Below are 144,179 nucleotides of genomic sequence, written 5' to 3' on the forward strand. Positions count from 1 at the left end.
AAGTAATGAGTATTTCTGAAAAGAGATTGCATCTCTGCGGCTATTTGGGGGCAATAACTAGAACACCCCAGTTGCATAGCAACAGTTTCTTCAACACTTGTTTCATGATGTTAGGCTTTTGCATTGTCATGGTGGAGCCAAATTCAGCCTTCAGTTTATTCAGGTAGCAACTCAATAAAGTCAGTTCTTTTTTCTTCTTCTTTTTCTAAATGTTCACAACCTAATTTCAATTTCAGAACATTTATTTCTGATTCAAAATATTGACTGAACAGTTTCTATACAAACAAATTTTAGCCTATGAGCTCTTCGCATGCTGTTCACTTCAGCTATATGCTATTTATTATTTGTGGTATGTGATGGTTTTCTGTGGCCAGTGTTTCTGCTCCCTGATTGGATGATTGATGGCTTGTATTGAGCAAGCCAACTCCCACTTAAGTAATGGGGAGCAGCAGATGTTCACAGTCTTGAAAAGCAGGCCATGAATCTTTTTTCAATAAGAGTTTAACAAAGGGCATATACCAGACAATTAATAGCAAATAATAGATAACAAATCCTTTTGGTTTTGTACGTACACCACTGTTCACAAGAGAACATTCCATTCTCCAAGAATTCATGTGAATGAAAACCCATTCACACAAATGGTTGCAAATAACAAATAAAAGGGATACAGACATAGCGGAACTGATCAGCTGTTCAAAACTGGAACAAACGTTCACAGACACGGCATTTGCAGTATTTGACCAGCTCTGCCTGAGAGCAGACTTTGACCCTTTATTAGCAATTTGTCAGTAGAAGTCTTTGATTTTGTCATATCTATTGTTTCATTATGGTAGCATTTGACTGGTCTAAGATGTTGCCTATCTTTGTGACTACATTTCAGTTAACTAGCACTTACATGCTGTAATTAATATAAATATGCCATATTGTTTGAGTACAATCTCTGGCTATTTTCTATCTGTGTTCTCTTACCACGGTGAACATTGGGTATCTGAACAGCTGTTCTATTTGATTTCCTAGACTCTGAATATTATATGCATGCAGATGGGGGTATTTTTATTTTAAAAGTAGTTATTCTTGAAAACCTAGGGGAAAATTCTCCTCTCAGTTGCATATACACAGTTCCCATTTAAGTCAGTGTTGCATAAATGACACTACAGATATCTGAGAGGAAATCTACTACAGGTTCCACCATATCATAGTGAACAGATACCATTAACTGAAAAGTAGAAATCTGCTTCCTGAATGAGCAGCTAAAATAAATGTTTTTTTTGTTCTTTAGGCACATGTATTAAAGTAAATGGCAAAACTCCTATTGACTTCAACATCCAGCCTGTACAGTATACAGTGTTGCCAACTCTTGTGATTTTTATGGAAAGTTTCATAATATTTGGTAGGCTTTTTTTCTTGTGTTATTTTAAAAACCCCTACAGTCAAGAGACTGCCTGAAAACCTCAGCTTTTAAAAAAAGTTTCTAGCCCTCTCAGTGCTGTAAAAAATATGAAAATATGAAACAAAAGCACCCTAAAAATCCAGAAACCAGATGGCAACTCAAAAGAATCCCAATTTTTAAAAAATATCTAATGATTTTTAAGCCAATCTACTTATTTTGGGGCCTGACTCATGATGTCTTCGCAATACTGAGTATATCTTTCAATCCACCCCATTCAATAAAGACCTACACTTAAACAGCAGGCAAGGAATGTGGGTAAATATTTTTGGGAAAAAGGACATTTAATATATTTCATCTTATTATACATTATTTTTCTAAATTACAAAGTCATCAGGCAGCACATATATTCTGCTACAAAGCTTTTTGTAAGAAATATCTCTATAAGAAAATACATCTCATTAAACATTTCCTGTAAATAAATTACTCCAAATACTAAGTTTTGTGGCGAGAAGGGGAGGTTATGCAGAAGTCAGGACATAAGATGCAAATCACTGGGGAGACCAATTCCGCAGCCTCCTACTCAGATTGAGTAGACACACTGAAGTGAGTGAGACTGCTCTTATATGTATGTGCTGTTATGGTGTAAGGGTTTCAGAATTGACCTCTATATTTCAGTTGTTCTGCTGAAATGATTCACTTTACAGACCTTATTTCTGTTCTCAGTTGCACTGAAGTAACTCCATGGAAGTCACTGGAGTTGCAGTAATATAGCACTTGTGACAGTGAGATTGGAATCAGATCATCACTTTTTAAGGAATATGAGAGCCTATTTCTACAGACCATTCCCTTTATAACAATAAAAACTGGCTTGCATATGAAAAATATTATCCTATAAATCATTCTCTTTAATCCGGTATATACGTTGGAATTTAGATTCTTATCAGAGATACAGGAAGTGTAGTTCAGATCTGATTTCCAGTAAGAAAGTTTGAGTCAGAAGATGTATCTGAACCATTATTTGTACAAAAGGCACAGGTGCAGAAATGCAAGGGTGGGGAAAGGTGCCATAAAGGGCGGGGGGGAGGGGTCAAAAGTTGGTCTTCACAATTAAAGTCAACTACTCTGCTGTGCCCAAGCTGTTTGGAACTGATTAACCAAAGGGGAGAGCCATTGTCTTATAAAATGTGGAAACAGATATTTCAGTAAGTTAATTATATAATCAGATGTTTTTTAAAGAAATTCCAGTCTCTTTACTTACATTTACACAGATAACATTCTTTAAAATAAGTGAGCAAAGTAAGAGGAGGTGCAAAGGCATTAAGAGAGAAGTCAGATGGTGGACATCCTTCGTTTTAGCCAGTTCACGAACAGGGTAGTTATGTTAACAGATTTCTTTAGCCATTGTAGTCAGTGTGAATCCACTGTTCACAACAATATCCAAACTGTTAGCATGCATTCAACCAGAACCTGTTCTCTTTTCAGTCTAAGCTGTTGTGTCACATCTCATGATGATTCGCAGCATGTCATAGATGATAGCATCACATGTCACTGTCTGTTCTTTAGGAGAGGCGATGAGATGCTTGCAAAAGTCAACTTTTTAATTTTTAATTGCTGATTGTGTAAGGTGAATCCAATCCATTTTAGCCTCTCCAAACCATAGAAGAACCAGATTTACACTAACAGCCTATTGTTACGGTTATAATATAAAACTTTTAATTTATTAGCATGCAATCTAATTGTAGCAGATGCATGCAGCATCTCTTATAGTTAAGGTTGCAAAACAATTTCTGTTATCACCTTCCATAGTCAGATGTTCATAACTTTTCCAAATATCATCTTTATGGAACTATCTATAATGCAGGCATGTTCTGAGAAGAAAACTATATTTAGTAGCTCAATGAGCAACTGAATGGGTATCATTCTGGATGCATCATGCACATATTTTGCTTTTTCTGCTCAGCCTATGTATGCTAGCAGTATACTGAGACAAATACAAGCTATTAATTATAGTAACTGAAGATGAACCGATTAAGGCATTTCAGTTTAAATATTTATAGAATTATATATATATTTTAAACAAAAAAAACCCTGTTTAAATGCCTCTGATCAGAAGAACTGCCACTGGTGTTTTGAAATCACTGTGTGGTGAGATTTTGCCAATCCCACTGGGGCCTGCAAAATCCAGCGCTCTTGCCCTGCAGGAGTGCTTTCCTTTTTCAAGTGACAGCCCTGATTAACAAGGTGTGTGGACATTCACAGTAACTTTTATTCCCATCTCTAACAGCTGCGATTTATCACTAATATTTTAGTAGCCAATAATGTGTTGACAGAAAAAGTCTTCCTGTAAAGCACTGCTTTGTGTTGGAATATGCTGTATACAATTTATTTAACAGTCTATTACCATGGTGGAAACCTATCCCACCCCTAACACTGAACTCTTGAAAAGTCATGGGACCATGCAGCTTGATAAATGTCAATAATTTCCATTGTGCTTTTTTATAATAGCATTTCCCACAAACTGTCAAAATTATTTACACAAAGAAGTTGCATAATGGAAAAACTACCGCCGCCATCGCATTCACCTCCCGTTCAAAACAAATGCAGTTTGGGGTGATTTCTATTCCTACCACAGTCATTACTTTAACCATTCTTTGTTTATTTACAGTCCTCATTTCCGACCATGCTGCAATGCAAATACACAAATTCACAGTCTGTTCGTAACATTTTTCCAATCCTCATTCAGATTTTCTGACATACATGAAGTCTTGATTTAGAAGAATAAGTGGCATCTTTCCATACTTTGCAAGACAGCCCTTTAGCACAGTCACATCGCTGGAAAATCTCCAAGCCGTGAGAGCCTTTCTTGCGCTGTTTTGTACACACCTCCCCCTGATGCAACACAGGTTTGCAAATTTTGGTCCAGAAATGGCGAGCACAGCAGTACCCCTCAATGCAGTCTGATGATCGTAAGCAGGGGTCTCCTTCATGCCCTAAGAAAAGCAACCAAAATATTTCAGTGCCTGAGACAGAGTGAAAGTATAGATTCAGAATGGTCTGGCTCGACGCTGACTAAGAAACAGAGGATATGATACTCATCGGCTGGTATTTGAAGTGCATAAACACCAATGCGTGGCGGGAGTTAGGTGCAAGGAGGATATCAATACAATCTACTGTAAGGCCTGATAAGGAGAAATTCAACTAATGAAGCCTCATGGTCACAAAGGCATGTGTTACATATTGCATGATCATTGCAAGATAAGTAAGGTGTGGCCTGCACAGATTGCACAACTGGAAAATACACTTTCACACCACATCTGACACATGGCTTACAGTAAAGGAACAAATGCTATTCCAAGCACAGAGGCTATGAGTGACATATACAAGCAAATTAGTATAACTGATTTGTGGTCTGTGAATTCCTGCGATATACAGATGATGACAATTCCAGACCTCCCAACATTTCATAGCAGATTACTGTAAGTCAGCCTGGTCTGCATTGCTGTATCTTGTCTTTCTACAGCGAGGTGAACGAACTGGACTATATTGCAAAAGCAATCCTACCTTTTATGTGTGACAGCTTGGACTGTGGTCTCCCTAGATTCTGCCATCCCAAGTCCTTGTTAGAATAAAGACTGTTTTTTTTGTTGCGTGGTCCTTCCAGCGCAGGGATGTGTGGAGTAAGGATGCTTTCCATTACTGGTATGCAAATACCTATGGGAATGAGATGTTAGAAATGGGAAGGCCTATTTGAAGGTTGTGGTAGAGGCTGAGAGGCAGTGCTGTCCAGTCAATAGGGCAATGAACTGAAATTCAGGAGGCCTGGGTTCTATTCACAGCTCTGCTAGTGACCTTGAGCAAATCACTGCATCTCTCTGTGCCTGTGTATTTCCCCTCCCACCATATGTCTGTCTTGTTTATTTGGATTCAAGGCACTTTGGAGCAGGGACTCCAAATCCTCTTATAACAGGAGCTTCAATCTCAGGTGGGGCATCAGCAATATAAACAATAACAAGAATAAGTTATAACTTCCAAGGCGTCATTTTAGTGGAGTAAGACCAGGATGAATTTGGTTCTTTACATTTATTGAAAAAGAATGGTTGTCCAATTTGCTATTGAATCAGTGAATTAATCCATATTTTAAGTAATCTGTCAGCCACCCATAGTTTAATAATGAAATATAGGTTTTGTTAAAAAAAACCTAAACACCTAAAAGAATGGGGGGGTCAGAGAGGTGGTTCACAGTACCTTAAATGAACAGAAATGTACTATGATGTTACAGAAAATTCAATGAAAAGGGGGATTTAAAAAAATAGTAAACATTCCCCTGGTGTGTTTGACATTGTATTAGTGTGATACACAACTGCACTGCATTAATACAAGAGTCATGAATCTGACCAGTCACTGCATGACTACACTCTAAATGGTTAGTTATGCATCGAACTTCCTATTGCCACATGCAAATACAGTTTGAGCATGCAATCAAAATAATTGCACCCACAAATAAGGCATACAGTTGCCTACACAGTTTTGAAAATCGTGTTTCTTTCTAGCAGAGCAAAATCACAGAATCTCTTCTAATCATAAGGAAGAAAGAATATGACATACTTATACAATCCCTGTGTTATAAGTTTTTTGAGATGTTTCCTCCGAAGAAGGAATTGTGGTAACCCAAACAGAAATACTACTACACATGTCCTCTGCTTACATATATTCTCAATATATGCCATTAAACCAGTCATTGTCATATATAAAAGGAAAACAAGAAGAGTTGCTTAAGTACCATTGTTACAGCGGTTCCCAGGGCAGCACATGCCGTCTCTGTGGCAACGCTTCTTTTTCCTTCTGCAGATCATGCAGGCAGAAGTAGCTTGATGAGGACTATGGCAGTATCTCCCAACTTCACATTCTTTATCATTAGTGCAAGGGTATGCCTGGTCAAGAAAAAAGAAGGATTTAAAATAAAGTAGTAATGCACAATAATTCTTAATTCATATAGTTCACATCATATTAGCAAAACCAAAACAAGAAAAACGAAATGTGAGTGGTATGTTCAGAGGGAGGGGGGGAAAGGGTGAAGAATTTATCAGATCCAAGAAGGGGCCACAAGGGGGTGAAATTAAGGTGTGCTTCTCTATGGCAATTTACAGTTGCCAGAGAGGTCATTCAGGGACTATGGCCAGCTTTCATAAGTTCGAGCAGCCCATAGGCTGCTCTAGCTGATGTTGGACCTGTGGCAACTTAAGAATAAGGAAGCCATAACCAGATCCTTAATAGCCTTATTCCTTCTTATATCAAGCATATCTTGGTGCAAGAGAGAATCTGGCCTGTGTTTTTTAACGCATTCCAAGTTATTGAGGCCAGTAATTAATACATAAAACCTCAGTAATCCAAAGTAAGGAATGAGCAGTTTTATCTTTGGTGGAGATCTACCTGGAAGTGAGTAAAACTCCCAAAGTGTCCTCTGCACTGGATCTTGTCTAAAATATGGGCTAAATACTTAGGTGGCATCTTTACTTTGAAAGGTTCCAAATTCATGTCAAGAACATGGATTAAGAGACCTTTCCCATTAGCCCATGATATTTACACTGAATACTCCCACATTGGTACAAATTCTTCTTTTGCATGCACACTGTTCCCACTGACACCTATCAGTGGGATCCTTTGAAAGCAAACAGTATCAACATCCTCCTAGCCTGACTGCCACTAAGGAAAGAACACATGGAACACTCCTGTATTCATCAAAACCACAATTCTCTTCCACTAAGACCTCCCTTTGTCACTTTTTCATGTGCGAATAGCAGAATATGGCCCTAAGGAGAGAGAAAAAGAGGCTTTGTCCTTCCAGATCAGACATAATGCTTCCATGAGATCCACATAAGGACCCCAGATCATTCCCGAAATCCTACCACTGGCTCCCAAGCAGCTGTAATTGTGCATCACTGCTGTATCTGACTAGTGCATATTAAATTATCCTTTCACTTACACAAGCAAATATATATTGTTATGTTATCTCACATTAATTAATTCAAGACTTTCCACACACGTGCTTTAAAATTATATTCAGTGTTTTATTTAGTTTTCTATTTAACTTTTTGGATTTGGGATGCTAACGTGTCTCTCAGAAGTAGTGCTGAGAGAAAAATTAGTTTCCCAACAACTGTCAAAAAATGTTGAGGAATTTTTTACATAATTTCCCCCCGAAAATTGTTACTGAAAACAGTCAAAATGATTAATGGAATTATTTGTTTACCACAGAGGGCCTTGTTGGGCTTGTGTAGTTGTTTTCATTGCTATTTTTAGCCATACTAGCTAGATTACGGCTAGCTCAGTTATGCCTACCTGAGCTGCAAATCACACCTTTGATTTCAGTGTAGACATTCCCAAAGCCTGTTTCCCAACCAAAGAATTTGCTCCCTGCACAATATGCAGTATTTAAAAAGCCATTTTCTCACATATGAAGATGCAGTAATACAAATAAACACTTGGTTATTTTTGAACATTTAAATTTACCAGTCTTCACTCAGTGGCATTTACTCCTTCTCCTTTGTAGTTGCCTCAGAAGCTGACACTGCTGCCTCATGGATAGTGGAGGGAGAGAAGGTGGTTTGGCTGACTGGAATTTGGTAATTTAAATGAGGAGGATGAATTTAACCAGGAGCGTCCTCATCCTACACCTTACCGTATGGGGTATCTACATCTGATTTACCTAAACCAACCTGCCTTGGCTTTCAAGTGCATAGGAATCTCAGGGAGCACAATCCCTCTCGGAGCTCCCAGCATGCAGGAGAAGTATGCAGCTTATGCTGCAATAAGCATATCTAGCTCTACAAGCTGGTGCAATGAGGGGGATGGAGCCATGGCCCCCTTCTTATCTCCACACACTTGTTTTTAAGGATATATGAGGAGAGCAATCTCTGGGCTTACTGGATATAATCCAATGCCTATTAAGTCATGGAAAACTCCAACTTGACCTCAGTGGACTCTGGATCATGCTTATTGAGCACTGGAACTGCAACTGTCCATTGCCTTTCCATGGGAATTGCAGAGGAAAGTAGAGGATTCCTTTGTGTCCACTTTCCTACTCAAGGACTAGGGAAAATCTCTCCTTTGGTGTTTACCCTCTTCAGTATTTGTAAACAGTTATGCTCCCTTTAGTCATTGCTTAATCATGCTATAATTCCCCCATAAATCAGTCCCTCCACCAGGCAATGTCATGATTTGGTTTGGCAAAACTTAATGAAGTCTAAGTACTTATCTGAAGTTATCCCAGCCCCTTTGATCTAGGAATTTGGCTAGAAAGCCCTTGTTACAAATATAAAGGGAAGGGTAAACACCTTTAAATCCCTCCTGGCCACAGGAAAAACCCTTTCACCTGTAAAGTGTTAAGAAGCCAGGATAACCTCGCTGGCACCTGACCAAAATGACCAATGAGGAGACAAGATACTTTCAAAGCTGGAGGGGGAGAGAAACAAAGGCTCTCTCTGTCTGTGTGATGCTTTTGCCGGGAACAGAAAAGGAATGGAGTCTTAGAACTTAGAAAGTAATCTAGCTAGATATGCATTAGATTCTGTTTTGTTTAAATGGCTGATAAAATAAGCTGTGCTGAATGCAATGTATATTCCTGTTTTTGTGTCTTTTTGTAACTTAAGGTTTTGCCTAGAGGGATGCTCTATGTTTTGAATCTGATTACCCTGTAAGGTATTTACCATCCTGATTTTACAGAGGTGATTCTTTTACTTTTCTTCAATTAAAATTCTTCTTTTAAGAACCTGATTGCTTCTTCATTGTTCTTAAGATCCAAGGGTTTGGGTCTTTGTTCGCCTATGCAAATTGGTGAGGATTTTTATCAAGCCTTCCCCAGGAAAGGAGGTGTAGGGTTTGGGAGGATTTTGGGGGGAAAGACGTTTCCAACGGGCTTTTTCTCTGTTCTATATTTGTTAGACGCTTGATGGTGGCAGCAATAAAGTCCAAGGGCAAAAGGTAAAATAGTTTGTACCTCGGGGAAGTTTTAACCTAAGCTGGTAAAAATAAGCTTAGGGGGTTTTTCATGCAGGTCCCTGTACCCTAGAGTTCAGAGTGGGGAAGGAATCTTGACAGCCCTAAAGAACTAACTGGTTTTCTTGTGAGATTTCCAATAGGGTACTTCCTGATTTCAGTTAAGCAGGAAATGCCACTATGGAGTGCAAAGGTAATCCAAAGAGTATCTTTTTAATTAAAAAGTTAACCAAAACTTTTTGCATCTAATTTTTTTTTTAAATATAACAGTGAGGGAAATGAACAGAGCATCAGCCTCAGCTTTCAGTTTCCTGGGTTCATAGAATCATAGAATATTAGGGTTGGAAGGGACCTCAGGAGGTCATCTAGTCCAACCCCCTGCTCAAAGCAGGACCAATCCCCAACTAAATCATCCCAGCCAGGGCTTTATCAAGCCTGACCTTAAAAACCTCAAAAGAAGGAGATTCCACCACCTCCCTAGGTAACACATTCCAGCACTTCACCACCCTGGTAGTGAAAAAGTTTTTCCTAATATCCAACGTAAAACTCCCCTACTGCAACTTGAGACCATTACTCCTTGTTCTGTCCTCTGCTACAACTGAGAACAGTCTAGAGCCATCCTCTTTGGAACCCCCTTTCAGGTAGTTGAAAGCAGCTATCAAATCCCCCCTCATTCTTCTCTTCTGCAGACTAAACAATCCCAGTTCCCTCAGCCTCTCCTCATAAGTCATGTGTTCCAGTCCCCTAATCATTTCTGTTGCCCTCCGCTGGACGCTTTCCAATTTTTCCACATCCAGGTTCTGTTGGTTTGCTTTACTTCACAGCCTTATCCTTTTTTATGGGTAGAGTTTTGTCTTCATGGTAACAATCTGCCTGCAGATACTGGTTTTGAGAGAGCCAGCTGTTCACCAGTGATGTGTCAAACGAGTGGGAATAATTTAAAGCCTGAGATGGAATTTTTCACTGTGTTACGAAATGTACCATTATCAACAGTGGCTGAGCCAGTTTATAAATAAAGCTTTAAACCATCAAATTGTACAAATCATGGCAAATGTATTTTTTCACACAGTAAAAATTAGCACAGCTGCTCTACTATCCCGTGCTGAGTTCATTTGTTGTGGAAAATGTAAAGGCTGAAACTTATTCAAGTTGTGATCTTGACGGAGCTTGCGTATGGTTCACTACACTGACTGCTGGGATTAGGTAACCAAGTAACAGTTCAGGGGTAGATTGCCTGTACCTGTCCTTGTGTGGGCATGCAGGGGGCAGACAGCCGGGATCCTTCCACCCCACACAAGGACATGGGACGAGCACAGCTCTTGCATTTGGGGAACTGGAAAGACTGCTTCCTCCACGCATCCTTGGGGGTATAAATTAACCCAAAAGGGTCAGGGAAGAGGCAGGGCCATAATTCACCCTTCAAGTCTTCCTTCTCCAATGAGGTCAGCAGAGAGAGGCCCGCTGCACAAAGAGCTCTTGAGACTCCTCAGCCATGGGGCAACATGTCGCTCTCAATGGCTCTAACTGTTCATCCACTAAGCACAGCTCTGATTATAAAGGAACCTCAATGAAACTGAAAGATAATATTTAGCACTCACTGCAGCTTTATTTAGATACTCATTTCATGTCTTCAGCCCAAAATTAGACTTGGTCATTTCAATAAAACTATAGAATAATGCAGATCGGATCTATGACACGGAGTTGGAAGCTCAAATTGCATTATTAAATCTAATAAGAGATCCTTTGTTTTTACATGGTTTGCTGCTCCACCCCTGCCCATAGTTTCAGTCTGCTGTGAGCCAATTCATAATAGATATTGCTGATTTTGGTGGCAAGAAAACACATTTCAAAGACTTGTTAAATTACTGCTGGGGTAGAGGACTCTGCAACAAGATAGTTTGAATTTTGCTTTCCAAGGGGTGTCTCTGGAAAGTACATCTCTCAGTTTGTGTCATGGCATTCAGGTGGATCAGTCCTCAAAGACTATCCTGTTTCAGCCAAGTCATGGAGAGGTATGGATGTAAACTCTAAAAAGAGACGCCCCTGTCTCTTTGTGCACTCATAATGCCAAGGGCTGTGAATGAGTCATGGGAATATTCAGGGGAAATCACAAAGCGACCATGGAAAAAACCTCAAAAGTGGATTATTTTTAGTTTTGAAAACATCAGCAGTATTGGCTGAAAGCATCAGGACATAGTTTGCGGCAAAACTAATCCTTATTTTTCCACTTTTTGTACAAGCTGTGATAGGGCAATGTCCGTCTTCTATCTTCCGCTCTGTGTACACAGACTCAGAGACTTTAAATTGTTAAACATGCCACCACCTTACTGATTCATACACCATAGGCATTTACAGTTTCAATTTTTCCTCAGTTCTCTGCCAAGGGAGAGGGAAAAGATCTCTCTCTACCCAGAGCTCTCTCTTCCTAGCTCTGGTTCTACTAGCTTGCCTCTCTTCTTTGTGCTTCCTTACTGAGCCTTCTTATACCTCCTTCGTTAATGGGGCAGTTTGCTCACTAGTGCTCTCCCAGTCCATTCTAATCCACTAATTAGGCCTGGCCAGGTCCAGCCTGAGGGGAATTAATTGGTGTTCAAGTGACAAGAATGCTGACTTAGTTGTTAGTTCTCAACTCTCTGTCACCACTCTTCCCTTCTTGCCTGCTGGCCCTGTCTTTTTCTTTCCTCAGGTCTTCCTCCCTTGCCTGAGGTGTTACTCTGCCGGAGTCTCTACTCACTCCCAAGATGGTCATCTGGGGTACCTTTGTGGAGTCCACCCATTCTTCACGAACAGAAATTTCATTTGATGGGCAGAGATCACCCCCACAATTCTGCTTCTGCCCATAGGTCCTCGGATCATTGGGCAAACTGTGAGATCAGCCTCTCTATTCTCAACCTCTTTACTTTGTGGTGGGGCATAGAGCCTACCTTCCTCCACCTGGTTGCTCAGGATCCCTGTTTCTCCCAACCCTCGAATTTATGTCTGGGCTCTTTCCTTCTGGTGTGTGTGTGGCGGGGGAGGACCTGATGACCTCTCGACCCTGGCTACCAGGCTTGAGGTATTTGTTTCTTCTGCCTCTGTTTTCACATTTTTCTTATCCTTCCCCCGTTTCTCAGGAGACTCCACTTCCTTTCCTTTCCTGATGGCTTCTTATCCTAGGTCCAGTGTTTACCAATCCATATCCTTCCAGTTTCAGTATTCCCCCCCTCAGCTTTTATTTCCTCCAGCTTGGGTTACATTTTCCAGTGCTTGGGCCCCCTGGCACCAGACCGCATCTCAAATTGCAACAGGCTCCAATCTGTGCCCAATGTCACAAGTTGGAGCAATCTCTCTACTATCCTGGTTTGACCCCCTACAGAGGGTGAGCCATCTTTCCTGGGGAGGTCCACCTCTATGCATTCTTCTGTCAGTTTAACAGCCATGTCCAGTGTGGCAGGCTGATGTCATCTGACCCATACTCGCGTGTTCTTGGGGAGGCTCTGTAGAAACTGTTCAAGGATCAGAGTGTCCATAATCTCCCTCAGCCAATGGATGGTCCAGTCCCGCAGTCTCTGGGCAAAAGCCCAGGGTTGGACTCCCACATCCATCTATTCTTCAGTGGGTTGGCCCACCCTATCCAGGATGGCCACCTTTACCAACTCAGTCTCTCACCTGCACATTTGTTAAAGCCACATAGGCCACCGGTGCCTTCCCAGTCAAATAGGGGACTAGACATTGGGCCCAGGTCTCCCTGTCCCAGCCTGCACCCACAGCTACCCTCTCAAAAGCTGCCTATGAATGCATGTGGATCATCCACAGGGCCTGTCTTATGTGTTCCTGTGGCTGGTGACTGGTTCCCTGTCACAGGACTCACCATACTTAGGAGCAGCTGCTCCTTCGTGTGCAATCGCTCCTTTATAAAGCCTTGCAGGCTCTTACATTGCTCTGCCAGTTGGGTGAGCAAAGACTGTCTTTCCAGATGGTGCGCCTATATGGTTAATTTGCCTACCCTGCGACCTGAACCTCTTCAGGACTGGTATGGGGTGAACACCCCATCACACAAGCAATGAGAAATACCTTTAGAGGACATATATTTTTCTGAACAGTTTTGCCCTGAACTGCCCCCTCTCTGCCCAACTCCTTCCTTACCGCTAAATGAATTTGAGTTCCTGTGTGTGAAGGAAGCTCAAACAAGAGGCAAATAAGCAGCCACTCTGCCCCTGTCAAGTTCAAGCTGCTGTCTTTCTAGGAATGAATGGAGCATTGCAGGTAGGACTACTGTGTGGCTACATGCTGCTCATAGAGTTAGTCCAGCATATCATATGTGGAATTCCATTATGTCACTATTTGCTGCTTCCTCTGAGGGCAGTAAGCAGATCCTCCACTTGAAGTTCCTTAAGAAAACTGTATGAAGCTAGCCGAAGTGGCCAGAGTGGGTTGAGAGTATTCTCATTGCTGTGGAATAACTATTGCTAACAGCAGTGCTTAATTTGTACCAGGGCTGAGCCTTGGCACCGCTAGGCTTGGTAGTTCATTGCCCTGGCACCTCTAGGCTTGCATCAGTTATGAAAGTAAAAAAATTGCTTGAGCCACAGCACTTCTTTCATTTCAAATTAGGCACTGGCTAACAGGCTGGGGCCACATGAGAAACGGGATACAGGTGGGAAATGGCCATTATGTACCGCTTTCCTTAGTGTTGCCTATTGTCTGAGGCCACAAAATCTGTGGATGAGAGAGGAGCTTGTCACAACTCTTCATTGACAATGCAGCTTCTTCAGTGTACTACCAGTTCTCAACTTCACATAAGCACAGTTGCTGGTGAACAATGCTAGAGTTGACGCTTCTGCTAAAGCTGAGCGGTGTGTGCAAGCAGACAAGGAATCAGCTCCTCCACTGTGGAAATCATGATTTGCTCTCAGATGTTTGCAAGAAGAAAATGAGGCTTATTCCTCTGAGAAAATTATTGGCTGCGAATCATTTGTTCAGCTCTCATTTTCTTCCTTAATTTGAAAGTGAGAGAAAGAGAGAAGCCATGGGTTCAGTGAGAGGCTGGGTGTAGCCAGGAATTTCTTGAGTGCTAATCTTGGCTGCGGAATTGACCATTCCTGCTCTCACTGAAGCAGAACACCCACTGACTTCAGTGGAAGCCAGATTGGGCCTTTGGTGAGTAGTCACAAGCTCAGCCACGTAGCCTCTCTTCCCCAGTTTGTAAAATGGTGTAATAACACTTACCCACCTCTGCAGTGTTGTCAGGATTAAGAGATGGGCCAGCAGAAGCAAGCCCCCTTCAGCCAAGGGGGCTCAGTGTGCTACGCCACGAAGTGGGGCACTTGCTCTCATTCTTTTCCTGCACCAATAACCCCCTTAACTTTTCAGCTTGCCCTCTCTGCAGCTGTTTATAATGCTGTGAAAATGGCAGTACAGCCAACACATACAGGGCCAGGTTGTGTGTGTTGATGTGTCCCTGAGTGAGGGCAGATGCTGCCTCCAACCCATAACCCCACAAGCCTTGTGCCTCACAGACACCCATCTAAGTCACAGTTCCTCCCTGTTCCCCGACCCCATTGCTGGGCCAGAATATTGCAACCTCCCCTCCCCCAGCCCTCCACGCTAGCTCAGCTGTGTTGGACAGTGTGCTGAGGGGTGGAGCCAAAACTCTCCTTATTTCTCATCCTTCCCCACCTACTCTCTGCCCATCCATTCTGGGTGAAGGGACTGTAAGCGAGGCCGCAACTCCATGTAGCCCATGTGGGAGAATAAGTGGGTTCTTATCCCCTCCCCATACCCTTACTCTCCTTCATGGGCACGTAGTAACTAGTTGCCAACTTGATCTGCTATCTAGGATTTCTTTTAAGATAACAAGAATAAAAAATAAAAAAACCCAACAACTGTGCACAAGTTGTTGGCAGCTGTGAACATGATGCTCCTGTCTGCACTGTCTGATTCCATTCACAGCATTTTCTCACTCAGTTCTGGAGAAAGGTACCATATCAGCAAGCAAGCCAGTTTTGGGGGAAGTGAGCTAGCAGGATATAATTCGTCCCCATCTGCCTATGTTTTCGGGGAGACGCTCTTCCTGTCAGACAATACGGTCATCAAACAATGCAGCATCTGTTTCCACCACACTAGTCCACTTGTATCTCCTTTTCCCTTCAGTTTTCTGCTTTCCCGGCTCCTTGCTACGGCATTAGTGTAGAAGGTAAGCCCCAAAAGTCATTCAAGCAAACTGCCTGTGTAACCAAGCTTTTTTGATACCAAGCAAGTTGGATTGCCCCTATATATTCTCAAATCTTCCTCATGGACTGGTGCAAATTTTGACTCTGTTCCATCTCTAATATTGCAGGAAAGAATCCTAAAAGTCTAACCATCCCTGGTGTTTTTTTCCCCCTCTCCAACTACTGTTCTGTCATACTGATTTCAAGTGACACACCACAGCAACTCCATACCAGAGTATTCAGTAGTAGTAGAAGCAGCAACAGGCTCTTTCCTGGATTCAATACTAATAAGAAATAAATAGCGAGTTACAAGGTAGGAGGGGCGAGTTGACAGTAAGTGAATCCAAAACTGGCACATACCAATAACTCACTGATTACGTGGACTGCAGGTTACCTCTCTCTCTCTCTCTGTTATCTGTGTGAATGTTTCTGTTAAAGTACAGCAATACTGCACTGTAAAATTAGCAGTTTTATTGTCCTTGAAGACATTTTCATTACAGATAATTATATATGAGTAAATGTACTGGAGTTTGAGGTTTTTCAAACTTCTCAAATTATTCTCTGGGTTCACAAAATTAGTTCCACATCCTCAACCCATATTTCACCTGTAATGTAAACAATTAGGGTTAGATTTGGACCTTAGCAAGGGACTGTGAATAAATTGCAGTGACTCAAGAATAGCCTCAGCAGGCATTGTGTTTCAGAGACAGCCCTCTGAGGCGCAATTTCCCCCCTGGCTTTCTCCTTGCCCCAGGGAATAGTAATTTACTTCTGTCTTATTCTGATAGCAAATAATGGCACCTCGTGTATTGGTTGATATGATGGGGGGGGCTGGAGCCAAGTGTCCACTAATTCCTCATCCCTCCTCACTCACCTGCTTCAGGGGAGAGCTATGCACTTTCTTAACTCTGTGCCCCAGACTCCAATGTTCAGGTAGCTCTCACACAGGTGTGATTGTTCATACCTCCTCACAGTCCCCCATGTGGATGTGCAGTCCAGTCACATTCTAGTCTTCATTTTTCATGGTTAATTAAACACAAAAACACCTATGCTTTTTTTGGCTAAAGGGAAGCCTGTGCTACCCAGTGTATCCGAGGTAGCATCTTTATAGTTATTCTTTCCCCCTTTTTCTGCTCCTTTTTTCACTGCCTTTTCTAAGCAGAACATGTGCACAATAGCATTTGGCTTTGAGTTGAACTTTCAAGAGCACAAATTTGCCCATCGCTCAAGATAATCTTAACAAACTAACAAATTGCATGCTATGCATGGACAGAGCTGTATGCAGGTGTTGCACTAGGGCTTCAGCTCTGGAGACCAGGGTTAAAATCTTGATTAGGTCACAAGTGAAAATGAGTTTGGTGATCTCAGCTTAATCCCTAGTGGACATTTGTCCATATCACAAGACACCAGAGTATCTGATAAACTACAGTCATTTCCTGTTCTATGTACAGGGAAAAATCACATTCCTGCTGTGCTGTGAATGGAAATCACTGTAGTTGTTTAATTATCATTAGCATTAAATGGGACTTATATGAATGTATCTACTTCTGTGGGTGAATAGCTTCCTGATAATAAGGTTCATGATTATAAATTAGAAAAAAAATTGCTCCAAATTGGGGAAAGGAGTTACATGAAACCTCTAGAACTTTTCAAAAAAAGTTTTGGGTTTCATGAAACTTATTGAGTTACATAAAACCTTCTTCCCCTTAATTTAAAGCATTTTTTAGCCCAGGGAAACTTAATTTTTAAAACCATGTATTTCTTACTAAATGAAACCTGTGTTAAGCAGAAAATAAATATTCATGTTTGAGAGTAATTCTCAGCTTGTTTCTAGGACTACCAGGGGAATAAAATTTTAAAAATATGCAGCAGTCCAGACCTCATGCTTTGCCAGAGCCAAATAAAACTCGGACTGTAAAAGTTTTGAGCTCTCTTCTGAATCTAGAGTATATAAGTATTCAGTGGATTCTGAATTTGACAAACCAGGTTTTCCCAGTTCTTACTATAATGCCATGGGCAACACTACATGTGAGTTGTGGTAGGAGCAGTGTGTAGCCAGTGCCGTTCAGGTGGGCTATTGGAGACACTGTGTCTCAGTGAGGCCTCAGGAACAAGAAGGGGTGGTATCATTTACATTACCAAGAATTGGGTGCAGTGTGCATCCGCCATGCATAGGGACAGTGATTGTGACCAGTCCCTGCTTCATTTTGGAAGAATGGGCTCCTAGTGCTTTCTCCCTTTGCATACCCGCTCATTTTCTGGCCCTAGGTTAGGTGTCATGTTTCAACTGGCTTGTTAGGATTTCGATTACACACCCATCCAGAGGTGTAAGAGAATATAAGGACCCTCCCTACATTACTCTCTGGACCTTTGGGCTGGATGGATAAGGATAAGCAGAGCACATACACATTTACTCTTTCCCTGGAGTAAGTGGATGAGGAGTGGATAGGAGGGGCAGAGAATGGATGGAACCTTGTTTTCACCCATACACTACCGAGAGGCCAGTGCATCTGAGCCGGCATGCAGGGCGGAAGGTAACAATTTTATGCTGGTACTGTAGGCCAGTCCTAAAATACTACCGCTAGGGAGCAGGGAAGGAACTGTGGTTCCCAGTGGAATGCAGCTACTGGCCAGCACTTTGTATCCCGTGTATCCTTGTGACAAATTCTAGCCATTAGACTATAAATAAATAACTAGTCTCTCTTAGCTATTCTGCATATTTAACAATAATCTCCTGAGTTTCTATATATGATACCTCTGGGGAAAAAAGAATGCTTTCTTAAAAGCTTCAGTGCTGCATTGGTGTATTAGTAGCTAAATACATCCAGTGGGCTCCAGATCGAATCCAACCAAAGAGCGCACACAACAAAAGCACTTTGTGGCATTCCTGGCTCCATCTCGCCTGGTGGACCCCAGCACTATATGGCAATGCCTCCCTTTCAAACTTTGGGTGTAAATTTTGTGGGTCCATGGCACCCTCCAAGCTCAGGGCCTGGATCTGTGAATCCCTGGATCCAGGCTTAATTTATGTGCATCGATTTTGAATGCGGGTCCCTTATTGCACTTTAAAATTAATATGTTTGATGAGACAGGTTAAAAATGTTCCAAGATTGGGGAGCAGTCAGAGTGACCCAACCTTTACTGGCTTTAGCTCCCCCTGAGCGGCTCATATTGGTTGATGAACTACCAGCAGCAGCATTATAATGGAGGGCACCAAAGTAACATGAGATAATTTTTGAAAGCAGCCATACAGAACTAAATCAGTTGTGACAAAAAGCTTCTACCTCTTGATTTTAAGTCATCTTTGGAAGGCCTCACCAAAGACTTCTTGAAAGATGAAGGTTTGTTACTATGTGCTTCATTCCAAATCCAACCCTTTCAACAGTCTGTTTGTCCTTTTATCTCTCCTTTCTTCTCACCCATTTCTGCTGGTTTTACTTTTCAATTTGGTCTCTAATTGGCTATTTATCATCTGTTCCAGAATAAGATCTTTCTGGCTTTTTGATCAGCACATTAACTGGTATGGCTGAACAGTGGGTTCCCAAAAATAATGTTCATACACGATCTATTAACGCTGGAAGTATGCATTTTTTTATTTAAGAATACTATCCAGATGGAAATAGGTAGCAGAGTCTATGGCACACAGAGCACCAGGAATTAAACCTCAGGTAGGTACTCACACATTATAGTAAGGAGTTTATTAATGTAGACAGGAAACTGGGAAGAAGTTAATGTTTCAACACATTTCATATTGCTTCTCCATCCCATCCCCTATCACTCAATATTCTGATACCTCTCTAGAATTAAGGATGAAAGTTTTCGGAAAATCATAGAATCATATGACTGGAAGGCACCTCAAGAGGTCATCTAGTTCAGTCCCCTGCACTCATGGCAGGACTAAGTATTATCTAAATCTTTACTCACAATGTAGAGAAGGTCAAAAATCAGGGGGGAAATGTTGAAAAAAATCCCCCCTCTCTTTTTTCAAAGTCAAAATTGGAAATTTCTATGAAAAATTTTAAATTTGGAACATTTTTGACCAGCTGTTACTCCTGTGTCAGTGTCTATTTGAGGTGAATATACAACAGAGTGAAATCACTGCCATTTTATCTTTTAGATGGATTTCTGGAAGCTTGGTGTCATGGTACTGAACTATCTCATGTGTAATCTGTGACAGCATCTTCAGTCTGGGGGCATCCCCCTTGCAAATGATTAATGAGAGAGTGGTACTGGTGCCAGCCCTAAATAGATCTGGTCATTTCTTGCAATATTTAATTTACCCTGTCCAAACAGAATATCTCATAGTGGTAGAAATGGGCCCAAGTCACAAAGGTTGGATCCAGATCTGAACTTTCCTGAAGTAAGAGGGTATTTTGATCTGGGGTTTTGGTTTGATCCCATCTCTACATAATAGTCATCAGCAGTCATGACCAGGAGAAATTATAAATGCACCAAGAACATGGAAACAAGAGGAGGTTATAGCCTTTCCCTGTGGGTTCAAACTGCTGCTCAAGAAATGCACCTACTTTGTACTAAGAAGTCCACAAAAACATAGAGAAAGCAATTAATTAATAGGGTGAAATCCTGGCTCCACTGAAGTCATTGGTAAACCTCCCATTGATTTAAATGAAGCCAGGATTTTACCTATAGAGAATGCTGCACGTTTATAAAAAGATATGCAAGGCTCCACATATTCTGCAATTCCATGTCTGTGGACTTGACCATGGACGCCATCCCTTCCCTACAAATTGCTGCAGAATTATGCTACCGCATCTATAATTTCTTTTTTTTACAATACGTTTCTAGCCCTCATGTTTACATGTTTCATACATGTTTCTTGAAAATGTGAACTCAGTGTCAAACTGAGACAGCCAGAAACAACAGCACTGAGAGGCATGACCTGTGCTATTTATCTCAATTGGCTGTTAACTCTGAAACATAAAGATGTCAATATATGGAAGCATTGTTATTTACTTCCCTGCTAAACATTTTAGCAGGAACAGCTGACTAACATGCTTACATCACAATCCCAAACTGCTTTCCCAGGTGTCAAAGGCCACAACTGTCATCACCCAAGGTTTCAAAAACCTTCACCTTCTCTGTTACATTCTACTTTACAGTGCAAAATCTATTATGTGAAATCTGTACTATTCTTCTGGCTAGAGAGTTGTCAGGGACTGAATCTCCGATATTAATCTCCAAAGCACAGATGTGTATCAAAAACTGAAAACACTGGACAGCAGGAATCAGTCTGATTTTAATATTAAAATAAATAACATAGGGCACTTGCACAGATTGTATTAATCATTTTCATGTTTATGATTATTAAAATGCCAATTTTTATATTTCAAGCAAGATATCAAAGAATTAGCAGTTTGTTGCACAATCACTGCAGAATTCAGGATCTAGACATAGATGGGGACTTCAATATATGTTAAAACAGATCCCACTTCTGCAGTCCTTACAAGTGAGTCAGTTTTCAGAGTAACAGCCGTGTTAGTCTGTATTCGCAAAAAGAAAAGGAGTACTTGTGGCACCTTAGAGACTAACCAATTTATGTGAGCATAAGCTTTCGTGAGCTACAGCTCACATCATCGGATGCATACTGTGGAAAGTGTAGAAGATCTTATTATACACACACAAAGCATGAAAAAATACCTCCTCCCACCCCACTCTCCTGCTGGTAATCACTTTAGATAAGCTATTACCAGCAGGAGAGTGGGGTGGGAGGAGATATTTTTTCATGCTTTGTGTGTATATAATAAGATCTTCTACACTTTCCGCAGTATGCATCCGATGAAGTGAGCTGTAGCTCACGAAAGCTTATGCTCAAATAAATTGGTTAGTCTCTAAGGTGCCACAAGTACTCCTTTTCTTTAAGTGAGTCAGTGTTGGTCATCACGAGTAAGGGTTGCAGAATGGAACTCAAAATTAAGTCACTGAATGCAACTCTGGGCTTTCATTTTTATTACTACAGTGTGAAGTATAATATTGGGGCCAATGCAGCAATACTTAGGCATGGATAGTCCCAATGACTTCAAACAGGACTACCTGCATGAAGAAGGACTATATGTAGGTAAGAGTTGAAGGCAGAGGCCCTTGAAATGTCACATGATGGTATCACCTGGGTCTCTGGTTCATTCAGCACTAACAACAGTGAAGTCCATGTCACAGTACTACAACATTAAGGACAATAATCAATCTCTACCTGAGGCCAATTAAGACTAACGGGGCACTATACCAAAAAGCCTGGACCCTTCACAGCAACAGAAAAACCACGATGATGGTATTGTATGACTAACCTGGAACTGCCCGAACTATTCCAGCCTGTGGTAAACAATATAGCTCTTAATTTTTTCAACAATGTATAAACTTTTCTTTTTTTTTCTTTTAAATTGTTCTTATTTAGTTTTGTATAAACAAGAAAACAAAAATAATACAGCAAGGCAAAAATGTGAATAAAAACAGATGAACACTAACATATTTATATGGCATTTTGCAGACTTATTATAGACTCAGGCAAAGCTTGGACCTGATTCTGAGCTGCACCTCTCAGGATGAGCTCTGGCCATACCCTCTTCTCCCTCTGATAGGTCCCCTCCCACTTTCAGGCTTGTCCTAGCATCCCCCTACACTAGAGTCTAAAGGAAAAGGGATGGACAGTCCTACACTGCCAGACAGGGAGATCTCGATGCTCTCTGGCTTGTTTAATGTCATAGGAATGGTCAAAAGGGACCAGAATGCAAACCAGACCCAGAGTCTGTAACTCCAGAAAGAACCTTGCAAAATATATGTCAAGGGGAGAGAGAAACCATATGCATTTGGGAAGCCAAGCATGTGCTCTGTTCTAACCCAATGACACATTGTAAGGAGAGTGATCACTTTAGATAAGCTATTACCAACAGGAGAGTGGGTTTGTGTGTGTGGGGAAAAAAAAAGGGGAGGGGGGAGAAAACCTGGATTTGTGCTGGAAATGGCCCAACTTGATTATCATACACATTGTAAGGAGAGTGATCACTTTAGATAAGCTATTACCAGCAGGAGAGTGGGGTGGGGGGAGAGAAAACCTTTTGTAGTGGTAAACACCCATTTTTTCATGGTTTGTATGTGTAAGAACATCTTCTGTATTTTCCACAGTATGCATCCGATGAAGTGAGCTGTAGCTCACGAAAGCTTATGCTCAAATAAATTGGTAAGTCTCTAAGGTGCCACAAGTACTCCTTTTCTTTTTGCGAATACAGACTAACACGGCTGTTACTCTGTAACCCAATGACAGTTGGTGTCCAAATACATAGAAAGCTGCCCTTTTACACAACAGTGACATTACTGTATCTATACTATATGATGACTCACCCTTAACCTCAAGTTCTGCTGATACTTCTCTCTATCCTTTTCCCTGACATATTTTACAATATTCATTTGATCCATTTTTACAACCCGTCTGAAAACAATATTCTTGATCTCTTTAGTTAAAAAAATCTCTTCTTTGTTTCTGGATGTCTTGGATGCTAATCCACATAAGTTAATTACAGTGTTTAATCCCCTATGCTTGGCAAAATATCAGCCTGTGAGCAGTTTCTCTGTGGCCTCTTTTGGCATAAATATCATTGAAGATTTGTTGTTGTTTTTACGTACTACAGGTCACCCACATTTTATAGTGGGTGGCCTAGTTGTTATTCCCATTAGTATATTTTCTACTTCTGAAACTAAGCCAAATGCAGCAACCTGGTACTGACTTTTTTAGCCCATGTAAATCTTCTGTAATGAAACGTTTAATCCTCTCTAATACGAGTTAGATCCTACAAGAATCAGGAACTATGGTAATAGTGCACCCCCTCCTTGACAACTGCTATTCTGCAAGTATCAAATTCTCGAGCACACCATATACGTTAGCAAACATTTAGTGCAATTTTTTCCAAACTTGGGTGCCTTAATGTTGGCACCTGCAGCAAATCCATATTTAAACTCCTATTAATAACCATAAATAATAATGATGATTATTATTTGTAGTATAGCAGTGCCTAGTGCTAGGGGCTGCACATGCACAAAGTAAGAGACCATCTCTGCCCCAAACAGTTTAAAATAGAATAGACAAGGAAGGAGAAAGCAAGTATTATTAAATTGCTTACATTGTGTTAGGTAAGCCTGTTCAAAAACGGCTGTCAACCATGGCTCCGGGAGCACTATGCATGGCAAGCAAAGCTTAGATACTTGTTGCAATCTTGGTTGTAGCATACCATAGAGTGGGGGGGTCATTTCTTGCATTTCACAATCCTGCTGGACAAACCTGTGCTGTGGTCGATATAGTATGTTCTAATAATGTGTTCGCTGTCCCCACACCATGCTGTAATTGTTAAAACTTGAATAGCTAGAAATCCTAATGTTGACAAGACTTTATATATGTAAATTTAATTGCTCTTAAAAATAAAATATTTTTTCCATACATGCAAAAAGGAAATATGTGTTTTACAATAAGCGTCCAATCCACCAAAGCACGTAAACATTTGAGTGCAATGGAACTATTTGCATGCTTAAAGTTACACATGTACTTGTGTACTGGATCATAGCATAAATCTGTTCATAATCTTTTATTACAGTTACAGTGTACTCTATAGTCTACCTTTTGGAGAGATGGACTATTTCCCTGTAATTACATTGTAAGGAGGCAAAGAAAGGGGACAGATGAGGACGGAAATGACATTAGCCTTTCAGTGAGGAGCAGTGAAGAAATGATAGATGCCTTTCCTCAACTATGAGAATGATATTTCTCCATCTCAACCAGTTTTCTTTCTTACATGTGCCCATGAAATAGCCCAGGTGAATACAAAAACCACAGGCTAATTTGCACTCAAACAAATGGAGTATTACAAAATGGATACAGTAAAACCTTTGAGTGAATCTAGCATAGTAAATGTCACATAGCGGGTACAGTGGGTGCTCCTGCAATCCTAAACTACCATATATAGCAACACAGTCCTAGCATCATACCTCCAAACCTGTGTGTGGAGGGGGTCCTCTGCTCATGGCTTTCTCCCCCCCCGCCCCCTGCCCATATCGGAGGGTCAAGTAAATCAATGGACGTTAGGTGCCAAACTTTCTTAGGCATTTATGGGCCAGTCTCCTACCAGCCCTCCCATGTATCTTACTTTTGTTACAGGGGAGGCTTTTCTGATACAACTGAACATGACTTGAGTTGATTCATGGGAACCCTGGGGACACATTAATATTTCACCCTCAGTCGTGACAGCACAAATTCAGACTGTAACCTACTTTGTGCTAATTCTGCATCCTATAAATATGCACATAAAGTCCAAAGGAAGCAGGAATATTCCCCCTTTGTGATGCCTCCATGAAAGAGAAGAGTCCCTACAAAATCGGACTTCCTAGTGCAGGAAGCTACTGCTGAGAATAGTGTCACAAATCCTTTTTCTCCACATGGCATTTCTGATACCATATTCCATTACTAATTTTTATTATTGCAAAACACTTATATTGTATCATACGTTTACACAGTGCATTACAAACACTGATCTTCATCCTGCAAACCCTTACTCACGTCAGAGTAGCATTGAGGATGCCCAGGCTGCCTAGTTTGAAAATACCGGACAAAGTCCCCAGAAGATGACATATTAGATATTAAACTGTGATACTATATTTGATATTGTTCTTCAGACCCAATAGAATTTAACAGCTCTATGTTATGTTAATTATTTTGCCAGATGGACACATGAATCCTGCATACTAATCTGTGTGAAATTTGATAGTATGAGCAGAAAAGCAAGGACCTGATTCCTCGCTGCCATTCACCTTGTATAGTCGTTTGCAATTGTGCAAAGGGGATGCAAAACATTACCAGATCAGGATGGTAGCATGTGAATAGACCTAAATGACTACACAAGTTGCAAGGTAGTGGAGAGTCAGGTCCACATTTTCTAAAGGCATACATAGAGTAATATTTTATTCCATGAGAATTCACATAGAAATCAGTGGGACTTTTCACGGCATGGGATACTACAGTGTGAATAAGGGTAACAGAATCTGGCCCTAAATGAAATAACTTAATTTTATGTTTCTCCAGAAATCCTAAAAGTATTAATTGACATTATAGACTAGTAAATGCTGGCAAAGACAAAAAAAAAAAAAGATAAAAACAAAGGCCTCAAAAGCATTAACCTGAATATTATTTCCCCTGCTGGGTGTATTTTTAGGACCTAGTTAGGAAACCCTGTGAATAGTATTAAATATAGATATAGACGTAGATATATATAGTACTGCTGACATTTGGCAGTATGACTGGCAGCACTATATCACACCAAGAACACTGACCTACTATGTAGAATAATGGGACTGAGGATATGGTGGTCTGGTAACAAAACAGAAATGACTGGATGCAGTTCTGTCTTCTTTCTGTCATTTATACAGACCTATGGTGAAATCCTGGCTCAGTTGAAAGTCAATGGGAGTTTTGCCATTGACTTCAGTGGTTCCAGGATTTCACTCCTCGTTTTCATGTTCTCTCGTAATACCTTGTTTGTATGTACACACACAAACCCCATGTGTTTTCTCTTTTTTCTCCTGTTAACAATTTCAAATACTATGATTTTCTAACAGAGATGCGCCTGAACCACAATATTTAAGGACCTATCCATTTATTTCAAATGCTCTCCACACACACACACACAGCTGTATGTTACAGATTTACTGAGGAATGTGCAGTATTACCCTTATCAGTTATATCAGATGTAACTCAAGGAAGGCTTTTGAAAAGTTCTAAAGAAGAGCAAAAAACAATTGTTTTAATGATAATCCATTAGACTTAAACTTTGTTCATAAGTCTTCCAAATCATTGGTTTTTTTTATTGTGCTTCATGAATAATAGTAAAGTTATTCACTACTTAATGACTGGGTAAATGCCAGGTTTCAGAGTAGCAGCTGTGTTAGTCTGTATCCACAAAAAGAAAAGGAGGACTTGTGGCACCTTAGAGACTAGCAAATTTATTTGAGCGTAAGCCTTCGTGTAGCTCACGAAGGCTTACGCTCAAATAAATTTGTTAGTCTCTAAGGTGCCACAAGTCCTCCTTTTCTTTTTGTGGATAAATGCCGAAACTCTGGGAAAATGGTTTATTTTAGATGTTATATCCAGCACTACTGTTATCCGTCCTGTTTGGAGAAAATTGATACAAATGAATGGAAATTTTGTGGCTGCCCAGCTGTCACAGGGTGGATTCCCCCTCCCCGTGTGTTTCACTTTGCAAGCAGTCCTCACACACTCCCGCGTAGGTTCAATACAGTGTGCTTTATTTACAATGTCTTCGACAAGTTCGTGTCCCCACAGCATAAAGCTTTCCCCAAGTTTTAACCTACTCGCGAGGCACAGGGTGAGAGGTGGGGAGAAATCTCACCTCTCTGAGCTCCTGGGCTTCTTTGCCCCTCCTTCTATACTCCCCCGCACCCTTCCACAGAGCAGTGAGTCGTCCTTAGGCTAATCCTACTCTATCAGGCCAACAAAGCATTTTCCCCAGCCAGAATCAGAACAAAAATATGAATTTATTTTGAAAATAAAAAGGCTAAAGGCAAGATATTGCAATCCCTTATTTATGTGAGTTGTTCTAACTGATGTAAAGAATCCCACTGGCTTCAATGGGAGTCTCAATGGATTTACCCTGTAAAGATCTTTCACATGAGCAAAGGCCTGTAGCGTAGATTATGCTGCAACGTAAGAATGCCAGGAAATTATTAACCTTATTTACTGGTTGGAACAGTTCAGTTCTAAGGAGTTATTTCAGAACAGTAGATGACTCATGGAAAACACTGAACAACATTCTCTCTAGAAGCAGTTCTGTGTACAGGAAAACTTGCTCCTAACAATTAATTTCTCTGAAATAACACATCCATTAATCTCTGCAAAAGGGCTGGGTCCTACTGCATACAGCAGGGGAAGCTACAGAGCTGTCATTCATAATCTGACACTATCAGAACAAGCCCATCTCTTCCATCCAAAATAAACCTTCCAGAGCTAAAAAAGCAGTCACTTCTGTAACTCAACTGGGTTTATAAACATTTAAGAACTGATATTTATAACTCTGCAAATGTTTTTTAAGTGTGATTGCATTCAGGAAAGTCACTATCCGAACGGCACCTTCAGACTCACTGGAACTGCTCCACATGTATATTCAGCATAGATCTACCTTTATTTCAGACTGAAGTGTTCCTACTTTTCTCCTATTTAGTACTGCGGAGTAAACACAACTGAGAGTGAGACGGAGCAATTTTGGATCATGCATCATCCACTGAATCGTTAACTATATTCTGACGCCTGAATCTTTTTATTGTGGGGTATTTGTGGCCAACATTTTCAAAAAAGGGTGCTTAAGGTTAGCCTCCAAATCCATATTTAGGCACTATGACAGGGGTGGGCAAACTATGGCCTGCGGGGCGAATCCGGCCCACCAGCCATTTTAAGCCAGCCCTCGAGTTCCCACTGGGGAGCGGGGTTTGGGGCTTGCCCCACTCCAGCACTTCAGGCAGGGAGCAGGGTCATGGGCCGCTCCAGCTCCTATGTGTAGGGGCAGCCAGGGGGCTCTGCTCTGCACACTGCCCCCGCCCCAAACGCCGCCCCCGCAACTTCCATTGGCTGGAAACTGCGGCCAATGGGAGCTGCAGGTGTGGTGCTTACAGATGGGGCAGCACGCAGAGCCGCCTGGCCGTGGCTCTGCATAGGAGCCAGAGTGAGGACACGGCTGCTGCTTCCGGGAGCCACTTGAGGTAAGCTCCACCTGGAGCTTGCACCCGAGCCTCTCCCTGTGCCCCAATCCCCTGCCCCAGCCCTGATCCCCCTCCCGCCCTCCGAACCTCTCAGTCCCAGCCTGGAGCACGTTCCTACACCCCAAACTCCTCATTCCCAGCCCCCACCCCCAAGCCCACCTCCCCACCCTGCATCCTACTTCCCTGCCCCAGCCTGGAGCCCACTCCCACACCCTGAACTCCTCATTTCTGGCCCCTGGAGCCGATACCCCCAACCAGAGCCCTCACCCCCTCCCTCACCTCAACCCCAATTTTGTGGGTATTCATGGCCAGCCATACAATTTCTATTCCCAGATGTGGCCCTCGGGCCAAAAAGTTTGCCCACCCCTGTACTATGACCTATTCCAGTAAAGAATTTAGGCACATACTTAGCTTTAAGTGCATGAATGAACCCACTGACTTCAATGGGACTATTCATGCACTTATGTGCTTTAATGGATCTGGACCCTAAATAGGAGATATTGGGAACTCAGCACTTTTGAAAATCAGGCCATAAATGTGAGCCAGAAAAAGCGTGGATGTTAATAACAGCACTCTAGTAGCAAGCTCCATACCTCAACAACTCAGATACAAAACTACCTGTTCGCCATGCTGGGGTTCTCTGTGGCCTTCATATGGTCACCTTAATGAGGCATATCACTAACATACCATCCCCAATGCTTTACAAACCAGACAGGGGCTGATAAACATAAATAACCTCAGTCTCATCAAACACATGGCCACTATTACAATTCAGCAGACTTTGTTTGTTTGTCTTTGTGTAGTTGAGTATTGGGAGTGATGGGGAAATGGTCATTTCATTTTAAAGAATTCATTAGGAAGACTATTATTTTCTTTTCATTTTCAATGCTCAGGATTTCAATACGTTTTAGGAAGTATCAATACTTTTTATTTTATTAGCGTTTTTTGGAACAGCTACTTTTTTGTACTGTGTTTTTTGACAAACAGTAACAACAGAAGCTTCAGGGCTTGTCCCAGAGACAACTAATAAACAGCATTGCTCACAGACTGACAGTCTGGCAAATGTGTTGTGGTATCTTACAGTAGAACCAATAAGCATCAGGAGCAGATTAATTGTTTCAGACAAAGATCCTACTTCTATGCAACCAGACCTAGTGATAACATACTGAGGGAAGAAAAAACAGGAAATACAATTAAGCCCAGATTCTGATACCTCTTGTACCATGTTTAGTAAAGTCTTAATCCATCAGTAGTGCCATTGACCACAATGGGATTACTCGCTGAGTAAAGTGCTATTCAATGTGAGTGAGGCTCTCATAAGCGGGCCCTGAGTATATGACTCTAGACACCCCTACACACCACTGCAGTGATTTTTGTACAAAATATGCCTTGTGAGGTATCATCTGAAAACTAACACCACACTGGTCAATAATATCATTGTAAAATATGTGTAAAAACACTGTATGTGAAATTATGGACACTCACTAATATTATGTTTTAAAGTCTGTGAGCTTGTCTACACTACTACTTACTTTGGTATAATACGACAGGTTTCAGAGTAGCAGCCGTGTTAGTCTGTATTTGCAAAAAGAAAAGGAGTACTTGTGGCACCTTAGAGACTAACAAATTTATTTGAGCATAAGCTTTCGTGAGCTACAGCTCACTTCATCGGATGCATCCAGTGGAAAATGCATCCGATGAAGTGAGCTGTAGCTCACGAAAGCTTATGCTCAAATAAATTTGTTAGTCTCTAAGGTGCCACAAGTACTCCTTTTCTTTTTGGTATAATATACATCACTCGGGGTGCAAATAATCCACACCCTTGAGTGACGTAAATTACACTGACCCAAGCACCAGTATGGACAGCACTATGTCGGCAGGAGAGCTTCTGCGAGAGGTGGAGTAATTAAGTTGATGGGAGAGCTCTCTTCCATCGACTTAGAATGTCTTCACCAGACACATTACAGCGGTGCAGCTGTAGCCTTCTAGTGTAGACTAGCCCTGTGACTAAAAGGTGTATAAACTGGGCATGTCAGGGGGAGTTGATAAAAGGTACCCTTCAGAAGAATGTATTCGAAGTTTCACTGAACCGTAAAGATAGGTGAAGTGAACCCCTAAATTACCCTTTACCTTAAGAAGACAAAGGAACCAAGCAATTTGATTTCTGTGAGCCAGGCTGGCCAATAAAAAGCTGGAAAGAAGACTGTTGGTGATAGAAAAACCATCTTGAACAAAGACTGTACCTTGCTAGATTAAGTTCTAGACTTTTAGATGCATGTTTTCACTTTTTATTTGCTTGTTAACCATTGCTACCTTTATTTCTTTTACTTGGTATCACTTAATCCTCACTCTTTTGTTAATACACTTGTTTTGCTTTCATGATAACTTATCAGTGCTGGATAAGTTCAGTAAAGTGTGGGCATCTAGTAAGCTAATATGCTACAATGTTATACTGTTTGTACATAGGCAGTGAACCTAATACTTTTTCTGGGAGGGTCCAATGATAGGGACTGGAAGGGTACTAAGGTCAGACTGCAAAGACTATCCAAGTTGGGATGAGGCAAAGCTTCATAGCCACCAGACACCCAGAGTTGCAGATGTTGACCAAACCCTTACTGGCCTGTGTGAACCTCAAAATGTCACAGAGTAATATAGTGATTTATTTTTCTGGGCATGCTCTTTGTGCCCATATCTGAAAATTGATCTCCTACAGATTGTGTGTGTATGTGCGGGGACACTGAAAACAATACAGACTCTTACCATTGATATTAAAAATTTCTGACACCTTGTTACTTACCATTGTTTTATACTAAAGTTTCATATAATCATGCTACGCTGTACTGGCATATTATAAATAACAAATAATCCTGAAGAACAATACATATATCATAAGGGTATATTTGTTTCTAACTAGTATTATGCTTCTATTAATATTTCTCTTTTAGCCTAAGAGCCCCAGGATGGAAGAGGGCTGCATTGTCTAGGCATTGTACAAACATATATTTCAGTATTTTCCATTAAGTGCCTGAAGAGGTCACATCCATCTCTGATACAGAAGCCCATTGATTGCAGTGGATTTACACAGAGATGAACTGGGTCCAACCAAGCTCTTTCCAGGATATGTCAATGCATCAGACTGAAAATTCATTTATTCCAGCAGGGGATCTGTATGTACTGCACATCTGTATACACTACACATAAGACTTGGTTTGATCTAACATGTTTAGTTAGGAAACTTTTCATTTTATTTGCTTCTCTCTTTTGAAAACAGCTTACTATATATATATATTTCTTTTATGGTTCACCAAATTACATATGACCAAATGTACCTATTTAGTGAAAATGGGTTCCATTAGTATGTAATCTTATCCAAGCATTGTTTTCTTCTGAAGAAAAATAATGGAGAACAGGTGGGGATGCTTAGCATCAGGCTCCTGTTTCTAGAATTACAATCTGCTGGGAGCCACCAGCAATCTCTGAAAGCTGTCAAAAGTGCTCAAGAAAAAGTATGATCCAGAGCACACTCAATACATTAAAAAGCCTTTTTGAAAATTTAAGTAGGTGCGACAGGAGAAAACTAGCAAATGGTGTAGGGATTTTAAAGTGTCCCTGTAAAAGGTCATGATTTCCTTCTACGCCCCACAATAACTCAAGCTGTCCTCCATTTCCACAGAAGAAATTAGCCATTTTTTTCTTCAGATCTCTACCATATGCACTATAATCTATACTGTTTTACTTTCTAAATATAGTAGCATTCACACCACTGGAAAATAGGGTCTTTGATTTCTCCTGGAAGAATATTTCCCCACAGTTGTTTATCAAATTATTCTAGTGTCACAAAAGACGCTGTACAGATGACTACCTCCTTAAATTATTTTTAAAAACTGCATGTGATATTCTGCATTGATTTGGTCATTTGGTTACAACAGGGATTGGCAGCCTTTGGCATGCGGCCCGTCAGGGAAATCCGCTGGTGGGCCAGGATAGTTTGTTTACCTGCAGCGTCCGCAGGTTCGGCCGATTGCAGCTCCCACTGGCCGCAGTTCGCTGTTCCAGGTCAATGGGGGCTGCGGGAAGTGGCACTGGAATGTGCTGGCCACTGCTTCCCGCAGCCCCCATTGGCCTGGAATGGCAAACCACGGCCAGTGGGAGCTGCGATCGGCCGAACCTGCGGATGCTCCAGGTAAGCAACCGTCCCGGCCCACCAGCAGATTTCCCTGATGCGTCGCATGCCAAAGGTTGCCGATCCCTGGGTTACAACAATGTGCTATGAATGACCATGAAAAAAAAAGATAAGTGCAGGCCTAGACACTTTTCTGTAACTGTTAGACTGTTGCCATCCTTGTCTTATTGAATAGGAAGATGATAGGGAAGAGGTATTGTAATTGAGGGCCATATTTTCAAACATGGGGCATTTGCACTCACAAATTTAGTAACAGGTTAGGCTGAGATGTGCACTTGCGTTTTTATAGGCACATCCATTATATCCTGATTTCAAAATTTGGCTCCAAAGTTTGTTTGTGGGAGAATACACTTAAGGCAAATTTCAACAGACCTCCACCTCCAATTTTATTAAACTAGTCACTGAAGCTTGGTGGGTACCATTGATTACAATTGTGTATCTATCTATCTACTTGTACAGCCTTATACGGAAAGGGTCTGATTCAAAGCCCGTTGAAGTCAGTGGGCATCTTTCCATGTATAGCCTAAACTCATACTATCTGAGGACCTATGTTGCTCTAGGATAATGGATATTTTATTGAGTTTTTAAATTTAAAACAGCTTAGATGGGTTGGGGTTGTGACAGAGTAGTTCATTTTTTAATTTAAGCTGGGGAGCAAGAAGGGAAGTTAAAGTTATATATTTAGGGCCAGATTCTCTGCTGGTGGAAATTGGCAAAGTGTCACTGACTTCAATAGAACTATGCCAGATTACACCAGCTGAGTATCTTGCCCTAAGAGTGAAGCAGTATTTGTTTATAGTTATACAAGTACAAAGCTCTATGTATTATATTATGAATTATTATTACTTCTGTTTTGGAGCCTAATGCAAAGCCCATTGAAGTCAACGGAAAGACTCACACTGACTTCAATGGGCTTTGACTCAGACTCTCTCTGTGCCTTGGTAGTTATGTCTCTCTCATATGTGCTAGTCTTGCCCCTCTGAGGTAGACAGCCTGCTGAGCTACAGGTACTGTAACAGACATATTCCGTCTCAGCATTGCCCCAAGATCTTCTTTTCCTGCTTCTGTTGTTCTTCAAAGGAGACTAAATGGCAGCATGACCTCTGACCCCTGAAGATACTGGTATAAGTGGCACTTCATATGGAAACCTTCTGCTGCTGTCAAAAAAAATCCTGGGATGCCTCACAGCCTTGAAGATGCTACTTGGGGCCCAGCAGAAACTCCACTTTGTACAAACAGTTCAGCACAAATCAAATGGAAGAGCCAGCAAAAGAGAAAAATATTTGCTTAAAGGAGGTGTTTTGCTTCATTCTTGGATTTGAAAGAGGGATGATAAGAACAGGAGTTTTCAATTTAAAGAAAAACCTATTGCCTCATGAGTTGAAAAAGTAATTGCTAAAAAAATTCAACCTGAGGAGCAACTGTTTTCTGCTACACAGACTTCAGTACCATTCAGTCTGCCTATCTGAAACTGTGGATTGCTGAGACAAGTGATTGTATAGATGTGTCAGATGCATACTCAATAGATCTGCTCCCTGTGTATGGAATCATATGGATTCTGGACTTTTCTGACTAAAATAAATGTTTTACTACTTTTTACTCCTGTTAGCTCAGCAGAGCCAATACAGCTGGATACAGATAGAGTGAACTGGATTCTCTTCCGACTTGTGCATCATCAACAGAATTGTTGACCAAATTCCAACTGTAGAATCTTTATTACTGGTGATGATGTGTGAGCCAAAATGAATGCAGCTTGACTTTCTGTTCCCAGGGTGAATGTGAAGCTCCAGCAGTTAGATTTAGCATCTCTTTATTTGTAAACTGAGCACATTTTATATGGAGTGACTGAAAGACAATAAACATGAAAACCCAGAATGCCATTTTTACAAAGTCCTATTCAGAATATAGTTGTATTATAATGCTAAAGTTCTAAATTCCCTTCCAAAGATATTTTGAAATAAAATATTAAAAGTGCAACATATTGGTAAGTGAAATATGTCTCAACAGGGAGCTCAGACAAATTTCTTAATCACCTTGTAAGCCAATTAAAATCAAACAATGTAGATCTACTTACATACTAGGATTACAGTTTTGTAAGCCAGATAAAATGTAAGTTCTTTGGCTGAAATTATGGTACATGTGTCATTATTAATACAAAAGAATTTAGACTCAAAAAAAGGTGAGTTACTGTAGTGGGAAAATTCTCCCCTCACGCCTACTCTTAAGTTATTTGCTCCCTCTTCATAAACACTGAATACTTTTCTAATCAGGAATTTATTTGTCTCCTCTTCTATCTATCATTCTGCAGTTTAAATGAACATTTGCTAACTCTATTTCAATATGTAATTCACCTCAATCTGAAGCATCAAGGCTTGGGTTCAGTTCTTAGGAATTTCACTAATTCCAAATGTATATTTGTTTGCTCATATTCAACCATTTTTCACTTATGTGGTATTAACTGAGAATTACGCTTTTGAAATCAGTAGACTCACAGTGGAGTGAAACTGGCATAAATCAGAAGGAATCAGATCCTTTGATTTTCAATAATGTAACTTTTTTTTTTGCGATTTAGATATATGGATACATAGCTTTAAAATAGATACGTGTGCTTGAATGTTCTTCCTGCACCTGGTTTACCATTGGTTTTTAATTGTTTATTATCCACTACATTTGGTTTTACAGTTATAAAAGAACACTCTACATTTCCTTCCTTTCCTCTAGACTGGATACTATGTCAGGAATAGTAATTAGTATAAAGAAGCTTGGATTCCTTTTAGAAGCAAATGCTTTTCAACATGAAAATTCAATTTACAAGAAATAAAATAGTGAATTCAGTGAAGCAAAAGTGATGTTAGAATAAAAGATACACAGGGAACAGAATGTCTGATTTCATGAAAATCTCATTGCGTGCTTAATTTTATGCACTTGGTCCATAATGACTTTTCCATCTTTCTTCAAAGCAAAGAAATCTTCAATTTCAAAACCATGTGTTGCCAAATAAATCTGTCCTGAATTATATCATTCTGAACTAGCTGGAAGACACTATATTTTATATAATACCACAATTTTGATATACAAACAGATTGCTTAATTTTTTCAGGACTGGGTTGCTGCATGTTCAGAACACTAAGTATCACTTTGTGACAATGCTGCTTGCAGACCTAGAGTGCTGCCCCTGCGTTTGACACAGTTGCTCACCCTTCCCAGTATGCAAAATCTGGATCCAATTTTCAAATGAAAGATCCCTTTGCTGAACATTTATTTTACTGTGGAATGACTTTACCAATCTTTGGTGTATAGATTCTTTTCAACCTTGGAGGTTATTTATTTAGGTTTTTATTCTCTTCAAAAAGTTGATGGAAAATCTTTGTCTGCTAGAGGAGTAATCACATGCTTCTGATTTAAAGGTTAAGTGACTTATACTGCCAAAAAAGCAACTGGTCAGCAAATATGTGTGTCTTTATGGATGTTAAGGCAAGAATGAGGGTAAAATTTTCTAAATATGACTTGTAAGCCTAACTTCCATTATGAAAAGGGAGTTAGGCACTTAGGAACCCAAGTCTAATTGAAAGTCAGTGTGATTTAGACTCCTACGTGCCTACCTCACTTTTGAAAACGGGACTTGGGTGCTTTTGAAAACGTTAGCTGGAGTTCCTTGCTCAGGCGTGGTACTCTAGTGAAGGGCTATGTAGAGGTTGTAACTAGATTTACTTCTCAGAAAGCAATACAAGTCCCACATAGTTTCTCAACTCTCTCCAGTTCATTCCAATGCATCCTGTGACAGAGGAGTCCTGAATTTGATTCCAAGTCCTGGGGTGACAGAGGTTTGAAATCTGTGGAGTCAAAATATCCACTCAGGCCCTAGCGGAAAAGAAGTGCCTTGTGTCACGGAACAGCAGTCTGTCCTGGTGCTGTATTGTCAATGGGATGCAAAGGATATCTTGCTTAGTGAGGCAGTGGTAACACACTGGGGAGAGTGTTAATGTGAGGAAATAGGGTTAAAGTGGAAAAATCCTCAAGGGTTATACAACATGCACATCTCTGTAGACAAGGAAAAAATTAACAAACTCCTTGTTTGCCTATTAAATCACGTCATGCTTTTTTAAAAGGAACAATAGCAGTAGCATTGAATTAAACTATCCCCTAATACTTAAAATATAAGTTAATTGAAATCAGCATCAACAGCTGCCTTATAATGGCACTTTTTTAAAAAAATGGTGTTTTTGTATAAGGGACAGAACTGCCCTCCATACAATAAAATTAGAACAGTGTGGTAGCATAGCACTATAATAATATAAAAGTTGAGACTAGCTTACTGTTTAAATCCACATACTTATTCAGATTGTCTTGAAAATTGCTGTACTTTCTGGGGCCCATGGTAGGGTTAGGGTCCAAATTTGAGGTCTGAGCAGAGGGTTCCTGAGACATAGCCCCCATCTAAAAATATCATGTGATATGAAAATTTTATGGTTCTTATAATGTGTTTTGCACACACTTAGGGCTCAAACTATGGCTCTGATCCTCCTCAAATTGATGCTCACCTGCTTCGGATTGATCACAGCTATTGCATGGACATTTCAAAAATTATTCAAGATAAACGTTGGATTCTCTATTGTGGCTTGAGCCAAACTGACAAGATGGAGAATGTTAATTGTGCATGTACAGCAGGACTAGGGAATTGATTGTATTTACTTTCTAAAGTGATACTCTTTCTACAATATTTTTAATCCATAATATACCACATAGTTAACAGAGAAGAATGATATTCTTCCTACAGAATTCTATAGGGTGATTTACAAGGCTATAGGAAGCAGATGAGGGCAAAAGTTTTCCATCAAAACATTTTGTTGATGAAAATGGCTTTGAATCACAATAAATTTGTGTGGAAAATTTTCATTTTGGTTGAATTTTTCTGGTCTGAAAACTGAAATTTGCAGTAAAATTTTTCAGTTACAACTTTTTGTTTTTCTGTTTGGTTTTTGGTTAAACTACGGGGGTTTTGGTATTTGAAAACTAAAACTTTGTTTAAAAATGGTGGTGGTGGTGGTGTTCGGGGGGGGGAAAGAGAGGTTTGACAAAAATGGGTTCAAAAATTGAAATTATATTTGGTTTTGTTTTCCCATAGAAAAATCCAAAAATATAAATTGATCATTTAGGAAAAATCGCACTTTTAAAAAAAATGCATACAAATAATTTTAAAACAGCTCATTTTCTGTATATTTTTTCACTTGAATCCTCTCTGATTCTACTCCAGTCTTTTCCTATATCTCTCCAGTTTGATCTTCTCTTTTATTATCCTTCTAATATTTATTTCATATCCAAAAAAGAAAAAAAAATCCCATAATTGTCATGCAGAAAAAAATTGCAGCCATAATACACTAGCTGTCTGGAGATGTAAAATCACTATTATATAAGTAGCATATCTCCTTATGTCTAGAACTGAGAGGAAAGATGGTCTTGTGGTTAAAACACTGGACTACAACTCAAGAAATGTGGTTTATCTGCTGGGTCTGTAACCAATTTCCTGTGTAACCTCAGGTAAGTCACTTAGTATTTCTGTGCCTCAGTTCCCCATGGGTAAAATGATGACAATACTTCCTTTCTCTCACTCTTTGTCTGTCTGGTTTATTTGGGCCTTATCCAGAGCCCACTGAAATCAATGGAAGGAGTCTCAAATTCTTCAATGGGCTTTGGAATGTAAACTCTTCATGGCACAATAGGGCCCCAACCTAAGTGGAGGCCTCTAGGCACTAGCGTGAGAACAAGAAGATTGCTTACAACATTATAATATATATAATACACATGGGAATAGCAAGGTATACTATAATATGTATAGTGTTACAGTACATGCAATCTTACTGGATGATAATTGTTTGCGTTGCTGAAGAACATCAGGTAAGGATAATATAGCCAATTACTGGAATTAATATGGTAAAATCTATCTTAACAGCTCACCTAAGAGACCAGCAAACATTAAATGCCTAGTCAAGTGGTCTTTAGTTAAAATGCTACTTTTAAAGTGATCACATAAAACAGGCCCTTGGTGCAAGTTTCACTGTATTAGATATAACTAAAGGAGACCCTTTTTAGAAATGTATTTGTTTTTCAAATGTGGCTATTTCCGTTGCTCACCAGTTGGAATTGTGTTTACTTTCTTCATGTGCACCCCACGCAAATTGCCATATTGAGGTGTTCAAGCCAATCTCTGATCCACACAAAATCCTGAAAATTCAAACCAACTCCATCATTTTAATTTGCTAACTAGTGCAAAGAGGGAAAAGGGTTTGACGTAGGACAATGGATTAAATGGGCCTGTCACTGGTGCTATTTTTCTTGAATGCCTTACCTCCTGACTGCCACTCCGTGGCCTTGGTCAGTGAAAATAGCCAGCAGACTAATTTTGTAATTTATTTGGCAACAATTGTGACTTTTTAAAAAAAGACTGGGCCACATTCATCCCTCGTGTAACACCACTGAAGACAGTGGAGTTACATGGGGATAGGTTTAGGCCACTGTTCTTATTTGGAACTGTACATTTATAGATCTATACATTTAAAAATCCATTGAGAGCACAAGCAAGAAATCCCTTAAAAAATGAGAAATGACCCACACAGCTAATTGGACTGGATGAAGGCTAAATGGAGCCTGAATCCATAAGAATTCTGGTTCCCACCCCAGACAGACGTCTCTTCTAAGCTACCCCCATATCTCTGAGATGGATTTTTGTCTTCCTCCCACTTCTGAGTCCTTGATCTGTCTCCCAGGCAGCCCAGCCGGCAGTCGGCCAGCAACAATCAGCTGTGGGCTGAGCTACTGCGGGCTACTGACTCTCACTCACAGTTCCATCTGCACCATTTTGGGCTGGGCTGCACAGTCAGATAAGATCCAGCTTTGATACGCCCCTGCAGCTAACAGTGTCCCATCTTACTGTGGAGGTAATGTGATGTCCTTAGTATTTTACAGTTAGAACTCTCATGCCTCCAAGCCATTCTGTAGCTCAGTTTAGTATAACTCATCACAAGAAAAGAACTCAGTAAATGTTGCTTCTGAGGCTCTCATGGTGAGTGCTGATGTATGGCTGAGATTTTGAACACAGGTGCCTGAAGTTAGGCTTTGTTTACACTAGTACTTTTGTCAGTAAAACTTTTGACGGTCGGGGGGCTGAAAAAAACCACCCCCTGACAGACATAAAAGTTTCACCAACAAAAACACCAGTGTGGACAGTGGTATGTTGGCGGAAGATGCTCTCCCACCAACACAGCTACCGCCACTTGTTGGCGGTGGTGGTTTAATTATGCCGGCAGTGGGAGAGGTCTCTTGCATCACCATAGAGCGGCTACATGGGAGACCTGACAGCAGCGCAGCTGCAGTGGTACAGCTGTGCCACTGCAAGATCTACACTGTAGTGTAGACATAGCCTTAGACTCCTAAGTCCTTATCTAGGCACCTAAAAAAACACTGAAGTCACTGGAAGCTGCAGGGAGCTCATTTTGAAAAATCAGGCCACTTATTTGGTTGCCCCAATATGGACTTATGAACCTAAATTTAGGCACCCATTTTGTTAAATCTTAGTCTGTGTCCATATGGTATGGCATGCCAGTGAAAAGGAAGGCTCGGGGGGGGGGGGAGAAGAGGGAGTTAAGCTATGGTCATCAATACATTTAATGAAAAAGCAGCAGAAAACACACACACACGCACACATCATTTGTCAGTATTCCAGCACATGGTAAAAGCAGGGCTGCTAGGAGCCATTCACTAGGCAGTCCAGCTCTGGAGACAAGCTCCTTTAAATCTATGCCATAGAGAAGGCTGTATATATGTTTCTGTCACTTTTTATCAAGAATCATGGATTATTCTGAGAGCCTTCTAATAATCACCAGGTAAATCACCAAGTCACAGAGTGTTCGACGTGCTCTGGAGCAGAGCCCCAACAAATGGCTGGTTGGTCTGCTAAGCCAGCTGGCATGCTCTTCACTGTGTTGTGGGGGCGGGGAACCCAGAGCTTAATGTCTTCAAAGCAAGCCAGATGGGGGTGACAGACATCATGGATTTTGATCAAACAACCTAGAAGTCATGGGTTTTGTCACATTTGTCAGAGCCTGTGACAAAAATACAGCCAGGCTCATTAGAGGATTACTTTCAAATCAGTTTTCCCATTACACTTGCACCCAGTTTAAACTGCTTCATCAGGCTCCCTTTGACTCATTGTCCTCATCATTTTTCACAGCTGGTTTATTTTGGAAGCAGTTAGAAGCAGTGTGAGGAAGCAACGGCAGTCAACTTGGGAGAAGCACTGGTACAGTTTGGACTTCTCAGTGAAGTATTTCTGCAATCTAAGGGCTGAGAAACTGCCATGGGGCTGAGAAACTGCTGCTGGGAGGTAGAAGACGGGGGGAGAAGATTATTTTTTGTTTTGCTTTTAATATTTTAAACATATGTATTCATCATGGCTCCAAACAGGGTGGGAGTTTACAGCTGGAAGGGTAAGGCAAAGGGGGGGAAATATTTTTATTATTAAATATATTTATTAAATAACGTGTAACAGGAAACTGCAGCTGGGGGAGGGCGCAAAGGGAACACAATATTTTTCAGATCACATGCAATCTCTTGCCTGCACACAGTGTTGGAAGGGGACTTACCTGAGTCAACATCAAAATGGGCAAAGACCTCATTTAAAATACAAAGTAACTTTTATTAGGTTCCCTCAGTCCCTCATCTAGTAAATTTAATATGAGTCTGGAAGAAAGCCCCCTTGAGTTCTATTCCTGACTCTGATACTGAATTGCTATCTGGCCTCTGTTCTCGGTCTCTCTTTTCTTCCCTCTGAAAAATGGGATAATGACCCAAATTTATCCTTGGGTTAAGTGGGTGCAACACCCAGGGAGTATCTGGGTCAAATTAAGCAGTGAATTAAACAATGGTGTAACCTTTATATTGGGCACAAACTGATTGCAAAAGAGAAGTGGTAAAGAAACATAATTTGCACTAATATGGTAGTCAGTGAATGGGTGAATGAAATGTGTACTACTTTACAAACATTTCCTCAAAAATGTTTCATAGCTACTGGTTGGGTCATCAAAAACAGGGGAAAGTGCTGACCACCTCTACTATTTACATATAAGTAAACTATGCTTATTCTGCTGTAAGGCCTGATTTTGCAGCTATTGTCCATGGAGAACTCTGAATGACTTCAAAGGGAGTTATGTACATATAAGGGCTGCAAGAGCTGCACAAAGAATGTGAAATCTTTTCTGGGGGCAAAAAAAGGCCTAACAGCTGCATCTCAGAGCAGCAAATAATTTACTGTGCATGCTCGGAATGAAAGTTACAGGACCTGATTATGATCTTTTTATTTTGTGAAAGTTTATTTATCCTCACCTGTAATCAGAAATTATTACGGGAATTTATTGGGAGGAAGAGCTTCACTACTTACAGCGAACATCACAGGAAGTTGCAGGGAGAGATTTTTAAAAGACTATAGCTCCCATTGTTGAATGACTTGAAAACCTGAGTGCTTTTGAAAATCTTATTTCCTTAACTGCCTACAGAGGAGCAGAACTCTTCTGAAGACCCAGTCCCAGCTGTGTGTGCTGTACACTTCTGCAAATTTGGCCCTAAACCTATTACTCTGTTTCTCTCTCTTTCCACTGATTTTTTTTTTTTGAGCCACGCTCATTTTTCCCATCCCCTGCAGTAATCTTATCTCATTTAGGAGCTAAGCAGCCTCTTTGGATAACAAGCCCCTACTGAAGTCCATGAGAGTTTTATCATTGATTTCAATGGAAGTGAGAGCAGGCCCCAAATGGACTTGATATAAAAATATTCATATAACAGGATACCAACATCCTAGGCTTCAGTTCAGCAAAGTACTTGAGAACATGCCTAACTCCAAGCAAATGAATATTCCCACTGAAGTAAGTGGGACTATGGTCATGCTTAAAGTTAGGCAAATGCTTAACTTCACCCTTGCTAAATTAAGGCCCTCATTATTAGTTTTAGCATTTGCATTCTGGTTCCATTGATATTAGTATTTTGTAGAGTTGTGGCAAACCGTTTTCCAGGGATAAAAATGTTTTGGTTCACTGTGGTTATAATCTGCCATTTGCAGGGTCATCTTTCTTGCCAGACTTAATGATCCCTTTAGGGTTATGATTAAGGGTAAACCTTAAAACACTGTTACGTAGGGCTCTTGAGACAGACAGGAAGGAAGAAGGAAATGTCTGGGTTATTTTGCTCTGCCAAATATTTGTGGTGAAACATACTGTGAAAGTAAACTGTAATCAGGGTGAACATATCCGAAGTTCTTCAAATATAAGAAATTTACCTTAATTTCTTGACATTTACATTTATTTTTGGGGGGGAAATCAAGTAAAAGCAGTGTGATATTTTACTGAACAAGGGCGGAGTTTTCTCACCTTACAAACACAAAGATTCCAGTGACGGCAATGGGAATACTTGTGTGAATAAAGTAAGTGGTATTGGGTGCCCCATGTGTTCGATATGATGACACATAGTAATCAAGAGTAGTAGGACATACTGTCATCATGACAGCACAGAAGTGTGTTATGCAACGAGATTCTGATAAGCAACTGCAAATTCATGTTTTATCTCTTCTGCTCTTGCTGTGTATTCTAAGCATTTCAGCATCCATCATCAGAACGGATCACCTTATTAGAAAGAGTGTGGATCATCTTGACCAAAATTCACCCGTGCGAAGGTGGTAGATGGGCCTTCTCCAGGCCCAAAACCCCACTTAAGTTCTCAAAATAGGCCTCATGCCATCACTGTGTACAGGTGTGAACTTCAAATTAACAGGCTTCATTCTAATTATTTTGCTCACAACTCCACATTTCAATGCTTTCTCTGTTAACACCCCCCCGACACACACACACACACTATATATATATATATATATATATATATATATATATATATATATATATATATATATATATATATATACACATATATACATACCAAATACTGAAAGGTGACCAGAAAAGGCATTGGAGATAGTACGCAGTGCAAGAGAGGAAATCAAAACCAGAAATGTGGACTCAGCCGCTGTTGTTCATACTATTCTCACAGACTCAACTAAATCTGATTTAGAGAGCCCTTCCTCAGCCACTACTGCTGCTACTGCTATAGCCATGGTCACTGGGAGACACTTCTCTGAAGAAGAGCATGGTACCATGCTGCTTCAGCAAAGCCAAAATTAAAACACTCATGTTTCAGATGCTTGTATATGTACCAGTGTTTCTGTGGAACTCATTAGATGTTAATAGTTTTAGACAGGATGGATCAGGAAAGGATCTCCTTGCAGCTCTGCTTGCAAATCTCCTACATCCAAATCCAGTTTTTCCACTGAAAATGTTAGATCATTTTAGGGAAAGCAGATTAAGGGTTAATTCTGAGGGCTGTTGAAAACTGTTTGGTACAAGAGTGCCAGATGAATGGCGTCTCATTCAGCAGTTCTCTTTCACGGCATCATTTGAATGTTGTCCTGGTGGCTCCCAAATTATATATATAACCCAAAGGCCCAAATTCTGACTTCCCTACAGGGCAGCTAAGGAAGAAGAAGGGACTCCAAGCAACTTCTAATTCTCCCTTGCCTGACCCAGGAGGCAGATTCAATTTAGCTACTTGTTCTCCCTGCCTGAAATTCACCCTTGTGCAGAGGGGACCAAGAGCTTAAGCAGGATTAGAATGGTGCATAGTTTTTGTGCTGGCTCTGTACACAGGGGTGAATTTCACTCCTGGGCCACATAAAGGAACACACAGAACTCCTTCCAGCCCTGGGAACCAAGAAGGGGTATCTGCGTAGCGCGAGACTGTGTCCATGGTCAACTTCCCCTGTGCATCAGATGTGAAGAAGTGCTGGGAGAGTGCTTCTACAGGTGTTGTTCTACCTTGGCCCTACAGGTGAGCCTCAGCATGCCTGGCAGCATTATGCCTGCTTTTGCCTTGTAACTTCAGCTATCATGCAAGAGAGGGCACTTACTTCTCCTTGTTTTCCCCACTCCCTATTGTGCAATTATGGCTTCTTAAGCCTTAAATGAGACCAAATGTCAGGGGTGAAATCCTGGGCCCACTGAAGTCAATGGCAAAATTCCCATTGACTTCAGTGTGGCCAGGGTTTCACCCTATATGTGGAGACTATGTACCTCTGGGTACCTGTTTGTATGTTGGATCCCATTGTGTGTGTGTGTGTGTGTGTGTGTGTGTGTGTGTGTGTGTGTGTACGTACACACACACACACACTCTCTCTTTAGAAGTGTTAGGACTGTATTATCTTACACTGTCTCTGTTTATTTCAGTGGGAATGTTATGAGTAACTGCTTCAGTTCAGACAACAGGCTGAATGACTTAGTGGATACCCCAGTGTCCAATGGTATCTAAACTATTTTGACCTCTCTCTAGCACATGCCTGTTTAAAATAATAAAGGATTTTCTTAATGACAATCCCTGTTACAGAGACAATCTGCAGCTCATTTGCTATTCCCTTTTCACTTTATTTTTAATGGGCCCTTAAAACATATTTCCCCTTAAAATTACAACATCCTTTTCAGCCCTTTTTGTTCATAGGACTTGTGTGCTCATAAACAGTTTGAGCATTCCCTTCACACCTGCAATGCACATGTCTGCCTCTGTTAAAGACTCTCCTATCAATCCCTCACTGATAACTAATGAGAACAGTGTTTATACAAAGGCACTTGTCCTTTTCACTGTAATATCATAACAGCATTATTTTTAAAGCAAACATGTTGCAAGTAAAGATGGGCCTGAGCTGCAAAGTTTGGATACAGATTAAAAACTTCCCCACTGTTAATGGGAATCTCTAGTTTTGAATTATGGTGTGTAAACTCCTATTTAGCTGTCTTCAGTAAAGCAATTAATGTACATTTCAAAATAAGACTTTCTATTTACAAGGTACCTTTCCCATGAGTCTCTACAAGCACATTACAAATATTAATTAAGCCTTACAACATCTCTGCCAAGTAAAAATGACTATATCCATATATCCATTTTACAGAGGAGTAAACTGAGACAAAGCAAGATTTCCTGATATACCTAAAGTTTCACAGCAAAAAAGAGCTGAGTGGGAAAAAGAATCCAGGAGCCTTACTTACTCATTCCTTCTTTAACCACCAGAAACTGTCTGCCCCTCAGCATTCCATAGTTTGTTTCTCCTATTTTTGAACTGTAATCCAGTGATAAAGAAAACTCTTATATTGTTCTATATTTATTATGTTGTCTTTTAATTTAGGATTATATATTATATTTATATATATATATAATATATATATTATATTTATTTTAAAGTGTGAAACAGATTTAGGTATATAAAATGTAGGCTTCCTTCATATACAGTTCTGCCAATTAAATTCTGACCGGCAACAGCTGTGCAGCAATTTGGGGGGTTATTTCTGGCTTTGCTACTGACATAGGGAGGATGGTATCTAGACCAACAGTTTCAAACTTGGGTGCCTAATGTTAGACACTTATGTGGATTTAGGCAACTAAATAAGTTGTTTTGAGAGTTTTACATATCCACAGCTCCACCTGAAACAATAATAATGCTTTGTCCTACGTGGTACCTTTTATGCCTTTGAGCAACTCAAATGTTTATAGTTCACATGGTCCCTAGTTCTAGCAAGCGCTTTTCTCCCCCACCCCTTGTGCACTCCGTGCAAGGGCCAAGTCAATCACATGTCTTAGGGAAGCACAGGGATTGTTCCTGCCTTGTGACTCATACATGTAAATTGCCCCAAAATTGAGGGCGGGTGGGGTGGGGTGGTAGCAGGGAGGAGAAGCAGGCTCTGCCATGGCTCTATCCACACACCAGGTAACAGAACTGGCTAGGAGCACTGGGGAATCAGCCTGTATCAATCCAAGGTTTTCCACAGTATTTTCTTGAGGTCCCCTGGGGCAATGTGACACAGACATGAATAGGGCAGAATCTAAATGCCAGTATCTAGTCCTCATAAAATTTACTCTTACAACATCCCTGGGAAGAAACTAGAGTACATATGGGGAAGCTGAGGGTCAATAAGATTAAGGCTCTCTCCCATCTGCATAATGGGAACAATGAGGGTTACCCCTCTCACAGGCATTTGTGAGGCTTAATTAGCTTGTGTCTGCAAAGTGTTCTGGGAGGCTCAAAAAGGAAGAAAATTTCCATGTAAGTATTCTAACAGAGCAACACGAAGACAAGGCATAAAACTTCTGTAGGGGATCCTGGAAAAAGCGTTCTGAAAATGCTTCCCATTTACTGTAATTTGGTATCCCAAAGGCAAAAGGGTTGCTTTTCAGAAGCATCTTGCTCTTATAATTTTCCCTGGCTGGGATGGTTCAGCAGTGGGGAGCTGAATGATAGACAGTCTTTTGTTTAGTTTCCTCACTCTGGGACGGTTTGTGCCACCCTTACTCATGCGGAGTTGTATCTTACCTCTCAGACAGCCCCCGCCCCTCCGAAATGGATGGAAATACTCAAGGAATAAGATGCTGCACCAGCATGAGTATGGGTATGGGAATCTGGCCCTGGAAAGGCACTCAGATGCCACAGTAATTGATGGCCATGATATAAGAACCTAAATCAAACAGAACCAAATAAAATTAGTGTCAGGAATATTTTCTCAAGTCCCTTCAATTCAAATACTGCTGTAAGGGCTTGGAAATATTTATTTTTGTGCAGAAAGCTTGATTTTCTGGTTAGACAATTAATTCGGCATAGCGCAAAACACTGCTTAATAAATAAGTTATAATACAAATATTTGTTTGGTCATCTATCCTTTTAACAACGAGAACCAACGGAGACTAAAGTTCAGTTGCAATTTGTTGCAGCTGCTGTGGCAAGGACCCCCTTGGAAATGTAATTTCAAGAGGATTCTTCTTGTTAAAAAGCCATTTCCTTGTGAAGGGGGTTCTGGAAGATAGCAATAGGGAGAGGGGGGGGAAAAAAAGCAAGCGCAGAAATTTACAAGCATTCCTGAAAAGCATTTTGAAAGCACTGTATTAATTTAAACAATTGCAGATACATTTTTACCAAGTTAAACAGTTTAACCCTTCCACTAAAACTCTATATTAAAAGTGGATTTTTAATATAAGTTTTGACAGAACTTTGGCCTCAGTGAACACATTATCCTTAACAAGATGCACATGATGTTGTGTATGCCACCCAGCTCTGCTCTGGAGTTTGCTGGGAGAGAGAATAGCAGCCCACCTTTTTTCCCTGGCCCCTTCCAGAGACATCAGAATGCACTGTTTCCATACAGATACAACTCCCATGTGTTGCCCAGTCCTGGCTCCCTCACAAGAGCTGGCTGAGTTATTTCATGGTGAATAATATTCTTTGAGTCATTCATAAACTGATCCTGATTGCTACTAATTTGTTTGTTATACATAAGTATTCATTCAGTAGTCTGGATGAACAATTTCAGCTCCATTAGCTGATCACAAACTGTTTACTTCATTCTGCACCATGTGTTTGGTTACGTAAAACTCATAGTATCATTCCTGCGCCCTGACTGGGTGATAAACTGAAGAGAAAGAATGACAAAACTCCAATACGAGAGAGACCAGATGGGTGAGGTAATATATTTTATTGGACCAACTTCTGTTGGTAAGAGAGACAAGCTTTCAAGTTTACACAGACCTGAAGAACAGCTCTGTGTAAGTTTGAAAGCTTGTCTCGATCACCAACAGAAGTTGGTCCAATAAAAAAAAATATTAGCTCTCACCATCTCTCTAATATCCTGGGACCCACACAGCTTCACCAACACTGCATACCACTCCAATATGGCTTTTCAGACTGTCTGTGCTAAAATGTGGAAACGTCTAGGATTCCAGAGTAATTGCTACCTCTACTTAGTGGCCAACCACATATTCACAAATAACTAATATGACCTCACATACAGTAGTCCAATGAAGTTGGTCTGTTTACTTCTGAATGACCTTGTTTAATATTATTTATCTCTACCAATACTACCTTCTTTCTCCTGCAAGAGGCCTGCCTCCCATGTATGTCACCCTATAACCATGCCCCAGATACATAATTGGGGTGAATGTATTTTCTGACCCAAGACAGACCTCTTCCACTGGTGAAGGACACAGCTCCCATGTGGGTTACCTCCTTTGCAATGCACAATTTACTCTTCCCCTCTCTAAGTCACTTCAGTGTGCTCCCTTCCGTACATGAGACAAACATCCTTCCTTGCAAGATCCCCCTATTCAAGAGACAACTCTCTCCTCACTCCATGAGCTATCATCTCCCCTCTGAGAGATGGATGGGGCACTGACTCTTCATCTGAAGGAAATGCATGTGAATGACCTCCCAAAACCTAACCCCTTTGTCCCATTGGAAAGAAGGCAGAATCCTCTATCTGATCATTTACACTTCCACGAGAAGGAGAACCAGGAGGAGAGTAAACTCACCGTCCAGTCCTCAGAGTCACTCCCCCTAAAGAAGACTGGACTGACACCAGATTCTCTCCATCTGATCCTACTCTCTCATGAAGAGAAGCAGTCTGTAGAGAGGTGGGTGAGGAGGGAACAGCAGATTTACCAAGCCTGATTCTACCCATTATGAAGAGAGGAAACATGATGATCTTGGCTCAGTATTTACTCCATGGAGTCTTCCCCCCACATGAAGAGAAGTGGGAGGGAAACTAGCTTTTCTAATAACATGCCTTTCACCACTCTGTCAAGAGAAAATGTGAGAGCCTCTTCATTTCCCTATCCCCATAATGAAGAGAAGCTGGATAGAAACTGGCATGTTCTCCCCAATCTTCAACCCAGAAGAGGAGAAGACAAGCGGCAGATGAGATTTGTGCAGTCCGTTCGATCCCTACTGGGACAGAGGCTTGTAAGACAGCTTCATTTAGCCTGGTCTGCAGCCTCTTCTGAAGGAGAAATTGAGGGAAAAGATCTCCTAAACTCATCTTTGCTTCTCTGTTGTAAAAGAAACACTTTTTTTTAAACACCAATCTGTAAATATTTTTGGACTGAGCTCAGATAACAAAACAGAACAAATAAAAGAACCCCAACATATTCTACATGAACACATATGAGATAAGAAAACTACAAGAGAAAGTAGCCAGAGCATACCTGTTGCTCTAGAAGGATAAGGTGGATACAATTTTCAAAAGCATCTGAATTATTTAGGAGCCTAAGTCTCAATATCAGAAGTGACTTAGCATTTAGGAGCTAAAGCCTTACTGGCAATCATTTGAAAATGGGATTTTGGCTTCTAGGTCACTTAGGCACTTTTGAAAATGTTTGCATTGCAGCTATCCAAACTGTACCGATCTAGATTAGCTTTGACATATGGTTTCAGACTAGTTGTGTTATGCATATTTTTATTTGGTTTTAATATGATTTCTCATGCTCTTCCTAATTAATCTTGTTTTACTGCAACCCATGTAGTTTTAGTTTCTTTGGGAATTTCATTAAACTGAACAGAATCGGGGAAACCGTCAAAGTCTAACATGATGTATTAAAAGAAGGGTGTCTGGAGACTACCCTGCTCAGAATTCTGTGTCAAAAAGAGCATCATCTAAGGAATCTTTTCCCATAAGGTTTGTTACTTCCAGGGTTGTGGTCCTAATGATATACAGGAAACATCATGGATGAATATGAGGTTTCAGGGATGTAAGCTGGCTACTGCAGTTCAGAGTATGTTATATATATATTTATATATATATATATATATATATATAAATATAACATACTATACACACACACACACACACACCCCCGCTGGTATTCTTTATCATTCCATTTAAAAATATCCCTACTTAAAAAAAAAGTCAAAGTCAGTTCGGCAGTCACAAGCCCTGCAGACGACTGGCTCATTCAATGCAAACTTTATAAAGTGCATGGAACTGAAGCCTATACTTTCATTCACTGGACTGATGTGTCTACTTGTAAAAACATACACAGCCTGGTTAACACTTACATTATGTGGAGAGAATGAAGCAGAGTTCCTGTGGAGCTGAGTAACACCTCATACCCTGAGCATTTGCAGAACAGTCCACCTTTGTCATGTGCTAAAATGTATTAAAAGTTGTACTATTTGCACTACATATGTGCAAAGTGCAGTTTTCAAAGATTAATAACTGTCATATGAACACTATCATATCAAAGACTGAAGGCAAATCCCATGGGACTGAAGCAAGTGCTTAAGTGATTTCTTGACAAAGGGCTTAAACAATGTTATCTTCCTTTCCTCCAGTCTTTACTCATAGGAAGTCCAAAGCAGTTAAATGAGGAAGCTTTTTATTTTCATTCATGATTTTAGATATGCTCATTTCAGAATCAATGACTTCTGTGTCTATTTGCCCAAAGGAACTAATAAATCATAGATGGGTATGGGGCTTGCCACAAGAACAATGATTATTGTGAGAACCATAACTATGAAATCACTGTTGATTTGTACTTCAGCCATTTGGTATAATTGTATATGTCCATTTATGTCTCCTTCCAAGGTAGAATGTAAGGACACATTGTGTATTTGTAACATGAATTTTTGTAGCTAGTTCTAGAGCTCTGTGGAATTTTCACTGTGAAGCTGAAAACCTGAAATTCCATTGTTTTCAAGTTTCATTTTGAAATTGAAAACTGCTCTGTTTTCATGAAATTTTGAGGGAAAGTGGATCTTCATTTGCAGCAAAGAGAGAACATTTAGGGCTGTCAAGTGATTAAAAAAAATTCTGATTAATTGCACGGTTAAACAATAGAATACCATTTATTTAAATATTTTTGATGCTTTCTACATTTTCAAATGTAGTAATTTCAATTACAACACGGAATATAAAATGTAAGGTGCTCACTTTATATTTATTACAAATATTTGCACTGTAAAAAACAAAGTTGAACTTACAAATGTAGAATTATGTACAAAAAACCTGCATTAAAAATAAAACTATGTAAAACTTTAGAACCTACAAGTCCACTCACTCCTACTTCAGCCAAATCGCTCAGACAAACAAGTTCGGTTACAATTTGCAGGAAATAATGCTGCCCACGTCTTGTTTACAATGTCACCTGAAAGTGAGAATAGGTGTTCACATGGCACTGTTGTAGCTGGCATCGCAAGATATTTACATGCCTGATCACTAAAGATTCATATGTCCCTTCATGCTTCAACCGCCACTCCAGAAGACATGCGTCCATGCCGATGATGGGTTCTGCTCAAGAACGATCCAAAGCAGAGCAGACTGACGCATGTTCATTTTCATCATCTGAATCAGATGCCACCAGCAGAAGGTTGCTTTTCTTTTCTGGTAGTTCGGGCTCTGTAGTTTCCATATCGGAGTGTTGCTCTTTTAAGACATCTGAAAGCATTCTCCACACCTCGTCCCTCTCAGATTTTGGAAGGCACTTCAGATTCTTAAGCCTTGAGTCAAGTGCTGTATCTATCCTTAGAAATCTCACATTGGTACCTTCTTTGCATTTTGTTAAATCTGCTATGAAAGTGTTCTTAAAAAGTGTGCTGGGTCATCATCCAAGACTGCTATAACATGAAGTATATGGCAGAATGTGGGTAAAAAAAAAAAAAAAAAAAAAAAAAAAAAAAAAAAAGAACAGGAGACTACAATTCGCCCCCAAAGAATTCAGTCACAAATGTAATTAACACTTTTTTTTTTTTTAACAAGCATCATCAGCGTGGAAGCATGTCCTCTGGAATAGTGGCCAAAGCATGAAGGGACATATGAATATTTAGCATATCTGACATGTAAATACCTTGCAATGCTGGCTACAAAAGTGCCGTGTGAGCCTGTTCTCACTTTCAGGTGACATTGTAAATAAGAAGCAGTCAGCAGTATCTCCTGTAAATGTAAACAAACTTGTTTGTTTTAGCAAATAGCTGAACAAGAAGTAGGACTGAGTGGACTTATAGGCGCTAAAGTTTTACATTGTGTTGTTTTTGAGTGCAGTTATGTATAACTTACAAACGTAGATTTTTGTTGTTACTTTCACGATGACGAGACTGCACTACAGTACTTGTATGAGGGGAATTGAAAAATACTATTTCTTTTTATTACAAATATTTGCACTGTACACTTTGTATTCTGTGTTGTAATAGACATCAACATATTTGAAAATGTAGAATATCCAAAAATATTTAATACATTTCAATTGGTATTCTATTGTTTAACTGTGCGATTAATCACAATTAATTTTTTTAAATTGCAGTTCATTTTTTTGAGTTAATCGTGTAAGTAAATTACAATCAACAGACCTAATAAAATTTCGTTCAAAGCAGGTGTCATTGAGGAAAATTAAGCCAATTTTTGATCAAGGATGGATCTGCAATGAAGACATGAAACTTCATGTTTTCACTGTAAAAGTTAAGGCAAATTTTGCAGACAAATCACCACCTGGAACAAAATTATGAAAGTTTTCCTCCTAAGGACTTTGGCTGCTGTGTGGGGCTCTCCATGTCACTGGAGTCACAGCTCAGTGAAGCTAGCTTCAATTGAAGGGTGCCAAAGGCACAATCTAGCCCTTAAAGAATTTTCAAAGGACCCCATGAGGCTTTAAGATTAACAGTTTAAATGTACACAGGACTTTACTTTCTTCGATAGTTCCTTTCATGCTTAAGGATCCTTAGACAATTTACAATCTCTACACATCTGACACTTCTGCCATGGACATGAAGCACAGTATTAAGCATGTAAAGCATCAACCAAATGGTACACTTACTGTGGGATCAGGAAAGTTTGGTGAAGGTCACCAGGGCAAAGTCTACTTATAAAAAGAGTGCCCTGGGATCTGGCCAGAGATCTTTAATGTCCACACAGAGGAGGCCAGGCCTCTGCCTTTAAAAAAAAATCTTTTGGATAAAACCTTAATTCTTGATGTGGCAAAGCTTAAAACAATAAAGGGACACATGAAAAAACAAACTCAGGAACTTGTTTCAAGGGGCCCCCTTTGGGCAGAATTAAATACCTACTGTACTATATGTCCTGGGATGCGTAGTTGTAAGGCAGTCAGTAATAAGACCCAGAATGCTTAATCAACTAAACAGAATATGATAGAGATGTAGTATACGGCCAACAGACACAAATGCTTAGTTTTATCTAAAATTAAAACTGTACATCATTCGCACATACAAACCTTCAGCTTAACTGAGCTCAGGTAGGTGCTAAAAAACCATTTTCAGAGGGAAAAAATGTTATCAAACGCTTTCTGCACCATTTGTCTGTGTAGTCTACTGAGACTGTTAGATCTTCAGGATAGGGATAGCCTTTGATATGTGTTTATACAGCTTCTAGCACAGTGGCACTCCAATTTCAGCTGAAGGCCTCTAGATGCTACTGTTATATGAACAGTCATAAATTGTAATAAATATAAATAATTTAGAGGAAGAACTCCCATAAAATAGTAAGATGTTAAGAAAAAATATTAAAGTGGACTCAAAGTGAGACATTGAAAGGAAATAATTCCTGCCCAGTTCTCTAACAGGAAAAGAAAGAAAGTTTCCTCAGCCACTTAACAAGACTGCTAACAATCTAAGTGTTCAGATTCCAGACAGCTAAAGAGGAGGGCAAATAATAATTTCTTTGGTGGCCTTTATAGATGCTAGCAATTCTGGTTACTTACATAAAATTATTGTGGCTGGATATAGTTCTGGGTACTGTAGTTAAATTATTCTTGATCCTGTGGTTAAATAATTGGTGCTGTCTTGCTTGTTAGCAATTCAAGAGACTGTGGTTACATTTTTGGTGTGTTTGGTACCTTTTATTGCTGTGTTCTTAGGATACTGTGGTCAATTACTGAATCTCATGCTGTTTTACTTGCCTGCTACTAAAAAAAAAAATCTCATCTTAGCATTTTCTAGGATGTCACAGTGTTAATGCTGGTAATTATGTCCAGTTGGGAAACACTAGTATGTAAATGAGCTGGTGAATATTAGAGGTGTGCAAAGCTCTGCCATTTTGATTCAGTTCACATAATGCTTATAGTCGAAACACACACACAAAAAATCCACCATCTGAACTCAAAGGTTTGCTTGGTTTCAACCTCTTCTCCACTTTCCTTGCCTGTTTCTCCCTTAACTAGCCTTTTTTACCCTCTCAGTTTCTCACTTGCTCTTTCCTCTAACCTCTTAACCCCTTGTTCTTTTCTCTTCCCCAGCTCAGAGCTATTGCCCACTCCCTCAACAACTCACACCACCACCACGAAAGGTTAGGTCCATTGAAGAACGGCAATGCAGTTCAGCTTCTCAGCATCTGCTCTTTTGGCCATCTGCAGTGGGGGAAGTGACTGGACTTGGTAGAAGTAGGAAGGAAGGAGGGACCTGTAGCTGGGGTTAGGGAAAAAGTTGTGTGGGGGGGGTCTACTAAGACCCATGCATTAGTAAAGGAAAGTAGTTGGAGCTAGTAGGTGGATAGAGCACAGCAGAGAGGATAGAGTCAGAAGACGGGAAGGACCTTTACCTACAGTAGTGGGTAGTACTCAGCAAGGCTGAAGCACAGAGAGTGGAGAGTCTCCAGGAAACAGAGGGGTAAATGCAAATTGTGGTGAAGTGAGGTATGGAGGCAGCATACAAATAGTCTCACTGAATTCAAGGGAATCTTCATTACTTTCAACCAGGAGTAAGAATCTTGCCCATAAAAGTGATAATTTTAGAACAGTGGGGGACAAAGGAAAGCTTGCCCGGCCACTGTGTAAACTACGCATGATACGTAGCTAGAAAAATTCAGTTGGCAATGCTGCTAACCTGGTATTTTTCATTAACCTTAAATGGTTTCTTTGTTTTGTTTTTAAAGATTCTAAATCCATAATCATTCTCTCAAGAAGCCAAAATAGTAGCTGTTCCTAGAATTCACACATCTAAATCAAAGTTAAAAAGAAAAGTGAGAGGAGGTGATGGCATGTCACAAGGCCCTCTTAGAATAGCACATTCTTACACTATTCCTGCTCAGGAAAAGAGTCCATTGATTTCACTGAGCCTCATGGAGCAGCAACTAACCTGGGGCCTGATTCTGCCACCTTTCCTTGTGGGATTACTTATGCGAGTCAGTAACACAGAATCAGGCCCTTACTGAGTAAATGGAGCCGCGTGTGGCCCCATAGGTGTATATATTTTCCCTAGTGTGACTGCTAGTACATGTTACATTTTTGTGGAAGTGGATAAACAACCATAAAATGAGAAGGAGTGACAGGGATGAAGGGACAGCCAAAATCCAAATAATTTAGCAATTCTATGAATACTTGCTCTTGGCTATTGAAAAACTGCTAAATTATGTTATGGCTATTTTTAAAGAAATAATGCTTATTGTATAGGCATAATTGTGTTCAAGTAGTATTCAAAATCGTATTCCTCCTGATTGCCCCTGTATGCGTATGTCTACACTGGAGTAAAAGACCTGAGGCATACCCAGGACTGGCCTGGGTCAGCTGACGTGGGCTCTCAGGGCTGCGCCGTGCAGGATAAAAATTGCTGAGGTGTCTCAGGCTGGAGCCCAGACTCTGGGATCCTCCTCGTTCCTGGGGTCCAGAGCAAGAGATCTAGCCGAGCCCAAACATCTATACCGCAATTTTACAGCCCCGCAGCCGAAGCCCTGCAAGCCCAAGTCAGCGGACCCAGGCCAGCTGTAGGTATTTAGTTGCTGCATAAATGTAATCCGAGCCCAGATTCTGCTTGCCTTACTCATACAAATATTCCCGTGGACTTCAATAGGAGCTTTGCCTGAGAAAGATGTGCAAGATCATCCCTTTTGAAATGAAAGCATTATGAAGTGTCAATTGCTAGAGAAAACATATCAATATTCCAGAGAAATCATGAATACATACATCCATTTCTTTAATTGACTAAATTAGAGTCAACTGTAATCTTGATGTCGCAGATCATCATAGGATGTAAATAAATGTAAGAAATGCACCAACAGCATACTGGTCTAACACAAAACCACATACCCACCCACAAACAACTAATTGTTGGCTATCGTTCTCTTGTTCAGCATGAACCAAATTCTTTGCTGGAAGAGTTCTGTTGACTTCAGTTTAGCTCTGAAGGTAAATTTTATTAATTTTTTTTTCCACTTTATGCCCTAATTATTAGGGAAGCCATTTTCTATTTCTACGTAAAATAGAAGTCTCAACATTTTATTTCTTTGGTATTAAAAAGGTACTGCTATTTTTATCAGACTAACAATCCCGCTATGGAAAAAACGTCAGCGAAAAAGATGTAGGAAGCGATGCTCTTTTAACATACATATCAAGTTCCCACTACAATGTCTGATTGTCTAAACAAATCAAGGAAGAGTACTAATTTAATAAAGCTCTATTTTATGAAAATTATTAAAATGTCTTAATTGGTTTGTGATATACGATACCACTGTTTAGAAATTCAGCAGCTTACCAACTCTGAAACCATACATGTCAACAAAAAATGATCATGACAAGATTCGCTTTTTTTTTTTTTACTGAAGTGTTGTGTTAATTATCTTAAAGAATGAGAGAAAAATAATGTCTAAGAATTATTGGTTGTAAATCTCAGCTATTTTCATGGCTATCCAACCCCACACCTAACGATGTAGCCACAAATGAAGATGACGCTTCATTAATGAGAAAATATAATGAATACATTACCCTCTCAACAGGAGCCAATCCTGTATTCCCTGCTCAGGATAAACAGCCATTGATTCTAATGGGAGTTTTTCCTGAGTAAAGAGTGCAGGAATGGGGCTCCTTGAGCTAAATCTTGTTTGCCTTTCTCAGCCATGTAATCCATTAAATATTGACACTATTCACACGAGTAAACTGAGCAGGATTTTGGCTGAAGTGATATTTGTAGTGCAAATTATATGAAAACAGGATCTGTAAACTAAGTGGCATCTTCTTTCCCACTAAGGACATTTATAATTATATACAGATGTCTCAGTGTGCTTTGCAGTAGAGCATCACTAATTCGTGCTAGTGAGTGAGAGCCATTATAAATTAATGAATAGTTCAAATTAGCAAATAAGGGCCCACTCCTGCAAATCTTACTCCTGAGTAGTTCCACTGACTTCACTGGGATTAAGTGAATTGCATCAACATCATGTCTTTAGCGCTAAAGACATCTTATCCTGAATAAGGATGGCCATGTTAATACCAAATAGCCAGATTCTGTCTTCCATACTCTTGTTTTATAGTACATTACTGTGGGAGCAGCAGCACAGAAATTAAGGGACTGCTCAGAGAGCAAGATATTATGGGGTGCGAGAATGGGTGGCAAAATTTGACTTTGTGATTAAACACAGTGAAGAAAGCAAGGCAAATGAATAAAAATGTACATTGCTCCTTTATTTTGTCAATGGCGAGTTATAAGTCATACTCCATTGTTTCCTAGTAAATGTAAAAGTAGTAAAAGAATGCAATAATCTTAGTAATATGAGACTTTGCTACAGCACCTGCTATTAAACTTTTGCTCAGAGGTAAGGAATTCTGTGTGAATTATAAAACAATTGTGGGGTCTGAGAAGAGAAGCTACAGAGATTCAAAAATCATATAATTAGCTTAAAATAAAACCCTAATCACATATTGCTAGTTTTGCATGCACTCAGAACAAAATAGCTACATCCAATTATTAGGAAGCTGCAGTGAAATAATTCAGTGAATTCAATGAATCACTTGAATTTGCAGCTTCTTCCTTGCTTTAAAGAAAGATGTGAACAGGACAGGGACCCTTCAGCACTGGAAAGGAAACATACTGAGTGCCTGAATGTTGGCAGCTCCCTTGCCGCAACACTGTCTGTTGCTTATGAAAAGCAGCTGTATCTGGAGGTGCTACTAGTGTCTGATTGTATGAAAACCAATATTTTCGAAAGCAGAATAATGCATGCTCTAGCTATGTCATTTATACAATCACTATAATGTGCCATTCAAGTGGAGACCTAAGAGATGATAGAGGACTGATGACTTAAAACGCTACTTTATCATTTGCCTTCCAGGAAACATGAATGCAGAAATGTTTCAGTCAGATGTGTGTGTGTGTATATATATATATATATATATCTCCAAAGCAGGGGGAGGAAGGAGTTGTTGTTCACAGCCAAATCAGGTTCCCTTCCTACTTCTATAACTGTAACTCCTTTTTATTTCAGCTCAACTTTGCCCTCCCCATCCTGACGGCTGTCATTCTGACTCCAGCCTAGCATGGCCATGACCAAAGAAAACATCTGCAAACATTGTTGGGTGTCCCAGAGTGAAATATGCAAATCTTTTCCTACTTCACTCTCAGCACAAAACTATGCGCAAGAATTTTGCTAAAATATTAGACTAGCAAGCCTTCTGACCCTCATTAGTACACTTTCACACAAGAGAATTTCTCCTGCTCAATCTCCTACTTGTGATTTTTATGAAGGGTTTCATTTTATCACTAGCAACATCCTTTTCACTTTGAGCTCTAATTTGACATCTGTTCAAACTTGACTAACTAAAATAAATAGCAAGCAGCTACATCCTTTATTCATTAAATCATTTTATTATTATTATTATTTTTATTATTATTTTTATTATTAATAATGGTTTTATTTCCAGCCATCTTTATGAGCAAATCCAGCAGAGAAATGCACAAGGCAATCGTTTAAGATTACTGACTCCCTCAGTCAATTTGATACTTTATTTTTCTTAAGGTTTAAAACCGTATCAATCCCCCTTACATGTACTCCTCTAAAAACAGTGTTGTCTTTGAGAGTCTTGGAGAAGTGAATTCATTTCATTTTGGAAGGAAAGCTCTGTCAAGAAGAGAGGGACTACAAATCTGACTTTTTTAAATATAATAAAGTTGAATTTTAGACCTATGTGAAGTAGGGAGGGAGAGAGATCACATAAAAAATCATCACACACACATTAGGGAGAGAAAAAGAGAGATGTGTATATGAATTGTGTCCTACCTCTCCTTGCCGATGATGGTGCTTTGGAGGTTTTCCCATCTGCCCTTGGATTTTGCCCTTCTTACTGCTCCCAAGTGCCAGTCCCTGGTGGATGCCTGCAGATCTGTTGGTTGCCTGCGTTGGAGCCTCCCCCATCAGGGTGGACTTGATTGAGTTCACCTTGGAGCTGGAGCTGTCTAGCTGGGAGCTCTCCACCATCAGGATCACGGCTAGTAAGAGGAGACAGCAGGAGCACTTATTCCATATCAGCAGCATCATCTCCCCCTCCCCACCAAAAAAGGGATTTAAAAAACAGCAGAGGGATAAAAAGAAAAAAAAATTCTCCCAAAGTTTGTTAACAAAACAACTCAATAGATTTCAATGCCACATGCTCAGGAAACCGCTGTCCTGGGAGAGACAGGAAAAAGAATCCCCTAAAAAAAGTACAGTCTAAAAGAAATGAGCAACATTCAGATCAAGTGAAGTGACGGCTTTTTTCTCCAGATTCTTGAGAAGTTCAGGAAATTTTTTAGTGACTGGGAGCAATAAACTGAGGCAATTGCACCCAGGAAAGCTTCCCACCAGTGGAGTCACCCTGCAGGTTTGCTCAAACTTCAGACGAAGAGTCAGTTACTTATTTCCCCCCACTCCTCCTCTCTTGCTACACAAGTCAGCAGGGAGAAAACTCAAACCAGATCCAATCCAAGCAGCACTGTCAAGGGCTGGGATTAGTTTTGTTTCTCTCTCTCCCTCCTTTTTATTCCCCTCCCTTCTTCTTTCTTTCTTTTGCCTCAGTCTCTGTAGCCAGTGTTTGTGAAAAGGACACGTTCTCCTCCTACAGACTAGCTGGTGCTGGGGTGAGGGGCTCCAGGCATCCGGCAGACAAGGCAAGTCCTGGGGACTGAAGACCTGGAGTAAGGATCACACAGGCAGAAACAGACAGACATCTAGACAAACTCACTGACAAACTCCTTAGCACAGATCTCTACACACACTCACTGTTCTCTGACAGTCTCCCACTGCCCCCTTTACTTTTTATAGCTTTCCACAATGGATTTCTCTTTCCTCCGCCCCCAGTTCAGAGTGACAAAGAGTGAAACTGACTCTTCTCATCCCCCCCTGCACCCACCTTCCCAACAGCAGATCTTTCTTCCCATTTTGGCTGGGAGACGGAAGTATCCCCTGTCTTTAGGAACACAGGGGCTGTATCTGTCTGTGTCCCCCTGAGTGACCAGCACACCTCCTGAACACATGTACATACACACAGTGTTTCAGGGATCAGCATACTCGAGGACACATATCCCTTTTCACTGGACTATCTGTAAGGCTCAGATGTTGGCACCAAGGCATGGTGTTCAGAATGAAATCAGGAATTTCAATGAAGTCCATGATGAGTTTGTGCTGCAGTGGTGGCTCCCTCCTGCAGGTTTGGGCCTAGCTCCATAGGCACTGGAGACAGAGATGAGGGGGCAAGGGGCCATGCGCCCCACTTTTAAAAACCTGGACAAGAAAAAATATATATATATATTTATATATATATATTTGGTCCAGCCAGCCAGCCCGCACCCAGGTCCTACTGGGTGTAACATGCTGGCCATGTCCTGCTCTGCACTGTGCAGCAGAACTCAACTGCCAGCAGCTGGAACTGCAGAAGTAGCTCCTCTTGGCACCAGGGACCGGCCAGGTCTGGGATACAGGATGGACCAGTTACTTGAGGTCTTGTTCTTGCTGGTAAGGAGCTGTAGGGAAGATGGGCTAGGGCTCCAGCAGGGTCAGGCTGGTGGGAGAGGCTCCCTCAAGGGCTCTGGGAGGGTCATTGGGTGACGATTCTGTGACTTCCTCCTCCCACCTCTGCTGTGAAATTTACTAAAAATAAATAAATAAATAGTAGCTTTAATTATCTAGGATGAGAGTAAAAGTTGGATCCTGCCAGAAAATGGTGCACTCTGCTAGATCCTGCCAATGTTTATACCCAGGCCCCCAAAATTCCACTGTCTAAATAAAAAATGTCCAATCATTAGTAGTGTGCAGAAAAATTCCACAATGAGACATCTTGGCACTGTAGCTCCACAAAAACACAGATCCAGGACATGAATCCTTCTGTATCCCACCAATTTGTGCGCCCAAGCCTCTAAATTCCATTATCCAAATAAAGAACACATCCAACTACTATCAGTATACCAAAAAAAGTCCTGAATACAGCACATCTTGGTACTGCAGTGCCACAAACTTCTGGATCTGGGATGTGGATTCCAGTAATTTTGGCATGCCGCTTCTCCAAATCCCACCACCTAAGAACCCATCCAACTGCTACCAGTGTGCTAAAAAAAAGGTGCATGGCACATCTCAGCACTGCAAACAACCGGAGACAGGCAATGGAACTGGGGACTTGGGTGCAAAAATCAGCAAGATCTGGCAGGATCTGTCTAGATCTGGCTTTTACCTATTAACTGCAAGGGACTCACTGCAAAAGGCTCACCCTGGGTCAGTGTCTGTACTGCTGCAGACGGGTTACAAACCCTTGATTCCTTAGTATGTATGTATGTATAGTGAGTGACAGGAGGGGAGAGAACAGTTTTTCTTATAAGTTGCTTATTTACACACTTAAGTGTAAGCAACAACATTTTGGGAGGTGAGGAGTTCAGTAACTGGGTCTTCACGGGTTCTTTTCCTTCCACAGGGCTACTCATCTGAAATAGAATCAATCATTTCCACTTATTATAGCCCTTTACATGGGTAAGGGGGAGGAATAAATTAAACTTCATTTCCCTTTTCCCTGTTAAATCAGCAGTTGTGTGAGAGGAAATCACTAAGGCATGCACGGAGGAGGGAGGGCAGAGAGACGAAAGCCCCTTGAAACAGCATCCCTTATTCTTCTGATTCTGTGAGCTCTCTTGCTTGGCTGCGAAGCTGTGGCTAGATACTTTTTAAGGAGATAAGGAGCTGTGTCTCCAGCAATGACCTCATATGAAACATTGCCTTTTACAGTCTTTTAAAAGAACACAGAGGACTGTTTCTGTCAACGTGTCCCAATTTTAGGCTTTGTGGTAATCTAGAAGGAGCTCCTGGTAATGGGGAAGTGAACCTATAAAAACTTCAACTCAAGCCTTTGATATTTTTTTTTTAAAACCCAATTTTACATGGAGGAATTCTTTAAAATCTCTTTTTTCTTATCCAAAGAGGTTATCAGCTTCAGTACTCATTTTTAGTATGGATGGATTTAAAATTAGTTTCATTTCTCAGAAGTGGCAGATCAACTATAGAGCTTGGATGTTAAATCCATAGGGTCCTAAAATAAATTGTGTTGAGTAGTTTAGAGTCTGATTTCAGGGTCAGATAAGTCCTTGTTTTAAAGATGAAATTGACTTTATTATGGTCAGTACAAAGGTTTATAAGTTTCACATTTTTCCTATCCTAGCCTTTGAGCAGAAAGGGAATGAATGTGAAATGAAACTTCATTAACAATCTGACAGTTTTTCTTGCTAACAGCATTTGTCTTTTGCCCCTTTGTGGAGCCAGGATCAGGTTAGGAAATGAAGGATGGTTTTTGCATTTGCATCTGTGTATAATCATGGAAGGCATTTCTACAGGAAAGTGCTTTGAAATTTCCTTAGGAAGGAGAAAATAATCTCCCCCACCCCCTCGCTTTTGTTCACACACCTTTCCCCCATGTGATCTAGTTCATCGGAAACCTGTGAGAGAAAGCAAGGGCAATCATCTATCAGGGCAAAAGCAAAAGGCTACTTCTCATCAGGGGACTCATTCAGTTCACATATGGATGAGCCTTTCACTTATACCACCACCAGTCTGACTGGGAACCGGGTGGCAATTTAATGTGTTGAAAAGATCCTTCTCCGTAATAATTTTAAATCACTTAAACTTCACAGAAAACTAGTGAAGTGAGATCTGAACAGACTGCACACAGAAAGATCCCTATAACACTGCCAGGTAGAAACACCCAGTCAGCTCTGATACCCCTGGAGGCACACACACAGGCACACCAGCCACCAAATTCAAACATAAATCGCACTGAGATGGACAGACACGCAGCTCACTGGTTTATCACTGCAGTGAGAGACGTCCTGTGTTTCTTTCCTGTAGTCAGAAGAGTTCTCAAATGAGTGTGCCAGGAGCTGAGGTATTACAGAGAACTACTACCATGGAAATCACATCTCTTTCCAGTCTTCACAGTGGATTTCACAAAGCAGCCTTCCCTTAGCCTCAGTGTGCAGCGCTCACTGGCTTGTGATAAAGGAGCAGAAGGATAAAGTGGTGAGGTTTTGCAGGCTCTGCTTCCCATCTCAGTTATCACTCCCCCATGGTATACAAGATCAGTTTAGTACTCTGCTTAGGTAAACAAACCTTCTCCCCCCTTACTTAAATTGATGGCACAACTTCTACCAGATTTTTGGCTTATTGATCAGAAAGCTGTGGGTGATTATACTAGACAGCTATGTGGGATGGAAAATGTGATCTTTCATTGACAGTTTAATTATTTCGTAAGTACCTTTAGGGACAGACAGTGTCTCCTCTATGCTTTGTATAACTAGGAACACACTGCAAGCACTCAATAAGAGTCAGAACCTTCTCCCATTGAAGTACATGTGAGTTTGCCTACTAACTTCAGAGGGAAGAGAATGAGGCCCTACAAGAATTTATTGGGACTGTGGATCTGGTTCTGTTGTCCTCAATTAGGAAACATTCCCACTGACTTCAACCTGATTTTTTGGCTGAGCTAGAGCAGCAGGATCAAACCCCATATTAGCACTCACTAATATTTATGTTTTTAAAAATACATTTTCCATTTATTTGAAGTAAAGATCAACAGAAATAGACAAATCAATGATGAGCAAGTCTGTTTGGGATATTGCTTCTTATGGGATTATAAAACAGTGGCTGAGAGAGAGAGAAATACAGAGAGTCCATGAAAATAAAAGCTACAATCTAATGACCCGTTCCAAGAAACAACAGCTCTCACTGAAATCAGTGGCCACTGAGGGTGCTGAACATCTCAGAGGAGGCACTGAGCACCTAGCTGGATTGCACTCTAAATCTGATGATTTGTCCTTAAATTAAAAAAAAAAAACATATATCATGTACATAGCCTGAACACAAACCATGGGACAAAATTCCCAGTAGCTTCTATGCCCCTGGGTATAGGTTCAAAGGAGAGAGAAAAATGTGGGGGTCCAAAGGTGATATAATAGTAGAATGGTAATAGGATGTATTTGGTGGAGTTCAATGGAGGGATGAATCAGAAATAAATGTGACCTAGAATAAGCATTGCTCAGAGGATGGGGGAAACCAACTGAGAATCCAGCAGTCCAAAAGGCTAGAACCTATTTTATGATATGTTTCTTACATGAGATTCTTTGGAGTGAGGATTGCCTTGCAGGATTTGGAGAAAAGGTCTGCATTGTCTCCTTGACATTTGATTTTCTCCATGAGGACTGAAGATGCAAATTCTGGGTTTCACTCTAAGTGCAGGAGGGCTAAGGATTTCTCCACTTGCTCAGGGTGCATCTTTTGCTCCTACCCCACCCTTCACAGAGCTCCTGTCCCCCTCTCTGCTCCTAGGTCCTTTCTCCTTCCCCTCTCCAAGCCCACCAACTCCTGCTTCACTCACCATCTGCACTTATTTACCATCTCCAGCCTCCTCTGCTTCTATCCACCCCACATACAGTCTCCTGCCCCCTCACCTGCTGTCTCCCTCATCCTCTGGCTCCTGCATTGATCTCGCCACTTCATTCCTTCCTCCACTGCATTCAGTACAGCTGATTGCTGCAGCAGTGCAGCAGGGGATGGGGAGGCTGCAATCTCCCTGCTCAGTTCCAGAATCTTGCCACAGCAGACAGGAGGAACAACTGCAAGGAAAGCTCTGTTCAGCCCCTGCATGCAGAGGCTAGAGCATGCTCACTTGCTCTCTGGGGATGGCACATATACATACAGTCTAGTCAGAGGATGGGGCACGCTCAATATGAATGGAATCTTCAGATAATTTACAAGCCAAACTAAGATCTCTACTGAGCATGTGCAAACGGATTTTTCAAAAGCTTATACCTTGACCAAATTTGAGGAAATTTTCACAGGGACAGCAAAAGTGACTGTGACATGCCACTTCCCACATACCCCTGTCAAGTCCCTGCTCAAAGCATGGAGGTGCTAAAGCTTCTCAATTAAACAGTTGTACTTTTTGTTTTAAAAACATGCAGAAAACAATGTATTTTTTAAACAGTTGAACTGATTTATCTTACACTCCTCCACACAAAAAACTAAATCAGCATGCAGCAAACAGGTCACGGAAAATTTCTGCCCAAATGGGACAAGTCTGGCAAACTTATAAGCAACTGAAATAGGGTTTCACAATGGAAAGTGTTGGGAGAACATTAAGGATAGGCTGCTAGTGCCACCTATAATACTAAGAATATTGCTCTACACAGAAACAGCTGAAAACTCAAATAGTGAATCCCAGCAAGATGCAAGTTAGGCTGAGAGGTAACAATAGGGCTGGTCAAAATTTTTCCAAAGCTATTTTTGACAGTAAATTGGATTTTCAAATAATTTTCTTCACCATTTCTATTTTCCACAGAAAATTTGGAGTTCCCTAATGGATCAGGCTATGGAGTCATTCTCACTTTTTCTCTTGTCCCGTGAATGTTTTGTTTCACCAAGAAAGCACACACACTTTGTTTTGGGCTGATCCGAAACACACGTTTTGCTTTTCGATTTAGTCAGCAAACCTTAAAACAAAACAAAAAAACAGTAGTGAGGGGAAAGTAAGCTTCCATTTTCCCCTTCGGGAAGAGGACAGCTTCAGAAGTTGAAATGTGATTAACTAAAGCTCTCTTATTTCTAAAGAAGTATGAAGCTATCTCCTTGATGGATTTACCCTCAAGTTTGTCTCTGGACATTAACGTTTGCAACTTTCACTGAGCCTCTCTCATTCTCTGGGTACTAGGAAACCATTTTAGTTGTATGAAGGTTTTTAAACATACTGTTGCACATAAAAAAATAAATACTTTAGACTTGTTCTAGAAATATATCAGGGTGTTTTCTTTAATTACAGATGGTCGTGTATTTTTCACTCAACACATTTTTCCCCTACCAACAAATGGGCTTTTTTTAAAACCTAGAAACTTGAAAAAAAGATTCCAGTTTTATGATTTTTTTCCCCCAAACTTCAAAGAAATGAATTTTCAACTATAATGTATTTTAAAATGTTAGTTTTTCATAATTTTGAATTCCCCCCTCCTTCTCCCTCTTTGTGTCACAGAATGCATTAATTATGGCCAATTTGTTTGTCCACTTTTTCCATGTCTTTCCTTTTCATTTTTCCTTTTGTCACTCTGAAACTTTAAGAGATGAGGATGTTCTGAAAAAGTTAGACTGGCAGAAGGAAAATTGGAAAGAAGGAAGGAAAATTTAAAAAATAATCCTGGAAATCATTTTACTCACTCAATGACAAAAAGGAAAAGTTTTTAAACACACATTTTGCTTAGTTACAGGTATTAAAATTTGGTCCATATTTTGACAGCTGATGTAGTCTTTTCTGATATATATTAGTTCAAAAGTGGAAAATAGCTCTTTCAAGGATGTTGCAAACTTTTTGAGTGAAAGGATCTCAAAGAGCATTTAACTGGCTAAGGTAACAACCTATATGTGAAAAATATTACAGGCCAGATTCTAATCTCACACATTTTACACTAGTTACACCATAACTCAATTGACTTCAATTGAGCTATTCCTGATTTATACCAGCTTGAGTTCAGTTTCCGGTCCTAGGTTTTTATTTCCCTTAAACAAACAAAATTACCTGTTCTAATCTGCTTTTAATTCTGTGTAAAGCATTGTGGGATACAGATTATATGAAAGACATTATATAAAATAAAGGTGTATTGTTTGTGCTTTTTTTTTAGATTCTCCAGCTGCACTGAATTTCCACCACTCCATGCAACAGTTCTCGCAGCCCAGATATAGCCAGTGCCTCCCTTAGCACTCCCACTAGGGCCAACTAAGCAGTTTAATTTCTTACTGAAAAAGACAATCATGGTCATTAAGCAGTTCCCAGTTTTGTTTGGGCTCACTGAAGAGTGTTAAGTGAGAGGTAACACTTGGATATCTAAAAGGAAGGAAAATAAACTGACTTCCAAATGCCCCTGCTGCCTTAGTACCTTTGCTGCCGAGGAGCATTTTATACTTGAACATAGCTGCGCACTTTCACTTTCTATATTAACGCCAATGGAAATACTCATGGCAGACTAGCATGAAGGGTCTGATCCAAAGTCCACTGAAGTCAATGGAAAAACTCCCACCATCTTCAGTAAGCTTTGAATTGGGCCCTCAGTGCTTATAGAACTGGGGCTCAGATCCAGAGACAGGACACAGGCACCTAAATCCCAGATACCACTGCAATTCACAAAACCCCCGCTTGGCTGTCACCTAATCCTATAGTCACCTAACGTTACTCTGCAGCTAAAGTGTTGCTGTAAAAGTGCCTATGTTTCTGCCTGTACATAATAGGTGTCTGGAGACCTATTACAGGACTGCCCTTCAGAGTAGGGTTGCCAATTTTGGTTGGACATATTCCTGGAGAGTTAGTCACATGACAGTCTTGGAATTAAAGATTAACTCCCGGAGACTCCAGACCAACCCTACATCAGGAATCCTCAAACTAGGTGAAGGTAGGTGGGGTAACACCTATCTTGCCTCTAGGGCCTAATCCAATAGGTGTGCTTACCATATGCCTATTAGGTCAGGGCCTATTCAAAAGGCAGTAAAAGGAGGAGGAGGTGGCAGCGGCTCATGCCTTTTAACTTTTAGCCCTGTAGTCAGAGCATGCACACGGGTTGTGGGAGATCCTAGTTCCATTCCCCTCTCTGCCACAAGAGTGCCCTAGCTACAGAATGTAGCTCCTGGAAAGGGAACAGGAGATGTCATGTTCTCTGATAGTTTTGCCTAATTTCTAGCACCTCATTCCACATCGGAATGGAGGCAAAGGATGCAGTAATTTATAAAATGGGTTAAAAATCAATGTTGACTTATTCAGACAGGGGTGTACTGAGTTTTATTCTTGTTGGTCATTACATGAGTTCACCTCCTTGATTAAAAACAGTACAGAACAGTGTAGCAGTATTAACTAACTGCATGGTAGCCTGACGGGCTTGGCCAATCACAATTCAGGATTTACATAGCTCATTTGTTAATAGCTGTTAACCTTTCAGGGTTGGGAATCACAATTTCCCTGGGGCAAAAATTGTTGGCCAGGAATATGCCAGAAACAGGGTGTGTTAATGTCCACCCTGTGGCTATCACTGATCTTTTCCAGGACAAGCATTACTCATACATGGAAACTATTTAAGATTTGGCATTTTGATCAGCCAAAGGTGAACTTGGTCAGTAGAAGTTTACAATTTACATGAAAGGAAGGTCAGGACAATTAAGCCAGTCATGGAGTATTATCATTCCTGGTCACTAACCATGAATCTATGACTAATCACAAGGAAATGCTTCTAACTATACCCCATCCCACACACAAAAGAAATGATCAGTATCGACAAATATTGCTTTCAGAAACTAAAATTGGGTTCCCAATTAACTTAAATAAAATTATCCCAAAATATTCTTAAATACACTTTCACCCATTCATTGAATTAAAAGTGGAATCCAAGTTGCATTGATTACCCTTTCCACTACTCTGTTTATCTCAGATCCTATCAGAGAGAATGAGGAACCAAAAGGAAAGATTTTGGTACAGAACAAGCTAGTTCCATTCCATTGTTGGGGATGCAAAACTGAAAGGTCTTATTTACTCTAACGGTAATCATTAGGTACCAGAGGAAAGCAGCAGATAAAAGGGTGTAGGAAGATTCAGTCACTTTTATTTAGTGACTTAACCAGTCACAGAGAAAAAGAAAGGTTTCTATTTCCTAAAAGTTTATTGTACTGTGTGGCAAAGAAAACTATGCTATGGTAATTAAATGTAAAGATCAGGCAATATTGTTACAAGTCAAATAATTACAACTCCGCTGAAGGCCATGGAGTTACATCAGGGATGAATTTGATGCAGAATGTGTATTTCTCACTATTAAAGGACCAGTTTTTTTTGCTTTATGCTGCACCAGTGATGGAAAGTAACCATACAGAGGTCAGGCTAGTCATCACAGTAGTACTTTCTGGCCTGAAAATAATAATAATAAAAAAACTATAAATCTGGCTAAATTGACCAGTCAGCCATGTTTACAGCTGTTTGGCATTGCTGACCTGGTGGCAGCTGAAGCATGTTGATGGATCCCAGCCCAAATACTTGGGATGAAATCCTGGCTCTGAGTAAATGGCAAAACTCCCATTGACTTCAGTGGGGTCAGAAATTCATCCTTGGTCTCTTGGAATCACCATAGAGTGGATTCTCTCATCTATCTCTATTGGAGAGAGAAGAAAGAGGCAACAGACTAGGACCAGGAACAGCAGAAGGGAAGAAGCAGTGGTTCTGTGGCATGTTCTGCTCCTCCCCTGACCTTACAGAAGCCCCTCTGCAGGGCTATGGCTGAACCGATGTTCTTCTGAGCTCAGAGAATGCCTGAGCAGCACTTTAACAGCAAAATACGGTATTTATGTGCCACATGCAATTTTCAAAGATCATAACAGTCAAACCAAAACTTAATTTTGCTGTAACACTCAAAGCCACTTCTCAACAATGACTGTTTCCTTACCAAAATTTAACTGTCTATCCCCAGTTGCAAAGTTGCTAAAAAAAGTTTGAATAATTATTTATAGTTGGGAAAGTCTAGATACCCCAACTTCCCTTATACTCAAGCAGCTAAACCATTTTCGCTCAAAATTCCCAAAGAAAAATAACCTTAAATAAAACTCAGACCTCAAGGATGAAAACTTCAGAAAGTTATGAGGGGTGGAAAACAGGGGTTAGAAGGAAACTAGCTATAATACAAACTAAGAAAACTGTTATTTTCACACTTTTTCTGATATATGTGGAATCAGATCTGAACATTTTTACATCAAGTAAACTCATAAGGTCATTATGTTTTCTGCCTAAAACTAGATGGGGCAAAAGATTTTTCTTTATATAATTTTGGGAGTCAAATGCAAAATGTGAAAATAGGGGGAAAAAAATTAACAGTGTAAAAAATAGTCCCCCAATATTTTCACAGAACTACTGAATGCAGTAAGATGTCAAGTCAGTTTCAAGAACAAATCCAGAAGCCAGAACTGAGGGGTGGGGAATATAGGCAGGATTAACATTTCAGAGCAAATAGGAAAGTAGGACTGCCCAGGGCACATCAGAATAATTGACTTAAAAGTTGTGCTGCCATCTCAAAAAGGTTCTGAAAAACGTGTAAATGCTTATTTACACCTAACCAGACTATCCTGAGTTCTGCAAAATAAGGCTATGAAAATAGGTTCTCCTATGATGTTTCCACTATTTCTTGTGCTTGGAAGGCCAACAATACTGTAAGGACAGCCATTCTTATAGGGATAAACTTGCTGTTGTGCAGAAAGCCAGCACAAGGTTTATCTATGCACCATTTAAGTCCTATTTTTGGTTCTTAGGACTTAAGGAGGGACTTCGGGGGAGGTAGAGAGATAATGTCATCCTTAGGATTTTTGGCTCTTCCCCATCCTCTCCAAGCTGAAACTAAGAAATATAAAACGAATGAAAAATACTAGGTTAAAAGCCCATCATTCAAAACTCTGACAAGGCTTTGAAATAAATTGCAGCAATTTTTGGACGTAGTACATTATATCTAAAGAGTGTGTAATCTGGAAACATCTAAGCTATAGAGATCTAGCAGTGTCTTTTTTGCTACGCAGTTCTCTAGTCTTTCTGCATGATCATGCTCAATTCTGTTTCCTATTTTTCTTTAAAGATAGGATTAAATTGATATTGTAGTGAGCGTAACTATCTAAAATGTGTTAACATGTTTTCACATTAAATATATTTTAATGAAATCAAAAGCAAGTGTGAAAATTCCTTGGTGAGTAGATACTACAGTCATGAGCTCATTAAATAGATAAAATAGGTTTAATCCATCCATCCCATGCAGATATTTAATCTCTATACTAGATTTGCTAAAACTACTTGTTATTTATAATTTGTTAGACTGCCTTGTGAGACCCATATAGGTGTAGATTGGGTCACTGTGGAGGAACTTGTTTGATGTGAATGAGGGAAAAGAAACATAATTGTTCATAATGAAACCAAGAAAAATAGAAGTATGAACAATGGCTCAGTTTGGGTTTGGTTCAAGATTGTGGAGAAGGTTCAAGCTGGTTCTCATTCAACCCAAAAACTTCTTTCATCCTTGCTTGAAAGTCAGCTAGATGGGCAGTTACAAGAGGGCACCAGACAGTAATGTCAAACTATATATATTTTTAATGGATTTATCTGCAGTGTCCAGATGAAGCAAGTAAAAGGGGGTCCAAAAATTCCAACTTTGGTCTTACTTTAGATTGTTTGTTTTTATCTTCTAGGCAGAGGGTCCAAATACAGGATACCAACACAATGAGCTATTGCTGCTCCATTCCCCACTATTTCCACAGCTACTTTCTTCCGTCTGTATCACCCTGTGGCTGTGGATGGGAGGGACAATAAGGAGAAGAGCTTGCCTTTCAAACAGGGTCAGCTAATGCCTGGCTAGTCGAAGAGGTGGGGGAGGGTGCAATTGCTATATCTCATCTGATTTGTTTATCCAGTCCCTTCTCTCCTCTCTGCCGCCCTCCCCCCTCTTCCCCTGCCCAGTTTCCTTCTCTCCTAGGGTCACTTGATGGAAGAGCTCTTCCAAATTCATCCCTGGATAACTCCACTGAAATCAGTGGAATTACAACAGGGTGCATTTGGTCCCTTGCCTTTTTCACTAATATCACCATGGGCAGCTCCATGCTTCTGCCTAACAAGTACCAGAATATTGAAACATTACAGCTGCCAAGAAATGCAGAACAAACAGATTTACATGTTTTTCCCTTTATTTCCATCATTTGACCCATGCTTTTTAGTCCTAGGAGAAACTGCAACTATATTTACACGTTTAATCTAAAAGAAATGTTAACTTTTGTTTAGATGGCTATGGAGACTTTGATTTTTGACTTTGATTTTCTAATTTTTTTTAAAGCAAAATAATGTATTAATGAAAACATTGAAATTAGTTTTAAAGACTGATTCTTTCAGCTCCTGCTAGATCTTCTTTGGCTTCCCTGAAGTTTTGGAACTTTAGTTCAAAGTCCAAAAAATTAACTTGTATCCCAAAAAGGTAGGCACTCAAATCACTCAGACTGCCCAATTCATTTCAACCCTGGTTGACTTTGAAGCATCACAGAAGTATATGGCACTAGCAAGGCATTAGAGCTTTGTTACCTGCCTACACAATTATAAAGCCCCAAGAATGGAGAAAGGAAATCTGGGGAGCAAAAATTAAGGATTTTGATGAACAAATATGCATCAAGAAATAAGATAAAAACAGCACAGGAAAAAAAGAAAAAATATTGTAATAAGAATTGGGGAGGGGTATTTAATTATCTATTAGGCTTTACAGTTAAAAAAACCCAGACAAAACTCTGAACATTTTCACAAGCCAGATCTGATCCCTTTTAGATACCAAGTATTACCCTTGGTGGTTGTGGTTGTTTGTTTCCAAAATGTTGATAGCTCACTATTCGAACTGAGCCTTGGCCGCCAATATATGAAGAGCATTTAGCACTTTCATTTTTTAACATAGACATACACACACACCTGAACCATAGAATCCACCCAATGTTTTATTGACTATATGCAGGGGTGAAAGTGGGCTGGTACAGTGTACCGGTAAGAAACCAGTACTGGCCCATACACAGCCGATAACCTTGCTGCCCCTTTTGCCCCCGCCTCCCCACAAGTTGGCAGCCCTGCTGGTAGGGTTCCTACCAGCAGGGCCGCCGACTTGGGGGGGGAGGAGGGGACATAAAAGGGGCAGCTGCCCCCAGGGCCGGCGATTTAAAAGGGCCTGGGGCTCCAGGCCACTGCTACTGTGGCAGCAGCCCCAGGCCCTTTTAAAATTGAAGCTGGAGCCACGGTCAGTGCGGACCAGACAGCGCGAATAGGCTGGCTGGGGGACGCTGACCCCCAGCCCCGCCACTTCCACTCGAGGCCCCACCCCTTCCAGGGGCCTGCTCTGGGCCCTCGTACCAGTAAGAATTTTATATTACTTTCACCCCAACTATATGTAAATAAGTTGTTGGTGATATACCATTAGAATGGTCTTTCATGTTTCTTCTGCCATTAACTCAAAGAATTTCTTGCAGATTGAGGATAAAGGGTCACTGATACTGAAATATTGCAAAGAAAGAAAAAAGATTGAGTGTGATCCGTTTCCTATTGTAGATAAATGATGTTTGATGTTAATTTTGCAATTCCTTGTAAATTACATCAAAAGTCTTTGTAATGGGGTTGCACTCACATCTTGTGAGTGCCCCCTGGCTAAGAGTGTGGGCCTGCAGACTCTCTCTCTACCTGTTTGTGGAGGGTCTTTGCTGACTCGGCCGGCCGAGTCACACACAGTCTGTATGTGAAATACAAACAAAGCAAACCCCTTCAGGATACAAGTCCACCTGGGCCTATCTCAATAATGTCTCTTGATCTACAGCCCTATCTTTGGGCTCACTCCTCTATCAGTCCAGAAGGGCCTATCACAGTACCCTGATTTGAACTGTCTCAGCCCCTTCTGGGCCTTCTCAAATTGTCCCTGCTCTTCAAGTAGTCCTAGCATGGGGCATATTCCCCAGTGCTCCCTCCCTGGAGACCATTTCCCTCTGAGCCTTTCTGGTCACAGCTCTTCAGCTGGGCCATTAAAAGAGTTCAGTCCCCTTTCTGGGATGCATCCAAGGCCCAGTCACTTTCCTAGTGGCAGAGAGGGGGCATCCAGGCCCATCCTTTACTCTTGGTCCCAGCCCAGGGACCCTATGGATATAGCTGTCTGCCATATCCCTTTAAATAAACTGTGTTGCTGCTACAATTCCCTGGGCCACTTCCCCGTGGCTCTAACACATTCTTCACCCTTACCTCAGGGCCTTGTCCAGTTGAGTCCTAGCAGCCAGCCCACAGCACCATCCACTCTCCTCCAGCTCTAGCAGGGAACTGATTTCACTCTGGCCCTACAGTTCTTCTTATACTAGCCTGCTGAGCCCTGATTGGTTGCTTCCCACACAGCCACTTTAGGCAGCTTGGAGGACCTCTCTACTGCCCTTTTCTGAAGCAGGGTGTGGCAGGGCCACAAGGCCCCTAGCAGGGGGCCTCAGAGCCCAGTCTAGCCTGTCAGAGTCCTATACACATGTATCATCCTTAAGTATCACAAATGTGTATCATTCCATTTTAACTGTATTGCTTTACCTGAAAAAGACTTAGTTTTTCTACATTGGCCCTAAAGGAAATAAAAAGGATGTTTACTGCTCTAATATTTGCTTACCAGTATTTGTCTTCTTTTTACAGAACCTATTCATCAAATCGTATATGCCCTTTCCCCTAGATTCATAGACTCCTAGATATTAAGGTCAGAAGTGACCGTTATGAACATCTAGTCTGACTTCCTGCACAATGCAGGCCACAGAATCTCACCCATCCACTCTCACCTATGTCTGAGCTATTGAAGTCCTCAAATCATGGTTTAAAGACTTCAAGGTGCAGAGAATCCTGCAGCAAGTGACCCGTGCCCCATGCTGCAGAGGAAGGCGAAAAACCCCCGGACCTCTTCCAATCTGCCCTGGAGGAAAATTCCTTCCCGACCCCAAATATGGTGATCAACTGAACCCTGAGCATGTGGGCAAGATTCACCAGCCAGATACCCAGGAAAGAATTCTCTGTAGTAACTCAGATCCCGCCCCATCTAACATCCTATCACAGGCCATTGGGCCTATTTACCATGAATAGTTAAAGATCAATTAATTGCCAAAATCATGTTATCCCATCATACCATCTCCTCCATAAACTTATCGAGTTTAATCTTGAAGCCAGATAGGTCTTTTGCCCCCACTGCTTCCCTTGGAAGGCTGTTCCAGAACCCTTTCCTTTTCACCATCCCCTTACAGATGACCATACCCCAGTTTACAGACGACTATCAACTATTGAGAGGAAAGGAAAGGAAAGGAAAGGAGAGTGTTCATGGTGGTGGACTGCTGAAGATTTGAATTGACTTCCCTGCATGGAGTTTTTTGTGAAGCTATTTGTGGCTGTAGTGAAGACTAAGAGAGGTTCATTTTCTTCTGCTATTGCATCTAACCAGTAAACTCTTGAGAGTGGTGGACCATCTACCATAAGGTTCCAGAGCTGAGTGTAAAAATGAAAAAAGAAAAAAAGAGGAGATTGGTGAGATTTAGAAAAAAATCTCACTGGACCAATGGAGGCAACACTACCACAGAAAAGAACAAATGCACCTTCCTCCTTTTGCCCAATTTCACAGTCAAAAGATTCTATATGCACAGGGAGATTTCTATGCAGGTATCGAAGAGGTAGAGCTCAGCTTCTTGTAGTTAAAGCCATTCAATATTGTCTGCATTCATTATTAAGGGAAATAAAAAGTGTCTCACTGAGGGAAGGCCAAGACCCTCAGGGGGGAAAAAAAAGTAATGACTGTCTTTTTTCATAAATTCCAAGACCAGAGGACATATGTGATCATCTGGGCTGACTTCCTATATAACAGGCTGTAGAAAATGCTTGACTTTAACAAATTCATTACATTGCTACTCAGTTATTAACCTTACCATTTTGGGGATGATCACTGAGAAATTGGTGGCTAGTTAATTACAACATCTGGTATCCTCAAATTTTTATGTTCCAGTCACTCAGATTTCAATCAGGCTATGACATGGAAGATGCATTATCTTGGTGGTTGCTGACGTACTCAGGACAATGCATAGAGATCAGTCATCTAGGCTGATATTGCTACATCTACGTGCAACCTTCAGTGCCCTGGAACATGAGCTGTTACTTACTTGACAGTAGTGGCTTGGAAAGCCTTGCCTTAAAAGTGTTTTCTCCCATTCCTTTTAGAGACGTCACAGAAAGTAGTGTTATGCAACTACTATTCCTTCCTAACGCCTCTCAGTTATGAAGTACTATACTATGGTAACTCATATCTTTGACATCTCAAGGCTTAACTTCTGCAATCTGATCCATTCATAGCTAACTTTGAAAGCCATCCAAAAGCTTCATCTGGTACAGAATGCGACAGCCCATTTAGACAGAGCAGAACAAAAGTATATTACTGTATTCTGTACTGGGAATAAATAGGAATAACTACTCAACCCCAATTACAATTACCTCTGGATAGCACCCTCTCTGACCCACCCAATTTTATGTATTGTACTACTGTTCTTTTTAATATATAGGAAGAAGATGAATGTTTCTGGAAGGCAAGAATAACTTGGAATGTTGTACAGCAGTTTGAGTTCAACTGTATGGAGTTCATAGAAATTAACTTGTCCTTTCAGGATGTTCTTGAGATTATCAAAACTTCACTCTCAACAGCAGATCTCTGGGAAGAATGTAAACTGGGAGAAAACACAGTACATTGGTCATTGTCAGAGCTCCAAAGGATCTTTAATATAACTCCTGTCAGTTTGAGAGACCTTGAACTTCCGAAGACAAATTAAACATCCAAGTAACGCAGAGCTTTAAAGCAAGAATACATATAACCTGTTTTGGACTAGATCTTCCGAGGTCTCTTCCAACCCTAATCTATGATTCTATGTTTCTGCTATATTACCACTTAAAACAATATATTGTGCTGTTCGTTCAATTTCAGATTTGCTAAACACTGGGTTTGCTTTCAAAGAATAATCCTGTGCAGTGTATGCAGATACTGGCTCTAAAGCAGAGAAACACAGTTAAGAATGTGTGGGTTTTGGCTTCAAAATTAACCATGCTTTAGTAATCTAGTACACTAAACTGTTTCTTATTACTAGATCATGCAAGTCCTCTCCCATCCCCTCACAAGTCTGACACTTTTCCAACATATCAATAACAAATGTTCTGTGAAATGTGACTTTCTAATGAAGCCCACCCTGACTTTTATTGTGGTCTTAAGCCACCAAACTTGAATATCAGATGTATTTTTAAATAAAGAAAACAATCTAAAAAAAATCTTGTTAGTTCAATACCCCAAGTTTGTTTTTTTCTCTGTAGAAGGAAGTCTGTCTGCTTAATCCTGATTGAACAGATTTCAGTTTGTTGGGTTTATCAAGTGACTTCGGGAGAAGGTTGGTGTCATGTCCCTCAATGTAATTGTTTGCCATAGAATATGGTTTTGAAGGGTTTCAGCTTTAAAAACAGCTGTTTTCCTTTTCAATACAAGCAAGACTTGTCAAGTAATTTTTTCAAAGGATTTAATTTAGTGAATGAATTTTACAAACACTTCTGAGATGTGGCCTAACAAAAATCTTTGTCTTCTGTATCAGATTATTTAATATTCATATTGCCATGGTGTCCACAAGTGTCAATCAGGACTGGGCCCCGCTTGTGGTAGGCACATATAGAAACACAGTCTCTTTCCCAAGGAGCTTACAAAGCTTAAAAAGACAAATGACACAAGAAAGATGGGGGAGGGGATACAATCATATATAGTAATTTTTCTTAGATATTCATTTTCAGTTTTTTAAATGATAGTAAACAGACAAAGTATCATCTATCCCCATCTGCCTCTAAGGCTCACCCTCATTAATTATCTGATTTTTATAGGCATTGTGGCAGAGGTGAGTCTTGAGGAGAGATTTAAAGGAGAAGAAGGTAATGGCCCTACAGATATCAGGTCAGGGAAGGAAATTCATGTATATGAGGCCGCACAGAAGAAAGCACAGAGAAGGTTGTGTGAGAAGCCATCAAATGGATGGATAAGGCTCGCACCATTGGTGGAACAGAGGAGGTGGGGTCTGGGAAACACAGAAGACACATGAGCAGAAAAGTACGGGGGGGCAAAGCAAAGGCTTTGAAGGTCCAGACAAGGAGCTTGAACTTGATGTGGTGTAACTTGGGAGGGGAGGGGGAAGTGGAAAGATTCAATGTGGGCAGTGATGTGATCAGAGAGGCAAGCAAGGATGATGCCCTTAGCAGCTGTGTTTCAACTGGAGTAGAAGGGGAATGTGCTTGTGAAGGATGCCAGAGAGGAAGAGGTTATGTTAATCAAAATGGGAAGCAATGAGTGTCTGGACAAGAGTTTTGACTCCCCATAGAGAAAGTAAAAAGGATAGCTCATAGAAATGTTACAGAGAAAGAGAATTGGAAAGATTTACACACAGCTTGGATGTGTGGAACAAAAGAGAGGAAGGAATCAAAAGTAAATCCTAGTTAACATGCCTGAGAGAAGATGGTGTTTTCATAAGTGGCAGAGAATGGGGGAGTAAAAAGTGTGTTAGAGGAAAGAATAGGATTTTAGTTTTGTAAGGTTTGATGATGGAGTAACCCATAGAGTTCAACAGATAAGCTACAGTCAATCACTTATTGTGAGTCTTGAGATGAGACCAAAGACAAATTTTGGACTTGCAGCCCCATCTGCAAGTGCGATGAGTAAAGACAATTGTAGATGAATGTGCACTGGGTTTAGCTTTGCACCTCACATATCTTCTTGATTACAAGAATGTACAAGTTCTCAAAATCTTTCACTCCAAGATGGCAGAGCTGCCGCCATTGGATCTTGTCACAGGCTAAGAACTCCCAGGTGTTGAGTTTATGATGTTTTCTTGGACTGCCCCTAAGGCAATTCCAGCCCTCAATTCTCCATAAAAAGAGACGACCTTTGGTATGCTACTCTCAGACATACAGACCACATGACTGCACCATCTCAGCTGCACTCTCACTATAAAGGTGTCAGTGCCTGTGATGGTGCATCACTCAAGGACCACTGTGTTTGGAACAAAATCTTGCCATTTAATTCCTATTATCCACCATAGACATCACAGGTGGAATTGGTCCAAGCATTCTATGTGGCATTGGTCAGTAGTCCACATATCACCATCTTAGAGGAGCGTGGTTATAACAATGGCATGGTAAACATCAATTTTTGTTTTCTGTCTGTTTCTGGAATGAACACTGTGTCAATGCTGAAGTTCTCCAAAGCCATTGCTGGCTGCACCAATGCGTTTCATAATGTTGTCAACAATCATTGCATCTAAGGTTTGAGTCTCTAGTAAGGCGTCCAGGAAGAGATGCCAGAGAGTTTAGCTGAGATGGAGGATTGTATGGAGAGAATGGATAGTGGATGGAGGTCAAGAATGGAGAGGTAGATTTGTGGGTCATGGGAGTAGAAACGTTAGATTAGATTGTAAAGGAAGAAATGGAAGGAGGCAAGTAAGGACTCAAGGAGAGAGTCAGTAACTAAATAGGAGAGAGGAGAAAAAGAAATGATTGATAGAGATGCAGAGGTAGCATTCAAAGGAGTAGGAAGAGAGACAGGAGAGGATGGAGTCAAAAGCCAAGAAAAGACAATATTTTAAGGAGTGTGTGATTGAGATCATCAGAAGAAACCGAGAAGTCAAGAAGGAGTAGAATGGAGTAGACCCTTGTATTTGGCCATTTATCATAAAGGTCCACTATGATAACACTTTTAAAAACCTATAAACCTTTATTATATTAATCTTTAAACAGGTAAAAAGATTTGTGTATTTAAACAGATATTCCTTTGGTACTCAAAACTCCCATTGAGATGTTAGTGGAAGTTTAAAGGGGCAAGGATTGCAAGATCAGGCTTTGTATCTTCAAGATGAGCAACTGTAATCTAAAGGTAGGTAGCTAGTAAAGGTTTACAATCTATACATTTGCCTTTGTAAATTTAACACAGTTAGTTCTCATCTAGCAATGCAATATAGGAACACAGTAATTTCAGACTGGATCAGACCCAAGGTCCATCTAGTCTAGTATCCTGCCTCCCGCAGCGGCCAGCACCAGATGCTTCAGAGAAAGATGCAAGAAACCCCTTTTTAGGCAGATTTGGGGTGTTCTGTCCCCATGAATCTCTCATCCTAAATCCTAATGGAGTTTGTCTTAAGCCTTAAAACATAAGGCTTTATCTCCTTTCCAATACTCTTTTGGTTAGCTTTAATAATTATTATGGATGAGTTGAGCAGGCACTTGCATTATAAGCTCTTTTATAAAAACTATGCCTAAGATGTTATCCAGTACTCAAAAAAGAATTATCCTTTGATATCAGAATTTGAAAAAATTCTGCTCCTACTTATTTAGGTATTTGTCAAACTTTTTTTTGGGGGGGGGGGGGGTTCTTGGATAATATAAAAATGCCATGACTAACTGGCCACTCATCCATCATGGACAACTTTACATACAGTCATTTCACTCCATGCCTCTTTACAAACTAAGAAGAGATGTGACATCATCCAAGGCATCGAGTCCCTCTGCATGGGTTCTACACTGCCTAGTCCAAAAGTACACTAGCAACAAAGAATTTCCATTGTAGCTGGAGCTTGCAAGGTCATCCAAGCTTGCAAGGTCATCCAAGTGTTTTCCAGCACAGTATTTTAGATGAAACTGGTGGAACTAGAATGTAATTGAGACTGACCTCAACATATATTATGACGGTGATTTAAAAAGATAAAATACCAAAGCTTGGGTAAATCCTATTAACATCAATGAGAGTTTGGATTAATCACCTCTTCATTTGACCCAGAACTTTCAATTCAACGAAATCTGGAATCTTTGATTCTATTCCATTCTCTCTTTTTTATGCTGTACCAATCATGGTAGTATCGGAGTGCTCTTGTTGGAGGTTATATTAGGATGTTAGATATTTATAAATGACTGATACATTCAGGCATAGTATGAGAAAATGCAGAAAAAGAGTACAGAATACAGAAAACTGGAAAAAGAAATCCATGCTGATATTTAAATTTTTTAATCCCAAAAGCTTTTGGCAAATGAAAGCAGAGAAAATACTTTAAATGCAGAGAATTTCTTGCTTGTTTCCAGAGCAGGTGAAGACAGTAGCATTAGACAAGCATACCTGTATATTTTAAAGCACTATAGAAGTGGAATAGTTATATTAAAAATAAACAAGTTCTCTAGGCTATGTTGCCTATGGAAAATGGAAATCTAAAATAACTAAATCTAAAATAACTGTTCAAGAACCTAACTTCATTTAACATGTGTATAAGATTAAGTGGTTACAAATAGAAATGCTTGATATTTCATAATAGCTGGGCTGCTTGTTTTGGCAGCTTTCATAGGGACGGGGATCAGTATGGCATCTGTTTTGCTTTGAAAGATCTCAAAAACATTAAGAAAAACTGATGTGCAATGAAGAACTGGAGAAAATGAATTCAGAATGAATTACAGAGAATACCTCTCTGCCTCACCAATGAGTTTGGGCTGAAGCTCCCTTCCACTGTATGGTATGCCAAGTGAGTGAGTTAGGATCATAAACAGTGTAATTCTAACATTTCTTGATTACAATGCAGCTACGTCAGCCTTCTCTGCTGCATTCACTTTAGCTAGACCTTCCACAGCTTTAGTTACAAGACAGTCAAATGCCCTCTAGTGACTAATTAGCAACTGCACCTTGTCATATGAAGAATTTTAAACACATTTCTAAAAATTGAAGAGGTGCATATTTACAAAGAAACATTTTCTTTCTTTACTCCAACAGACAGTTTTCTTTCATGCATGTTAAGCAGAAGTCCTGTGCATCACTTAAATTCCAGGAAAGCTTTATTTTGCAGGTTTAAGTTAAATGATCATATGTTCTGGCCTATACATTCAGTGGAATGAGTGTTCAGTGTGATGAACAGTATCTGGAGTGAAGAGAAACACTGGGACTATGAAAGTTACTCTGTTACTCAGAGTAAACATCAATGGCACTTGTTCAGTATTTTGTGATAAACTCATACAAAACACTACATTTCTGTATATAAAGAATCAATAAATGCACTATTAGTCTATTGAAACCAACAAAGATACAGAAAGTCTAAATCTTATCCTGGTTTCTCTTGATTGGCTCAGAAAACTGTACAATACATCAGACTCAAATTAGCTTCTGACAGCCAAGCAAAAATTAAAATATGACTGTCTCATATGAAAAAACAAAATGCCTTCTTGAAATGTTAATTGAAATGTTTGTGACAAATGAGGAAAAATTGCATCCAAGATATGGAGTCCAAGTGATTGTCATAGAATGTATATTATTTTATACTACCAGCTTTAAAGCAATATACCACATAACTACAGGCCTTTCCATACTTTCTAGCCAACAAGCCTCCAAGAATATACCTGAATTAAGCTCTTACCTTAACATACATAATCACAGAACAGCCTGATTATGCACCTGTGACTTCCTAGAACTATTCCCAGCCCTACCTATGATCCTGTGTTTGTTTCCATCATTTTGTTTTTGAAATAAGTTCTAGTTCTTTTCCATTGTTATTATCAGTCAATGTGTTTTTCACTCAGTTTTAGGCATACTGAATTAGAAATAGAAAGTTTACTACATACACAAAGTTCTCACTGCACCTATGTCTAGTCTGTGCCTAGTCCTCAGAGGTAGCCTCACTATTGCTTAGTGTAATCTAGTACAAGACAGAAGCATCCTTCCTACCTGTACTGAGACCCATGCTGCATGTGCAGCTTCAAAACAGACATAAATGATTGTCTTAAATGGCAAGAGGACTGCTTGGAAATATCTCTGCACTGTATTTTCTTAATAGCTGTAACCGCACAATATAACATGTGTCAAAATTCTGAAAAGAGACCAGAAACTCCTGATGCTTTGTGCAATGTATACAGCTTGCTCTGATGTTTCTGCTTCTTTATTTTATTAAATTATCTGGATTTTTTTTAAAGGAATTTGTCCTTTGTCTCTCATTACTGACCTGTCAAGATTGTTTGAGCTAAAAGAGCAGCCAACACCTTCTGGACAATTTGAAAAATTAAAAAGGCATTTGACTGTATGTTATAGTTTCTGTTGTGAATGTTAGCGACTGGCCCACATGGAGGGCAGTGCAGAGCCATGCCACCCAAGGGGGCTTTGTCTCTGGCTTACAGAGGAAGCGCACCCACTACATTATCCCTTTGGGAGAATGCAGCATTCACATCTGTACCTCTGGCTAGTTCTGCCTTGACTCTGCCTCTCTCAGTCTCCTTTGGGGCGTCTTATACTCTGAGAGCACAAAAAGTGACTTCAGCTGTGCCCAGCTGCTCTTCATGGGATGGATGGGTGGCAGAAGGACTTGTGTCCTTGCTCCCCTGGCACATCCACACACATTACACCCAAGCACTATCTGGGCTCTACATTTTTTTGTTTGGTTTAAAAGTTTGTTGCTTTCACTGGCTTTTTCCTCACATGAAGCCGTATAACTTTTTGTGAAATCACTACTAGCTGCTGTAGAGAGGGTTATGACTTCAAAGTTCTTTTCCTTCTGTTTAGTCCTCACCTGAAGATACAAAGATCCTGTTTCCATGAAGACATTTCTAGTAATAAATGCAGAGAGATCCAGAAAGTACAAGTAGTAAGATATCTAAGGAGAACTGACTCTACAGAGAAGAATTTATAAAGTTTTCCATAGTTCTTTAAACTAGAGATGGGCCTGAGTTATCCAAAATAGCAGGGATGATCTAGTTCAGCCTACTATAAAATGATCCCAATCACAAAGTTCATCTCGTGATTTGAATGCCCTCATTGTTCATGGGTTGGACAGGCTGGGATCTCCTGACCTGGTCTGAGACCATCTGTACCCTAAGCAGTCCCAAATCTCTTTAATATCATAAATATACAAATGCTAGAGGGTTATGATATATTATAGATCCTGACTCACAAGAGGGAGAACTAAGTTTAAATGGAAGAATGTTCGTGTAAGTGACATGAACTTATGTGTCTGCAGTTGATCCGATTTAGAAAATGTTGTTCACGTTTCCTGATTTGGAGCCAATGGTTAATATAAGCATTCAGAAATGTAAGATCCTCCACCCATACATAGGCTGTTCCTCAGCTATAAACAAAGCTGGGCAATTTCAAAGAGCTGAAATGGTCAATGTCAATACCTAGTATTAGGTTAGAAACTAGATTGTTTTTCATGAACAAAATATACATGAACCTTCTAACCCTTAGATAAAAGTACATATACTAGTAAACCAACAGCTCAAAACAGTAGAGTAGAGGTGCACCAGAACTATAAATCAAGCGCCCACCTATATTATTGCAACGTACAATAACAGAGGGTGTCTGTAATGTGTCTCACTTAAATTTCAAGATCTACATGAGCCTGATATAAGACAGAAAAGTCAAATCAGAAAGATGCACACAAGGTGAGGGTGGGTGGGGAGCCTGCAGATCAATTTAAAGTGCTACACTCACACACTGTAAGGTGTAAGTACTGTCACGAGCTCAGCCACCAATAACACTGGAAAACGGTATCCTAGTGATTCCTAGTGAGACAGGTACTACCTATTCCAGGAGCAGATCCTTGGAGTCATTGAGAGATGAGGGTGACAGTCGCTGCCAGGGCATTCAATGTGTTACAGCTTTGAGCTTGTAAGTGGTTAAGAAAAATGAAGTGTCAGTGCACAGAATGCTATTACTTGATTTATGGCGCTGATTCAGCAAAGCACATGCTGAATCAAAACCCATGTGCTTTCCAGGATCAGGGCCCGAAAGCAAGTCTGAGAGTGTTGTGATGTTTTGATGCTTAGCGCCTCCCAAAAGGCACACCTTGCAGGATGAAACTCTAGGTGATCAGCAACCACCATTCCCATTGACTTCAATTAGTGTGGTGAGTGCTCAGTACTTCTGAAATTCAGGCTCTAAAACCCTGATCCAGTAAAGCATTTAAGCACAGGCTCAAATTAAAGCACACAAGTAATCCCATTGACCACAGATAAGCACATACAGCGTTTTTCTAGATCAGGCCCCAAGTACAATCAATCTGGGCATATATATCAACAGTGCATATATTTCAGTAACTGAGTATAGGAAAATAAAACCCATTTTGATCAGCAAAGCAGCCCACACAGTAAGAAACACTTTTTAAAAATTCATTCTGTAGTGTTTGTTAGCCTAGTATGAGAATAAGGAAATCTAAGTTTGTGGAGCCAGCATTGCAAACAGTTTTCCAACCTGCTTTAGTAAGGATTTAACAATCAACATGTATAATATTTAAATGTTTTTTTCTCACTATTAAAACATTAAAAGCAGACTCACTCGATTACTAGTGTCCCTTACTGCAATGACATCACATTTTAGCAAGAGGGCTACTTACAACACTGGCTCAGAAAAGTCAAAAGCAATTAAAATAAACCCTTAAAATACCAAGAACAGTGTAACAGCTTTATAATGGTCGTAATCTTTCTACCTAATTAAAGTTTAGACTCAGGTAGAGCAAAATTCATACTCTTGCCCTTTAATCTATTCCATAACATGCTATCTCCCTTTTCCTAACCAGAATTAAGGCAATGAAAATGTTTATGGTGGTCTAAAAAGGTCAACCGTGGTGTAAACACTAGCATCCAAGAAGTTAAAAGCGTCCTTGGCAGTGGAATAAAGTCACCAGCAGATCTATTAATGTAAGAGGTCACATAAATGCTGCATAATATATCAAACCACAGTACAATGAACAGCTTTTCAAAACTGAATTTCTCAGTCTCCTAAGGCCCAAGCACGACACAAAGAAAAACAAGAAAGTCAGAAATGATGTAAAAGTAGCTTGCTTGGGAACAATATAAAAATTCTGTATCACTTTGAGGTCCTACGTAGAACCAGGAAAAAATTTGTGTGTGAATACTTTTTTCACTGAAAATGGAAGATTTGGCTTAACTGAAACAGGTCGTGAATTTGGGTCAATTTTGACAAATTGTTTCAGTTGGGAAAAAAAAATCAGAAATGCTCAGATCTTTTGAAAAATGAAAAGTTGAAACATGTTTCACTTGGGAATTTCCCTTGATTTTATTAAAATAAATAAATAACTTTTTAAAATTTCAAAGTCAAAATGAAATGTTTCATTTTGGATTGAACTAAATGTTACATTTGATCTAAAATGAATTTTTTTTTACTTTTGCATTTCACCAAAAAGTTCAAAAATATTGCTTTGCACCAAACCAAATTGAAAAATTTGTTATTTGTAGTTATTGTTATTTATTTATAGTCATGAATCAGAATTTCCAATGTGCAAATATTCACCATTAAAAAAAAATCAGCATTTGCCAACAATGTTTAGTGAGAACCATTTTTTCCTGCTATAGTTAGGCTATATCTGTGCCAATTGTGTCCAAGTCCTGATCCTGACCTTCAAAACCATCAGTGGATTTGGCCTGACCTATATCAAAAGCCGCTTCCTGCTCTGAGACTGACAGCAACTACCCAGGTCTCAGGCATGGAAGGTAGGGACAGTGACTGAGATACAGCCAGAAGAGAGGTGTTAGACACTGGGAGGTGCTGGGAAAGTGTCCTTCCCATCAGTGAAAAGTAAAAAAGAGGTGATCCCCCTCACACCCTATGTGTATGTTTTATACATTTCTGGTTGAGTTTCTTGAAATACATCCTCCCCCCACCCCCAAAAAAGAGTCAATTCCCCCTGAGAGTTCAAATATCAAAAAACTAACCAAAAAGTAATGGGATTTTAAAACAATTTTTTTTGTCTATCTCATGATTTTTGATGTTGCAGATGTTCCAGTTGGCAATACTGGAAGCTCGGACTCTTGCCCCAGAACTTACCTCCAGCTTGCCACAGAGCACATGCGGCCATGGATATGGAACTCATTTCTTCAGGAGGAAAGGATAAAACATAAAACCCACCTGTTGCAGGCTTTCTCCGGGGCCAGCATGCCTCGTGGTCAGGCCACAGCCAAATAGTGTCTCCGGGCTTGGACACCACTCTTCTGGGCAGTTCGGAGCCCTGGCAGCCAGTCCATCGTTCATTGCCCCCGTGGAGTCCTCTAGAATCTCTCAGTAGGTTGGGGGAAAAGGGGAAGGATATGGAGATCCAGGCCCCCCCTGTCCTCTGACTTTCAGCCCACAGCCCAAGAAGCGAGAGGCAACGGGGTAGCTCAGTCCCTTGTGGCTGCCATTCCAGATCAGCCTCTCCTGAGCCACTTCCTATCTTCCCTGTTTCCCTTCAGTTTGGGGAGTGGCCTGAGCCTTCTGCTTACACAGTCTCAGTAGTTCGGGGCTTCAGCTGGGGTGGAGAATGCTTACCTACTCATCCTCCATGTCCATTTTCCCAAACTCCCTTAGTCAGGTGCAAGGGGGGATACCAGCCAAGCCTTACTTACAGTCCCAGTACTTCCTCTGTAGACTGCGCTGCCTGCCTTCTTGCGCTGCCTGCCTTCTTGCAGCCACTCTCTCCTCCATGCTCCTCCCACAAGACTGCCAGAGCTCCTTTTAAGCAGGCCCTCCATAGAGAGCATGCCTGGCAGCTGCTGAGGGGTACGGCCTTCTTGGCCCAACACTGTTCCACCACCCCGTATCAACTCCATCAGACATATACCTAGAGGAGTCCCTTCTCCCTAACAAGACCTACCTAGCAGTGATGCTGCTTGTTTAAGTGACCTGCGCAACAGGATGGAGGAGGTACCTGTTTTGAGGTATTATTCGTCATGTATGATGGACTCATTGCATCCCCCGATAACTGCCTGCCTGAAGTCTCAGTTCTTAACAGCTGCTACTCCGTCTGTACTGAAGCAGAGGTGTCCACGTGGTGAAACTCCTGTGTGTCCTGCTACTGCTACTATCATTTTCACTCTCATTGCTCCATATTCTCATTGCTCCATACTTTATTACCACCCTCCATAAATCCCTCTATTGGTTATGCATAAAACTGCTCATCCGCACCACCAATGCATAAGCTCATTTACGTCTAAATTCCTACTCATTTCCCATTATTCCTCTCCCACTTCCTAAGCATTTCCCAATCTTCTTACCTTAGTCTTTTTTTTGTCTCCTCTCTTCAAGTGCCCTCTACTATAATGCCTGGAACAGTCTCACTGTTTGATCTGCCAAGCGCCCTCTCCTCCTTCAAGTCCCTGCTTTTAAAAAACCTTTTCAGAAAGTCCCTCCTCCCTTCTTCTCTGTACTGGTTAACCCAAGACCTGTTGTTCCTGAATTGGCATTCCATGAGTTTGCCTTGTCTTATTTAGATTGGGTTCTTCTCTCCTGGAACAAGGGAGAAATGTGACCTGAACTGTGACTGTCAGAGTGACCATTAAATCCCTGCCCAGCTCTTGAGGACTAGCACACAATTGATCTGCCTTCCTCATAATCTCCTTGGAGCAGAGAATATGTTTTAACTATACTCTGTAAATTGCAGTCTAATTCTTGGAAACATGTAAACATTTAATAGTATTAACAAAACCCTATGTTTGAGCAGCATAGACAGAAGCTCAAGAGGATGACTGACATCAAAGCCTTGATTTTCTGGATATCCCAAACCTTTACGTGGCAAATTTCTCTGATCACTAAAGTAGCTGGCACTGGACAGCAGGGATGGATCCCTAAATAAATTGCTCTGTTCTGTTCATTCCCTCTGAAGCATCTTGCACTGGCCACTGTTGGAAGACAGCATACTTGGCTAGAGGGACTATATATAAATAAATATATATGGTTTTACACACTTTGAAAACTTCCTTTGGAACATATTTCTTTTATAAAGCATAGGTATTTCTGTAAAGTTAGTTCTCAAAAGCTAAACATTTGTTGAGCTGTTTTCAATTATAATATTAATAGTCCAACAGTTTAAAGCCAAGACTTCTAATTTACAACAGGACTTGTTAATTTACAACACTGAACTTGTAATGTTTAAGTAAACACTGCACTTCTGGATGACAGATAGATAGCTAAACAATGAAATAAAACTTCAGAAACATCCCTACTCCTAGAGTTTTCAAAGAGCTTCCAGTGCTGTAAAAACAAACAAACAGCATTCAGCTGGCCAGCAGTCACTTACAGTTATGTCTCCTGTACCACTAACGTGGGGGAAGCCAACAGCTTAAAATTCCTCATTCAAAAGCTTTTTATAATTTCAAACTTAAAAGGAAAATGCTGCCTTTGTCTCTCCCCCCTCACCAACCCCTCTCCCATGGCAGGAGAAGGGGAAAGAATTCTAAGGATAGCCAACCTATTATCATACAGTAGCCAGCTCAAACCTCATTTCTTTCTCCAAATCAAACCTTCCTAAGGGCCAGTTTGGTCAAGGAGAACTTGTCTATGTGCCAGCTTCCTATCATGTGACTTCTCAACATGCTGAGAGTTTCTTGCCACAACAACCCAGCCCCAAGCCTCCTTCCCCAGAGAACAAAAAGTTCTTCTCAGCTACACTGTGGGTTGCTTCTCCATCAGACAATCCCTCTAACATGCCATCTATCATTCAGCCGAAAACCCAATTTTCTATCAAACAGTTTTAGATGGAAAAATTTTGACCAGGCCTACCTAAAGCTTGTAGCTTCTATACTTGAGGATCCATTTCACAATCTGGCTGCCTTCTCCTGGGTTCTTGGGAACTACAATTTTCAAATTTCAAATTTTGTATGTAGTAGTGTAGTCGGGGGAGACATCTCAGCTTGGAAGCCCCAGAACAGGCCAGAATGCAGAAAATGTATTTCAAAGCAGCTCTTCAAAGGTAGGTGGGATGGAGGGACCCACAGGTCTGAGGAGTTGAGGTGTGTTCCAAAAAGGGGTGGGCGCATTAAGGAGCTTGAGTTATGCTGAAAGGTAATAACATGAGAGTAATAGCATCAAAGTCATGTTGCGAAAGATGGGATACTGAATTGGCTTCACAAGGTTTGTGACCGTCCAAAATTTTGGGTAAATTATATTATAACAGTATATAAAGTTTCTAGTACCCATTATTCTCGGAGGGGGATGAAAATTATGAAATTAAGCAGCATTCAAGTTTGGAATAAAGGGACCACTGGTTCACAAATACTGTCATAAGGCCACATCCTGAAAATTCCTTTTTAATGAAAAAATCCCATTGATGTCAAAGGGATTTTACCTGAGGAAAGGTTTTAGTAAAGGCTTCAGCTGATGTATTATTACTGGAAAATGTGCCACTGCCGCTCAGGAAAGTCTGGGGACAGACTCCAGCAAACCAAATACTACATATGGGCTCATGAATCTGTTATGTTTTTCTCATGTTTTAAAATGAAGTGTAAAAACCATTCCTCTTCAGAGTTATACTGCAACAAATCCCCAGATTTAGGCCCAAGTTCAGCAAGGCATTTAAGCATATGCTTATCTTTAAGCACGCAAGCAGTCCCATTGACATCAGTAAGCACATGGGTAACCCCATTATTTAAAATTAAGCATGCATTTAAGTGCCTGGCTGAAGTGGGGCCACAATGATATTGCTAATGGGAACTCCATTAAAATTCATTTTAAGAGGGTCCCACAGTATTTAAGATGGGTTCTAGTAGAAGCCCTCTGACAAAGACAAATGTGCCTGCATCTAGTCATGAGTGATGCCATCTACACTGTTACATGTTTACATATATTGAAAAGCCATCTCTCCTGCTGTATTATTTATCTACATTAAAAAGTAAATATTTACTGACAGTGAAAATGACATAACTACTAAGGCACCCTAGTTATTTCTTCTTGTATGTACAGATACGTCTTCATCTCAGAGACAGACTCCACCGAAGCAGAAGGATCTAGAATTATTCTAAAACTGGAAAAAGAAAAGGAGTACTTGTGGCACCTTAGAGACTAACAAATTTATTTGAGCACAAGCTTTCACGAGCTACAGCTTTTTGCGGATACAGACTAACATGGCCGCTACTCTGAAACCTGTCATTATCTAAAACTGAAATGGCTTGTTTAAGTAGGAAAGAAGGGAAAAGGGAGCTTTCACTTCACTCAAAACTAATGCATGTTTCCAACATACAAAATAAGGTATAGCACAGAGCCACATCTGAAACAAAAGACAAAGAATAGGAAGAGTATTAATTTACTACAGTGTCTGTACACTAAAGAAAAAAGCAAAGGACAAGCACCAAGAGCTAGAATTAATGGAGACTATAAACTACTGGGCATGACACAGAGATTGATTCTTATAAATAGAAATGTCAGAACATGGTAAGTGTTAATAAAGCTAGATAGAAAGAGAGAGCATGCATATGTGTTTGTATGTGTGCGTATTTGTGCATACGCATGTGAGTTTACCCTGGGAGTAGAGAAGGATACACAAAGAAGGAATGGGAGCACAAGAGGGTCCTGGGAAGGAAAGCGCAAGAATTAAGGTAACTGCTAAATTGTCCAGTTGTGTGACAGTCATAATAAACAAAATAATAATAATCAAACTTTTATAGGACCTTTCATCCCATAGCATTCACCCAACTAAATTCAGGTATTGCCACAGTCAGCAAAATAAGAGATACAAATTTTAAAATAACCTGATTTTCAAAGGCACTGGTACCTCAGCTCCCACTGAGGTCAATGGTCAATACCTCTGCAACTCAGGCAGTCAAAAAATCTGTTTTTCCTATTTTGCCAGTCATAAAGGGTCATGATTACAAATCACAACTTGAATTTTCCTTTGGCAAAAATGGAAACCTTTGGGTTTTGCAGTGGCATATAATTGATATGATTAGCTGGACCATAATATTTAAGAAGCTCAAAATTACCAGTAAGAAAATGTGATCATACAATGAGGTTTTAAGCAAGATTAGATGAAAGCTATGCTCACAGTTAAAATGAACATACCTAATACTAACCCCAAACTGATGTGATATTTGCTCTATTTTTATTATTTATTATAAGCATCATATCTTCAAATCCTGGTTGTCTTTTACTCATAACTGTCCCAAGGTCATTTGAAAGATGTGAGCATTGGCTTACGGTTAGGAACAGATGATTTAATATCATGCCGTGATGCCACTGGCAGAACTGTGAGGAGTCCCAGCATGAAAGTGTGGCATGAAGTAAATTCCATTTCTACTTCCCACAGGGAGCAGAGATTCCATCACTCCAGCTTCTCTCCCCATTTGCCCTCTCCTCCAATGAGCACAGGAAAGAAATCCTGTCAGAATTCACATTCCTCTGTGGTATCAAAGAGATATTAATACATTCCTAGCATGGCATTTGGGGAAAATATGCCGGAGAAGTACAATCATCTCTTTCAGCTCTCTCAAAATGAAAATTCCTGCTTGAAGACAAGGCTAACACACTTGCTTGGGGGGGTATAAGGACAACATTTCTGAAGCACGGAACATGAACTTAGCTTGGTTTCTTTAGATTTACATCTGGATCTTGCAATGATCTTCATGCTGGTGGACGGCTGCACTCGTGTGGTGTTCTATGGACTTCAATGGGCATCTGAACAGGCACAGGGTATGCCTAGGCAGAGCCAGCGTACTTAAAGCTAAACTCATACTTAAGTGCTTTGCTCAGTTGGGACCAGAGTTCTCCGTACTTTGCAGGACCGAGCTGGTACAAAACACTAACTTAGGATAAATGATTTCAGTCTTCTCATTTTCCAGTATCATAAAATGCCTTTCATGTGACTTAATGGATAATTATGTAATCAAGTACTGTCTATAGGCCTCTATCCAGCATTGAGAACTAAGTGGGCACAGGGATATGTCAGCACAGTTCTCAATGCAAGATCAAATCCTAAATCTTCAATATCACTAAACAGTGCTGCACTCTATCTAATAGAGTTCCCTGACTCATTATACCTCTGTCCAAATGGAGCCAGCAAAAGAACATACCCAGTACACATTATGTTGCATAACAAAATTCATTCATTCAGCTACTCACATAATAAATATTATTTGCCTTTAATGTATAAACTTTCATAGCACCAATTACAGGCCTTAAATCACATCCAGATATATGGATAAAATCTGGCCTAAGGTAAAGTGTTTGTCTGTAGAATTAATGGTAATATGGCCCTGATCCCTTTCTGCTGAAGCCAATTGGAGTTTTGCCATTGCATACAGTGTGTGAATATAGCATCTGGGCATAAATGAACAAACATGCTGCTATATACAGTCATTCTAATTCTCTGCAACACCTGTTAAGTGGTGATAGCTGAAGAATGGGATTAAGAATACCTTTGCTTGACATTCATTGAGAAAATATTTGACAGGCCAAATACTCCCCATTCTCCATCACTGTGGTTTGTTGTTCAGAAACTATTGGACCCACTGATTGTCCATTCAAAGGCAGATTTCAGAGCACATGATGTGACTGAGATGCCAGTCAAGCATCCCCTATATATTTCTGCAACAAAACTTATCCATACTGCAATAGCCTTATTTTTAATAGTATTTTTACTGAATTCTTACAAGACACAATATAGAGAATAGCTCATAAAGTTCAACATATAAACACTATGATTTAATATAAATGATGCAGCTATAATTATATATCAGCCAAACTTCATATTAAGTTCCATTAATAAATGGTTTATAAATTAATTAATAAATTATCAACAGCTGTTTTAAGCATGTTATTGACATGAGTAGTATGTATTACAGATGGTTAGAAGTAGATCAGTTAAAGGTGCTATAGATCAGTGGTTCTCAACCGGGGTATGCGTACACTGTGGGTACACAGAGGTCTTCCATGGGGTATGTCAACTCATCTAGATATTTGCCTGGTTTTACAACAGGCTACATGAAAAGCACTAGTGAAATCAGTACAAACTAAAATTTCATACAATGACAAGTTTTGTCAATGCTCTATCAGTGTTTGTCAATCTGGGGGGGTCATGATTTATTTTATAATTATATGATAAAAATGAGAAAGTAAGCAATTTTTCAGTAATAGTGTGCTGTGACACTTTTGTATTTTTATAGCTGATTTTGTAAGCAAGTCTTTTTTAAGTGAGGTGAAACTTAGGGTATGCAAGACAAATCAGCCTCCTGAAAGGGGTACAGTAGTCTGGAAAGGTTGAGAACCACTGCTATAGATGATTAGCAACTATGGTTATAAACAACCTATTGACTTGCTAGAATCTATAACAATTGATTAACCATTTATAAATACTTTATAAACTGTTTATACATGGAACCTTAAGATAAAGTGTGACCAATATAGTTATATATATTTAGAAATAAAATGCCACATCTAGTTACATTTCATGTGTTTCAGCTCAATATCCAGGAGGCAATGGTGAAGCCAGAAAAAGGCATATAGGGTTTATGGAGGAAATTTCTATATATGTGAAATAACACGTCTATAAGCAAAGCTGCCACTAATTCCATAGGTGTCTCATGATATACACGAGAAAAGCCTTCTTAGGGCTTGTTTAAACATCAGGTTACTGTTAGTGCATGACAAGCCAGAGTATAATTATACAGTGCACTAGCTTGCCATATGCAAACTCAACATGTGGACACTGCTACAGTGCATTAAAAATTCTGTAGTGCACTTTGATGTACTTCGGTTTCAAATAGCACACCCGCTTGCTCCACTAAATCGCTGTGGAGACAAGCCCTTAGGTTTTGGGAGGGAGGGAGCATGCATGCTGTTGCAAACCTTCTGATGAAGAAGTTCTTAGGGCTAAAACAGAGATTTCCTATGTTAAGGAAATAGAAGCATATTTATTTCAGTTTATAAATGTGTGTCCAGTTAGGAGTTCTGAGTGTATTCATTATAAATATAAATTATAAATAGCTACGTCCAATCAGTAACCAATGGAACCCTCTGAAATCTACCACATCTCCACATTCAAAATGTAACTATGTTTTCTCTTCCAGGAAAAGCTTTGGATAACAAATTGGCCTTGTAGTGACCCAAAGGACAACATGGGCTTTGACAAAATGATGAATGATGCAATTTCCACAACTAAAGGCCTCCTCACTGAGTATGTCCTGCTTCCAGCCCCCTCCTGATTAGCTCAGCACTGGAGATGATCTCAAGCTTCCTCATTATCATACAATGAGTGTATTGCTATTGATATTAAGGCAGGGAGACCTTGTATTTAGCACCTAAATTACTTTTATTTAAATATTATATAACATAACAGCAACCAGAGCCTCGTGTTGACTGTAGGGCTCCCTGTAGTCTAGAGCCCACCTTCCAAAATGGAGGTTGGTCTTTGGTCTTTTCAGCCACACCTTCATCCTGACATCACAATAGCAGCTACTTCACTCAAGGAATGAGGTGGCTTCTGAGGTAACCAAGTCTCAACATATTCAAGGCTGGTCTACACGCAAATTCGCACTGAAATATCTAAATCAGATTTCATCCACATCTTTTGTTATCTTACTGAAAGTGTCTGTGTGGACAGTTATTTCCAAATAAAAGTGTCTAATTTCAATAAGCAAAATCAAAAAGGACTTGTACCAAAAGCAGCTTTTTACTTTCTCCCAGAGGGGCTGGCATAGGAAAAAGCACTCAGATGCTTGTGGGGAAAATGGGTGATCAAGGTGGATGTCATTGGCAGAGTTAATCCAGGAGGCCACTTCACAATAAGAAATTAGTTTTGATGTGTAGAGAAAAGCTAAAGAAAATCTTAAATTCTCATAAATTAATGGGAGGGAGAGCAATGTGAATTTGTCTATATTGGAATCATTCTCCAGACTCAGTCAGCCTATACACACAGCTAAAAAAATCAGTGGTAGGTTGATTTAAGCAGTTTTATAGCATTTTTTTCTATTCACTTCAAAAAGATAGTATATGCTACAGTTAATTAGATTTGGCCCAAATAAATAGAGACAGGCCCAAATTTAAATCCTACATCAAGTGTTCTACATCTGAACCTGCAACAGATCGAAAGTTTGCCTATGGGCTTTTTATGAGGCAGAATCAAATTCCAGGTCCAAACATTTAAGACTAGACTGAAATTCAGAGTATTAGTAATTTGTACATTGACACTGTGGCTAAACAGTACAATTAATAGTAAGCTAGGGGATCAAACTAATGTAATTGGTATAGGTGGTACTTGTTAGTAACAGACATATTAAATTGTCTTAAACGTTAACCATCACTCCATCATACAAGCAATGTGTCTTTCATTAGGAAATAACTTCAGGCACGACATCCTATCACTCTCCTTTTATGCTTAAGGTTCTATAAGACTTAATTCAGAAATTTAGCTATTTTGGTATTCTTAATTTTGGAAAAAATATCTTTAAATTTAGGTTTAATTCAAAGGGATAACATGTCTGACAGTTGGAAAAACTGAATACCGATTACAATATGCGAAGCTGTCTGATCAAATTAGCTCTCTCCAGAGCAAAAATCCCACTTTCTAAATTTGTCTGTTTTATTTAAACAACATGCTGTCTCTAACAGAGCTAAAGATGGAACAGTACTTGAATGTTTAAAAAATGCTTTAGAAAAACCCACCTCACTCTGGATGCCTTAAGTCTTGCTTAGTCTGCATAAACTGTGAGCTGAAGGGCAAATGAGTTTACAGTAGCATTTTTATGTGGTCCTGAAAAATATATTCAGCCATACAGAAGGCTAAGAAACATGTAAGTACAGCAAGAGGTGGGTGACTAAATGCACTTGTAATGATGTTTTGGAAACTGAAACTCAATGAAGATACTTAAAATAATAAGCCTGCACTGAAATTCCTATCAGAACAAAGCTGATACACGTCAGTCAAACTGATGATCGCTAAAGGATCAATAATTCAATATGGGCTAGAGTCAAAAATAGAATACATGTAAGTAATTATTATTAGTATTACTGTAACACCTAGAGACTCCAGTCAAGATCAGGACCTCATTGCATTAGGCCCTGAACAAACTATACAATAAAGACATAAATCGTGCCCTGAAGAACTTGCAGTTTAGACATGAGAGAGAGAAAGAGGCACACAGTGACTTGCCCAACCTCACACAGCAGGAAGGAAATAGCACCCAGCCTTGTAATCTGTTATTGTCCTATTGGCAGCTAACATCTGGTACCTCAGAAAATACTTGGTAACTAAATTAATTGCCTAAAAATGATTGGCTGGGATTTGACAAAGCAAAATAAATGGTCTTATCAGCATTCAGTACCACTTCCAAATGACAACAAAAGAGAAGAGAAATAAAGATGAGTGAAGAATTAAAAGAGACTAATAACATCAAATGTTGTTGACTGAACTATGTACTCTCTTTATTTGATCCCCTTTCCATAACTAATCTGAGCTGGCACAAGATGTTACATGATATTTCATGCTGTGGTAATTAGAAGCTATTGTTTTCAGTAGAAATAATAAAGAATGAAACTAGTAACATGTGTCAGCAGTTTCAGATCCTAACATGGCCAATTAAGAATGTGCATCTTTAGCAGTGCCATGCCTGTCTATCTTGCCTCTTCTACAGTGCCCATCACAATGGTATTGAAGCATCAACGGTGGGTTCCTTTAAAGAGTCTACCTTCTGAAGAGCTCTGTGATTTTACTGGTTCTAACAGTATGCTCCATTATGGGTGTGACATTGAGCCAGCAGGCTAAGTGACCCAAAAATCAACCTTTAAAGACATATTAGAGAAATATTGAAATGGTAAACAGGACCATTTCTAGTAGAGAGTTATTGAAGCCATATTAAGTACACTACATTCTTTGAAATCTAAACCTGTATTGTCAGAGAACAACAAGTAGATACTAACTGTATTTGTCTGTGTTTACCTATATCTGTTAGATTGCATTGATAAACTTCTGTTCCTGTTACTATATTCTATTGATTCAGAGATCAAAAGGGAATATTAACATCTTGATGAAACTTGGGATGTAATAATATCATTGTCTGTTTTTCTCTTTGAAGTTTGTAGTAAACTCTCTATGAACCGCTTGAATGGTTAATTACCATATGCTAATGAATGCAGCTAGTTACTGGTGTGTGCCTAGGAAATAGAGATTTACTTCAAAGCAACAATGTAGGTTACCTAGTCTTCATCCAAGGAATGCCTGCTGTGATGTCTGTTGTCAAGAGGCTAGCATAGCTTGCTAGAGAACTATAAAGGGCCTGATCCTTTTTTATCTCAGATCTGCTTAAATTTTGTCAGGGGAAGTTCAAGCTGCAAGATTGACGTCTGCAGGTCCATGTGGAGTATCCCTGCTATTTCTCATGGAAGAATTTGAATAAACTCTTCACATTGACTATAACCTGTGAAACTGATTTTGAAAGGACTTTTATAAAATCAGTTCACCATCTCTGTTAGGAACTGATCCAAGAACTTTATTCATACCTGTATGTATAATGATCTTTTAACCATAGTAACTCTTTCCTTTTTAAAATAAAACTTAAATTAGTTAATAAGAATTGGCTGTAAGTGTGTATTCGGGTAAGATCCAAAATATTCATTGATCTGGTGGGTAATGTGTCCGATCTCTTGAGACTGGTAGAATTTTATATATGATGAATAAGATTTTAAGTAATCCTCACTATATTAGACTGGCTGTCTGGATGGTAGCCAAAGGTTGGATTGCTTAATGGAAACTGTATTTTAACTTCTCGGTAACCAGTAAGGTATTCCAGAAGCTGTTTTGTTACTGGCTTGGTGAATCTAATTATAGAATAAGCCACCATTTTGGGGGATCATCTGCCCTATTTTGGCAGTTTGCCCTGATTGGGCATTCTCAGAGTGGCGTCTCCCAGCACCCATGGTCACAATGGACCAAAGTGTGTAATTTAGCCCCTGGACCAGGAAGGAGCAACGAAGAATCATATCTCCCCTAAAAGGCCAGTGTGTATGGGAACTGTGTAGGCCATACCATCCTTTAAGATGTGATTTATGATAGTCCCTCAATAAGGTTCCTATGCATATATCAGTGGTAACAATTTTGTTATCCATTAATTTAATATATCTTACCTCTTTAGTTAAGGATGGGTTAATAAGAGTTGTATGAACAAATGGTTTATTATTTAAGTATTGCTAAAAATTTGTATTAGGAAGAGAGAGCCAAATTTTTGACACTCAAAGAGCCTCAGAGAGGTTTTCAACAAAAGTTAAGGGTAGGATGGATTCTTATTTTATCCAAATAGTTTATCTATTCCTACTTACTACCCTACTTGGATTGGACCCTAAATGAATCATACATATGTTGGTTAGAACAGGCTAAGGCAAACCGTGCAACATGACAGTCTTCCACTCAGACATAACAAATCTATAGAGGTGATGAGACAACAAAAACATTTAGTTCAATTTCAAATATTTTTATTACAAGTGTGAACTGCAACTAAATTAAATGCATATTAAAATGGAATGTATCATTTAATTTACTGAGTGCTCAAAAGTACAAAGAGAATAAACTGTTTGAGAGTTTGATTCTCATGATAATCATTACTTTATTCCCAGTTTTAATTACTCACAATAGTGTTAAGAAATGCATCTGAATTTTCAGTTCTCTCCTTTTACTCATTAGCTTTCATCAAATGGCTTACACAACTGAAACCAAATGTTGGCATGATTCACATGTTAACTAATTCAAGGGAGATCTAAGGACATCCTCCTTATAAGATTTTGCAACTAACTAAAATTGATTCAATATGGTATTTAAAAATGGAAGAGGGAAAAGATTTATTTTTATATTTTAAGTATCTTGGGAATTTTGAAATTAAAGCAAATAGAAATATCCCACTTTGATTTCAAAAAAGATTGTGGGCCAAATTTTCAAAGCAGCTTTAGCCAGCCTTCTAAATTTGTCAGTATATGTTCTGCATTCTTTTTGAAAAGTTTTCCCCACAAACTCAATGCGTTAAATATTTTTCTAGTGTGTTACGGTCAGGAAAATGTCTGTGTAAAATTGGCACTTTAATATTTAGCACATCTGCTTTTCGTATGTCTTCTACTCATATTTTCTTATGTTGCTGACAAGAAGTCAGTTCAGAGACACAGCCCTACCAAATTCATGGTCCACTATGATCAATTTCATGTCCATAGGATTTGAAAATTGGTAAATTTTACATTTTCAGATGTTTAATTCTGAAATTTCTCATTGTTGTAACCATGGGGGTCCCATATAAAAGGGGATTGAGGGTGGGTGGGGTGTCGCAAACCTTTGTAGGGGAGTCATGGAATTGCCACCCTGACTTCTGTGCTGCCTTCAGAGCTGGACTCCGAAAGCAGCAACTACAGAGCTTCCTGCAGCCGCAAGAGGTTCCTGGAGGTGGAAGTGGGTCTGATCGCCTTCCTCCGTCCCCCCAGAGTAGCAGTGCAGGAGATAGACAAGTCCTGTCCCTCCCCTGCCCAGCTGGAGCTAGGAGCCTCCTTTGCTTGGGCGCTACTAGGAACAAGGGAACATCGGATTTCACAGGGAAGGGCTTATTTCAACATCTGTGAAATTGGCAGGGCCCTACCTGTTAGGAGCTAAGTATTTTTACTAACTTTAGCCCTGAAGTGTAAATACAGGTATGAAAAAGATAACTGAATTCTATTCTGCCTTGTATATCACCCCAGCAAAATTGCCAGCTAAATTCTGAATAAAGCAGTTCAAATTTTCAGAAAGGCCCAAGGTGCACATGCAAAAATTTGTGCAATTTTACACCTAAAATCAGCATGCTCAGTTACATTTTTGGGACATGTACACACTGTCCCAGTAAGGAACAGCCAAATAATAGAATCATAGAATATCAGGGTTGGAAGGGACCTCAGGAGGTCATCTAGTCCAACCCCCTGCTCAAAGCAGGACAAATCCCCAACTAAATCATCCCAGCCAGGGCTTTGTCAAGCCTGACCTTAAAAATATCTAAGGAAGGAGATTCCACCACCTCCCTAGGTAACGCATTCCAGTGTTTCACCACCCTCCTAGTGAAAAAGTGTTTCCTAATATCCAACCTAAACCTCCCCCCACTGCAACTTGAGACCATTACTCCTTGTTCTGTCATCAGCTACCACTGAGAACAGTAGAGATCCATCCTCTTTGGAATCCCCTTTCAGGTAGTTGAAAGCAGCTATCAAATCCTCCCTCATTCTTCTCTTCCGCAGACTAAACAATCCCAGTTCCCTCAGCCTCTCCTCATAAGTCATATGTTCCAGTCCCCTAATCATTTTTGTTGCCCTCCGCTGGACTCTTTCCAATTTTTCCACATCCTTCTTGTACTGTGGGGCCCAAAACTGGACACAGTACTCCAGATGAGGCCTCACCAATGTCGAATAGAGGGGAATGATCACGTCCCTCGATCTGCTGGCAATGCCCCTACATATACATCCCAAAATGCCATTGGCCTTCTTGGCAACAAGGGGACACTGTTGACTCATATCCAGCTTCTCGTCCACTGTCACCCCTAGGTCCTTTTCTGCAGAACTGCTGCCGAGCCATTCGGTCCCTAGTCTGTAGCAGTGCATGGGATTCTTCCATCCTAAGTGCAGGACACTGCACTTGTCCTTGTTGAACCTCAGATTTCTTTTGGCCCAATCCTCTAATTTGTCTAGGGTCCTCTGTATCCTATCCCTACCCTCCAGTGTATCTATCTCTCCTCCCAGTTTAGTGTCATCTGCAAACTTGCTGAGGGTGCAATCCACACCGTCCTCCAGATCATTTATGAAGATATTGAACAAAACCAGCCCCAGGACCGACCCTTGGGGCACTCTACTTGATACCGGCTGCCAACTAGACATGGAGCCATTGATCACTACCCATTGAGCCCGACAATCTAGCTAACTTTCTATCCACCTTATAGTCCATTCATCCAGCCCATACTTCTTTAACTTGCTGGCAAGAATACTGTGGGAGACCGTGTCAAAAGCTTTGCTAAAGTCAACACCACATCCACTGCTTTCCCCTCATCCACAGAGCCAGTTATCTCGTCATAGAAGGCAATTAGATTAGTCAGGCATGACTTGCCCTTGGTGAATCCATGCTGACTGTTCCTGATCACTTTCCTCTCCTCTAAGTGCATCAGAATTGATTCCTTGAGGACCTGCTCCATGATTTTTCCGGGGACTGAGGTGAGGCTGACTGGCCTGTAGTTCCCAGGATCCTCCTTCTTCCCTTTTTTAAAGATGGGCACTACATTAGCCTTTTTCCAGTCATCCGGGACTTCCCCGGATTGCCATGAGTTTTCAAAGACAATGGCCAATGGCTCTGCAATCACATCCGCCAACTCCTTTAGCACCCTCGGATGCAGCGCATCCGGCCCCATGGACTTGTGCTCGTCCAGCTTTTCTAAATAGTCCCGAACCACTTCTTTCTCCACAGAGGGCTGGTCACCTCCTCCCCATGCTGTGCTGCCCAGTGCAGTAGTCTGGGAGCTGACCTTGTTTGTGAAGACAGAGGCAAAAAAAGCATTGAGTACATTAGCTTTTTCCACATCCTCTGTCACTAGGTTGCCTCCCTCATTCAGTAAGGGGCCCACACTTTTCTTGACCTTCTTCTTGTTGCTAACATACCTGAAGAAGCCCTTCTTGTTACTCTTAACATCTCTTGCTAGCTGCAACTCCAAGTGTGATTTGGCCTTCCTGATTTCACTCCTGCATGCCCAAGCAATATTTTTATCGTCTTCCCTGGTCATCTGTCCAATCTTCCACTTCTTGTAAGCTTCTTTTTTGTGTTTAAGATCAGCAAGGATTTCACTGTTGAGCCAAGCTGGTCACCTGCCATATTTACTATTCTTTCTACACATCAGGATGGTTTGTCCCTGTAACCTCAATAAGGATTCTTTAAAACACAGCCAGCTCTCCTGGACTCCTTTCCCCCTCATGTTATTCTCCCAGGGGATCCTGCCCATCAGTTCCCTGAGGGAGTCAAAGTCTGCTTTTCTGAAGTCCAGGGTCCGTATTTGCTGCTCTCCTTTCTTCCCTGTGTCAGGATCCTGAACTCGACCATCTCATGGTCACTGCCTCCCAGGTTCCCATCCACTTTAGCTCCCCCTACTAATTCTTCCCAGTTTGTGAGCAGCAGGTCAAGAAGAGCTCTGCCCCTAGTTGATTCCTCCAGCACTTGCACCAGGAAATTGTCCCATACACTTTCCAGAAACTTCCTGGATTGTCTTAAAGGGGGAGTTGAAATGATAATTTTATTGAAAAATGCACACATAACTTATTGTTCACATAAACCAAAGGGGGCTTCTCCCTATGAAAAATTACAAACTATGTCACCAAGTGCAAAATGGGCATTAATAAGCTCTTAATGGTTTATACCATGAAACTAACGGTAAAAAAATAATATGAGCTATAGTACAGACTGTAGTTAAGGTTACCGTATCCAGCATTCCATGATCAGACATATAAATAAAACATTTTATGTTTTACTTTCCTTTTTGGAAACAATACAGAAATTCCCAGAGTAAGAACTTTAAGATAGTTAAGAAGTTTTTGCATAGATTTCTGGTAAAACAACATTTTAATTAAAACCAAAATATATAAAAATCAAGAAATTAAAGATTGTATTTTAAAATCACCAACTAAATGTTAGGGAGTCTGTAAATACTCCATTAGGGTAGTATGTTCCCAGTCTAGCCGATACACAGTAATTCTTTGAGTCCTCTTCAGGGATTCGTCAGTCTCAAATGAGATGACTGCCACTGGACTTGTTTTTCCTAAGTGATTCATTCCACCCCAATTTAAGATTTTTCTTCAATCAAAGAGAGCATTCATGGAATTTGAGTCTCTTAATTGCCCAGCAGAATATTGTCACTCTGTAATCTTTCTAAAATCATTGCAGATTTTGTCTCCAGACATTTATAGAATGAATTAAACAAGAATAAGTTATAGGCCAGTACATTTGCTAGAGCTTCAGTACTCAAACCTGTTGACTGTAGAGCTGGGCATGTAGCTCGCTGAGGTCTCACGTGCCATTTTCATGAATCTGTGGATCCAAAAAGAGCTACTCTTGATTTGCCTGGCTGTGAAAGAAGTGCTGAGTAAAAAAAGAGTAGAACATCCAGAAACCCTTCTTATCTTTCCCAGCAGCTAATTAAGGAGATGGGAAAAGCAGAAGGAAGACAGAAAAGAAACACCTCCCCTAATTCCCTCCCAGAAGCTAGGAGGAGTAGGAAAGATGGGGAGAGAGGGTGGGAGATATTGTCCTGGACCTAGAGCTACAAAACAGTCATGGCACAACTTCCTAACATTATCTACCTAAACATCTTTAGATATTTCAAAGGCTTTGTCCCTTTGGTATCTGCATTCTGATGCTTAAGGCTCAATCAGCATGAGACAATATTGAATTGTTGCTGATGCAACACCACACTACCAACCACCATTATGTCATGATGACATCATTATAATGTGACTCTCTTTGATTTGATGACATGGATCTGCAGCTTTTCAAGCGAGGAATAATGGGATAGGGAGATTTATGTTCACCTTGCATGCATCACAGATGATGCTACTCTGACACAAAGCACTGCCATAAGGTCTGATCTTAATCATGAAAGTATCAAATTCTTACCACCGACTAAATGAATTAAACTTTAACATTTCAGCTGATTTCTTTAAGAGTTCATTTTTTTACTGCCAGACTGTAGACTTTAATACACTTGTATTTGTGTACAGTAAACACTGACATCCAGTGGTAGGTTAGGTGAATCACCACTGTATATTTTTGTAGCTGTCCCAAGGAATATACCAGGTTGATACTGATTTAAAGATGAACCTCAGCTGGTCAGATGAGCAAATCTATAATTGTGACCATTGGTTAGAACATTAATAGCCTTGATGATAATCTATTTATATTTCTACCATGCAGAGTCAGTTCAACTAGTGCCTAGTGAAAATCTGATATAAATAGTCTAAGTGACCTCCATGGAAAAAACTCTAAAGATAGTAAGGATTGCCTGGATGTCTGCATGTTGAAATCTCCATTCTGGAATCTGGATGATGATCATTCGATTTGTCCCACGTTAACCTTGCATACCAAAACAAAGTTACGTGACTGAGTTCATTTCAGCAATATTGCTTACACAGATATAGGTAGTAAACAAATGCTTACAGATTAGCATGCACATTCTTAATGGATTCCTATCCCAGTCCTTAAAGCAACCACTTTTTCTTTTAGATCTGTTGCTGTCCTAGGGCACAGTTTGCAAGCTGCTGTATGCCCTCAATCTCTCCTGATGTCAATGAAAGTTGATGGGATTTAACCACATCTAGGGCAGGAAACTTAATTTATTCTTTTACAAAAAGAGGATGTATGTGTGTGACTTCAGACATTCTGATATATTTATTTTTCTCCCATAACATTTTCCATTGACATTTTCCAAGGTCTCCCCTGAAGCATCACAAATCTTATGTTAATAAAAAAAAAATCTGTTCACTTGAGCATTTCTAGCCCAGCTTTCCAGACTTAAAATGCGTGGAAAGTTTGGATAAGGTTGATTAAGAAACCAGACTTTTGGGTTCTTAGCCAAATCAAATTTTTGAACATTCTGAGGCTTGATAGGGTGCTACCATTTTAGAAAGGTTGCTGCTTCAGATTAGGCAGAATGGCTCCAATTCAGAAAAGCACTTAAGTATATGTAAGTGTTGAAAAACTGGAAAGAATAGAGAATAGAGCTACAAGAAATGTTCAAGGTCTGGAAGTCCAGCCTTACCATTGGAGATTTAAAATGCTTAGTCTATTTACTAAGAAGATTAGAGATGTTTTACTCCTGGTTTATAAATACCTACATGGGGAAATGAGTTCTGATAGAATAGGTCTGTTTAATCTAGCAGACGACAGCATAACGAAATTCAGTGACTGGAAGCTGAAGATAGACAAATTCAGACTAGATATAAGATGCCAAATTTTTAACAGTGAGGGTTAACCAATACAACAACTATTCTAAGGATGTGATGGATTCTCCATAATTTGAAGTCTTTAAATCAAGATTGGATATCTTCTTTAAAGATACGGTCTGACTCAACAAGAGCTGAGTTAAATGCACGAATTCACTGGGTGAAATTGTGTGGCCTGTATTATGGATAAAATTAGACAAGACCACCACAATAGTTTCCTTCTGGCCTTGAAATCTAGCAATATAGATCTCCATTCACTAATCTCAGTGACTTAAATGGGGCAACTCAGGTGGGCGCAATAATATGGCATATGAGGCCAAATAATTTTTGCCCTAATGCATCATCAGTGATGGTTACACAAACAAGATCATGAACAAGCTACAGTTTCAAAAGTTGTACTGTTCTGCTTGCAGTCTCTCCCTTTTCGTCTTTCCAAGAATGGAAAGTAATTCTTGTCTTGCCACTTAAATCCTCCATCAAGGGGTTAAGGTAGTGTGGAGGACCTTTCACAAGCTGTCTGCACTGCCATGAACTTCACCCACAGGGAGTAACTACAGTGTCAAGGCTGCATTCCAAGTATAGTATTTGTATTTTAGCCCAGTTCTTATTGCTAAGTTCTTCATCATCCTGAGTTTTTTTCTGAATATAGTACAATATATGGAATTAGCTGTGCTTTCAGCATAGGACAAAATGACCTTATGATAACATGTAAAATAGGGAGCCTATTAATTGCTTGCTACACATCACCACATCTGGGAAAAATCTGTTCTTTCCAATACCACAAAAGACATTACACAACATGCTTATTTTCCATATTGAGAATCAGACAACCCACAGTATGTTAAAAAAATAGGTGAGATACCACTGTTTTATGCATAGTTTTTCCTCTTAAATTTTTGTAACATTATAGATGGTGATAGTACAGTGTGGAAAAATCCCAGGTGTCAGCACTCCAAGATTTAACTGGGTTGTTTCAGCTAAAATCAGGGATAAATTTAGTTTCCTTAAAAAAATGAAAATTTCTGATATTTATTAGAAATCTAATTGTAGTACTTTGGGGCTCTTTCATAGACTAACTTTTTAATCTCTGTGAAATTAAAATTGCTTGAATTTTCATTTGAATTTATCCAAATTCCAGCTTTGCACAGATAAGGTTGCCCAAGTGGTTCCTCCTCGTTTAGTTCAAAATTAACTCCTTCCATTGCCATTCTTACCATGTCTCAAGGTTTGCCTCACAATGTGATTTTATGTGTTGCCTTTTACCTAGATACAAGGTTTGATTGTGCCTTGATTGTGCACAGCCCTGAGCAATTGTTGGTGTATACGCTGCATTGACTCTGGAGTAGCCTTGGGAGGCATTGTGACTTAGAGACTCCCATCTAAGGCACAAATCTTCCCCTCCTCCTGTCTTGCTCTGACAGGTATGGGAAGTGGGACACTCACCTAACATCAACAAAGGAGAAGTGGGCCTCTAGTCCTTCCCTGAAAGAAAGCAACAAGATAGAAGTGATGATGGGGAATGGGTTTTGAGGGCCTATTGGATGGAAAGAGCTTCCCTGATCCCTGTGATATCCATAGACTGGCTCTGCCCTCAATGGAAGTTAGAGCAAGTCCAGGGCTGTTCTAAAGTATGACAGTTAATAAAGGCCCTCAAAGGACCATTATGTAAATTTGGGACTGCTGGAGCACAGTAGCAATCCAGTCATATAGTGGTTTTAAAAAAACTAAACTCCATATTCCCCAAATCAGAAGTGGTTAAACTCAGTTTATCCTCAACTATACAATTCCCCAGTCATGCAGAGCTGGGTATCCTAGCCTTGTATCAGTCAGGGAATGCCAGCAGGGGAACCAGCAGCAGCCCACTGAGGGCAGCTTTATGCCCCTTTGTGCTACGGGAGCAAACCACCTCACTACTTCACTCCTCTTCGAGTTCTAGTTTTATCAGCTATTCTCAAGGATATTCTTTACATAGCTCATTTAGGTTATCATGAATGAGGAGCATAATTCTTTATGCATTTAAGTTCAAAATTTCAAAAGTGGCCAATTTCCTAGGTGATACAAGAAGGTGTGTTTTAAAATTTGCAATTTCTGGGGACTGGGACTGTTTAGCAACAGGAACTCAAAGAAAAAGTGATGAAAATGGGGCCAAACTTAACATTGGGAATATGTTCAAATGTTTCCTCTGAAAAAAGTTAGAAAATTCTTTACTAAAGAGTTACAGCAAAAATTCAGTTTACCTATGAAAGTTTACCAAATGTAGGAGCTAATTTTTGTCATCTATACACAAAACAGGAATTTTAATCCTGCTTTAAGGTTGCTTTTGTATTATATATATATATATATATATATATATATATATTTTTTCATTATAGAGTCACTTGTGACACCTCAGCAAGGTTACCCACACTAGGTACATATTGACAGACTGGAATGATGGAGTTATGACTGAGTTGTATTTTGCACTTAAAACACAAATTCATCCCCTTTGTATCAATTATATGTGTAAATATATATAAGCATTTGTATTCTGTGTCTCATTCATGTGTACATGGATGATTTAGCTTAATTTTTTCCCTATAGGGCTCGGTCTAAAGCCCATTACATCAGGCCCAAACATAAGCACGAGGAAACAGTCTGAGTTCTGGAATTACATTGCTTCAAGTGGTTTCTAAGGTGAACAAAAATCATGTATTTTTAGAGATCACAGAGCCTTCCGAACCTTTTGGGGAAGCCTTTGAACTTCCATTAAATGGTGATCTGGTTAATGTTTGGGTATGAAGGAAGGAGAGGAAGTTGGTTAAACTAAGACAATGTTAATACAACCTCATTCTAACACCTTAGCATTTCAATCATGTAACCTTGGGAACCACTATAGATAATTATTGAATTCGACATTCAAAGAGGTAGCTGACAGGTAGAAATAAGGCAAACAAAGATAAGCTATTCTTTCTCTAGGCACTAGGAATGATGCAGCCTTAGAGCAAAACAAATTTGTGTGTGAAACTACATACTGTAAATGTTAAACTTTTCATGGGAAGACTTCAAATCCTGTCTGACATGTCTTTGGAGTGAAAAAACTCCTGGCTAAATATTTTTTGGTTTTGTCTTGGTCTAGGAAAAGAGAGATATTGTTTCTTTATTAACAATACCATGAAATGAGCTACCTACAGCAGAGTAACCTGCCATATCCATTTAGTAACAATAGAACAGATGTCAATTTTCAGTCTTATCAGAAGCCACCGGTCCAAAAGTATTACTGGCACCTACTGAATTTTAGCTAGGGACATAACAGAAAACATCTGTTCTGTTACTTAACAGCAAATCAATAGATTAAATCTAATGGACAGAAGAAAGAGAACTTTGAAGCATAGGTTGTCCCCCTCATTTTTCTTCTATTTCTATTAATAACGTCGTTCTCCTAGTAAGTCAAATCCTGGTATAATATAGAGCTTTCTATGCCTGTGTCTGGGCTTACTTGGGGAGACATATCTCTATATCCTAATATAAAGCAAGCAGAGAACTATTTTTCAGACACATACTTAGCAAGAGTTTGATCAAGCTATATTTAATATCTGGACTGAAGGCAAATAGCCCATTTAAAAAATAAAATTCAAAATTGAACAATTTTGACAGCAAAGTTTACTACAAAGACTAAGATGAAAAAAAGATTCAGTGCTTTTCTTTCAAACTCGAAAGTTACGTTATAAAGACAAATGTTATTAATGAAAATGTCCACCTCCCTTTTAATGCACTTCACCGGTCTCTATTATATCAAGAATATGACTGCAGGATATTTAGCAGGGGTACCAAAATCGCAGCATATACTGAGATCACTTACGAATATATAAATTAAGTTACATTTCCACATATTACATCACCTTCTCTGTGACATAAATTTGCATTGTGCCAATACATGCACATTTGTACAATGGAATACCATATACAAGTCTGGATGAAAAGTGGTCTTAAATTCCCTCCTTCTGTCTTGTTCAGATAGCAGACATCCGGTGACAGTTTTGAAAGGAGGTGGAGGAGATTTACGTAGAACTGGTCGAACATATAGAGAGGACTGAGAAAATTGTATTAAACTATTGTCATTTTTTCATTAAAACAGATAAAATTTTTCACTGAAATTTTGAAATTCACAAAATTTCTACCAACTCTAGATTTAAGTAGATTCTAGAATGTATACAGATGAAGATTAACATTTTTGCCAATTAAATTAAATGATTAAATTCAGATATTAAATTAATGTAAACTGCTACATTTATCCAGTTTGTGATTTTTGTTGTTAAATATACCCTAACCCCCGAAATGGATGAGATTTCACATTGCTTATGTAATCTGATGTGAAATCAAAATTTGGTGAAGAACCAATGAGCACTTCTATGTGTGTAACAAGTAGATGGAAATATATACAGGAGGAGAGGGACACCCTTGGCTGGAGTTGAAATTATTTTTAAGAGTAATACCTGCTGTAAGAATATATGTATAATACTATGATAAATGCATGAAAAGAAAACGTGTAAGAGAATCTGGGAAGAATATTACCATATGCTGAGGTGTATGATAAGGATTTTTAGCCATCAAGAGAAAGATAAATCATTACTTGATCTAGACCCCAAGAATTATATTAGTGTAGGTAATTATACACTGTTATTGTACTACAGAATGGTACAGACTGTTGTATAAAACACAAGGATGTTATAATAGTAGTACATTGTGCACCCACATAAAATGTTTTGGGCCAAATCCTTCCCCCTGCTGCATTCATCTAACCCCACTGACTTGACAAACCATGGGGGCTACTGAGAGCACAATTTGGCGCTATGACTTTGAAATGCTCAGTCTATAGATTACATGATCACATCATTTGAGAGGTTCCATCATACCATTAAAGCCATGCTACTTTCACTAAAACCTAGCAGCAAACTAAGGTTAGCAAGATACATCCTCTCATGGCTGAATGGAGAGTCTTCATTGGGGAAAAGAAAGGCAAGACTGGAACCACCATCTGGGACTGAGTCAGAAATAGAAGGAAATAAAGAGACAATAACCTGAAAGGAGAGGAGGAGGAGGAGGCGGCGAAGGAGAGAGAGAGACATCACCCAGAAAACAGAGAACTGGGTCTCAAGAGAAAATGAGCAGAGGTTCTTGAAGAGAAAGGGCATGATAGCTGAAGAACATTCACTAAATAAACCAAATTTGGGATGGCCATACAAGAGGGGTATAAATTTGAGAAAAATTGTTATGTTAAGAGACTGAGAAATAAAACGAGTCTAAAAATGGGTTTTATCTTATTCTGTGCCATTTCTCTTTTTGTTACCTATTAAAAAAAGGATGCCTCACTTGTTACTGAACAAAAACAATAAGAAATGGGAAGACAAAATGCATACAGAAAATTCAGTCTGGGCCCTACCTAAACATGAACATCAAATGTGTAAAAGTCATTGATAGTTCACCATCTCATTGTGGGAAAAAAATATTGATGACCATCTGTGTTCAGTGTTTGATGGCACACATTATCATTTCCACATCATTCCTGTTAAACGGCATAACAGCTCATATATAGAACAAAGGAAATTACGCTAACACCCTCCTCCGCCCCCCCCCCCACAATGTACTAAAAATATTGACTGTCTAGAATCCCTGGGTATGAACAGGGTTCTTTGAGATATATATTTTCATTGCATTAAATTAACTAATACTACTATAAAAAGGTAGGTGATATATGAGTACTCATAACCATAGAAAAGAATAACTGATATTTAAATATCTGAAAATTTTGTAGCATATGAAGTTTGTGAAATGTCTAGGAACACAACAGAGGTCTCCAATTCTGGCCTTAAGAATATGTCTAACTTTAAGCATGTGAGTACCCCCATTGAAGTCAAGGAGAATAGTCATATGCTTAAAGTTAGGCGTATTCTTTTAAGTACCTTGTTCAATTTGGACCAAATTCTGTATTCAAATGATTGTGCTTGAGGTTGTTTTCAAAAAGAAAGTAAAGCTGAATTAGACATTATGAAATGAATAGCTCTATGATTCCAGGATGTAGCAAAAGGCAGCATCTGAATGTATATGCACAGAAGAACAGACTGATCTAAAACCTATGTTTCTAAATAACTGCTCTCAAAATGTAAACCCAGAGAGATTTCTATGAAAAGTAGCAATACACTACACTGAGCTGAAGAGAATGCTTTCCAAAGTCTGCAATGGGTAATTTACTTTAAACCACCACGTGAAGTGTGGATAATAAAAACAGGAAACTTAGGACTTCAGTGGAACTATTCTCTCTAAAATAGCAATCGTTTTGGAAACTATTAAAAAAATAAAGCCACTTGACCATGTTATTTATTCCATGCAAATGTCTTCAGAAAAATGCACATGTATATACATCTATGCCATGAGTTCATAAGGTTCCTTTGTGTTCAACAAAATGTGGGTGTTGCAACCTGTGTTTCTTGACATATTACAGCTTTTCTTTCCATTTTCGTTAGCCATGTCTGTTGCAGTTGCCATTATCTCCTTACTATTATTTTCTTTTACCAACTAATGTAGAGCAGTGGTTCTCAACCAGGCATACGCAGACCCCTAGGGGTACATCAACTCATCTAGATATCTGTCTAATTTTACAACAGGCTACATAAAAAGCACTAGTGAATTCAATACAAACTAAAATTTCATACAATGACTTCTTTATACTGCTCTGTATACTATACACTGAAATGTAAGTATAATATTTATATTCCACATGATTTATTTTATAATTATATGGTAAAAAGGAGAAAGTAAGCAATTTTTCAGTAACAGTGTGCTGGGACACTTTTGTATTTTTAGGTCTGATTTTGTAAGCAGTTAGTTTAAGTGTGGTGTAACTTGGGGCTACGCAAGACAAATCAGACTCCTGAAAGGTGTACATTAGTCTGAAAAGGTTGATAGCTAGTGATGTAGAGATGTCTGTAGAAACAAAGAAGTTTATTTTTTAAATGGTTTTAGGAAATAAACTAAACTTAGTAACTAACATTTTCAGTGATAAGCAGTAGCAATTTCAGTGCCAGTGAGGGAAGGAGAGAAAAAGATACCAAAGTCATCAGTAATGTGTTCATGTCTGAACCTGGATTATTTTGCCATTTGGTCACTTGATTTGGGAACTATTCATATTATATTTAAGATCTTCATCACAACATTATAGCTACTATACATTTCATTTTCTTGAGACAAGCAAATGTAAGTCACTTAACAGGAAGCAATAAAATATGATGTTCAGCCATGCAGTATGGCATATTTGTTGGACTACATCATTCATCTGAAGACATACAGCTTCTTTTAAACCATTTCACTGCTACTGAAAACACTAGATTACTATGGTCACACTTCGGAGGACTGTCACTTTTATGCCTGCAATTTGGTCCATATTTGTGCCCACAAAAAGCAAAAATTGCATGTCAACTACTATTCTGACAAGCTAATTGACTAAGACAGCTACCTGATCTGCTGGTGCATTAATTTAAAATGCTGTTTGCATGCAAAATATATGACCCAAATCTTCCCCTGCATTGAGACCACTTTGCAAGGTGCTGCTAGTGCAAGGTAGCTAGAAAGCTTGGGTAACTGGCCACATGAGCACAAAGGGATCTTCTAAGGATTTTGTGCCAGCAAAGCACCTTACATGCTAATGCCTCTCCCTGCTGCCTTTGTGACCGGGGAAAGGAAATATGGCCAGGACTTTCCCACTCCCCAGAAATCTTCAGCACCTAACATGGCCCTTTTGGCAACAAGATGGAATCTAGTGGCACATGAGAACATGACTGGGATAGGAGAGCTGCAATCCAACATTACTTTTTAGGATCTCAGAAAGAGAGGAATGCAACTGCCTGAAAGTATTCTCACTTACTCCCATCTAGATCACTATAAGTCAACACCACCTTGTGACCTACAGTAACAAAGTCAGCAGATAGAGCTAACAGTTACAGCACGGACATCTGATTATCCATTGGCAGGAAGCGTCTCTCAAGCTCCACAAGAAGTGCAGTCTGTGTGAGTTACGCAAACCTGAACCCATATTGACATAGGTCATGGAATTCCAAGGTATGCAAATATTGAGGAAGCTGTCTTGACTCATCCTTCTCTATCACTGTAACCAAAAATATAATACAGTATTAGAGATAGGGCAAAAACTGGACAAGTTATTAACTGCAAAGACCAAACAAGTACTTCCTTAAACCTAACCGGGACACCACTCTCCTTCAAACAGGCATTGGCAACCCCCACCAGAAAAGGATCCAGAACTTTTCCTTACCTCTTTACACAGCATAACTCCTCAAGAAATAATTGTGCTACCATCAATCAGCTTCAACACAAAACTTTAGCTACCAGCTATCCAGCCATCTTTCTGCTTGCTTCAGCTGCCATAGGTCATCCATGAATCAGGATGAACTGTGAAAGCTACGTCAGGGGAAAAAGCTGTCCACTGTGTCAGTTGCTCAGGACAAAGTAGTCCTACTAAACCTTTATGGATTACTCACATACTTAACAGGACTACTCACGTACAAGATAAACACAAGACAGACACTTTATTAGATCTACCTTTGGGGCAGGAGCCACATGGCCTCTATGTATCATGCTGCACAAATACCTGGCTGGGGCAATGGTGCCAAACCTCATACCATAGTGCTATCCAACTAGATCTTGGTTATATCTGCAGAATTAAGGGTCTTGCCTTTAAATAAAATCATGGTTAAATAAAATTAACTAGTAACCTTACATTTACCAACATGGACCAAAGACCAGATATCTTGTCCACTAACATCTCGCCCTCCTGAGAGAAATCAGGTGACTTCATACTTGAGTCTTTGAGACCTCATTTGTATAGTCTCCTTTGTCACATTGAGTAGATAGTTACTTTTCCTGAATTTAATCTTTGCTTTGTGCCTCCCAGGTTCTGTATTTGGTTAGAACCTTAGTTTTGCATATTCCACTCTGGTCAGTAGTCTGCTAATACGATAGTTTTGCAGTGGGATCTATAGCAGTCTACTCGTTGATATTTTTGATTAGTTCTTCCAAGTGATTCATATATTGCTATTTTAGGTAGTGGTTTGGCTTCTTCGCCATCTTTTTAGTTTGACTGTTTGCTCCACTGATTAGGTGTGTGAGTTGAGCCTAGGAACCAATGATATGTAACAGTGGGTTGTGTTTTCATTTGGATTTAGTTTTTGATACTATAGTGCTTTGCAGTGGAGAGAGTATTTGCTGCTTTGGCTGAGGTGGCACAATAAATTAAATATTGTTTTCTATATGTTAATTAGCAGCAGAAATTGGCCAAACTCTGCTTTTCAGTCATTATTGCAGGAGTGTACAGATGAAACCAATGTAATCAAAACGCAAGATCTCAGTCTTCATTTATGCCTCAGAAAATTTCTTCCTGCCTTGTTGCCTCATCTTTCTTACCCCAGAGATCACAGTCCTCATAATCAATTGTAATCCATGTTTCCATATACCAATGCATGGCAGTTTTGTTCCACCATCTAAGCCCTACTGAGATAGCTATTAAAGAGCCACAGATGCTGTAGTTGGCCTCTCAGATAAGGACCTTGAGGCAAACTACAAAAACTGTATCTAGCAGTATACTTCCTCCCTCATAATACCAAGCAAGAAGACCCCCTCCCACTTGACAAACCCTCACTAACCTTCAGGTATTTCACATCCTAATTACTTTTTTCTGTGAGGAAGTATTGCCTGTGCTCTTCAGAATCACTAAGTCCTGTAGCTGAGGACACTTGCCTAAGAAGTCACTGTGCATTGAAAAAATAAGTTATTTTTAGGCCAATGCTAAGCACCTTACATGCATGCCTAAGATCATCACATAAGTACGTGACTCCTAACCCTTTCCCAACTCCACCCACTGGAATGTCCACTTTGGCTGCTGAGCAACCCTGTACTCTCCTGTGTAGCAGTAAGCAACAGCAAGTCTTGCTCAGCATGGTGCACCTAGATGCATACTACACTGAGCGCCCTTCTGAGCCAATGTTGGTTCTGAGCAACTGTGCTCCTTTCACCTCTGTATCTTGCAGGATTGACCCCTTTCACTGTTTGATTCTATTCACATTTTGTTTCTCTACATAGGCCTCTTTCTATATGGAAGCAGGTGTCAACTTCTTTGATACATGAATGTTTACAGCAATGATCTCCTGGGTGGGCTTTTTGCTGCTGACATGAGAAAATCCCAAAGACTAGCTCCATATAGGTCAGTGCTTGCGTGGACAGTGAGACAGCGGAAATGAGTAACACAGCCACTGAACAAGAAGATTGTTTTTCTCCCTAAGCAGCTGCTCTACATGTGTTCAACAGATCCTTTTTATCTCTTGTCCAGCAATATTTAAGTGAACCCAAGTTCCCCAGGGAACAGAGGGGTACAAGTTGGCATAAAGATTTGTACTTGGAGGGGGAAAAAAGATAGCCTGCCACACTGAAGTTCTTTAAAATTTGCTTTTACATGGAAAGCCATCATAGGACGGTGAGATGTTTGTAACCCTAACTTATATTTACTGTTTCTGATAGTATATTTCTGTGAATATATTCAGAGAAATATACTCAGTCCATTTGTACTTGTAATAGTTGTGGCTAATGAAGCCACCCATCCTTTTTGTAGCAAACAGAACTGTGCAAAAATCACAAGGGTTCAGGCAAACCTAGTTTTTCTTTAGTTCTGACTCTACAGGGATAAATGCTTCACTTATGTATTTAATCCTGACCAATCCAAAATACTGAATTTCACTTGGTCTGATGCCACAACCACAGGAAAGTGTGAATTTAGCCTGATTTTATGTAAAACCGTAAAGTTTGCCCAGGAACTTTAGTGAACTTTAAGAAAGTTAGTTTGAGATTTGAGTTTGTAATTAAAAACAATTAAAAACAAATTCAGGGTGACTCTAGCCTGGTTTCAGACTTCATTATGAATAATTCATTCAACTCTTGTAACTAATCTTACATAGAGGAAGTAATTCTACCCTTCCCGCCCCGCACCGCATTTTGGTATATTGTTATTTAAACTAGCTCCTTTGTCAGTTCTTTAGCTACAATGAACTTGTGCTTAAAAAGACATATCCCATAACTAAAGTACTTCAGGTAAAATCCTCAAAATATCCAAGAAAACAGACAGAAGGTGCATTGCTTTTTAAAAATTATGACTTAAATTTTCAAAAGTATTCTATTAATTTTGGGTACACACCTATAGATCTCAAGTTGTGCACCCCAAAACCAAGGCACCTAAATTAGTGGATGTAAACAATTGAGTCCATGTAATGCTATAGTAGGGCACTTACTACCTCTCCTGTGTGCTTCTTTGAAAGCAATTCCATGAAAAAGGAACAATTTCATATCCCATAAGAGCAGTTGCTAAAATATCCTTATATTTTCAAGCAATTTTTTTATTCAGATATAAAATAAATGATCAGCCAATGTCAGGAAAATCTCTGAGGGGGGCAGATATCTTAAAAGACATCAAGTATGGTAAGATGTTTAGGGATACCGTACTTCTCAAAAAACACCAAGATACTCCCACTTAAATTTTGTTAGGTTCACCACTGTTCTGGTAGATCAAAATTAATGTGTATGTCAAACAACTAATGGCATGACTGCCAATGATTCCCATGGGCTTCAGTCCAGGATCTAAGAGACCTGCAAAACTGAAAGTACACATGATAAAACATAATGATATACTTCAAACACCTAGCTGATAGGAACATAATGAATATCCCCATGAACAATGGATGGTTTAAACAATGATTTCAGAGCAGCCACATCTTTATCCACAGAGATTCAGTACAGTACATGCCCCTCCTACATACCTTGAACTGAAGGGACTACCTCTTGGAGACACAAGATAGTTTTGTGAGTAGGCTGATTTAATCCTTAGCCTCTTGCTGAGATTGCAATTAAAGAGCCCGATTCATCAACTCCCATTAACTTCAAAGAATTGGTTTCAATTAGTGTTTTTTCTAATGTGGACTTTCGTTCACTGGAAACAGGACTGAGATTAATTTCTTTTCACATAAGCCACCCAATAGCATTTAAACAGTCAACTTTTGGTTACTACTTCACCTGGACTAGATTTTTAAAGGTGAACTATACGCTCTATATCCTATTATGAATCCCCTGTGCTATTCAGTCCCACAGGCTATATTATTTTTGTATTTCTTGTTGAGCCTGATCTTTTGATACTGCGCACAATGAAAATTCTCTTTGGCTTTCTGGAACTCATTAGAAGTTTAATCCATTCATACCATATTGAAAAGCATGCAACAATAGAGGGTGCCTTCCAACTGTCACCTTGGATTTGTCATGAAATATTGAATATTATGGAAAAAATTGTATGAGGTGAAATATAAACTTCCAAAGTGGTAAAATATACAAAACACTTCATCACGCTTAACAGGTGTCTCTCAATGCCATTTCACTGTCACCGGTCACTGATTTAGCGTTAGATGCAGTAATCCTGTCAAACAAATGTAAAGCTTTATTCAGGGTCAAAACCACCAAAAATGAAAAAGCCCAAACAATTTTGATATCTTTACAGTGTGATAAAAATATATGTTTTAGTAGAAGGAAATATATGCAGCCAATAGAGTCTTATATCTAGCCCTCAGTGAATCTTATAAGGCACAAAGAAAAGGAGTACTTGTGGCACCGTAGAGACTAACCAATTTATTTGAGCATAAGCTTTCGTGAGCTACAGCTCACTTCATCTGATGCATAAAAGTGGAAAATGCAGTGAGGATGTTTTTATACACACAGACCATGAAAAAATGGGTGTTTATCACTTCAAAAGGTTTTCTCCCCCTACCCCACTCTCCTGCTGGTAATAGCTTATCTAAAGTGATCACTCTCCTTACAATGTGTATGATAATCAAGGTGGGCCATTTCCAGCACAAATCCAGGGTTTAACAAGAACGTCTGAGGAACAGTGGGGGGGGGGAGGAGGGAAGGAATAAACAAGGGGAAATAGGTTACCTTGCATGATGACTTAGCCACTCCCAGTCTCTATTCAAGCCTAAGTTAATTGTATCCAATTTGCAAATGAATTCCAATTCAGCAGTCTCTCGCTGGACTCTGGTTTTGAAGTTTTTCTGTTGTAATATCGCAACTTTCATGTCTGTAATCACGTGACCAGAGAGATTATGCGATTACAGACATGAAAGTTGTGATATTACAACAGAAAAACTTCAAAACCAGAGTCCAGCGAAAGATTGCTGAATTGGAATTCATTTGCAAATTGGATACAATTAACTTAGGCTTGAAAAGAGACTGGGAGTGGCTAAGTCATCATGCAAGGTAACCTATTTCCCCTTGTTTTTTCCTACCCTCTTCCCCCACCGTTCCTCAGATGTTCTTGTTAAACCCTGGATTTGTTTCTTTCTTCTGTGTTTTAATAAAATGAGTATGGATTGGCAGAAACCTGATATGGAATTTGACAGCTACGGAGCTACTAGAATCACTGGAACAAATTTTGTAAGTAAGGTCAACTGGACAAACTTTGAAATACAGTAGCTGTAACCACCTCTCGGCCCCACTCAATCCCATATTAGATTCAGCATCTATGCCTAATATAGTTATTATTGTTGTCAAAAGAGAAAAATGAAGAAAAATATGTGATTCCTCAGACCTTATATGTCTTAATTTTCTAATGAAAGGATGCAGTATATTAAAAGCCCTCAGACATAGCCAAGGCCGGTCGCACGTGGGCGGGTTGGGGGATGGGCAGAAGGGCTATTTGGCCTGGGCCTCAAGCTCAAAGGGGGCCTCAAATTCAGACACTTGTTAATTTTTTGGCGTTTGATATATTTCGCAGCTTGTTTTTATGTGCATCCTTGTCGGACCAAAATATGACACTCTCTCAGTTCAGAGCTGCAAATTTAAGCAAATAAGAGATGTGATTTGGTAAAAGACAAATTTTTTGTTAACTGATATAGATTTTGTCATATTAAAGAGTTAAAAATGTTCATCAATATTAATAAAAATATATCAGTTCTGATGTCACAACATTAGACTGATGAACGTGTCCTTTCAGATCAGATGATTATATAAAGAAAAACTACTACTAGTGGCTGCTGCTGGATCAAGTGCGTGTTGAAAGGTAGAGAATTACTACATTTTAGTGTCTTTATCGTTTTACGTCTAGTTGACTAAGGAATTTTTTATGTGTGAGAATTCCTCATCATCATCTTCATATGGTAGCTAAAAGAGGTGACTGATTGGTTGGTTGAGCCCTAGCTTGGTAGTTTTGCCATCATTATAGGCTTTCGTAGTTTATAGGCCCAGATTCAAGGTGAAAATTTGTGAGGACCATCTTGTACAGAGAGTTTCGTTAGGACACATGTCTGAAAATTTTGGACATTATCCCTTGGTCTGTATCCGTGTTTACTATATATATATATATATATATGTCATCCCTTTGTCTTCAGCTCAGCCTGTTATATTATACATTGCATGTTTGAGTTTTGATTCAGTGATCAAGATAATAACCTGTCTGACTGTTTCATTTTGTGTTCTTAATTAGTATTCCTTCATTTTAAGTCTTTTCAGCATTTGTGTACGATTCAGCATTTGTGTACATGTTTTCAGTAGAAGATTTCACGTGTAGATAAGCTACTTATTTACAGCAGAATATTTCAAGCGTGGATAGGCTACATATTGACCAGATAGATCACTATGAAGAGGAGATTTGAAAGTGGTGCAAGCAAGAGACTGAGAAAACAACTGGGTGAAGCAGCAGCTAAGAGCTCAAAGACAATAACGTCATTTCTCAAACCACCAGAAATCACACCTTACCCAACAAACAATGCTACAGATAATGAAAACTCCGCAACTGCAACAGGTGATACTTCAATGCCAATACCTGAACATGAGGACAGTAGTCAAGGAGACGTGTCAAAAGTAACAGATGCAGCAGAAGACCCTGTGTACAATCAAGAAACTCAACAGCAACAGGAAGATCTTACTGATCTTGCTGATCTTACACAGCAAGAGCAATGCATGAGTACTAAAGGTTTGACTGTGACTGAGGGTATGTCTACACTACGGAATAAGGTCGAATTTATAGAAGTCGGTTTTTTAGAAATCGGTTTTATATATTCGAGTGTGTGTGTCCCCACAGAAAATGCTCTAAGTGCATTAAGTGCATTAACTCGGCGGAGTGCTTCCACAGTACCGAGGCTAGAGTCGACTTCCGGAGCGTTGCACTGTGGATAGCTATCCCACAGTTCCCGCAGTCTCCGCTGCCCATTGGAATTCTGGGTTGAGATCCCAATGCCTGATGGGGCTAAAACATTGTCGCGGGTGGTTCTGGGTACATATCGTCAGGCCCCCCTTCCCTCCCTCCCTCCGTGAAAGCAAGGGCAGACAATAGTTTCGCGCCTTTTTTCCTGAGTTACCTGTGCAGACGCCATACCACCGCAAGCATGGAGCCTGCTCAGGTAATCGTCACCGTATGTCTCCTGGGTGCTGGCAGACGCGGTATGGCATTGCTACACAGTAGCAGCAACCCATTGCCTTCTGGCAGCAGACGGTACAATACGACTGGTAGCCGTGGTGCTCCTGGCCACGTCGGCTGGGAGTGCCTGAGCAGACATGGGCACAGGGACTAAGTTTGGAGTGACTTGACCAGGTCATTCTCTTTAGTCCTGCAGTCAGTCCTATTGAACCGTCTTATGGTGAGCAGGCAGGCAATACGGATAGCTAGCAGTCGTACTGTACCATCTTCTGCCGGGCAGGCAAGAGATGACGATGGCTAGCAGTCGTACTGTACCATCTTCTGCCGAGCAGCCATGAGATGTGGATGGCATGCAGTCCTTCTGCACCGTCTGCTGCCAGCCAAAGATGTAAAAGATAGATGGAGTGGATCAAAACAAGAAATACACCAGATTTGTTTTGTACTCATTTGCTTCCCCCCCTCCCCTGTCTAGGGGACTCATTCCTCTAGGTCACACTGCAGTCACTCACAGAGAAGGTGCAGCGAGGTAAATCTAGCCATGTATCAATCAGAGGCCAGGCTAACCTCCTTGTTCCAATAAGAACAATAACTTAGGTGCACCATTTCTTATTGGAACCCTCCGTGAAGTCCTGCCTGAAATACTCCTTGATGTAAAGCCACCCCCTTTGTTGATTTTAGCTCCCTGAAGCCAACCCTGTAAGCCGTGTTGTCAGTCGCCCCTCCCTGCGTCAGAGCAACGGCAAAACAATCGTGCATCTGAGTTGAGAGTGCTGTCCAGAGCGGTCAAAATGGAGCACTCTGGGATAGCTTCCGGAGGCCAATACTGTCGAATTGTGTCCACAGTACCCCAAATTCGAGCCGGCAAGGCCGATTTAAGCGCTAATCCACTTGTCGGGGTGGAGTAAGGAAATCGATTTTAAGAGCCCTTTAAGTCGAAATAAAGGGCTTCATCGTGTGGACGGGTGCAGGTTTACATCGATTTAATGCTGCTAAATTCGACCTAAAGTCCTAGTGTAGACCAGGGCTGACATTGGATTTATTGACAAGAGCAATGCTGCCCAAATGCAATCTTTTCTTCAAAATTAGTTATTTTGAAATTCCAAGTAACATTCAACAAGATGCTGATAATCATGCTTTCCCTACTCATCCGCTGACAAAAACTCTTCCAAATGGTGAGACCTGCACAAGAGACTGGTTATGCTGGAGTATGAAAAAATAATCTCTGTACTGTGCACCCTGCTTCACATTTTGAACAAAAGTGCTGCAAATGCATCAGTTCTCTCTGATCAATCAGGATGGAGCATCAACAGAGGTTGGAGGAAGTTGAAAGACCGAATACCATCACATGAAAGTTCAGTGTCACACAAAGAAAACTATGTTGCACGGAAATCAACCAATAGGGCAGCATCAGCTGAAAGTTCGGTTGAGAATTTACTCTTGACTGAACCCTCTACAGAAACTCATAACTGGAAAAAAATTTGAACGCATCCTGAATGTCATCCTTTTTCTTTCTGAGCAGAGATTGGCTTTCCTTGGTTCCAGTCAATGTATTGGTGATCATGCAAATGGAAACTTTCTAGGCACAGTTAAGCTCCTCAGCAAATGTGACCCACTTTTATCAGAGCATGTTAAACGAATCGCAAGAGAGTCAAAAGCACATGCAAGTTCATTATCTCTCCAAATGCATACAAAATGAGTTTGAGCTATGTGCGTCATTTGTACAAACAACAATTTTTGATGAGATCTGAAAACCCAAGTATTTTTCAATTATTGTTGATGCCACTCCAGTTTGTTCTCACAAGGAACAGACTACTATGGTTATTTGATATGTTAAGACTGTAGACAGCTCAAAATTTTCAATTGAAGAAAGGTTTATTTTGTTTGATAATTTCATGAGAAAAAACTGAAAAAGAAATTGCTGCTCGAGTACTAGCAATTCTAGAAGGTATTAAGTTAAATTTTCAAGTCTGCATTGGTCAAGCCTATGACAATGGATCTAATATGGCTGGGAAGTACAATGGTGTACAAGCAGTTTTGCTTGAGCATAATTCGAACTGTATTTTCTCCAGATATGGAAACCACACATTAAACCTTGTAGGTGTTGACTGTGCTGAATCATGCAAGGAGGCAATTACTTTGGAACTGTTCAACAATTGTACAAAGGTGGGAAATTCTGAAGCAGTATCTTCCTGTTTCACTGCATGGGATATCCAAAACTGGATGGTCTGCACGGATTGATGGAGTTCAACCAGTTGCACAGCATTTGAATTCAGTGAGAAAGGCTTTAAATGAGCTTGAATCTCTCAGTCTCACTGCACAGGCTCAAACTGAACTTCAGTCTATTCAGAAGCACATGTCCAAATTTGAATGCATTCTGATGTCACCTTTGTGGATGAAGCTACTTACAGTGATTCACCAAACTAATCTGGTAATTGAAGCATGCAATGCTACACTTGATGTTGAGAGGGATAACATTGAAAGTCTTATCAATGACATTCAACAGATTTGTGAACAAGGGGATGCGATCCTGAATGAGCTCAAATTAGTAGCACAGAATACTGGCATTTTATCTGAGTTCTCCACCAATCGCAACTTACCTACTAAATTGGATGCCAAGCGGCATTATACAGTCAATGTCTTCCTTGTCATCATTGACTCTAATGATGGCCTTACACATCGATTTGACTCACTGCGACTAATTTGTACCCTTTTTGGGTTTCTTTGGCAGTTCAACAGACTGAGTAATGAAGATCTACTTCATGCAGCTTAACAATTTCAGCAACAGTACCACAAAGTCGTCTCAAAAGATCTCAGTGATGAGGTCATCTTCCTCAAATGAATATATTCCACAAACTTTAAATTGGATTGCAACCCAAAGGAATTGCTTCAAGAAATACTCGAACTCGGACTCTCTGGGGTGTTTCCTAATATCACAATTGCATTGTGTATTTTTGTCAGTTTGCCTGCATCAGTGGCTACAGGTAAATGCACCTTCAACATGTTGAAGCAGGTAAAGAACTATCACCATTCAACTATGGGACAAGAGCATTTGAATGGGCTTGCCATGCTTAAGATCAACTGTGACATTGCATAAAAGCTAGATTTTTCCTCAATAATTAGTGCATTTGCACAGAAAAAGGCTAGAAAAGCATTTGTTAAATAAAAAATATTCAAATTATCACTCTTTTTTTTGGTGCCTTATTTTGTTTTCATGTGTCATCATTTTTTATATTTATTATGGCTCGGGGCCTCAAAAGCTGGAAGTGGCCCGGGCCTCTCTGGACCTCTGAGAGGGCCTGGACATAGTTTATCAATAGCACACAGCCTAACTCTGCTCCCTTTAAAGTCAATGGGGAGTTTTCAAAATGTTTGAAAATAAGAGCAGCAGCAGCAGCTTGGGGAAAAGGGCTCCGAGAATGATTTGAATGCAAAATCATTTATCCAGAGAAGGCATTAATCCAGCCCAGATGATAACCATCTTTTTCTATGCAGGAAAATTAGTATCAAGAGCCTGTAATTAATAAATGTATAGGTAGTGTAATCTAGCACTATTTAAGAGACAAGTTGTCAACACGCTCTTAATGAAAATGAGTCCATCTGCTGAACACCAAATAATATTTTTTCATAAAGTGCAGATACAATAAGATGCAAGCATGAGACTGCAACTGTACAACTGAGGGAAAAATAGCTAAATCCTTCTGTTTTGCACAAAAAAATTGGAAGGCAAACCAACTAAGCCCAACAGACTTTTGCTTTTGATGTTGCTGGATCAAGCATTCTTTTCCTGGTATATTCAGGATCAAAAGGAACATCCTGATAATGAGACTGAGTGTTTGTGTGATCTTTTTTGGCTTCCTGTATTAACATTAATGAAATAAAGAAGGCAACATCTGAAGCCTAGGGTCTTCGTTCTTCCATTGCACATTGAAAGAAATTAAAGTTCTTTGCAACTAAATGAGAAACAAAAGAGAAGTTGCTTAAATTCCTCAAAAGAAACCAGATAAATTCACTTTGTGATAAAGTGAACTTACATATTAATAAGTTGAATATCCTCTGCTTACTTCCCCTACCTCTACGATATGTTAGTTTATGCTAGTTATGTGTAAATGCATTAGGTTCCTGTTCAATCTGGGTGAAATTCATCTAAGGACAGAGAATCAATCTAAGGCATGCCGCATATTGCAGCACTTAATCCCCCAATACAGGGCTTAAGTGAAGTTGAAATGCTGCATAGATTCATTCTAGCCCTCGTCACAGCATAAATATCACCCTTTGTTTACATGTTTGGGGCTCTCTCAAGCAGTGATTGTTCTCAAAAATACATGAGAGGGGATTAGGAAAATAAAACCTGAAACAAAACAGCTCAGGAAGTCTGATTAACTCCCAATCCCCACAAAGGGGGTCTTTGAACTGCTGTGGGATCTAGCATGTGGTTGGACAGTTCCAGCATTGCAGAGACTAGCAGCCAGAGAGGCAGAGATCCAACCCGGCATTGGCTACCAAGAGCCAGATGAGACTTCCACAGGACTCATAACCAGGGAGCCAGGAGAGGATCCTGCCCCATCTGGAGACCCTTTCTTTTTTTGAAGCTGGCCAATAATTGCAGAACTGCCACACCCATCTCCAGACTCATCCAAGCATTCTATCTGCCTGAAAAAGTGCCAAGGAGGGAACCGGGGGTTATGGTACAATTATGAATAGTGGAGGAGGGGAATTTGTTGATATTAACGTTATAATATTTATTAGTTGACCTTAACCTTTTCCTTCCCTAGAGCCTCTGTTTTCTGTCCCCAGTAAAGTCCTGCTTTGTTGCAGTGTTATTTTAGGCATTTGTTACAGTCATAGTATAATAATTTTATTTCTTGTGTACTGGATCATACTCCTTGTTAAAAGCAGTAGTATTAGTTATTTTCTCAAGTAACAGCATCCCTTGTATCCCAGGCAGAGAGAGTAGTCACTTTGGGTGGAGGCATCAGGTGTTGCAAAAACCTAGGACACAACCTATGTGAGGAGAGGGGAGAAACTCACTCCCAAAAGCAAGAACCAAGAAAGAGGTTTGAACCATACCTCTGGGGAGGGGCTGCACAAGCAATTCTAAAATGGTCTCAATTATTTGTTTCACAAATTATTTTTTATTGTATAGGAATTAAATGGCTTTTACTGAATTGTTTTGGGGGCTTTTTTGTTTTTCTATTTAAATATTTTAAACAAGATATATGCAATTATAATTCTTCAGGGAAGTGTCTAGAAATCAGATAATTCTGCTCATGCAAGAAAAAATATCTATAAATCCTGCAAACGTGCTTTACATTGTAATTAAAAGGTTGCATCAATAAGGTACTCTTTCAAAGGCTCCAGTTCAGCCGGGTACTTAAATACTTGCATGAGTTGGTCCTATTGACTTCAGTGGGACTGTTCATGTGTTTAAAGTTACACACATGCTTAAAGTATGGTACCTTGCTAAATAAGAGCCAAATAAATTGAAAAATTAGCTGTGGTTCAGAGGTGCTTCAAACCACTTATGGCCCACATAGGGGTTGTATCATAGAGTCAAAGTTTAAGGCTAGAAGGGACCACCAAATCATCTAGTCTGAACTGCTGTATATCACAGGCCACAATCACCACCCAGCTCCCCCACACTAAACCCAACTACCAAAATTAGACCAAAGTTATTACAGCCTACAGAAGACTAGACTACTTATGTGCCACAGGCAAAGAATAGGAGAGACTGAGGTGCACCGATGCTCAAGGCCCCTCCAATGTCAGGAAATTGATTTTGTGAGATATACCCAGATCAACCTGGCAAGCAACCAGGACCCCAAGCTGAAGAAGAAGGCAAAAACTTCCCAAGGTCACTGCCAATCTGACCTAAGGAAACAGTCTTTCCCGACCCCACTTTTGGCTATCAGTTAGACCTTGCGTGCGTGAGCAAGAATCAGCCAGCCAAGCACTTTGAGAGCAAATGCTTAGTGCCACCTCACAGCCCTAGGCCTCCATGTTCAATGTCCCATCTCCGGTTGTGGCCATCTCTGATGTTTCAGAAGGACACCAAAATAAAAAAACTCTCCAGAATACATTGTGGAAGAAGACAAGAGTGGAATGGCACAAAAAGTGGGAGTGTGCTGATAAAGTCTGTGAATGACACAAAGTTGGGAGGTATTGCCAGTACAGAGGAGGATCAGAATACCATTTAAGATTTGGATGACTTTGAAAAGTGGAGTAATAGAAATGGGATGAAATGCAATAGCACAAAGTGCAAGGTCATGTAATTAGGAACTAACTACAAGAATTTCTGCTATAAGCTGGGAACTTATCAGTTGCAAGCGCCAGAGAAGAGGAGACAGACCTGAGTGTATTGATTAACCACAGGAGGACTATGAGCTGCCAATGTGATGTAGCTGTGAAAAAGGCAGTGCAATCGTAGGAGGCATCAGGCAAGGTATTTCCAGTAGAGATATGGAAAAGTTATACCATATATACAAGGCACTGGTGAGATCATCTGGAATACTGTGTGCAATTCTGGTCTCCCACGTTTAAGAAAGATGAATTCAGACTGGAACAGGTGCAGAGAAGATCGACTCTGCACCTCTGCATCGGATGATCAGAGGACTGGAGAACCTACCTTACAAGAGGAGACTTAAGGAGCTTGGCTAAGCCTAACAAAATGAAGGATGAGGGGAGATATCATTGTTATCTATAAATACATCAGAGGGATAAACACTAGGGAGGGAGAAGAGTTATTTAAGTTAAATGCCAACGTTGGCACAAGGACACATGATGTAAACTGGTCATCAATAAGTTTAGGCTTGAAATTAGATAAAGGTTTCTAACCATCAGAGGAGTGAAGTTCTGGAACTGACTTCCAAGGGGAATGATGAGGGCAAAAATCCTAGTTTGTTTTAGGACTGAGCTAGATAAGTTTATGGAGGGGAAGGTATGATGAGGTTACCTACAATGGCATATGGACTCTCCACAACTGTTCCTAGCAAATATCTCCAACTGCCGGAGATGAGATATTAGAGGGGTAGGGCTCTGAGTTACTACAGAGAATTCTTCACTAGGTATCTGACTGCTGGGTCTCACCTACATGTTTGGGGTCTAACTGATTGCCATATTTGGGGTTGAGAAGGAATTTTCTGAATTTCAGTCAGATTGGCAGAGATGTAGAGGGTGGGGAGGAAGGGGTTGCCTTCCTCTGCAGCATGGGGCCTGGGTCACTTGCTGGTTTGAACTAGTGTAAATGGTGGATTCTTTGTAACGTGAAGTCTTTATTTAAAGATTTGAGGACTTCAGTAGCTCAGCAGGAGGGTATGGGTCTGAGAGTGGGTGGGTGAGGTTCTGTGGCCTGCAATGTGCAGGGGTTCAGACTAAATCATCATAATGGTTCTTTCTAGTCTTAAAGTCTATTAGAGGCACCTGAATTCCCACTATGTGATGCAGAAAGAGTCTCTACATTAGCAATTGGAGAAAGTCATGATGGGGTGAGCTGGGGGTGGGCCAGTAGAAGGGCCACAGGATCCACATTTTTACCTGTTTGGGACTCAACAACAGGCCCAGATGATCTTCAGCTGCTATTCTAGCCTACAGCATCCCCATTACTCCTCTGCATTCCACCTGCATAGACCCTGATTACTCAGGCATTTTGCAGATGGAGAGGATTTCACCCAGAATATGTATTCTTTAATCCCTGAATAAGAGTATCTCCCTATGTTAGGAAAGGTCATCTCCTTTGTTCTTTTGGAAAATATTACAAAAGATCATCTACAGGACATAGCCCAGGCAAATAGAAATGTGAGGTAAGGATGGCTGAATTAGGAACAAACAATTATTTTTGCTGATCTTAAAAAGAAATCTAAAATAAGGGGAAATATTTCCACACACAGATGATTCTGGATAAACTAATCTTACATTTCATGGAAATTAAATGGCCTTAACTGGCAAATAACATCAGTCTTTTAAAACGTATTTTCACATTTATTATTTGCCTCTCTTCTCTGGAAAATATGTATCACAATAACTTTGTGCCTGATTCTAATCTCTATTTACACTGATTTGATAAATTCCATTGATACTGGTGTATTTATTTCTTTCAGTGAGATAAACTGTAAATAGTCAGTGGCCAAGAGAGACGAGAGTGTAGTCTTCCTGAAGTTCTAGTTTATTACACACAGTCTTTTTTGTTAAACATCTTACTATTTTTATATCTAATTTCTTGATCTCTGTACCTGTAAGACTCAGAGGTTAAGGCCTGAAGGGACCGCTAAATCATCTAGTCTGACTTCCTGTATATCACAAACCACTGCCACCACCCAGAATGTAGCTGATCATATTTCTTTATCTCATATTCTTTCTATTCAGTATTTCTTAAAGAGCAACAGCTGGAATGCAGCTCCCAGACTTGATCATACTAGCTCCAGAGGGAATCAGAGAGCTCAGTATGCCTGGGAGAAAAGATATTGCCTTTGCCAAGATACAAATATTACAGTACTACTGCAAACGCAGAAACCAGTGGTAGAACCGAAGAGGGCACGGACAGCAGCAGAAAAGATAAAGACCAGGGCAGAGGGAATTCAACCGACCCAGCAGCAGCCTTCTTAAGAAAGGTATTAAAGGCTCAGTCCAGGAGAAAACAATCCATTTGTGAGAGGTGAACTAGTTTGGATAAAATAAAAACCCCACACAAGTTCTCCCTCATTTTTAGAGCTGATCTTGAGCTGAAACTTTTCTGAGATTCTGAAGTGTTTGAATAATAATAATTTTAAAAAAAACAGTTATTTGTTATCTCAGCCATACTGGAAATGCTGAAATACCACACAAAATTCATTTTGTGTTACAGTGTAATGTACCAGTTAAGTTCAAAATAATATTAGAAAACAAGGCCAATTCAATCTTATTACAACAGTGTAAATAAGATCAGCATCTGTCCCCAACTGGTTAGGAGGAAAGGCAGTTCTGAACTTAAGAAACTTCTAAGGAAATAAGAAATGGGAAATGTCTCATGAAGCAGAAAATTTATGTGGAATTTGAAGTAGTTTGTGCCCACAGAAGTATATTCAAAAAACAAATATTGAAATACTATAAATTAAAATCCTATTTATTGAGTTCAGCTTGTGTAATCAGTTTCCATTATCTTAAAGTTATCCACTTCCAGCAAAACAAGTTTTCCAGACGTTGCAGGGTTTTGTTTGATGCATACATGCGTCTTCTAGGTAAGATCACCTAAGACATTTCACTTGTGATCTGAGTCACATTATTCTAATCTCGGTTGTATTACCTCACAAAAAACCCGTCTTAATTTAGAATTAAAGCTTTCTCGGGTATATTTTCCTCACAACAGCACAAACTAAACAAAAGTAAACAATACACATTTCCAAGAATTCCCCCATTATCATCGCTACTCTCAGCCATACCAGTTCACAAATATTTTCTCTACTACACTTTAATTTCAATAGTACTATAACCCTCAGTTCAGACAAAAACTACCTAGAGTAATACTTGCAGCAATTCCCCCTCGCCCCCCAAAAGTAGATAAATTGAGTCGATAATATAAGGGAAGACAGACTACAGCTGAAATGTGCCCTTTAAAAGGTCTACCTAAAATATAATCAATTAATTAATTTCACAATGGCATGGAAAGCTGCAAATAAATTTCATAATAATACTGACCAACAAGTGAAAGAAGAATGTTTATAGTTCGATGGAACTTTTTGTGCTAGCAAGTTAAATTATGCTAGTAATCCCAAGAAACATACATAAACCAAACATTTTAGACCTTGTGAGGCACAAGTTATTATATTGACACTGTAGCCTCAATAAGAAATTGTGACACAAAACAAATTGACGAAAAATTCACACTAATCATAATTATGAACTACTACTTGTAGATTCCTTGAATTACAAACCCTCCACAGCAGCAGAAAAATTACAAACTGTAATTTTGGGCCTTTGGGGTTCAATAGTCCTCATGTGTTATTCAACTCGGGATGAAATCACAGCCCCCTTGAAATCTATGGCAAAACTCCCAATGGAGTCAGGATGTCATCTCTAGTAACTATAATTTTGTGGTAAAAGAGCACCATCATAAAACCATTCAGGGCTAATCCAAAAGTGGATGGCAAGTCTACGCCAATCCATTAGAGTATCCGATCAGACCTGTAGTGTTAATAACTTTCTATCATGTGTCCAGTTGTTAAATGAATGGATGCCTTTGTTTAGTGGTGCCCTATCCAGAGATGCCAAAGTCTAAAGCAGTGAATCCCAGCCAGATGCAAGCTAAGCCAAGTGGTAAATGAAGATGATAAAGCATCCTTATAAGAAATATACTAATCTACTTTCAGTTCTGAACAATGGCATTTCAGTATGGATGGCACAGAATCGACAGTTACTGGAACATGTTATTGTATATTTTAATGTACAGCATAGAAACTCAGAACATAGGATTATTACAAACCTCAAGCAAGGGTCACCGAGAGCTCTACAAACCTAGATTGAATTTTAGACATTTCCTGGTCTTGTTTTCAGTGTAGACAACCCCAAGTATTTGAAAATCATGAGTCAAGCCCCCATGATTATGAGATTGTCTAAAATTATCACCAGATTTACAAAATGTTCAAAGAGATTTGCAAAATACATTTTGGGTTCTTTTTCTTTGTCTTCTGGTTTGACTCTGTAAGGTACACAGGTCATGTTTTCAATTTTTGCCACAACCAAAGATTAAAACTTCTTTCTCTAAATAGGAACTAGAAACTCCTTTTGGGGGGAAGGAAAGACCAGGAGCTGAAGCTTTAAAAAAAATAAACTCTCACCCCCTTCCCCCACACACTAAATATGACCAGACTTGTGTTAAAATCACAAGAATTGGCAAAACACTGCATTTTAAGGGAATTTGGGGTTTGTGATTTTGCATTGGGATCCAGAGCTTCCGCATGGTCCAAAACCAAAGCAAGCAGAGTATAAATTTCTGCTGAGTATAATTTAAATTAATTTGAAACCAAAACTCAAAGCAAAAACTAAGGGGGCAAACAAACAAAGATCACAGCACACATTCCGGATCTAAACCACTATTTTTCACATAGCTCTAGTTAACATCTGTCTGTCTGCTTTGACTCATAGTAGAATCTGTCTGGGAACACAGTTGTCTGTGTACAATATGCCAATCACTACCATGGTATCTAGGGCTAGTCTACTTAAAAAGAAACAAACACCAAGCTGTTGATATCCTTAACAACCACAAGTTAGGGCAATGGCTGTTTTTCCTAAAAAAGGAAGCACCTCTGATAGCGGGATATATTTTAGCACCATGCTGGAGCACAGGTTGAGCGCTAATAGAGGGAAGAGTGCCACCTACTGATTCACCAAGAACATTTCCCGCAGTACCTGTGTTTTCCTTGATGTTCTTCCCTCTGAGTATTGACCATGTTTGATGTTGTTTAGCTAACAAGATGTGATGGGATAATACAATGAAGTGGGGTGCCTGCAGGCCTGTGATATAACATGCAGAGTAAAGATCTATTTGAATGGATAGATTCTTTTCTAAATAAAGCCAAACCACAAGATCAGAACATGGATTGCACAGTACATTAACAAGTGACATAGGATATTTTCTGAATACTTCCCCCTAGTAACAACTTGACACTCCATTGGATACCATCTGGTAACATTACACTACAACAGTATTTCAGGATAATGAGGTCTATCAATCATTTGTATGACCACTGTATATGAAAGAGATGCATGTTGCCTGTAAAATAATCTGCCTACATGTTATTTGCTCATTCCTGGAGCTTTCATTCTGACTAGGACAAATGTATATCTGCAGAGCAGCTGCTATAACAATACAAAGTATCTTCTTTGAATGGATTAATCTGCAAAGACTAGTAAATGGGTGATGCAGATAATAGTTAACCAAAGAAAAGAACAAAGCCATCAGTACAAAAATAAATAATCAAACACTGAGCATGACTCTAACAACTGTCCAACATTAAAAAAAAAAATCAGAGCCACACCAGAGCCACACACTTAATAGAAGTGAGTACACAGTGTTATTTTATTGTGTCTCAATATAAATTAGACAATGAAGGGGTGTGGTTAAAGGAATGTGTTATATAGGGGAAAATGAAGAAAATTAGAACTGGACAAAACAGGTTGATTTTGGTTTTTTTAAATATTGTCGGTGGTTGTCACAGGTCATGCATGCCCCATCCCTTTTTGGGGTGGGCCATGTGTCAAGTTTGCATGACCCCTTTCGGTCTTGGAGTGATGTGGCCTAACAGCCAAAGTCAATCTACTTGCCCTCTCTGTTAGGGCAGAGTGATCCAACAATCAGAGTCCCTATCACCACCCTCTCTATCAGGGCTGTGCTGCCTAGCAGATGGAGCCAGTAGGGCCACCCTTGCAATCAGGGCTGTGTGGCCAAGTGGCCAGTCAGCAGAGCTGGTGAGGCAGGCTGCTGCCCCAGGGCAGGCGGCAGCCAGCATAGGGGGACCCAGGCCCTCCCTCTCCACTAGGTCCCAACCCAGAGCCCTGTTGGTGGTAGGGTTGCCCGCCACCAGCATGGCAGGGATCCAGCCAAAACACACCGAGCTAGTTTCCAGTTCTCCAACCAACTCCCCGCCAAGACTCTCTGGGTTACTTCCTACCCACTTCTCTGTGGCTTGTGGTCTCATAGTTCCCCCAGTCCCTTCTCACTCTGTGGTGTCCAAAGCCTGTGGGTCGCTGACATCTGGCTGGCCTCCACATCATGAAGTGCTAGCAGTCCTTCAGCAGGAGCCTATAACACATCTCCTTCCTCTCCAGCAGTCAGCCCAGACTGAGCTGGGCTGCTCCCTCTTATACTGGTACTACACTTCGAACATGCCCAGTAGGGATGTGTGGGCGTGGCTTCCTCAACTCAGTTAATCCCTGCAGTTCCAGGGCATCACAGTGGTGTTGTGATTTTGGAAAACCAAACCATGAGTGGTTTTAGTCTAGGTCCCATCTGATCTGTAATGATTTATTCTCCTTATTCATCATAACCTAACTGAGTTCTGCTAAGACACGCAGACCAAACTGTCAAGTTCTGCTAGCTGCTTCCATTCCCAGAGCTGCCCAGCCTGGGTCCCCAATTCCCCAACTATGCATACACTCCTACCACCACAATGCTGGAGGATGAGGAAAGCAGGCAGGCAGGCAGAAGGCCAGGGCAGGTGGATATTAGGAAGCATGTGGAATTGGGCATTAAAGAGGGAAGGAAGAATGTAGGAAGGAAGATAGGGGAAGAAGAGGAGCCGTGCAGAGAGGATAGGGGAAATAGCTAGGCTGAGCAGTGAGGAATTATGGTTGGAAGGTGTGCAGGGCAGGGGGGAAAAAAGGGTGGGGTATGAGCAGAAGATAGCCAGTGTGGTGTGGGGGGAGGAGAGTGGAGCAGGGGAGAAGCAGATACACTCATAAGCCTTATGCAGTGTTTTAACTCCTGCTAATAAGAGGGGTCAAAAGGAGAGCCCTGCATCCTTGTGGGGATGATAGTCCCTGCCTCATGTTACAGCACTTTCGTAAGAGCTATTAGTTTATTCTGAGACTTTGTTATGAGTTATATAGCACCATGAATGTTCCTGACACTTTTAAACAACATTTTAAAGGCCATATAACAGGTATCTAGAGGGAGGAGCAGCACATTTTTAAAAATGGAAATGAATAAATCAAGGCAAAGGGGCCCCAGGTTGCAGGGCAGGTACAAGGAGTGGGTCACACCCTTAGGTGGCATTATAGTGAATACCACCCAAAGGTCACCACCTCTAGCTAAGAGAGCTGCTGTTGGCTAGAAGCCCTGGGATTGACCATCTGGTGATGGGAAGCTGCCCATATAAGGGACCACTGGGTAGAAGCAGGCCTCTTCCTGCTTTGCACTCCCATAGAAGGCGGTAGGGTATACAGAGAAGCCTAAAGTCCTGTGGAAGATTCAATAACTGCCCTATGTAGTACTTTGCATGGATGGAAAGGATGGCTGGTTACAGTGCAGGGCATCTGTTGGGCAACAGTGGGGGAGAAGGGGTAGCGTCAACACTGCAGATCTTTAGGAGTTATTTTGTTTGAAATTGAAATTTAAGATTTAATGAAATTGCAGCCACTTGACCAGAAGATTCTAGTTTTGACCTGACACCTTTGGCAATGGATACATAAATAACATGGTCAAGCTAATATTCCTATCTGAACCTTTCCTATTTTCCATGCCCTTAACACCACATTAACAAAACCTTTTGTATTTTAGATTTATATACACAATACCTGAAGTGCACTTTTCTTTATCCATGCATATAGAAAGTTTTCCTTTTGAAGTCCATGTAGCAATAGTACTCTTGAATGGCTTTTCCCAAGCTCTCTGGAAAGCCTGCCCTTTCCCATATAATACAGACTTTGCAATGGTCATTTATGTCAGCTCCAGGCTAGATTATTATAATTCATTTATAATTGGGTTTCACTTTAAATTGATCCAGAGGCTGCAGAAATTGAAAAATGAAGCTACCATTTGCTTATTGGCAATTAATAACACTTTCCCTTGGCATTTTGTGCTGGTTTTCAGTGAGCTGAACTCAATTAAAGTTTGGCCCAAGGGTTTTATCTGCAAAAATGTTCACACCTATGTGCCTAAGTTAGGCACCCAAATCCACAACTAGCCACCTAATTAATGGTCTGACTTCCAAAGGTGTTGAGTACTTGAAGCCCCCAGTAAGGCCATTTATTTAGGTCTGTAATTTTAAGCATGTCTGAAAACGTTAGTCTTAGTAATTTAGAACCAAAATATGAGTGACCTCCTCTCCCCCAGTGTTCTTCCAAAGTAAAGGAAATAAGCTGACTTATTCTTGCTCTCTGGCCAAGGTTCCATTTAAATAGAGTCTGGGATAGTTCAGTTCTGGAACCCTGTGTATGTTCAGCAAGGCCTTATACTATTTGAGTCAGTACGTCCCTCACCATTTTGGCTTCCCTTTTCTCACCACCTTTTCCTTTATAGGTTACTTTCTTTTGCCTCTTTTTGTTTCAAGAGTAGCTGATTCCTCTGGGAATTAAGTCTGGCTGTGGTTTAACTGTTGTTTAAATCTTGTGCAGGATCTGAATGCCTGACCTAGCGAAAACAGAAGCAGCTTTGGAGTGGAAAAAATTAGAGGCGGAGCAAAAAAGCGAAAAGTTCCCCTCTCCTGCAAAGTGTCAACCTGCCAGTTCAGCAGCAGTTTGGGCACTCCATCCTCTTCAGTATTCCCAGTTGACTTGTCTGCTTTTAAAGAAAGTCACTGAAGAAAATGGAACAGGCTGTAGTCATTGAACATAGCAAGGTATTACTTACAATCACAGAACTATGGAAAGATGGAGTGGCACAGTCAGGGAAAAAAGAATAAATTTCATTAGCATACAGTGGGACCAATGAGTTATTTCAGTCAGCATAGTTGAGAAAAGATGGCCTGGTTGCCAAATTTTGTCTGGCTTCACCGCATTTGATTCTGTGCTTTTCTGTGGTCAGTATACTCCGTATTGTACTATATTAGCTCCCCAGAGTGGGGAAACACAAATTAGGGCTAGATGGTGGCCCATCTTGTGTGCCTGTGCAGAGGAGTAAGAGGGCATACTCCTCTCTAGGGCAGAGTGTGGGTGATGGGTGCACCAGGGAACTGGGCCAAAGTGTAAGGATTCTCAGAACAGAGGAAAACTGGTAGGCAGTCTGTGTTTCAGAAAGGCACCGTCGGTTTTCTTGGCTGCTCCTGGACAGTGAAAGAATGTATTGCCCCTTATACAAGGCTCATGGACTGAACCCTGAGTTTTTATAAAGCCATTAGTAGTGGCCTTTGCTGTCGCCTACCTTTTTAGCTGTTGGGAATCCCCTTTTTATCTCACCCAGAACAGCCTTTGGATTAGAGGGATTGTGGTTTGAGCCTTAGCTGAGGCACTGTTGAGGACACATGCACAGAGTCCAACCACCAGATGGAAACTCAACTAATCAGTTCACCCTGCTCTAATGCCTTGCCACCAATGGGCAAACAATAGGGATAACCTGGTTTGTAGGAGAAGAGCTGATAATAAATCTGCTTCTCAATAAAGTCACCTTTTGTACATGTATGTGAAGTGTCCAGAAATATTCTTCCACTACTCACTGCCTGGAAAGCAGCTATTTATAAAGAAAGAGGAAAACTGGGCTCAGTTTTTACATTCAGTGAAAGATTCCCTGAATCTGATGAAAGGGCTGAATGCTGAGCCCAAGGCCAGATGGAATATTGTTTTCTCAGAACTCAGATCAATGTGGAAAATGGTCTTTTGCCAAACAAATAAATAAAAGGAAGACAGCCTAATTATACCAACCGCTCTAAAATTTTTTTCCAAAAATACATATTGGCCTTATCTGGAGTGGAAAGAAAAATCAGAAAAAGCGTCAGAGGTGTTTGAGTTTAGTTTGGCACAAGTAGTGAAATTATAGGAATGGTTGCTAACTATGGCAAATGCAGCTGCCTCTAAAAGACACAGTTTAAGGGTCCTATGTAAAGCCATAAAATCCCTGAGAGACTTGTAAAGAGCTGGCAACGCTTCATTTGAATCTGAGAACAGAATTTTTTTTTTTTAGAGCCAGTTGGATTCTATTATAACAGAGGCCAAGGCAACAAGCACCAAAACAACAGCAAGAAGGCAGTTATCAACCACTCTAAAGCCTCATCATGTTCAGGGCTAGGCTATCTAAAATTCTCATTAACTGACACTGATCTGAAGGTTTCATGTGGCCCACCAGCTATGACCAGTAGCAAAAATCCCCAACTGCTGGAGATGGGACACTAGATGGGGAGGGCTCTGAGTTACTACAGAGAATTCTTTCCCAGATATCTGCCTGGCAGCTCTTGCCCACATGCTCAGAGTCTAACTGATTGCCATATTTGGGACCGGGAAGGAATTTCCCCCATGGTCAGATTGGCAGAGACCCTGGGGCTTTTTTGCCTTTCACTGCAGTATGGGGCACAGGTCACTTGCAGGTTTAAATTAGGTAAATGGTGAATTCTCTGTAACATAAGTCTTTAAACCATGATTTGAGGATTTTTTGTAACTCATCCAGAGGTTAGGAATCTATTTTGGGAGTGAGTGGGTGAGGTTCTGTGGCCTGCAATGTGCAGGAGGTCAAACTAAGGGATCACAATGGTCCCTTCTGACCTTAAAGTCTATGAGTGTAGAAATAGTAATTTTAGGTCTCAAAATTACTACAGAGAAATGATAGGCCAGAGTGATTCAGAAAAACCCGTATAAACTACATAAAGTCTAATTAAAGTTTGCAAGGCTTATTATAAGCTGGGTGAATATTCTTAGTATGTGAGCTTGGGGAAGGGAGAAGAGTATCATGGTAGGTCATAAGTAGCCATGGGTGAGTTTGGAATGGTAAGAGGTGAAGATCTGCGGGCTTGTTGCCTAATATGTTCCCCCTTCAGGCTGATAATAAGAATGAGTATGTAGAAGGAAGGAAGGAAGGAATGGTGAATCCACAGAGAATTTTTCATTCTCCTTTGGTTCTTTTCAGTGGGACATTCTTTATTTAAAAACCAAACAGGAACTAAAATAACATTCTAATCAGGAGATATTTTAGTCTTTTGTGATGCTGCGATGAAGCGGGACTGTTCTTAATGTTTCCTCTGAATAGTGTGGGGATGCCTCAGTTTCCCCTATGCAGTTCTTAAGTATCTAGGTGGTGGGATAAGGGTGTATGATCGTTGCAGAGCCCTAGAGGGCAGGTGTGTGCATGGGTCTGGACACAGAGAACGGCCAACACCCTGTTTCCTGGCAACTGATGGCCTGGCCCTTCCCCCCTGCAAGGTGAGAGCTAAAGGGTTGGAGAACAAAGGAATCAGGTGACCTCCTGGCCCGGGAAAGGGACAAAGCCCAGAGGAGGAGGGGCTGGAGAGAGCTCCAGTTTGGGGCTGGCTGGGGACATGAAGTGAAGTGCAGATGTGGTTGTCTGGCTCTCTGCCCCCCCAAGATGGACCCTTCTGTTTTACTGGCTGGCTGAGAGTCACGTCTGACTGCAAAGTTGGGGTGCAGGACCCTCTGGCTTCCCCAGGAGCCCCGCCTGAGTGGACTCGCTGTGGGAAGCGCACGGAGGGGCAGAGGATGCTGAATGCTCCGAGGTCAGACCTAGGAAGGTGGAAGCTGTGTGAGCTGTTTGCCCTGCAGACAGTCTGCTCACAGAAAGGAGACTTCCCCAGAGTCCTGACTGGCTTCATAGGGAGCAGTTCCAGAGCATCGCCCAGGGACTCCGTGACAGATGCCGAACCGCTATTTAAAACAAACACACAGACAAACAAAGAGAGTTGTAGTCAAAGCAACTGTCAACAGGTGGTATGTTATATTCGTAGCTGGATTTTGACCAGTTGAATTATTAGCTGGTTTTCTTTTGATAGAAAGTTTTATTGTAGTCACTAACAACAAAGTCCTGGGATCTTCTGCGCTGAGTTAAAGCTAAAGTTTTTATAGACATACTGAAGATGTGATTTCTCTGAAATGCCCTTATAAATAAAATCTTTGTCGGGACACATCATTAAGGTCCTAGAAGTTTTTCAATTTACTAGAAAGCCTTACATGCTTTAGAATTTCACTAGGGAAGACTAAATTGGTTTAGACTGGGACAACCCCATGCCTCACCCCTATCTGAAACCAAACCTTTGTCAAGTTCAGAAAATTCCAGTTAGCTTCCCCCCCCCCATTTTTCCACAGCCTCACAATATTTCTGACCTGATAGGAAGACAGAGAGTCAGTTATGAGATTTCCATCCCAGTTTTGCAGATCTACCCCCGGCACATATTTACGGATAAGCATCTGACCTTCTGGGTGCTTGCAAGTGAAACTGATTTGTCTTTTAGGTTCATCCATCACTAGTTTTTAAACATTCCAGATCTGCTGTGAAACATTCCATTTCACCTTGCTATGAAACTTGCCGTGGAAATTTGCTCTCTGGCAGAGCAATAAGCGTCACAGCTCTGGAGTTTAAGATCTTCCACTGAAAATGCCCTCTCCTCACCATAGCAAAGACACTTTAACTCAAGTATGTTAACTTCTCTCTCTGTAAAATTATCATACTACATGAGTGGGGTTGTTTCTGAGTAACCAGGACCTATACCATTTAGAGCTATAAGTCTTAAAACCAACAACTCAGATTGGATTGTACCAAAAAGCAAATCTCTGGGTACAAGGGAGCACAAGGGAGTAATGTACAAGTGATGACAAGTGCCACTATGCAAAATGAATGCTCAGATGTTTTTGAAAAAAGACACAGTGAATCTTCGTCTATGATAATGTATAACCAAGAAAAAAAATTGTATAAAACTTTGTTCTAAGGACCATGTTCTATGAAGTCAATGGGAGTCTTTCCATTGGCTTCAATGGGCTTTGTGACAGGGGATTACTGACTCTTATTTTAAGAAAGTCTTCAATATAAACTTGTTGATTTCATCATTCTATTCTACAGGAACACAAAGTTGCATATAGTGGCCAAGTGTAGAATTTGAATGATTATTAATATATAATTTGAATGAATATTAATAAATTGAGATGAGGAAAATAAGTGTGATTTTTAATTTGAGAGTGTGATTGTGATTAACTGGTATTTCAACTCCTCCACTAGTCTACTGTAAATGGGCTACCTAATTTTCTTGCAGTAGCAAGTGTATGATTTTCCTCTTACAATTTTATTTGATCATAGAGCATAGAGCATAAGTAGTCTACCTATATTTTATGCTAAATCTGAATCCCCAAGTCACTTACCCTATTTTCAGCCTATTGATTGGAGACTTAACCCTTTCTTGTTTTTCTTCATAATCATTAACAAATAACTGTTCTTAAAATGATGGTAATGATAACCAATTTCTCAAGCTCTGCCGAAATGATATAGGTCTGCAAATTCCTATTTTCTGGGTCCCCTTTTTCTCCTTCTTTCCTGCTGCTTCCCTCCTCCCCCGCCTCATCTTTCCAAAACATCAGCATCAGCTTTCTTCACTGCTTTGTTTCACTGTTGGTTCTCTGCCAAGATTCATCATTTCCTGCTTACACAGCGATCGAAACCAGACCTTCTAATCAGATTCTGTATTGTAAATCCTTCTCCTTTGCACTTCTACCTAAGGCTCAGAAGCACTAAAAGTTGGAAAACTAGTGGTTTATTTTTATTTTTCTTCTCACATTTGCCCTCTTCCTTTTACATATTCACACATGGTTAAAAAAAGTGATATATGCATGATGATACAGGGCTTGATTCTCATCTCACACCATTTTTTACACCAACTGACTTCTTTTACTTTAGTGGAGTAACCCCTGATTTACAACAGTATGGTTGAGATTAGGGTTAAACCCATGCATTATAGAGGTAACCTATCAATTAGAAGGCCAAAACCAAAAGACCAAAATGTTGTTTTGCTTTATCAGAAAGGGAGGAAAATTCTTTAAAAAGCGAGAAGCAAAAAGTAAAAAACCTGAGAATTAATTTTACACAACATTTTTGTGCCTTAATAAATGGTCTAAACGTTTCTCGTAATTTTTCCCATACTTATGTACTACACACTCAGTTATAATGAAGTGGTGTTGTGGGTCCCCCCCCACCATAATTACTATCCCTTTCTAGTTAAGGAAAGCCTCCAAAGTTTCAAAGTTATTTCAGTATTACTGAAGTATAAACAAAGAGAGTGAAATGAAATGTAAGATTTCTAGTCCAGAACCCAGTTTGGGGTCATATTTGGTCTCTAAGCCTTTCAGAAAGAGAAATTCTGTCAAAAAATTGCTGGACTAGAGTAATTTGTGCATTTGTCTGTTTCTGGACTAGAAAAATGTATCACTTCTCTACATTCAGTCTGCAACAATTCGAAAGAAAATAAAACAAAACCCCTTGGGCTGAATAAGAACAACCCAAATTCACATTTGAGCTAGTGAAACAATCACTCTCTCTCACTGGAAATAGTCCTGTCTTAACTTACCAAGGCTTAGAAAGTTTTCATAAAGTATCAGTATAGCATTTTTATGACTAATACAACACAAATCCTAGTTAGAGAATCTCTGGCAAAACAACAATAAAAGAGATGTTCCTTACCACTCAAATACTGATGCATCTCTCATCAATACAATAGTAACAATAGTCTTAAAATCTACCTAATAGTAAGATGCTAGTCCACTAATTTGTAATCTTTTTAATTCAATGCAATGACTAATATAGCATAAAACACAATATACTGTGAAGTAATTCACATCCTTCATCTTTTACAGTTTAATATGAGCAACTTCCTGAAGTTTACTAATGTCCAAAAAATTAACAGCAACTTTAATCAAACTCTAATGTTTTAGCTACATTGGTGACGGAAAGGCTTAGGAAATTGGCTACAGCTCACAGAGCTTTTCATCTCCAATTCAAACACAGCCTAGATTGTTAGTCACAGAAATCCATTCCCATTTGAAGATTTTTGTGACATGGTTTGATGGTCTCAGAGTCCTCATAGACAAATGTCCATATAACATTATCACTATTACATCTAGAAACATAGGGGTTGCTGTATAGGACTGGATCAATTATTCCTTTGGTCTAGTATCCTATCTCTGACAGTGGCCAGCACCTGATCCTTCAGAAGGAAGTGTAAAAAAAAATCTTACAATGGACAATTACAGAATAACCTGTCCATTAGGGAAAGTTTCTTTTTAACCCTAGGCCATCAAATGTTGGCTTATGTCATAAACGATGAGGACATTTTTATGCTATCTAATCTAACTGTGGATGTTCTTTTTACCTATGTCAATGTTCAGTTCTTTTCTAAAAATCCTGCTTAGCTGTTGGCCTCAATATCCTGTGGCAGTGAATTTCATAGATTAATTTTCTTTAAAGACTGGAATGCAATATCAGAAGAAAAGCAAAAGACTGAATGGACCTGGAGACTAAATTACCTTTCATCTCTCTAGCTCAGAGCTGAGGAACACTGGTGGGTTATGGGGGTGAACACTGGTGGGTTATGGGGGTGAATTTATTTAAACAGAGTACAACTGAGGGCTAGATCAAGGATCACTGAGGGCTCTATAGAGGATTTCCAGGGCTACCTTTCACCAGCATGAAATTCACTTGAAATTTTAAAAATAAGAAATCTTTGAGTAACCTTGAATACACTGTAAATTTGCAAAGTTACTTTTTCAGCTCTCCAAGAAGGAACACAAGCACAATAGCTGCACATTTTCAAAACTGATTAGATTGAATACTTTCATTGTGCACGTATGAATAAGCAGTAATGTGGCAGCTTAGCATCTCATTCCTACACTCTACCCCTGTTGAATGCTATTTGAACTATGACCTTCTCGCTCACAACAGTTGGGGGGAACTATGAAAATACTAACCTTAGGTTCATTCCTAGCCCTTTTCCCACAGTTTATCAGAAGTCAGCATTTTAAACAAAATCACATTTTTATGGCTTATTGTGGAAGCTTTCTGACTTGTAGCATCTGACCTTATAGTACAATAAGACACAATAGGCAGAGAGTAACTAGAAGGTTGTGAGAAACATGCGGCCAAAAGCAGAACTTCAGTCACAGGAGAGTTGATGCAATAATCCCTGCATAATACACTGCCTAGAGTATTTAATTACTATTGTGAAATAATATAAAAGAAAAACAGAGCCCAAGAAAAAAAATGGTCATGCGCCTGCAGTTACTGAGGATTATTGAAACAGATATGACATCACTAGCAGCCAACTGGCAGCACCAACTTTGTGTGATATGCTAAC

The 144,179-nt window shown here is 40.0% G+C and overlaps 1 protein-coding gene across 3 annotated transcripts; it reads right to left on the minus strand.

The window, feature by feature from the left end:
• Positions 1-3,664: 3,664 nt before the first annotated feature.
• Positions 3,665-89,812, minus strand: DKK2 (dickkopf Wnt signaling pathway inhibitor 2). Of its 3 annotated transcripts, none has more exons than XM_074949991.1 (5): positions 89,781-89,812; positions 59,413-59,621; positions 6,171-6,321; positions 4,952-5,101; positions 3,665-4,380 (listed from the first exon to the last, which is right to left on the minus strand). In XM_074949991.1, the coding sequence occupies exons 2-5, from the start codon at positions 59,608-59,610 to the stop codon at positions 4,130-4,132; spliced, it is 750 nt and encodes a 249-aa protein (XP_074806092.1). In that variant the 5' UTR covers positions 59,611-59,621; positions 89,781-89,812; the 3' UTR covers positions 3,665-4,129. The 3 variants fall into 3 exon arrangements, with proteins under 3 accessions (XP_074806092.1, XP_074806090.1, XP_074806091.1); XM_074949989.1 differs by lacking the exon at positions 89,781-89,812 and adding an exon at positions 65,091-65,311; XM_074949990.1 differs by lacking the exon at positions 89,781-89,812 and having other exon boundaries at positions 59,413-59,760.
• Between the last annotated feature and the right edge of the window lie 54,367 nt (positions 89,813-144,179).

The sequence above is a fragment of the Natator depressus genome, chromosome 4, assembly GCF_965152275.1.
Source record: "Natator depressus isolate rNatDep1 chromosome 4, rNatDep2.hap1, whole genome shotgun sequence".
Lineage (NCBI taxonomy): Eukaryota > Metazoa > Chordata > Testudines > Cheloniidae > Natator > Natator depressus.

Excerpts from the sequence above, each read along its gene's own strand:
- DKK2 (XM_074949989.1), bottom strand. The coding sequence starts at position 65,286 with ATGCAGGGGCTGAACAGAGCTTTCCTTGCAGTTGTTCCTCCTGTCTGC. Across the intron at positions 59,622-65,090 it reads GAGGATGAGGGAGACAGCAG|CCGTGATCCTGATGGTGGAG; the intron begins GTGAGGGGGCAG and ends TCCTCTTACTAG. Across the intron at positions 4,381-4,951 it reads CAAGCTGTCACACATAAAAG|GGCATGAAGGAGACCCCTGC; the intron begins GTAGGATTGCTT and ends TGCTTTTCTTAG.